This window comes from Notamacropus eugenii, chromosome 5 (genome assembly GCF_028372415.1).
Source record: "Notamacropus eugenii isolate mMacEug1 chromosome 5, mMacEug1.pri_v2, whole genome shotgun sequence".
NCBI lineage: Eukaryota > Metazoa > Chordata > Mammalia > Diprotodontia > Macropodidae > Notamacropus > Notamacropus eugenii.
This window is the reverse complement of record NC_092876.1, coordinates 381,845,071-381,981,636: the sequence shown is the minus strand read 5'-3', so window position 1 is coordinate 381,981,636 and position 136,566 is coordinate 381,845,071. Positions and strand designations below refer to the sequence as shown.

The window sequence follows — 136,566 nt, the reverse complement described above, 5'->3', positions numbered from 1 at the left end:
AATTCCATAGGACTCCCAATTGTTTGGATGCATCAGGCTTAGGTAAAGATTGTCTTCCCAGTGACCTACAGAACCTGGAAAGGAAATAGAACTTAGCTTAACGTCTCCTGTGAATGAGCTATTGAAAATGTGTGCTTTGAAACCCAATTAGACAACAGCAAAATTTTAAAATCTGGTCTCTTATATTTACTATCCGTATGACCCTAGGGAAATCATTTAAACCTGTTTGCCTCACTTTCCTCAGCTGTAAAATGAGCTGGAGAAGGAAATGGCAAACCATTCCAGTATCATTGCCAATAAAATCCCAAATGGAATCACAGAGTCAGACAGGACTGAAAAACGACTGAACTACAAACAGCAAGACAGGTTCTCCATCCTTTTCACAGGGAACCTCTTTCTTTTCCTTGGAGTTCCATGGTTAGAGACTACGGAAAAGTTTGTGAAATTATCATCTTCCCCTCCTCGCCCCCAGTGAGTTTAGTGAATTTGTGGATGGGGAATGATTGCTTTGTTGGACATGATTCTTTATCTCTGGGAACCTCTGCAAGCCATGAAACCATCATTAAATTTTTATTTGTTTTTTGTTCTGTTTTGTTTTTGAGTTGTTAAAATTTAATATAGATAATTCCCTCACTGCTTTACTTGTCTGACACCTTTTAATCTTCCTTTGGTACATTTTTGTGTATTTTTTAAACATTTAATTGACACTTTTTTATTTTGAAATCACTATCACTTCACCCATAAATCTCCTGTCCCATACACCCACACATTCAACTCCTCTTCTTTCTTTGCATAAAAATAATTAAGAAGATGACAAAAGTGAAAAAGAGTCACTAAAAATATAATTCAGCTAGGAAACAAAGTAGATAGCATACTGCAATATTGGAGCTGGAATCCTTAGCCTTAGACTGTATGAGTCACTGGCAAACCACTTAATATCTGTTAGACCCAATTTCCTCACCTGTAAAATGGTATTAAAAATAGCACCTAGTTACCGGGGTAAGTGTGAAGATCAAGTATAAATATGCACTTATCTTTGCAAACCTTACAATGCTGCATAAATGTTTGCTATTCTAAGCCATATTTTGGTGATGACCAACAATTTACAGGCATTCTCAGCCAGAAAGCTTCCACTGTTGTTGGTTTGTTTTTTAAACATGTAATTTTTATCTTATTTTTTCTAAATTACAGGCAAACAAAAATTTTTGACATTTAAAAAATTTTGAGGTTCATATTCTTTGCCTCCCCTCCTCACTTCTTGAGAAGGCAAGCAATTTGATAGAGATTATACATGTGCAGTTGATGGAATCTTAGCCGCTGTCCCTAGCCCCAGTATCCTGACTTCCTCATATGCCCCACCAGAACAGCAGGCATATCTAATTCACACCTTTTGGTTTTAGACACACTACAGGAGCCAGCCAATCAAAAAGTAGCACTTGTAGGATGCTGAGCAGGATTTTGGCCCCTAAATCACAGAAGGGACTTTCCTCAAGTGGACACCTATGCAGTAACTGCAAAAACTGACCTTTAAATGAACTTATGACATAGAGAAGCTAATTGCACTTCCTGATATGCTGGTGGAAAGCGATGAACACTTTGCTTACTCTAAGCAAAAGAGACCGCAATTATACAGAGACTGGGTGTGCCAGACAATGGCGCAGAAATAGATGTTCCAAGTGAAGAAGCCTATGGAAAGAGGACTGAATCCAAGGCACTGGCATGAGAGAAGTAAGAGGAGTAGGAGGTGCCCTGGGAGCAGCTCTAGCAGACATTGGAACTGGAGTCTGATAAAGTAGAAACCTCAGAGAGCAAGACACGGAAATGAGAGTCACTCTGCAGAAATAAGGATGGCAACATGACTTCTAAGACAAGTCTTTTCTGGATGGATGCCATTTTTGCTAAGCTTACCCAGAGAGGTAAATTCAAGGCTAGTGATTGCTCTCTCTCTCTTCTCCTTTACCTCTCTCTTCCTGAGAGAGGTGTGCCAATTCCCCATTTCTTAAGGGTTTGCTTTTTTTCTTTTAAAAAAAAATTTTTTTTTGCCTTTTAAGTATGATAAATGAATTTAAGTATTGGACTTCTGACTTTATGTAACTTTGTGTAATGTATCAAACAAAAACAATAGTGGTAACAACTTGAGGGAGTGGGAAGGGGAGGCAATAGAGAGATGAGAGAGAGAGAGAGAATCCCTACAAAGTGACTGGGACTCTAGCTTTCCTGATTTCAAGTCACATCTAAAATCCCACCTTCTACAAGAATTTTGAATAAAACAAGAGAATTATTGATTCAATTTTACAACTTCCCAGAGCAAATGAATTTACTCCCAGATTTTTGACCTAGATCTTCGAGCCATCAGCTTCGCTTTGGGAGCTTATAACCATATGAGACTGCTATGAGAGCTAGGGTTTTAGATTTTTTTTCTCACTAATTTGTGGAAAATTAGTTCTCCAGTGGGAAGAACTAAGAGATTTGCTAGAGGAGTAACATGCCCAACACAAAGTGATAAGAATGACAATTTATCTTGCTTTGCCAAGCTTTGGTCTTAGTTTACTCCCACCATCTGCTGCTTTCACACCTACTCACGTGCTACTGAATGAAGTAGAAGAAAATCACAAAACCATGCTGAGCCCTCTACAAGTTTATGTTACATAATCCCAACCAAGCCCTCACTGTAGCGAAGCAATCCTTTTATTCTCTCTAATTGACTCACCATCCCTCTCACCACTGAAGCTTGTTCATGCCTTTTTATCCCTCAAACCTCCCAACACACCACCTCCCTTTTCCTTCTCTGCTGAGAATCTTATCTCTTATTCTCTGAGAGCATCCTTTTATCCCCTCTCCCTCATCTCACATTACTCACTTGCCTTTTGCCACTATCATCTTCATTCCTGTCTCACATGAAGAGATGTTACCTCTTGCCAAGGCATGAAGAGATGTTCCCTCTTGCCAAGGCAGTCTCCTCTACATGCGCAAGTGATACCATTCCACCTTGTATCCTCCAGCAGATTGCTCCTTCTATCATCATCGTCACTTATCTTTAGTCTCTCGGTCTATTGGCAGACTCCCTATCGCCTGTAATTATGTCCGTCTCCATCCTCAAAATGCCTCCATTTGATCTATCTGTTCCCACTAGCTACCATCCCATCTCTCTCTCTCTCTCTCTCTCTCTCTCTCTCTCTCTCTCTCTCTCTCTCTCTCTCTCTCTCTCTCTCTCTCTCTCTCCCCCTCTCCCTCTCTGTTAAACTCCTTGAGAGTCCTATCTACCACTAGCACTTTCACTTCCTTTTCCTCTCTTTTTTTTAACTCTTTACCTTCTGGTTTCTGATCTCATTTAACTGAAACCACTGCCAAAGTGGATAGAGCACCAGGTCTGGAGTCAGAAAGACTTCTCTCCCTGAGTTCAAATCCAGCCTCAGATACTTACTAGTTGTGTGATCCATGGCAAGTCACTTTACCCAGTTTGCCTCAGTTTCCTCATCTGTAAAATGAGCTGGAAAAGGAAATGGAAAAACCACTCCAGTATCTTTGCCAAGAAAATCCCAAATGGGAACACAAAGAGTTGGACATTACTGAAAGAACTGAAAAAACTGTCTCAAGTTACCAATGATCTCTTAATTGCCACATCTAATGACCTTTTTTCAATACTTATCCTTCTTGACCTCTGCAGCCTTTGACACTCTCAAAGATTACCTACTTCTTGGTAATTTTTCTTTTTCCATGACACTGCTGTCTTCCTGGTTCTCCTTGTTTGACCTCTCTTCAGACATCTTTGCCAAATCTCTGTCTATGGCAGACTCACTAATAGTGGGCTTCCCTCAAGACTCTGGTCCTGAGCCCTCTTCTCCTTCTGTACTGTCTTGCTTGGTAATGTCATCAGCTCCCATGGATTTAATTCTAGTCTATTTATCCAGCTGCAACCTTCTTCCTGACCTCCAGGCTACATCATCTACTGCCCATTGGACATCTTCAACTGAATGTCCCATAGATACCTTCAATTCAATGCATCCAAAACTGAAGCCATTATCTTTCCCCTAAACCCTCACTTCCTCCTTATTTCTCTCATACTGTCTAAGGTATCACTATCGCCCCAGTCACTCAAGTTGAAACCTAAGTGTCATCTGTGTTGAGGTTTCATGCTGTGTTGTGGTGAAAGCGTCTCATGGAATTCAGAGTCCAACTATAACATATATGTATATTATATATAAATATGTATTAAATATATAACATATATAATCCAAGATGGGCACTTACTGAGATTGATGCCTCTCATGAAGCAGGCTAAATTCCAAGAGGAACCAGCAACTTCAGAGACAGCAAGATGGATTTTTATAGTGTAAAGATGCAATTACATAACAGAAATTATGTATATTATAAAGACAGGAGGGGTTTGTTTGGTGCTCAGGTAAAAGGGGAGGGATCCCAGTCACAATGGAACTGAACAAGCATACACAATGCATACAGAAAGACCCATGTGTGGGGAGGGACCTATGTATGATAATGGTATTTATAATAAGCCTCTCTCATAAATTGACTCTAGGTCAGTTTTTGACTATTACTGTGTAGGTGCCTATTTCAGGGAAAGTCCCTTCTATTGTTTTGGGGTCTACATCCTGCTCTGGCATCCTGGTGCTACTGTTTTCTGATTGGTTGACTATTGTGGTCTGAGACTAGATGGATGTGGTTGTGGTTGAGTGCCTGGATACACCTGCTATTTCTGCGGAAAATATGAGGAATAAGTCTGGGGGCAGTGGCTGGTTAGAGATAGTAACTGAGATTCCATCACATGGACACAACTGTTGTTCTGTGAGAACGAGTTCATGGACACACCTGTTGTTCTAGTGAGCAGTCAGGCATATATGAAGATGTTAGGATATTGAGTATATGGGGGTGTGGGGGAGGGGTGAGTGACTAGGTAGGTGCAGTGGGCCTGCTGGTGTTCAGCGGGGCCTAAAAGGAAGTTAGAATGTTGGGGCTGGGGGCAGCTTTATTAGGATTCCATCAATCTTCAGCTCCCCACCGACTCTCACTATGTAAGCCCCCTTCAATCTGTTGCCAAGTTTTGTATGTTCTAATATGTCTTGTATCTCTCGCTACCCCCACTATCATAACACCACTGCCACTCTGATACAGGTCCTTATAACCTTGCCCCCAGACTATTGTAAAAGCCTACTGGTTGGTATCCCTGCCTCAAGTTTCTCCCCTGTTCTAGTCCATTCTCCACTCATCTGTTAGTTTTCATAAATTACTTATCTAAGTGAGAGAAATGATTATTTCTCATATTTAATAACTAATTATTGAATTAAGATCAAGTGTTTCCTCCTTTTATACTTCTTGATTCAGAAATCAGTCCCTACATAGGTTACTCAGGCAGCTTTTAAAGTGCAGGGCTGATACTGAGGGAGAGAACTCAGATCTGTTCAAGAGGTAAAGTTGAGTGAATTGATAGATTCTGGCCCATTGTGTTTTACTCAGACAGATCTGGGAAAATGTGACTCCTCCTTTTGTCAGACAGGTGATGTGGATACAAATAATTCTCTTTGAACAAAACTGAATGAGCAGAGTCCTGCACCCCAGACTCTTATTAGAATAGGTCCAGCTTTCATTATAACATTCATTCTTTCATTAACTGTTAACCAATAAGAGTTGATTTTCACCCTTAGGAATACCCACTTTTCCAAGGACATATAAGTGTTAAGTGGGTTCCATAAGGAGTCTTTGGTCTAAGAGAGATATCCAAATGACCATCCTTTTATTAATAATATAATAGAATTATTAATAAAATGATCAATTACCCAGAAACTATGTCTCTCAAACTTTTTATATGTCACATAAGTATGTCAATGTCATATTCGATAGACTCCAGTGGTTCCCTACGACCTCTAGGATCAAATATAAAACCATCTGTTTGATATTTAAAGTCCTTCAAAACTCGAGTCCCTCCAACATTTTTATTCTTATACTTTATCCCCACTGACCTTCCACTCTTCGATTCAGGGACACTCTGCTATGCTTCACATAAGATATTCCATCTTCCAACTTTGTTCAATTTCCCGAGTTGTCCCCCATGCTTGGAATTCTCTTCTCCTATCAGCCTCTTGGCTTCTGTAGAGCCTGGGCTCTACCTCCTACATGAAGCCTTTCCTGAGAGCCCTTAATGCTAATTCATTCCCTCTATTGATTATCTCCAATTTATTCTGTATATATCTTCTTTGAGTATAGGGGTTTTCATGTTGTCTCCCCATTAGACTTCAAACTCCTTGAGAGCACTTAGCATAGTGCCCAACACCTTGTTGTTATTGTTCAGTCATTTTCAATTGTGTCTGACCCTTCATGACCCATTTGGGGTTTTCTTGGCAAAGATACTGAAGTGGTTTACTGTTTCCTTCTCTAGCTCATTTTATAGATGAGGAACTGAGACAAACAAAGTGAAGTGACTAGTTCTAAAACTAGTAAGTGTCAGAGGCCAGATTTGAACTCAATAAGTTAAATTCCTGGCTCTAGACCTACACTCTATCCACTGCCCCACCTAGCTGCCCCACTTAACACTAGTAGGTACTTAATTAAAGCTTGTTGACTTGATTTGACTAATAGTGCACTATATTGCTGCATTACCACCACCAGTTACATAAAGAATTGGTAGAAATGATGTAACATATTACTGCAAGTTGTAAAATTTTAGTACCTACAGAATACCTACATAGATAACATCAGGTAGCCAGAATTACTGTTCCAGATATTCCGTCTCCATCAAATAACATGACAAATCTCCATTCTACATAAAATATCCCCGAGAACTCTGAATAAACAACCCAATCTTTGTGTCAGCAGACAAAAGTGTTGCTCACAATTGCTGAATGTAACATTGAGCCATAAATACTTACGAATGCTTTTAATAGATATTGCCATATCAAATACTCATAACTTCTAATCTATGTGGGACGCGAAATATAGAAAATTAGAAAAAAATCAGAACCATGTAGGAACAGGATGAGGTGCCTCCCCATGGTCCTATCCTATACAGTCTCTTCTCCACTGGTCTGTCTGCTACCAGCATTGTCCCAAAGAAGTTTTCATTGAACTTATGAAAATTGACCTTAATTTTATGCAATTACCAGAAAAAAATCTTTTTTCACCTTTACAATAGTTCATCAAGTAGTAAACATAAAAAGTAGGATTGATACAAGACCATGTCTGTCTGAATTCCATCAGCTAAAATGACAAGAAGGGAATGATCATAACTGTCTTTTAAGGTTTCCAAAACATTTTATAGAAATCACCTAATCCACATTTATTAAGCACCTTGTATGTGCTATGCACTGTCATTTGGTCTTTGCAACAACCCTATGAGATAAGAGCTACTGACATTATTAACCTCATTTAATAAATGAGGAAATTGAGGCTCAAAGGCCCTAAATGATTCACCCATCACCATATAGCTAGTAAGTCTAGTGAAATCCAAGTCCTTACTGATTCCAAGTCCAACTTTTTACAGGAGAGGTATCGAATACATGGCTTGCTGGCTATACATGGCCCCCAATACCTTTGAGTGCTGGAACCAAACAAAAATGGAAAATATTTAACAAAATAAAAAACAAAACATAGATAATGTTAATACGCGATTTTCCACAGTTATATGTGCACAGGGAGTCACATATATATGGTTAAGTGGCACTATTTCTGAGTTCAACACCAGTGCCCTGAGGCACTTTCCTGACTATTCCAGTATTGAGAAAGCAAAAGCAACCTAAATTAGAGGCTGAAGGATGGATTGGAATTAAGTAGGCAACAGTAAACCTGGAAGGATATCCAGGTACAGAGACCAGGAATAAAGACGTGAAAACAAGAATTCGTGAAAAAATATGTTCTGGGAACAATGAAGAGACTGGCCTGACTGGGGCAGAGGGATTGTCTAGAAGGGTCAAGTTACAGTGAATTTTGAGTATCTTGAATTCCAAGCAAAGAAGTTTGGACTTTATCCTATGGGTGATGAAGAGTCTGTAAAAAAATTTTTACATGATAAAGGTGATTTTAAAAGATAATTATATTTTATTTACTTTAACATTCATTTAAAAAAATTTTGATTTCCCACTTCTCTCCCTCCCTCTAGCTCCTTCCCCATCCATTTACCCCACGAAGGTAAAGAAAATGATATCAATTATATATGTGAAGTCTTACAAAACATATTTCCTTACTAGCCATGTTCCCCAAAAAATCAAAAAAATAAAATAAGTGTAAAAAGAGTGTTTAAATCTGAACTCAAAGTTATCAGTTCTCTGTCTGGATATAGATAACATTTTTCTTGGTGAGTCCTTTGAAATCGTCTCAGATCATTGTATTGATCAGAGTAGGTCTTTCATAGTAGATTATCGTTAAAATACTGCTGTTACTGTATACAGTGTTCTCCTGGTTCTGCTCACTTCACTTTGCATCAGTTTCTAGGCTTTTTTGAAATCATTCCTTATAGCATAATAGTATTCTATCACAATTATATACCACTACTTGTTTTGTTATTCTCCAGTTTATGGGTATCCCCTCAGTTTCTAATTGTTTACTACCACAAAAGAGCTGCTATAAATATTTTTGTATGTATAGGTGCTTTTTCTTTTTCTTTTTCTTTGATCTCTTTAGGGTGCAGACCTGGTAGTGGTATTTCTGGGTCAAAGGGAACGCACAGTTGGATAGCCCTTTGGGTGTAGTTCCAAATGACTCTCCAGAATGATAGACTGAATTCACAACTCCATTAGCAATGCATTAGTGTCCCTATTTTTCCAATCCCCTCCAGCTTTTGACAGTGATTCTGTGATGATAGCTAATCTGACAAATGTGAGGTTGTTCCTCAAAGGTGTTGGTTTAGAAAGATTAACTTGAGAGTAGGATTCATTAGAGGGGTAAGAGAATGGAGGCAAGGAGACTATTGAGGACACATAGAAGTTGGCATGGCAGATTAAAGAGAAATAACAAGATGTGGAGAAAAGAGAAAATATAAGAGAGAGTTCATCACGGAGAGGGGGTTGGTAGGCATGGACATCTATGTTGGTATTAAATTGCTCTACTGTTCATCTGGGCCATGAATAAATTATTGTCCGTCATCATCCTGGGAAGTGCTTTTCAACAGCTTTTTGGAGGGCTAGGAAGCAGCCTGTCAGCTTTTCCTCCCTCCATAATTCAAAGTTTATTTTTTAAATAAACTTATTTCCCCAGGAATTCAATTTTTTTTGTACTTATGAAGGAGCTCTTGGCTTGCTAGGTCCATTTAGTATTTTAATAGGGAGTAAGGAATGTTTTAGAAAATAAAAAGTATCATTATTACCTTTGTACTCTTATTGTAATTGATATGTCTGTTCTTTGACAGCTAAAGTTGACCTTGTTCTTTAAATAATAATAATAGTTAAATTCCCAGATAGCCTCTGGCAATATTCTAAGAAGTCCCCCAAGGATCCCCTGGGCCCTTTGTAACATGTCAGAAACCTCCAACATAAGGATTATGCTTCAAATGCACTATATTAAAGGAAACTACAATGACTAGATTTTTAAAATTCAAATTTCTGAATATAAACTTTTCCCAAAGGAAATTTGTATTGATTAAAATTTTTAACCTACATATTTTTAGAAGAATATGAAAAATTTTGAGGGGAATCATGAGTGGCAGAACAAAAATATTTCACAGGATGAAAAATGTCTCTGAAGAAAAGTAAAGGAGATGAAAAGATGAAATGTGGAGAATGAAGGTTTCTGAGTTACTGTTTCTGAAGAATCACTTAATGTAAGAGGATAACCATTTGTTTTACACCTTATTATAGGGCAAACAGAAGAAACAAAACTAACAAAAATAATTTAAATCAAATTTAAAAATTGAGATTACTTTGTACATTAGGATAATTCCTGGATCTATGCTCTTAGAGATGTGAGTACTTCTTCTACTAGTGAAAGACACAACCCATTCACTCCTCCTCTTGTGCAACTCTTGTCTATAGTGTTACATAAATTTTCCACAAGAAGTGTGCTGCGTTGGTATCCATGCAACATTTTCTTGCATTGCCTTGCTTTAATTTTTTTTAGGTATAGTAGATATTTTTTATTTTGGCTACCACAAAAAAATGTTTAAAACACAAGAGATTCAAATTGTGTATTATGTATGCTTAAAACAGAAAAAAATAACACATCGTAGTTGTAATACTCTTCCCAAATATAAAGATTATTTTTGGGTACTGAAGAGATATTTCACTTTCACCTCTGACTGGCTCTTTTTGTACAACTCACAAGTATTGGTCTCCTGGATATTCTTATTTCTTCCAGCTCAGCATCCTTCTGGAAGTTTCTTCTGGTGGCAGAGGAACATTTTTTTTAGAAGGAGGCTAGTTGTTATTACAACTTCCCTTGTGAACAACCCACACTGACTCCAGAATCCAGGAACTCTCACACTCACATTGTAGCCACCTAGGCTGGAAATATCCATCTTTTAAGGAATCTCTTTGGTTACCTATTCTTAAAGAAAATCCAGACCATAAAAACCACATAGCAAAAGAGATAGCCAGAGACTTGAGGTCCAGTCTCAGGTTCACCTAGGTAGGTACATTTTCTTGATGGCACTCATGATCTTGAGTCGTAACCACCATCGCTTCTTAAATTGGAGGGAAAAGAAATCTCTCTTCCTCCATTGTTGAAAGTCCAAGGGAGAGGCACAAGCTCCAAGTAACATGCTCAAAAGAATGGATGAGAAAGAGTATCCATGCAATATTAAGAAATCTAAAAGGTCTCTAGAAAGTTAGCTTCACCTCCTCCCTGAGTTTTCAGGACATGGACAAAGCTATGCATGGTAGTAGGAATGGATGAACTTTGATCAACATCGTTGAAGGCAATATCCATAATGATGAACTCACTGATCCATTGGAATACCAAAGAAATAAATAAAATATATTTATTAAATAAAACAAAGAAATGAAATAAGCATTTTTTAAAAAAATAAAGAGCTCAATAATTTTGTTATGTGATCACAATAACACATTTTCCCAAAAGTATTTTTTCTTTTTATTAGTACCTTTTATTTTCATGTTACCTGAATCCTCCTTTGTAACAAAGATTTAAAAACAGACAAAAAATGGTAATTTAGCAAAGTTATACAAAATAACTGTTGTAGCATATGCAATACTCTGTACTTACAAGAGGGATGTGTAGTTTTTGATTTTGTTTTATTTTCATTCAACTTTTTTTAGGTTCCAATCTTGGTATGACACTTAAAAAGCCCCCAGAAACTTTGAAAAAAAGAAAGGAAATAGACTCATTGCTAATAACAACTGCACTGTGTGAATGAATACTTTTTTTGTTGTTCAGTCATTTCAGTTGTGTCCAACACTTTGTGACCCTATTTGGGGTTTTCTTGGCAAAGATATGCTGTAGTAGTTTGCCTTTTCCTTCTCCAGAAGGTAGATTAATAGCTAGATTAATTTTTCCAGCTACATATGCATGTAGAGGAGTCAACAACATTTTTATTTGTGAATGTGAGCCGCAGCATTTTTGCACAAATGTGTCATTTCTGACTTGATTCAGGTTTTGCCTCCACTAGGTCAGAGAAGCTGGTACTTACTGATAGCCACAATCCAAGAAACAGCTGCTACAAAGAAAGTGAACTGCTTTCTCATAGGTTTGCTTGTCGGTGAAGGAGGCTGTGACTGAGCAGGCTGAGGAAAGAGGGATTACCAGCTAGCCCAGGACATGTGATGACTTGGCTGTTTACCCTCTGGGGCATTCTGGGAACATTAAAGGCATAATCTATATTTAACTCTGCCTGTGAAAACACAGTGGGGGAGTTTCAGTCCTTCTCAGTCACGCTGGTGGTAGTTCAAAGTTGAAGTGGATTTCCATAACATTTTCACATTATGCCCCGGGAATCATAAACCAGAAGGTAAGCTATTTAAATAATATGCAATAAAATTCAGAAAATCAAACTTGAAACAGCTTCTTTTAAATCTGGCCTTGCAAACAATTGCAATAGCTGTGTAAACTACAAGGACTGTAGGTGTTCAGAGATCAGAGAACTGTAGTCTGAAGGGAAAATGAATTGATTTGGAGGAAAGGTTGAAGAGAGTTGAAAAAAGGACCAGAAAGTAAATAAGGAAGAAAAGGAAACACCAACTGGTATTAGGAAAACTCCACGTTATTTCCCCAAACTACCACTATTTTGTAATTCTTTAGGAGGGGGCAAGAATTTCTTGCCTTCTCGATTGGTGGGGGAGGTGCTGGAAGGAATGAGAGAATATGGAATTAAAAATTAGTAAATAAGTTTTAAAAAAGGAATAGGGAAGAGAAAAAGAAAATACTGTAGTTTAAACTAGAGTGAAAGTAATAAAACATTCTATAAAAACAAAAAATGAAGTCCTAAGAAGGCTACTACTGCATTTGAGCTTACATATTTTGAAAATATTTATTTTCTAACTATTTTGAGATGGTATAAAAATTCCACTTATTTACAGCATAAACTCTACATTTCAGGAATTCATTTCAAGCTGCTCCAAGTAAAACTGGGACCACAAACAGATTTTTGTCCTAGTCAGCTGAATTTCTTCAGTGAATGAGAAGTTGACATTGTACATATTTTCTGTCTTAGCAAGTTGACTCACTTCTTAAGATCAAGATAAAATTATGACAATGTGAGTTATCTCAGTAATTACTAGAAGTTTATTCTTAGAAAAATCACCATATTAAAATTCCTTGCTTTAAAAGTAAACACATATGCACATAATCCATTCTTTAATTTTAAGTTATAAAGCAGTTGTGAGTATAAGTTGTGTAAGTCTGTGATATCATGTATGTGTCATTTTCATATTAAAATGACACCAAAGATTTGGTATACACGGCACGCATGCATTCACTCAAAATCTCTAATAACTTAGTTTGAAGTCCATTCATGCTGGAATACTATAGTAATTATGTTAGTATTTTTAGCACATAAATATATATGTATGTGTATATTTTTTATCATAATTTTAAGTTACAAATCAGTAGTATAAGTGGTATAATTCTATGACATATGTGTGTGTGTAATATCACAAATACGTTATTTCCTATGCATAAGACAGGTACTGTCCTGTCTGTGACTTCTTCTATATATAGGATATATCTGTGATTTTTTCTACACACACATATATAATTTCTTCTATCTATAGACACTGATTTCTTCTCTATATAGGGTATGATACATATCTCCTATATATAGGACAGGTACTATGCTGTGATAGGAGATCTATAAATAGAGATATCTCTCACAAATACCCTATCTCATATATAGGAGACATCAGAGACTTTCACCATTCCTACTAACTACTGATTTGTAACCCAAAAGTAAAAACAATGCATGAAAGCTGAAAGAACCACATGATTAGTGCAGTATTCCAGCGTGAATGGGCATCAAAAGAAGACGCCAGAAATCTAGAAAGCTGGATGAATGCACGCCTACCGCATGTTTGGTGTCATTTTAACATGAGTATGAAAATACGATTATACTGTTTCTACTTAAGTTAACACGCTGCTTTTTGAAAGGAGACATTCCGTTTCGCTAGTTTTCTCTGCATTCCTGTGTATTTTGCACATTGCCTGACACATAGTAGTGGGCGCTACGTAGATGCTTTTTGTCTTGTGATCCGATATGTTTAATATATTATAAATATTCAATATATCAATATATCACATTATAGGTAATATAATGATGTATTATTAATGTGACAAACACATTACAAATATCAAATATAGTAATATATCATTAACATTATAAATATCAAATGTATTATTAATATATATGTAGCATTATATGATATATTACTAATATATATTATAAATATTCAATGTATCAATATATCACATTATAGGTAATATAATGATGTATTATTAATATAACAAACACATTACAAATATCAAATATAGTAATATATCATTAACATTATAAATATCAAATGTATTATTAATATATATGTAGCATTATATGATATATTACTAATATATATTATATTCAATATATCAATATATCACATTATAGGTAATATAATGATGTATTATTAATGTGACAAACACATTACAAATATCAAATATAGTAATATATCATTAACATTATAAATATCAAATGTATTATTAATATATATGTAGCATTATATGATATATTACTAATATATATTATAAATATTCAATATATCAATATATCACATTATAGGTAATATAATGATACATTATTAACATAACAAACACATCACAAATATCAAATATAGTAATATATCATTAACATTATAAATATCAAATGTAATGCATTATTAATATATATGTAGCATTATATGATATATTACTAATATATATTATAAATATTCAATATATCAATATATCAATATATCACATTATAGGTAATATAATGATGTATTATTAATATAACAAACACATTACAAATATCAAATATAGTAATATATCATTAACATTATAAATATCAAATGTATTATTAATATATATGTAGCATTATATGATATATTACTTATATATTATATTCAATATATCAATATATCACATTATAGGTAATATAATGATGTATTATTAATATAACAAACACATTACAAATATCAAATATAGTAATATATCATTAACATTATAAATATCAAATGTATTATTAATATATATGTAGCATTATATGATATATTACTTATATATTATATTCAATATATCAATATATCACATTATAGGTAATATAATGATGTATTATTAATATAACAAACACATTACAAATATCAAATATAGTAATATATCATTAACATTATAAATATCAAATGTATTATTAATATATATGTAGCATTATATGATATATTACTTATATATTATATTCAATATATCAATATATCACATTATAGGTAATATAATGATGTATTATTAATATAACAAACACATTACAAATATCAAATATAGTAATATATCATTAACATTATAAATATCAAATGTATTATTAATATATATGTAGCATTATATGATATATTACTAATATATATTATATTCAATGTATCAATATATCACATTATAGGTAATATAATGATGTATTATTAATATAACACATCACAGATACCAAATACAGTAACACATCGTTAACACGTCATAAATCTCAAACGTGGTCAGGTATTGATACGTAGCGTTATATGGGATGCTATTAACACACATTACAAACATTAAGTAGATAAATAAGCGCTTTCACTTGCTCTCTTGAAAGTCACAAGGGGACTTAAGTTTAGGGTCTCAGAAATAACTGTTTTTTCCTCCTTCCGTTCCACGTGGCACACGGCTGCGTGCAGACACACCAGAGGGATCCAGCAGGTCTCAGCCCACGGCCCAGAAAGCTCGGAGCGAGGCCGACGCCCCGCCAGCCCAGAGGCAGAGCCCGCAGCCTCCCCCGTGCGGGAGGACCCGCCGCCCGTCGCTCCCCGCGCTCCTCGAGGGACGCTCGGGGCGCGGGACCGCGTCACGTGGCCCCGCCGCGCTGCCTCCCATGACGTCACTGCGTTGGCAGCCGTAGCCGCGGAGAAAGGATGCTCTCTCAGTCCGGGCTGCGCTGAGCGATGCTGCACCGCAGGTAAGAGGCCTCGCTTCCACCACCTGCTCGGGTTTGGACTTTTTCCCTTTCTGCCCGTTTTCCCCTCCCGTCCCTGGGTGCCCCCGTGCACGGTTAGGAAGAGCGGGGTCCGCTCGTTGTAGGGACAGGGGAAGCGTGCAGGTGCCCGGGCCGTGTGCCGGCCCAGCTGGAGTGTCCCGGCCGGCACCCCCCCGCCCAGCGGGGCTGGGCCCAGTGGAGCCCCGGTCCGGGGGTGGGGGGTGGGGGCGCGGGGGCGGGGCTGGCCGGCAGGGGTGGGGGCTGGGGGCGGGGCCGGGTGGGGGCTGGGGGCGGGGCTGGCCGGCAGGGCTGGGGGCGGGGCCGGGCGGGGGCTGGGGGCGGGGCTGGCCGGCAGGGCTGGGGGCGGGGCCGGGTGGGAGATGGGGGCGGGGCTGGCCGGGGGGTGGGATGGGATGGAGTGGGGGCTGGGCATGGCTTCCCTGGCGGACGCTCGGTCCTCAGCTGTGCAGGAGATGGGCAGGCTGGGTTGCGCAGCCTTGGACGCCTTGGCTCACTTCCTGATTTGGAGACGAACAATGCCCCGAAGGCAAGGCGGTCTTCGTTGAGAAATGACCAGGTCGCAGATGCGGGGACGGAAACGGGAAGCAGGCAGGCTCCGCGGAGCCCCCTGCAGAGGACTCAGGCTGCGGTCATGAGCTGGGCTTCTCCCCTTCCGTCCGCTTTCGGCTCCCAGCATTTTATCGCGGACACTTCCTGCTAGTTAACCCTTTAGAGGCTTAGCCATTGGCACGTCGTTCGGTAGCTTTTTGGAAGCCTGGTTTTTCTTAGTTTTATTTGGCAGGATTTTAGAGTAGACATGTTTCTCCTGGATGAGTGTGGGTTTTTTTTTAAATAATGAAATACCTGATTTTTTAGAAATATTGTTAGCCCCCAAAGTTCTAGGAGGGAGGATGATGGCAGCATTTCTAAGAATAAACTGGTTTTTCTTGGGAGGAAGAACTCCAAATGAATTAATAAAAGACTCTAGCTCCCCACGTTTTTGAAGGACTGAATGGAAGCTGGGGAGATTTGCCAGAGGAAGAAAGAGCTGTGAGTCAGCTGCTGATGTGGGAGCAGTGGGGGAGGGCTCAGGTGGCTTTTCTTCAGAGCTCAGCTTTGGCACAGAATTCCTGGCCTGTTTGCTCATAAGGAACTGTTTGTCTGGGAAAAGTCTAATTAGGGAAATTCAACACTCTTTTACATTTCAGGGATAGCAAAGCAGTTCTTTAGAAATGCCCGCAGTCTTAAGTATTTTTTAAGACACTAGTATATCTGTGCAACCAAAAATGGTTTTTGTTCCCATGACTGCTTGCATTTCAAGTCTACTGAATTGCTGTCTTTTTAAAAGGAGTAAAATGAATTTGGATTTGGGATATTTTTACATCTTAACTTGGGACTAACCTGAGAGGTGGTGGTTGTTATCAGTCTGACCAACACCTGAGAAACTGGGTTTACACTGTGTGTGGATATCTGGATTTACATACAGACAAAATTTCACTTTGCAGAAAGATTCCTCTTTAGATAGCCAGATTTTCTTGTGCACTTGAAATGACTTGAGCAAATTTGATTTGCACAAACGTACCTTTTGAGAATTTAATCTGCTATGTCAAGGGAGATAAGCATGTGGATTACTATATAATATTTACCATGTAAAATTTACAAAGCACTTCCTTCCCAAGGACTCTGAAATAAATAGGGCAAGATTTATCATCTTTTTTTGCAGAGCAGGAACAATGAGATAAAGTGACTGAGATCACAGAGCTAAAAAGAATCAGGGCCAGGATTTGAATCTAAAATCTGACACTTTTTTACAGTGTAATACTATGCAGTATTGAAAAAATAAATTGTTTCTTATTCATAGTGCCTTTCTTATGGACCCTGCACACTTAAATATTATGCCACATGGTTCAGTAGTTCTTAAAGGCATTACTGGGGGAAGGTAGTGCGCATTAGTACCCTCAGCAGAACCCTGTAATAAGTTGGAGACGTTTAATCCAAGGAGGAATGCAGCTAGGTGTTGCAATGGATGGAGTGCTTGGCCTGGAGTGAGGAAGACCTGAGTTCAAATCTAGCCTCAGGCCCTGTAGCTGTGTGACCCTGGGTAAATCACTTAACCTCTCTTTGCCTTAATCCACTGGAGAATGAAACAGCAAACCATTCCAGTGTTTTTACCAAGAAAACCCCACAGGCAGCATATTCCATGGGTCATGAAAAATTAAAGACAACTGAACAGCAATATATAAAATAAATGCAAATATACATAAAAATTAATTTTGTGTGGGTAGGGGGCATACTAGGAACTGGATGAAATTAGGCAAGTTTTCATCTAGAAGATCATCTTGGGATGCTGGCAGTGGCACTAAGGATCCTAAGAGGAAGAAATGCATCCCAGTATGGGGAACAGCTAGTGCAGTGGCAGGAGAGAGGGCTACTTATGAGGAGTAGTAAAAATGCTGTGCATGAAATAAGCTGAGTTGTCAAGAGAGTGAAATGATATTCAGAATGCTCACTAAGATGGAATATTTCCATCAAAAAAGGTTTAAAAATAGTGTGCACTAGTAATTATCAGGAAGAATATCTTATCTAGACTTTCCAGTTCCTTTCTAGTGCCAGAGGCTAGAACTACACCTCTGGTTTCATTGTTAAACAGACTGAGGAAACACCCTCATGATTCCCTGATCATTCTAGATAAGTGAGGCATCTGAGAAAAGTGTCTGTGATCTAGTGGTGTGATCTTGAGCAAATCTGACAATAAATCTCAATGGAGGTTGAGCCTGCTTGAAACTATCACAACTAAAACCTTTAGTATATGCTAAGTATTTAGAAGCTTGAAACGACAACTTTTATTAAGCAAAATGAAATAAAACAAAAAGCCTCAACTTTTTTCCAAAACTTAAACACCAAAAAAAGAGCATTTCATATACACAGCAGGACACAAAAGAAGTTTCTCAGTAAAAGCTTGAACCACCATTTTATACCATTTGCTTTTTAAAGAAAAATATATAATAGATTCTACACATTATTGAAATGACTGTATTTCAGAAGAACAATCAATGATATGGCTTTGAATTCTTCTGGTTTCCATTGGAAAATTTATTGAGAGAAAGGAAGGAATCATTTTTCTGTGACTTCTTTGAGAGAGAATGAATGGTATCTCAAATGAGTAGACTAAAGTACTAATTCTCTTTTTAAAATTTATTTATTTATTTATTTTTAAACATTCACTTCCATAAGATTTTGAGTTCCAAATTTTCTCCCCTTCTTTCCCCTCCTCCAACCCCAAGACGGCATCCAGTCTGATAAAGGCTCTATGTATACATTTATATTAAACATATTTCCACATTAGTCATGTTGTAAGAAAGAATTAGAACTGAGAGGAACCATGACAAAGAAAAAACAAAAAAAGAGCAAATGTACTTCTCAATTCTAAGATGGCAAACACAGTTATTATTAATTGAATGATTTAAGTACCACTGCTTACCCAACTACTCCAGTGGATCTTCCATCTTGATCTTATCTATGTATTCTCAAATGATTCTCATCACAAACGATCCATGCGTGTCTATCCTTTGTGACTCTTTTCTAATTCATCGTAGGGAACTTTTCTTCAGATTGTCTGCTCACTTGCATATCATAATCTAGGCAGTAGACATTTTTCATCCACTTGACTCTTCCTATGTGATAAGTTGGGTCACCCTTTTTTAGTGATTAGCAATCTCCTCTGGGAGATTTCGGTATTCATATAGGAGCAGCTAGGTGGTCTAGTGCATAGAGTTCTGGTCCTGGAGTCAGGAAGACCTGAAATCAAATTCAACCTTAGACATTTGTTAACTGCATGACACTTGGCAAGTTACTTAACCTCTTTGCCACAGTTTCCTCATCTGTAAAATGGGGGTAGTAATAGCATCTACCTTAAAGGTTGTTGTGAAGCTCCAATGACATAATAATCATGAAAGTGCTAATAAGCACAATTACTTGGCACATCGTGGGCCCTATATAAATTGTCATAGGCATTGATACAGTTAGCATAATTTCATGGATAAACGGAAGCATCTGAAGGACCTCAACTTATCACAATGAATCTTTTCCTTTTCTTAACTTGGAATTTGCTCCAGGCCTTTTATATGCCCTAAATAATGCGATACTTTGCTTTAAATGACATAATATTTCAAAGATCTGTGATTTTTGTCAGTGGGGCTAGTTCCTCCACGGACACAATTCATTTCCCTCCCAGATGCATTTTAGTCTGATGTTTTTGAGAATTGCTGTAGGTGAAAAATGTACTACTCTGGAGCAAACCACTGGTTGATGATGGGCCTCTCTGAATCTATCTAGGCTGGTCCTCTGACAACAGACCTGGGGTTCATTGCCAGGCTCACATGCATAGCCTCTGCAGTTAGGTAGCATTGGCTTTGCCTTTGAGAACCCCTCCTAGGTAGGCAGAGAAGGACTTAAGGAAGGAGGGCTTGGCTGATTAACATGTTAGAACTCTTTCAGTTTGGCCCAGGATGGAGTAGATTTCATGCTTTTTTTTTTTATTTCAGCCTAAAGAATTGATCTGTAGATGTGGTTGTGCATATGTCCTATTGACACCCCCAAACGGTTACTACTTGGAAGTTTTAAAACAATCTAGTGAGATTTTTAAAAAGAAAAAGAAAAAAAGATACAGTTTGGGTTGATTATATGATTTCTGGGGTTTATTTTAGGAGTATGGTTTTGCAGGAAGAGTGGGCTAGTTTTAGAGAAAGATGATCTGGGTTTGGCTTTTCCACCAGTGGGACCCAGGGCAAGTCAGTGAATCTTGAAGGGTCTCACTTTCCTCATCTGTAAAATAAAGGGATTGGAATAGTTGATCTCTTAAAGTCTCTTCTTTAATGACTCTAAATAATAAGATATTTAAGGATAAGAATTAAGAATGCAGAGCTGTAGATTTGACAGAGGGATAGGAAGAGAGAGAGGGCCTGGGCTTTTAATGTTAAAAGAACTCCCCCTACCAAGGCAGGAGAGCACCTCCTCTGCAATTTACAGTCTTAGAGAGATGTGTAAATGACTGGTCCAGGAACACACAGTAGGTGCCAGAGGTTGGACTTGAACCTCTGTTTTCCAGGCTAGCTCTCCGTGCATGATGCCTTGATAGTTCTTTGTGAAGTAAATACGTCAATATTGTTTATTTTGTAAATAAGACTTGTCATTCATTCCTTCAGTAAGTATTTATGAAGCACCTACTTTGTGCCAGGTCCCAGTGGCAAGTGCTGCCATTACAAAAAGAGGCAAAAGACAGTCCCTGCCCTCAAGGAGCAAATACATACATATATATACATACATACTTACATACATATATACACATACATACATATATACACACACACACACAGCAAACTTGCTATTTATTCATCATTTTTGAAGAGGACCAGTGATATCATGATGTTGGGGTTGGTGTGATGTACTCTGGCTGATCAGACCTATACAAGCTCAGAAGGCTCTATCACAGGTCACGCACAAATAGTCCATATGAACCTCTGGAGCGGAGATGTCTCTAAATTTATGCATCTCATTTCATTTGAACTACTACAGATCTGCTTTGCTCATAGACCAAATGATGTGGGCACACCATGTGGGAGGCCCTGTGCCAGTGTCTCCCATGTCTCACAATTGATTCCAAAGTTCTTTAGAGAGACTTTCAGAGTGTCCTTGTACGGCTTCTTCTGACCACCGCATGAATATTTGCCCTGTGAGAGTTCTCCATAAGCTAGTCTTTTAGGCAAACATATGTTTGGCATTTAAATGTGGCCAGCCCATTGGAGTTGCACTCTCGTTTGAATGCTTGGCAGTTCATATGGAGAAAGGACCTCAGTGTCTGGTACCTTACCTTTCTGGGTGATCTTCTGAATCTTGCTAACGCAATTCAGGTGGACTCAATGTACTTTTTTGGCATGAAGCTGATATGTCTAGGTTTAAATAGGAAATCATTAAAAGAGGGAAAGTGCATATAAATATATCCAGCTCTTAGTGTAGCACTTGGAACATAGTAGGAACTTAATAAATACTGATTGATTGACATACCCAAAGAGCTAACTTTCTTATTTTTCCTCAGAAATTGACTTCTGTGACTTGTGTTTATTTATTTATTTTATTGTTTATTTTGCTTTTTATTTTCTTCAACTCATTTACTAAGTAGGAAACACTCATATATTCCTAGAAGAATTGGTTGGATTAGTCTTTAGATCCTTGTGTTTGTATGTGTGTAGCAGTACGTTTCTTCAGAGAGTGGTCATGTGTTTCCAAAGTAGCTTTTGTTTCTAATAACTTAAGCAATGAACTACAGAACTTACCATTAACGCCTTGTATAGAAGAGCAGTAGGTCTAAACTGAGCCTGAGTGACTGTGGATCTCACCCAGGAGGTTCTAAAATATTCCAGATATTAGAAGCTACATTTCCAACCCTGATGATTTCAGTTTGCTTCTTAGCCTTGAAATATATCTATCTGTCTATCTATCTGTCTGTCTGTCTATGTCTGTATTCAAAATCAATATTTCAAGCCTACCATTAGTTATCATTTTTACCTCACACATTAATGAGATTTGCTGTATTGTTTATTGGTTTTGGGAAGGAATGACTGAAAAGCATTAGAATTGATGTCAGGAAGCCTGGGGATTTGTTTATTAGTTCAGCTCCTTCTTAACTATGTGATCCCTTGGACAAATCACTTTCACGTCTCTGTATCATTTTTCTCATCTGCAAAATTGGGGATTTGGTTGCTATTCAGTCCTGTCTGACTCTTTGTGACCCTGTGGACCAACCATTCTTGAAGTTTTCTTGGCAAAGATACTGGAGTGGTTTGCTATTTCCTTCTCCAGTTTTATGCCGGCAGGGGTTAAGTGACTTGTCTAGTGTCACATAGTGAGTATCTGAGATCACATTTGAACTCTGGTCTTTTTGACTCCAGGCCCTGTGCTCTCTCTACTACCCCACCTAGCTACCTGAAAATGGGGATAATAATATCTAACAAATGAATCTTACAGGATTGTTGTGAGGAGCAAATGAGGTGATATGAGCACAGTGCTTTGTAAACTATGGAGGGCAGGAGGGAGCAAGCATTTATTGAACACTGACTATTAACTACCAATTAAATACTGACTATTAAATATTGACTAAACACAGTGTCAGGCACTACGCTAAGCACTTCACAAAACATCTCATTTACATAATCTCATTTGTCCCTAGATAAATTCCAGTTATTATTTGTAATGATAAATTCTTATATAAATATAGATGCTTTGATAAAGTAGAGTTGGGTTGGGGAATCTGCTTGCGATAGTACCTATAACTTTGTCAGTGCTGATAGCCCTTTGCAGGAACACATAAAAATTGTCTACTTGTTTGGCCTTTTGTGTCACTGATTCAGTTAGTCTATGCTTCTTCCTTTTATACATGACATTTAAAAATCTTGGATGATCAGTTAACCAGCATTTATTAAATACCTGTTCTGTGCCAGGCACTGTGCTAGATGCTGAGGATGTAAAGGCAAAAAACTAAGTAGTAAGGAGCATATATTGTCTCAGGAGAGATACTTGGGGACAGTGGTAAAAAGGGTGGAAATGAGTGGCCACTACTCAATTCTGCCTTGTGAAAGATGACTCTGTTGGAAGAAAAGGCACTGAGGCCAAAGTCCACATCAATAATCCTTGCATTAGCACAATAAAGATCTTTGGGAGCCATGGAAATAGCAACCAAATGTGAGTACAGAGAGCTGATTTCCCAGTCACCAGTGGAGTGAAACACGCCTATGTGCTTGCTCCCATGCTTTTTAGCATTATATTTTCAGCCATGTTGTCAAAAGCCTTCAATGAGGATGAATATGGCATCAAGGTCAGTTATGGCACAGATGGCAAATTCAACTTGAAAAGGCTGCAAACCAAGACCAAAGTGGAGGGAGTGTTGGTGCATGATTGTCTGTTTGCAGATGATTGTGCACTCAGTGCAGCCTCTGAACCTGAGATGCAACAAAGTATGGATCAATTCTCTGCTGGATGTGTTAATTTTGGCCTAATAATTAACACCAAGGAAGCACAGGTGCTCCATCAGCCAGTACCACACCTTCCATATGAGGAACCATCAGTTACAGCAAATGGAGAAGTTTTGAGTACTATGGATAAGTTCACTTACCTTGACAGTATACTTTCCAGGTTGACCTCATTATCATTGTCAGAGCTAGCTCAGTGTTCAGGAGGCTCCAAAGGAAAGTGTGGGAGGGAAAAGAACTGAACTGATCACCAAACTGAAGGTCTACAGAGCTGTTTTGCTGACCTCGTGTGCCCATAAAACCTGGACAATACCAGCATCATGCCAGGAAACTGAATTGCTTCCATTTGAATTGTCTTAGGAAGGTTCTGAAGATCACCTGGCAGGATAAAGTGCTGGACACTGAAGTCCTTACTCAAACTAAATTGCCAAGCATTCAGTGCAACTCTGATGGGCTGGCCACTGTTGGAATGCAAAATGTACGCTTGCCAATAAGACTATTTTATGGAGAACTCACCTGGGGCAGGTGATCACATGGTGGTCAGAAGAAGCCATACAAGGACACTTTCAAGGTCTGTCTCAAAAACTCTGGATTTGACTGTGCAACATGGAAGACACTGGCACAGGACTGCTCAGCATGGCATGCCCACATCAGAGAAGGTGCTGTGCTCTATGAGCAAAGCAGAATTGAAACAGCTCAAAGGAAATGCAACATGTGCAAGTTTAGAGAATTCACCCCAAATGTTCGCATGGACTATTGGCGCCTGACCTGTGGTAGAGATTTCCGAGCTCATATTGGTCTGATCATCCATAGTCAGACACGTTGAAACTTGACTTGAACATAGTGATGCCATTTTGGTCCTCTTCAAGAGCAAGGGATACCAATGAACAGAAAGATGACAATCACATCATATGTATGTACATACTACAGCCATGCACAGGGCCATGTACCTATCCACACATACACACAGAGACATGTATACATATATATGCATATATATACATACAGAGACATTGTATGCATATACATGCTATGTCTTTAATATATAATTTCATAGTAGCTATTATATGCGTGTGTTGGTACTGGGAACCAATAATCATAGCATATGTGTGAGTACATTCACAGATATGCATAGGAACAGATATATGTATACATGGGTACACATAGAAAACATGTAAGTACATATGTACACACAGGCATGTATACGTGTATATAATGCTATCACTTTAATTTACATAAAACATAATAACTAGTATGTATGTGTGTGGATACAGAGAACCAGTAACTGTAGTATCTGTGTATATACATGCACAGACATTCATGGAAACAGACAAACCTACATATGTATACACACGTATGCATACAGTTATATACTTACATATACATATACAGGGACACATATATGCTTATAATTCTATTTAGTGTGTATAGGAGCTGTGATATATGTGTGTGTGTGTGTACAAAGAACCAATAATCATAGCATGTGTGCATGTACATACATGGACATGCACAGAAACACACAATTGTAAACACACACTGTACATGTGTACATATATGTGTATGCATGTACTCACATAAGCTATCATTTGAATATATTAAAACTATTACATGTATGTGTGTGCACACACATGCTATTGCTTCAAGGTTTGTAAATCTATAAATATGCATTATCTCTTTTGATACACATAACAGCCCTGTGAGTAAGATACAGTTATTCCCACTTCACAGATGAAGAAAATGAAGTTTAGAGAAATTGAATAACTTGGCCATGGTTATAAAGCTATCAAATGTTGGAGGCAGGATTTGAACCCAGACTCTTCTGACTCAAGTTCAGTTTTCTTTCTCTAAATACAGTAGTCTCTGCCCCCTCCCCCCAGTCTCTTTTCCCTTCCCATTCATCTACCAACCTTCAGATGGATGAACTGTTCTCTGAAAGTGTGTTTGTAAATTGGTTGTTTGGAACTTAGAATTCATTTTCCCATTTAAAAAAACAAAAAAACCAGCCAATGGTATTTGTCTTCACAGAGTGGTCAGTAAACATCTATTTAAGTCCTGGGATAGCTAGACTGCAGTGATAATGCCCTGAGCTTGAATTTGGGATGTTTATATTGAATCAAAGATTTAGAGCTAGAAGAAACCTTAGAGGTCATCAAAGGGGAAGCCAAACCCCTCTTACTTTCTGAGTGAGGAACCTAGGGTCCAGGGAGTTTAAATGATTTGCCTAGGATCACACAGATAGGACCTAGAAGAGATGGGATTTGAGTCTTGGTCTTCTGACTCCAAGGTGGTGCAGTGGATAGAACATTGGACCTGGGGTCAGGAATACTCTAGCCACTTAATATCTGGGTGACCTTGGGCAAGTCACTTAACTCTGTTTACCTCAGTTTCCTCATCTGTAAAATATGCTGGAGAAGGAAACGGCAAACCACTCCAGTATATGTGCCGAGAAAGCCCCCAGTAGAGTCACAGAGAGACATGACTGAAAAATCACTGGATTCCAATTCCAGACTTTTTCCTCCTGTATTACCTGGCCTCTCATTGAATGTCAGGGCACACATTTGAACCCTATTTCCTGGTAGCAATTTCTGCTAGATCCCAGAGAACCCCTGTAATACAGGAGAATGAAGGAGAAGAGGAGAAACCATTTCTTCCTCTTTCATTGATTGGTAGGGTTTGTGAATGGGGACTTTTATATATCACTTAATCTCGAAATTAGAGGGGCTGAAGTGAATCATAATCAGACTCACAAAATATTAGGATTAGAATGGCCTTCACAGACTATCAAATCCAAAACATAATCTAATGAGAAAACTCTACAATGTCCCCGATAATTGGGCATCCAGCCTTTGCTTGAAGGGGCAAACTAATCAGTGAGGGATAAACTAATATCTCTGGAGGCAGTGGTTCCACTTTGGGACACTCTCATTGTTAGGAGGTTTTTTTCCCGACATCAATCCCACATTTACCTGTTTTCATCTTCCACCCATTATTCCTGGTTCTGTCATCTTTGGCCAAACACAGATCTAGTCTAGTCCCTTTTTCCACGTGCAGGCCCTTCAGATACTTATACTTAGCTGTTAGTCCATCTAACCTGAATCTTCTTTTCTCCAAACTAAACATTCCTGGGCCCATCAGACATCCTTTGGATGCCTTCCTGCATATTAATAGTCTTATTAAAACTGCAGTGCTGAGACCTTCCTCTGACTCCCAAAACAGATAAAAGACAACTCCCCCCCCCCTCCCCCCCCTTGCTCCCAGCTCTTGTTTGCAAACCTTGGCTCATTCTGGGCATTCCAGATTTGGGATTATCACTCTGAGTCCACATTTGACCATTTTGTGTTCATCACTAGGGCATTTTACCCTGGCTTCCTCCTTTTGTACGTCATTTACAAATCTTGTTTACTCAATCAGTAAAGAAGCACTATATCTGTGGTGTGCCAGGTATTGTGCTAGGGATACAGAGGCAGAAATGAAACAAGAAGGCACTTACATTGTCCCTCTCAAGAGAAATAGTGTGTACACTTTTAAGTGTATAGCAAATATATGTGAAACAGATACAAGATAATTTCCTGGGGTGCCAAGGAAAGGCCTCAGGTACAGGTGGTATTTGAGTTGAGCTTTGAGGGATTCTAAGAAACAGAGAATAAAGAAGATAGGTTCAAGGCATGAGTGACAGAGATGGGAGATAGGGTGCAAAGTAGGGGGAGCAGTAAACATGCCAATTTGACTAGATCAAAGAATATATGAAGAGTAGTAACATATAGGAGCCTGGTAGGGAAGGCCTTTAATCTCAAAACAAGAGAGTTTGCATTTGGTCCTAGGAGTCATAGGGAACCCCTGGAATTTATTGAAAGTGGAGTGACGTGGTCAGACCCATGTGTTAGATGTTTCACCTTGGAACTGATTCAGCCATTTTGGAGAGCAATCTGGAATTATGCCCAAAGAGTTATTAAACTGCCTGTACCTTTTGACTTAACAGTACCTCTACTAGGTCTTTCCAAAGATGATTAAGGAAAAAGGAAAAGAACTTTTATAAAGCTTTCTTGGTGGTAGGATGCTTCTCCTTTGGAGAATGGCTGAACAAGTTGTGGTATTTGATTATGGTAGAATACTTCTGTTCTGTAAGAAATGATGGGCTTGATCATCTTAGAAAAACATACATAGACTTGTACTAAATTATGAAGAGCAAAATGAGCAGAATCCAGAGAATGTTGTATACGGTCATAGCAATATTGTCTTGAGAACAACTTTGAGCAAATAAATCATTTTGATTATTATAAATATCCCAATTAATTACAAAGGGCCTATGAAGGAAGGCCCTATCTGCATCCAGAGCATGAACTGATAAATAGAAATATGTATAGAAAGATTTTACATATCTATGTATACACACATATATGTGTCTAGTGGTAGCCATCCCTAGGGCAGGTGGGAAGAAAAAACAGGAATTTCCATGATAACTTTATTATATATTTAAAGGGAATAGCAGGTTGTACATAACAGATTTGCAGTTTCATATGCAGTCATCTTTTTTATTTGGCAGCTGTTTGGAGGATGGATTGGAGGAAGGGGGAGTTATGAGGGAGCAACTCGATAAAGGCACTGTTGAAATAGTCCAGGAGAGAGGTGATGGATGCCTCAATTAGTATGGTATTGGTGTGAGTGAAGAGAAGGGGACAGATGTGAGAGATTTGGAGGTAGAATAGGTAAGACTTTGCCATGATGGGTAAGAATGAGGAAAAGAAGGTGATTTCAAGGTTGTGAAGCTGGATAACTGGGAAAATGGTGGTTACCTTGATAGAAATAGGGAAATTTAGGATAGGGGTAAGGTTAGTGTGGAGGAGACAGATAATGAGTTCTATTTTAGGAATATTGAGTCTGAGATGTCCATGGAAGATCTGCTTTTACCCAACGAGTAGTTTGTAATGTAAGGGCAGCTAGGTGGCACAGTGGATGGAGTGCAGAGTCTGGAGTCAGGAAGACCCTCTTCCTGAGTTGATTTCCAGCCTCAGACACTTACTAGCTGTGTGACCCTGGGCACCCCTGCCTCAGTTACCTCATCTGTAAAATGAACTGAAGGAAATACTCCAGTATCTTTGTCTAGAAAACCTCAAATGGGGTTAACCAAGAGTAGGACACAACTGAAAAAATGAGCAACCACAAGAAGTTTGTAATGCAGGTTTGGATTTCAGGAGAGAGAGTAGGACTGAGTACATGGAACTGGAATCATCTGAGTAGAGATGGCCATTGAATCCATGAGGACCAATGAGATCAACAAATGAAAAAATCTGGGGGTAAAGCCTTGGACAGCAGCCATAGTTAGGGGGCATGATGATGATGATCCAATTGGTCAGAGAGGAGGAGACCCAAGAGAGCATGTGTCACGATAACTTAGAGAGAAAACTATATTGAAGAGAAGCGAGCGGCTGCCAAATACTGTCTAAGACAACGAAGGTGGAGAAGAGGCCATCAGAGATGTCAATTAAGACATCCAATTAATATCCAAGGTCCAATTAACCTTGGAAAGAAGAGCTTCTTTTGAGTGACGAGGTCAAAAGCCAGTTTGTAAGAAGTTAGGAGATGAGTAAAGTGAGAGAAAGTGCAGATAAGGAATGTAGATAGCTTTTTCTGAGGTTAGCCCTGGAAAGGAGAGTTTTGGAACAGGACTTTGAAGGGATGTGTGAGAGTTTTTTTTAAAGATGGAGGACACAATCAGGGGAAGCAGGGTGTTTCTGAATGTAACATTGTCCCAATAGATTGAGGCGTTAAAGAACTTGAGGCTCTTTGCTCACATTATCACCTCCCTTTTCCTCCTACCCCCATACTCTACTAGCTTCTAGTTTTTTTATTAACATGCTATTAACATTAATTCCTGTTTTGAGAAAAATAAGTCCTATTTTTCCCTTTAGGCAGCAATGGAATTTAGAATGGGTTTCTTAGTTTTGATACTATAGCAAGAATATGCTGAATAGTGGTTCGTTTATTTTCTATGTAGTTTATGTACTGACCATTTGCAATTCTCCATAAACTTTAATAGACATTTAAGTGTAATTTAAAATACCCTTTTCCAAATCCTACTTTTTTCTTGATTTTTAAAAACTTGGAGAAAGAGTATTACAGTCAGCAGGGAATGAGCCAGTTGCTAGAGAGAGATTGAAGATGGCGGTGAGAGTGGACCATATTTGTGGGGACATTTGACTGGACCATAGGGAAGGGTTAGGATCTAGTATACAAGTAGAGATGTTGGGCTTGCTGAAGGGCCATGTCTTCATCAGAAACTGTAAAAGAGGAGATAATGGAAGATGTTAGGTGACTGATGGGCAGCTGTACTCTTTGTGCAGCCAAACCAGTCCCTACACAGCTTCCTCTTTTCATCATGCTCAGAATTATTTATGTTTAAGTACCTTATGAGCTGGCTTCCCCTGAAGAGTCTTTTCCTTCCTGTTCTTTTTCAAAATTATTTGAAGTTTGCTATTTCTAAAATCTCACGTACTCATCAGTCCAAGCCTGGAATTCCCCCTTTTTTATATATATTATGAAATCTGAAGTGTTGTGATCACTTTTTTTTAAGGCTTCTATAATTTTACCTTGGTAACTAGATTCTTATTGGTCAGAATCTGATCTCAAATAGCAGTTCTCTTTATTGCTTTTTCTATCTTCCTGAAATTAATAGTGAGGCAAGTTCAGAATATATTATTATATTGTATATTATTATGCTATAACAATATTAATGCACATAAGATATATTGTATTATAATATTAATATACATAATTTATAAGATTTATAATATATTATTATTTTAGGAAAAAATAAATCTCCGGTAGATACATCCTTAAATTAATTCTGTTTCTCTATCTCGACCTCTCTTTTGCCTATAAACCATTTTTGCCTCAGGTCATATTTATGCATGTTACATGCCTTATCCTATTTGTTAGATATCAGATTTAAGTTCCTTGAGGGGATGGATGGTGTCATTCTTCATCTTCATATCCTTAGCATTAGGGCGGCTAGGTGACACAGTAGATAGAGTGCTGGGCCTGCAGTCGGGAAGACATCTTCCTGAGTTCAGATCTGGCCTCATACATTTACTTAGCAAGGTGACCCTGGGTAAGTCACTTAACCCAGTTTGGCTTAGTTTCCTCTCCCCTGTCAAATGAGCTGGAGAATGAAATGGTAAACCACTCGAGTATCTTTGCCAAGAAAACCCCAAATGGAGTCATGAAGAGTCAGTTGGTCATGACTGAAAAAACATTTGAACAACACAACCCTTAACATTGAGTACAATTGAAACATCTCCCTCCTGATGCAGTCAAACAAATCCTTGAACCTGAAAAATAGGAAATAGATAAAAGTAAGGATGTTGTCTTCGAATATAAGCATTTCTTAGAGATAAAATTTACCCAGTGTAAAACAGTTGGCACAAGAAAAGAAACCAAATAACCTAGACATAACCCCCATCAATGTACATGACATTGGAAGGCAGCACAAACTTAGAGTATAAGCTCATTGGCAAAATGTTTCAGAGGAAGGTGATGGGAAATTAAGGATGATATTGCTTCACAAAATAGCCAGAAGCAATAAATAGCAGGGAATATGAGGTAACAGGAACTTTGGTTAGGAGATTTGGCTAAAGCTAGTCATTCTGAGGGTCAGTGAATAGAACACTGGTCCTGGAGGCAGAAGGACTTGAATTGGTCTGGCCTCTGAAACTTACTAGCTGTGGGACCCTGGAAAAGTCACTTAACCCTGTTTGCTTCAGTTTCCTCATCTATAAAATGATCTGAAGAAGGAAATGGCAAAGCACTACAGTATCTTTTCCAAGAAAACCCCAAATGGGGTCACAGAGTTGGGCATGACTGAAACAACTCAACCACGACAGTCTTTTTGATTGCCTTTAGAGAGGAAGCAGAAAGGACAATGAATAGATTCCAAATAGTCCACATTTGCCACCATTTCATAGCAATCTTTTATGATCATGAAGTATAGTACTTTTGGATACTATACCTCAGTAGGTGTCACAGCGTGGCATAATAAAAAGCTAGATTCCTCAGAAGCAGAAAGACCTCCTCAAGTCTTGCCTCTGACAGAGACTCACTGTCTGACTTCAGGCAAAGCACTTAAACCTCCCAGTGACCCAAGCAGTCTCTAAATTGCAGATCAGTTTTCAGTCTGGATTGATATAGGAAGCTTCCTTTCAGAAAGTTCTGTGCACCAATAAAATCACAGGTCCTATCCAAAAAAAAAAAAAGACCGTTAAAAAAAAGAGATTAATTTGGGAGAGTTGGAAGAAATCATTGCTGAAAGTGCCAAATTACATAGATGCTTACTTTAAAAAAATGAAAATTTTATTTTCAGAATCACATTTTCTCCTCCCATCCTCTCTCCTTCCTTCCTCTCAATTGAGAAAACAAGAAAAACAAAACCCCAGTTAAAAATATGTGTAGTCAAGCAGAACAGATTTAATGATTACTTTTAAAGATATCTGATAGGAAGGAAGATTCCAGAAGAATGGAAAAGATCACGGATAGTATGCAAGAAGCAGTTCAGAAGATATCAGTAACTATTAGCCCCTAGGCCTAGTTTCTCATCTCTATAAAATCTTTATATGTAAAGGGTATCCCAGAAGTTTTAGTGCAGTTTTAAATTATTAAAGTTTATTATGCAAACTTAAAAAATGGATTTGATGAAAAACATGAAGGAAGGCCTTTCTTAGGTGATTTTTTTTTTCTAAAGGAGACTGTGTCCTCAAAGTCACACATTAAGATGTATAGAGAATATGAGATCTTATTTTGTGTATTTGTTTGTTGATAATAAATAAAACATTTGATTTAACGCTTCTCTAGTGTTGGGACCACAGTATTCATTGTCCAAGGTTTTTTTTGGTTTTGACAACCTGGGAAAAGATAGAATTGTTTCCCCATAATTTCATGGGCCGCCTGAAATCTATCCACAGATCTTTTGAGTATCTCTGGGCACGGGTTAAGAATCACTAATCTAGTTCATCTCTTGATTTTAAAGGCATTCCCTTTGTAACATCTCTGACAAGTTGTCAGTCTAGCTTTCTTCTGAAGGCTTCCAGGGAAGGCAAATCTCCTATTACTTCCTGTGGAGTTTTAATATGTTTTTGGACAGTGTTAATTGTTAGAAAGTTTTTCTTTTCATTACACTGAAATCTGCCTTTCTACACTGGCTACCAGTCTTCCACATAAGACTCTATCACGTGCCAGTTATAATGATGCATACTTACAATCCTCCCTACCGGGGAGGCTGAAGTTTCTAGATTGCTTGAGTTTGGGAATTTTGATCTATAATATGACTGATAGGACTTGTCTAGCCTGAACAAGAAGATAAGGAGACCTTGTCTTAAAAAATAAAAAAGAATCCTATCATGTTTTCTGCTAAGCAGTTCTCGAAGTGTGGTTTGGAGATCTTTGGGGGTCCTCAAAATCCTTTCAGAGATTAGGTGAAGTCCAAACTATTTTCCCAATAATACTAAGCCATTTTAATTTCCAATACTGGAAATATCAATAGATATAACTCATAGACAAAAGCTCTTTGGAGGATGCCCTTAATAATTTTTAACAATTAGGGGACTTTGAGACCAAAAAGCTTGAGAACCACTGCTCTAAGTCTTCTCCACCCTCAACATCTCCAATTCTTTCAAATAATTCTCATATTATGGCATGACCTTTAGTTCACAATAGATATCTTAGGTAGGGTCTGAGGTGTCCTAGACAACTAGATAGTGCAGGGAAGCCAGAAAGTCCTGAGTTCAGATTTGGCTTCAGACAAGTTGTGTGACCCTGGGTAAGTCATGTAGCTCTGTTTGCCTTATTTTCCTCATCCATGAAATGAGCTGGAGAAGGAAATGGCAAACCAGTCCAGTATCTTTGCCAAGAGTTGGAAAATTGGACAGGATTAAAAAACAACTGAACGGTAATGATGACAAACAGTGGGCCTGTCACCCCTCCTTCTGAATGCTATATCTCTCTTACTGAATATTAGATCACTTTAGATCTGATTATTGATCTTATGTTCTGCTAAAATCTCTACATTTTCCCCCCACATAAACTGGTATCCAGCCCTGTCTCTTGAACTTATGCCATTTTGTTTTTTGAATCACGTATTAAAGGATTCATATTTCACCAGATCCATTCATTTAGTTCATTGTGCTAGCATGTCAATATCTTTTTTGGCACCTGAATCTTTTTTCTGATATGTTATATATCCTATCTTAGAGGCAACTGGGTCATTCAGTAGACAGAGCACTGGGCCTGGAGTCAGGAAGATCTGAGCTCAAATTCAGTCTCAGACACAAACTAGCTGTTTGATCCTGGCCAAATCACTTCACCTCTGCTTTAGTTTCCTTAACTATAAAATGGGGATAGCACTAGCATGTCCCAGTGTTGTGAAGATCAAATGAGATAATAATACTTACAAAGTGCTTAGCACAGCGCGTGACACATAATAGGTACTTAATAAATGTTTCCTCCCTTCCTTCCTATCTACCTACCTTCCTTCCTTCCTTCCTTCCCTCTCTCCCTCCCTTCTTTCCTCCCTCTCTCTTCCTTCCTTTCCCCTCTACTTCCCTTCCTCTTCTCCCTTCCTAGCTTCATGCATGAAAATCTAAGAATACTACCTATGCCTTTATCCAAGTTTTTGGTAAGAATGTCTGGCTATCTACTAGGAAACCAGAATCTACCCAGCAAAGAGCAGTTTACCATCTGATCTGACCACCAGAAAGAGAGACCTTTAGGACCCGTTCTCCGTGGACCAAACTCCTCCACTCTAGGACAATTAGCTTTGGCACTTGACCCTGGGACTTGACTCTCCAGATTGTAGGGTGAATCAGTAAAAACTCATGTAACCTACTATATGTAGCCAGTCCAGACCATGCTTTGGATCCCATTTAATCATCTACCAAGAACTCAGAATCTACTCAGTCAGCTTCTTACCCTTTGCCTTGCTGCCTAATTGTACTTCTTCCACCGCACCCAGCCCTCCTTCTGCCTTTTGTTGTTCTATGGGCATGGTTGTTAACTAACCTATGGCTCCATTTATAATCCCTGTGATTTTCCAGAGGGGAACTCCCTTCTCTAGTTTCTACTTCCTTAAATATCTCTCTGTTAGATTGTAAGCTCCTTATAGTCAGGAACTTTTGTATTTGTTTCTCCAGGGCCTAGCATATAGTACCATGGTAGGTACAAATTCATTCATTCATGCTGTGCTGAACAGCCCAAGATCAAGGATAAATTCTTATTAAAACTTTCCTTCCAAGTTGACCATAGCCTGTTAATGATTTATTTTTTGTGTGCAGTCACTCAGCTGTACTATGGTCTGGCCTGCGTTTAATCCATATTTTTCATGATAATGATACTGAAGACTTTTTCAAATGTTTTGCTGAAATCCAGGTATACTAGATCTATGGCATTCCATTTATCCATTGGCATATTGACTCCACCAGAAATGGTAATCAGGATGGCCTGCCTTGACTTGTTTTTGATGGAGTCCAGTGGCTCTCAGTGATCATCTGTTTCCTTTCTAACCTTGTAATGATATATTCTAGAATTTTCCCAGGAATCAATCAAGTTCATTAGCTTGGTATCCACTTTTTGAAAATTGGGTTTATATTTGTTGATCTAAAAACTTACAGCATAACTTATAAAAGATTGTTGACAATTCATAGTCATGTTTGCCAGTTTTTAAGCATTTTGGGAATTATTTCATCTATATTTTAATGGTGCTTAATAAATACTTTGTATCTGATTGAGTGTAGGTAAGTGTTCTCTTAACATCTCCTCTCATCTTGGGTTTGAAATCTCCCATAGTTGTTTTTGTCCTATTCTTTCCATTCTGAACGTTATTCTCCTTGTTAGAGAAAACCAAGGTAAATTAAAAGCTGAGTAACCTTTGTGTTGCCTATTTTTATTGGTGTATCCATACCAAAGAGTTCTGTCTTCATTTTGATCCCTGAATAGCTAAAAAAAAAGAATCTTCTGACATTGGCATTCATAATCAACTTCAGGTCATTCTGTGATTTAATATTCCTGATAGTCATTCAATAACCCTGTTTTGTATTCATTCTCAGTTATGTTCTAATCAAGTCAACAAGCATTTAATTAAATGTCTGCTATGTTTTTTAGGCATTATGCTAAGCTCTTGGGATACAAAGGAAGGCAAGAGCAGTGCCTGCTGTCAGGGAGTTCATAGTGTAATGAGGAAAACAATATGCAAACAACTGTGTACAAATGATCTTAGAGGGAAAGCATTATAATTGAATTCATGGGAGCTGATGAAGTCATGAAATGAAATAGTATGTAGGGGGAAAGAGGACCCATGACAAAACCTTTGGGGAATACCCACAGTCAACAGACCCAAACTGGATGAAGATCCAGTAGATGAGACTGAAGAGCAGCCAGATAAGTAGGGGGAAGACCAGCAGACAGCAGTACACCAAAAACCTAGAGAGAAGAGAGAGGGTCAGGGAGAAAAGGGTGAGCCACGAAGTCAAAGAAGTCAAGAAGAATGAACAATGAGAAAAGGCCATTGTTCTTCTATGGGTCAGTGAGTTTCCTTTAGATAGTTCTTCCTTTTCGTTTTTTTTAATCTCATGTTTGTATTAGAAATTTATTCTTGAAAGTTTTCCATCCCTTCTGGGCCATCTTCCCCTGTAGAATTTTAGACTGTGAGATCCTCCTTCTCTTTTTTCTTTGAACTCTTCAAAGCAACTGTCCCCGAACCTCTGCTGCATTTCCTTTCTCTCTTTCCCTCCTTCTCCCTTTTCTCCCCCTTTCTTTTCTCCCTTGTTTAACTGCTAAGCATTACAAAGTGAGATAGTCTCTTCCTCCTAAGGTTCCCATATTTTTCCACTTTAACCACCAACTTCTCCTTGTTTGTGAAAATGAGATCAAGAGTTGAAGTTCCCCTTGTTGGTTCTTCCACCTTTGAAAGAATGAAATGGGCAGAATAAGAATTTGTCAACTTCTCTGCTTTCAACAGAGCCAGAACTGCAGCCTAGCCGAAATGACCCATGACTGCTCCATTATGCTTCTGAATCAGGTTTGTGATTGCCGTGCTGAATTCCTTGTCTCTTTCTAAGTGGTCTTTCTCTCTTTATCCTTCTGCTGAATCTCACTCAAACGTTCTGTGCCTTTTTCATTCAGGTTTGTGAATTTCATTATATGAACTTATTTTCTTTATTATGCTTTTTAGATTGTTCCTTTTATCTAGTTTCTTCTTCTATATAAATGCTTTTATTTCCATCCTACCAAGTGTTCATCTTTGAAGTCAAATTTGCCTCCTTTAATTTGAGTCTATAAATTCAGTTTTTCTTGTAGTCATATTTTGTTTGTGTATGGACAACTGAAGCTATACATAGATTTTATTGATGGTTCCTTTATTGTCTCCGTGAATTATCGCTCTTCTTTATTGATAGCTCTCTTTCTTTATTTACTTGGCGCTTTTGTTGTCATTCATTGTTCTTGAAAAGGAGCAATGATATCATGAAGGTGATGTCTTGACTTGCACATGAATTGGATTGAAGTGAGGCAGAGCTTTGCAATGTCATCAGCCTCATCCCTCCTCCAGAATCATCAAAATCCCGTGACAAGACAAAGTCAAGACTGTTGGTGTTGGCCCAGGATGCAGTGGGTGACCTTGGCCTTTCTAAATTAAGGTCTTTACTAGGTCTGAGTCTGTCTGAGGTCACACTCATTTAATGACTGAGGGCTGATGAATAGTTTAGACAAAAGATGACTCAGTTTACTATCACAAAGATTTTTATAGCCTCTGGTTTAACAGATGTATGTGGGTAGTTTTCTCCTTTTCCCTTCATCAAGCCTTCATGATCAGATTTGCAAGACTCCAGGAAAATACATTTTTATTTTCGCTCATTAGATGCATCTTTTGGGTACTTTCTGTGCTTATGTACATAAGATTCCACAGTAGAATCCACAACTGAGATAAATTTAACTTTTCTGAGGAAGATTTTCATCAGTGGCATGATGGATGACATCATAAGTAAAGTCTAAGGTAGGACAGGGTGACCTTTGATGTGATGAAATTCTCTAGATGTTCCTTTTTATGGACGACATGATATTGGTGATACTGAGCCCCAGAATACTACAGAACCTTCTAAAACCTTCACAGTCACTGAAAAGAGAAGGACTTCATTAGAAAGTTAGGGGTTAGAGAACTGTGATTGTGCTTATACATTCTCCTGTCATGTTTCCATGTATCATTTTATCTTGTAAAATATTGAGTCCATTGATTTATTAGTATACTAATGCTTTGCTTTTAGAAGAGCTTTCACGTCTTTTATGTCATTTTACCAGATGAGAGAAATAAATAGGGGGTTATCATTATTTTAGAGAAGCAGGAAATCAGCAGTAAGGTAGGTCTCTTGTCCCTATCCAGTGCTTTTTCCAACATACTACATTCCACTTTCTCTTTCTTATTTGTCCTTGACAGAGCCCAAATGTACATACAAATGGATGAAAATCTAGCCTAAATGTCATGGTGGCATAGGCTTGTAATAATATCAGCTACCAGCAAAACTGAGGCTGGCAATTCTCTTAAACTGGGGAGTTTTAAAAAAAAATTTAATCTTTTATTTTTCCCCCAATTAAACTCAGGAGTTCTGAGCTACAGTGAGTGCTGATGGAATGTTTTCACTGTGTGGAATTAATACATTGAACTTATGCAGCTTTCCTAATGTGAGGGCAGCCAGCCTAAGTTGGAAACAGAGCAAGTCAAAGCTGTGCTGCTGATCACTAATGGGATTGGGCAGTTCCAGCCTAGACTGAGATTGGGAGACTTAGTCTTTAAAACAAAAGTGTAGTCCCATAGAATATAAACTCCTTGAGGTCAGGGACAATCTTGCTTTTGTGTTTGTACTTAGAAGAGTGTGTTGTACAAAATAGGGGCTTACTGTTTGTTAAATTGAATGAAATAGATTTCTTACTGGCCAGCTGTGCAAAAAAAAAATTATATGCTTTGTTGCAGGTGAATATTTTTTTTTATTTCCAATATGGACAAAAGAGCTTGTCATTTTGTTAAATGTATTTGAGGCAGTAGGAAGAAAGGAGGAAAGCCACCGTATAAATTAGGTAACAGGTCTGGGGAGGAGATTCTTAGGTGAATCCATCTGTGAGGTCTGGATGCTTTGTAAGACTTAGTGAAAGCAATTTTAGGAGGTCCAGGGCTCTGTAGGTGGAAAAGAGGGTACAGAGATAACATTCAGCCTCAAAAAAAATCATACTAAATGGTTTTTCTTTCTTTAGACTTCATGGTCACTGTGCTGTGTATTGGCATAGAACTTGTGTAAAAACCACAAATTACTTTGTACTGGCAGGCTTCAAAGGTCATTCTCCAGTGCAGTGATAGGCCAAAAGAAAAAAAAAAAAATGAAAAACCAAACCCAGAGCTAGGTTGAATATTGCTTTTGTTGGTTTTAGATAGGGTGTGTGTGTGTGTGTGTGTGTGTGTGTGTGTGTGTGTGTGTGTGTGTGTGTGTGTGTGTGTGTGTGTGTGTTTGTGCACGCGCACGTGCATGAATGTCTGCGTGTGTGCATGTGTGTGTGACAGCGAGAAAAGAGATAAAAAGAATGACAGAGACACAGGAGACAGAAGGAAAGACAGAGGGGGAGGGAAATGCAGAAGAAGAGGAAGGGAGGTTTAGAACTGAATTTTAGAAAGAATTTAATTTAATCCGATAATAATCTAATATGGTGCAGCCGATAAGGTGGGGTTCCCAAAATTTCCACAGTGGTTGATAAGTTCATTACCCACTATCCTTTTCTCCATTTAGAGAATCAGGGAAACTCCTTTTTTTTTAATGGAGAAGTAACTGGCAATTACAAGCATCCATATCTTTGCAATCTCTTAACCTCTTGCCCTGAATCTCTAAATCCAAATTAGCAACTTGCATAGAATGCAGACCTGTCCCAGCCATCTGTCACTGCCTGACACCCTCTTGTGGCCTTTTTGTGCCATAGCAGCCTTTTGTGTAATAACCTTACTTTTAGTAAAGCACCAGGGGAGGAGATGTCATAGGATTTTATAGTTGAAATCAACTATCATCTAATTTGGCATTTCCCAAACTGTTCTGTGGAACCCTGGTTTCTGTGTGATGTGAATTAGAATCTTGTGGGAGAAATGCTGATACTTAGTTACATTTTTTCCTTATAAAATTTATACATGAAATTGAGTATCAAATCTATTTATCACATGTGACAATTTTTTTTTTCAGTTTGAAAAATAGACTTAATGCCCTCTGAAGTTTTCCCATTTTTCTTCATGGCAAATATCTTTCTCCTTATTTCCCTTTCTACCATATATCAAAGTTTCCCCAATTCCCTCATTTTCCAGATATCTTTTCTTAGCATTTTTGAACTTCTAAATACGGTGGGAAAATTCCGAGCTAATCTGTACCTTCACTTTACAGACGAGGATATCAGATAAATAATTTGTAAAAGAACTTTGCACACCCTAAAACCCTATATAAATGCTAGCTGAGGTCCAGAGAAGTAAAGGGACTTGCACTAAAGGGACTCTCACTACTATACCTGACAGGCCTGATATTTGAATACAGGTTCCTTAAGTTCTGTCTAGTTTCTTTCTTTTACATATTACTGAGTGACCTTGAAAAAGACTAAAATTTAAGAAGGGGCAAATTTTTACGTAGTGAAGTAGAGAGAGATCCAGCTCTGGAGTCAGGAGAACCTAAGTTCAAATCCAGCCTTAAATGTGCACTAGCTGTGTGACCCTGGGTAGGTCACTTAACCTTAACTGTCCCCTCCCCCAAAAAAGAATGGTTCAAAAGACCAAGCTATGTCCATTGACATAGTGCATTTTTTAAAAACTCTATAAGGCAAAAAAAGAAAATAAATAGGATGAAAATTATTTCAAAATAAAATTATATTTGCTTGCAGTTATTTGTATTTAAAATACATTTGCTCAAATAGGAGCAATTATAGTAAATTTAAAAAAATTGTGTATCAATTGATGCACCTGGTCCTTTCAGTGTTTACTGAATCAGACCAGAGTCCCTGGTTGTGTGTAGATATAAAATGTTAAACACAAATCTTCACCTAAGAAGGAAGGGATTTATGGACAGCAATTACAGTTAACTTCTGTGGGTTATGAATCTTTTCTTCTCTTGCCTGGAAACAAGGGATAGTCTTGTTTGGGATTTTTTTTTAAGCCATTAATCTAAATTATGTTATCTCATATTTCATTATGTTTGCTATAATTTGTCTTTTACCTTTGGTTCTGAATAATCAGTGTTGTGAAGTAGAAATAATGTTGAATTAGCAGAACTGGATTTAGTGGATTTGCCACTAACTTGTTGTATGACCTTCAGGAAGTCACTTTACTGTAAATGAGAGGGTCAGATTATACGTTCTTCAAAGTTGCAACTAGGTAGAGGATCTTGAAAAGGCAACATGGCATAGTAGATGAAGTGGATGGACTGAAAGTTAGTCAGGTCTGTGTTCAGATCCTGCCTCAAATAACTTGTGACCCTGGGCAAATCGCTTGATTACTTACACTCAGCCTTTTTTGTTCAGTTGTTTTCAGTCGTGTCTGACTCTTTGTGACCCCATTTGGGGTTTTCTTGGCAAAGACAGTGGAGTGGTTTGCCATTTTCTTTGGCTGTTTATTTTACAGATGAGGAGAGTGAGGCAAACAGGGTTAAGTGACTTGCCCAGGGTCACACAGCTAGATGTCTAAGGCCAGATTTGAACTCAGGAAGACGACTTCCTGACTCCAAGTCCTGCACTTTATGCTAGCTGATCCTTTAGTGTTCTAATATGTAAAATGGTCTTCATCACAGCACCTGCTGATTGTAAACACCAAGTGAATTAATGAATGTAAAACACTTTCCAAACCTTAAAACACAACATAAATACTAATTGCTATTATTATTATTTTACACTTGACCACTATTAGGAGTAGCTGTTATTATTTCCCGTGATCCATATTTTATTTATTGATTAAAGAAAGTTTGCTCTATTAATATAGCACAGTGAGTCCTTTTCTTCATAATTAACTTTTTAATAAATGGGAAATAACAGAGGTCTGCAGTGTTTCTGTGGCAGAAGCTACTTTTATTTCTCTAAATCCTTCAGATCACAGAGAGATGTGAGATTGGAGGTGGAGTGGGAGTGGATAATGGTAGTGAAGCCATATAGAGGAAGACCGGGCCTTTGTGATGACTTCTAGCCACACACCCCTTCTGCTGAAATGCTCCCAGACTGAGTAGGGACAGAACAGCAATTGTGACTCCATGATGAAAGAAATTGTGCTCTCTTTTAAATACTTTTTTCCCCCTTATTGGTCAGGGATTTCCTGAAATAGGATTTTTCTTTCCTTAACCCCTTCCTCATTAGTCTGAGGATTACTAATGAAATGCTAGAGGTTAACCAGTGATTATGAAGGGAGGGTACTCTTTCTAGATAGCAGGATGGGGAACTTCCATTGGTTATTGGATAGAGCTTTGAGGATGGTAGGTCACTTTTCCTCTGTTTTTTTTCCTTCCTGAAGTTTGAGATACCCAAGGCATGATGGAGGTAAATACCTTATTGTTCTTTAATTCAAACCTTTCTCTAGACTTCCCCAGAGTCCATGTCTGTCAGTGGTGGTGGTGTGATGTGGTGCTATGCAGTACTGGTAAGGGATTGGTCACTACCTCCTAATGGTCTATGTTATATGTTGTTAATAAGAAAGAAAAAAAAGACAGTTCAGCAAATCCAACCAGTCCATGCACCATATGTGATCATAGCTGCAGTATCCCAGACTGTAGCCCCCTGCTTCTACAAAAGGGGCAGGAAGTATGTTTTCTCAGGTCTTCTCTGGGGCCAGGCTTGGCATGATATAATTACACAGCATTTAATTTGATATTTTCTCTGTTATTTTACATTGTTATAGCCGTTGTGTATATTGTTTCCCAGTTTTGTTTACTCATTCAAGGTTCCTGCTTCTCTGAATTTATCATATTAGCCAGTGTCTTATGGTGTAGTGATGTTGTGTTAGATCAATGGAGGAATTTTGTCCTTGGGGTCCTCTTGTCCTGACTTGTGACTCCTCTACAGCCTGTCCATCAACTTGCTGGCTTCTGGATACATACTCTTTCCTCCCACTTATACTTTACCTATACCCCAACACACACACACGCACACGCACACACATGCACACGTATGCACACGCTCACACACACACACATCCTCCCCCCTCTGGAGCCATCAAATCAACTCTGCCATTATTTCTGGATGGAATGTGTTAGTCTCCTCTTCTTCCCTCCTGTTTTTCCTGTGACTGTCCAAAGTGTCCCTTCCTGCTCATGTTCCTTCTCCCTCGTGTATGTTGTCTAACCCTTTCTTTAAGTATAAGCCCTGGGAAGACAAAGACTGTTTTTACTTCTGTATTGATATCTCTAGTCATTACTACAGTGCTTGGCACATAGTATGGTGCTTAATAAATACTTTTTCTTCATTCATCACAGTCTGCATATACATTCTTTATTCACTTGTGTAGCTATCAATATTTTGGTGTGCATGAGACCTTTCTTTGTGATTTCAACCTTGAGGTTTATCCTTCTCTCAATCCATCATGACCTCCAATGTGGTATAGATGGAGTTGTCCATTTTCCTCTCATTCACCTCTTCCCTCACGCAATATCCAAGATCCTTAGGATCTTTAGTTTTGTTTTCTGCTTTCCATTGGCTTTTGTTCTGAATACTGAGTCTAATGCATATCCTGCTTGTTTCTTCTCTCCTAGTCTTCAAGTCTGGAGGTTATTAGCCTTTTTGTGTGTGGTGGGTCCCCTAGTAAACTCTGCAGCCTATTCATGGAATAGTGCATAAAACAAAATACGTAGGATTACAGAGGCAACCAATTATATCACTATATAGTTATCAAAATATTTTAAAAGTTTGTGATAGTAGCTATGATAATAGATAACACTTATATAGTATTACTGTGTGCCAGGCATTGTGCAAAGTGCTTTTGCAATTACCATCTCATTTGGTTGTCACAACAACCCTAGAAGGTAGGTGCTATTATTCTCCCCATTTTACAGATAAGAAAACAAAGGCAGGCAGAGGTCAAGTGACTTGCCCATGGTCACAAAGCTAGTAAGTATATGAGGTTGGATTTGAACTTAGGTTTTCCTGACTCCAGACTTGATCCTGTATCCACTGCACTGTCTAGTTCATGGACCTCAAGTGAAAAAGCCCTGGTCTAGGACAGCTTTCTGTCCTCCTTCTCACAGGTATACCTATCTCAATACCGTCTCTCCCTAGTCATGATTTCACTCCACTGCCAAAATGGAATCCTTGGCTTTTTCAAGGACCGTATTATGATTATCAAGGATATTTGCGTCAGATCTTTTTTTCCCTTTAACTCCATCAATTGCATATTTGGGACTTATTGTATTAGAGTGTCCCATGGCAACAAAATATTGCACAGCTGAAAAACAGTAACTCATAATAGAGATTTAAGTCACAGGCTGTGTTTCAAGGAAAGCATTTTCTTTTAGTCCTGATTATAAGGAGTAGCCAATTGGCTACCCACTGGTTAAATCTTAGTAGCACAAACAGTTTTTATTTTTGCTCTAAACCCCAATTCTTTACCATCCTTTATGCTTTTTTCCATATACTATTGTATTTTTCTAATAAATGCCATCTTTTGTGGGTTAACTGACCCTTGTCTGGATTTAAAACTCTGCTTCCCACCATATAATAATCAGAGATTTCCCTTCCCACCATATAATAATAGGAGATCGCATAGTATATTTGTAGAAATGAAAACAAATTCCCTGCTTTCTTATTTTACTTCTTTGTCTCTCATATATCGTTGGTTGTTACCGTCTTGTGCTATATGATACTTCCCCTAAGGCCCACAAATGGGTACGATTTTTGGCTTGGCACTTGGTTCAAACTTCAAACTGCAAGAGGCCTCTTAAAGTTCTGAAGTGGCTGCATTACACTGTAGGTCAATAAATCAGTCACTATAACCCCTTTATGACTTTTAAGGTGACTAGCCCCATGTTGACCATAGTTACTTTTCAATTTGATTAAAATGCAGTTTAATCTGCCAGCGGTTTGCTCTTCCTGATGCAGAAATACTTAACGGCACCAAGAAAATCCATGCTCAGTATTTGTGTGACCACATTTCAGCTCTTTAATTGTCTCCTAAAGCACTTCTGTGGTTCATCTTCTGTAATTCTAATTTACTTCTCTCTTTGCCCTGGTCTTTTGTGTTCAGTGTTTATGAAAACCCATTGACTCGGTGCTGGGTTATTAGTTTTTCTTCTAACTGCAGACGTGATGATGGGGAAGCTGGGAACTGTGCCGTGACCATTTTTTCTTTGAGGGGAAAAACAGTGGGTCTGTATTATTCTTCTGGGAAGTCAGACTGGCTGGAAATAAAAGTTTAGATTTGAAACTATCCTTGTTCTCTTCCAGGTGTTATTAATATGGTTAATGCAGGAGAGATGAATGGGTCTGGTAACCTGATGGATTTTCTCGATGAGCCTTTTCCTGATGTGGGGACCTATGAGGATTTTCATACCATTGACTGGTTAAGAGAAAAGTCACGTGACACAGATAGACATAGGAAGGTATGTAAATGAATAACTGATTAAATGAATAAATGAATGGAAAACTTTTCTTATGCTCTAATTATTTTCCAGCAACTTAATCACTTGGGATACAAATGCAAGAGCATAGTTCCTATCCTCTAGTAGGAGTCCTCCTCCTTTAATAGGGGGATACACTATATACAAGGTCTAAAAAAGTTTTAATGAAATTTTAAGATATTAAAACTTTCCATGTGCTGTTGTATTTTTCTAATAAATGCTATCCTTTGAGGTTTAAGTGACTCTTGTCTGGATTTAAAACTCTACGTATTTAGTCTGTAAGAGATTTCCCTTACTACCATACAATAATAAGAGATTGCATACTATATTTGTAGAAATGAAAGCAAAATACTTGTTTCTTTAGTTTTTCTCCTGAGTTTGCCTAATATCTTTGGTTATTACTTTGTTTGATTTATTAAAGCTTACAGCTCCACTAAGATTTTTGGGACACTTTAAGTAAGAGTGTGATGGCCAAGGAAGGATGTTTTAATTCAGGAAATTATGGGGATACTGAGTAGAACTCTAGGAGAGTTGATTGACACAGTTTTTGCAGAAGGAGTGGTAGCATTGATTTATAAATAGTAAAAGTTGGGGTCAGGACTGTAGCAGGATGGCAAAGAGATGTATAGTTGGACTAAATGTCAAGCATTGTCTGTAATGGACCTTGTGGTGTTGCATTGGTTGACTTACCAATCAGGACACTATAACCCCACAGAGGTAATTCTAAAAATAAGTGGATTGTCACCCAGGTGACACTCAAGAGAGTGCCTGGTGAGATCAGTAGGGCAATTGGTAAGAAGTTGGATGGTTATATAGACTGGGAATAACAAATACAAACACGTACTATATTAGCTTTATTAACCTCAAGTCCAGAGTTCTTCTGTACGATGATGTCTCTATTAATTCTACTAACTGAAATACTTGATTAAACAAAAAATTCCATTCCCTGAACATGATGGATAAGTTTACTATAATTGGAAGTAGAGTGCAAAGCATAATGGATAGAGAGCCAGTCTTGAAGCCAGAAAGACCAGGATTTAAGTCTTACCACTGACATGTATTGACTGTGTGACACTGGGCAAGTTTAACTTTTATAGAACTGGGGGGAGGGGCACTAAACCATACCTAAGGATCCCTACCAGTCATATGTTGATTTAGAAAACCACACACATTTATAGATTTATTTTTCTTTTAAATTTTTTATTAATATTATGTTATAATTATACATTATTATATCATATTATTGATACATTATTTATTTTTTATCAATATATCAGCACATTAAAATCAAAGAAGAACTACATTTTATTCTGGCTCAGGACACACTCAGGGAGACGCACTCAGGGGTGCTGTGGGCCACATGTGGCCCCTAGATCTCATGTCTGACGCTTCTGCTCTAGGGAATATTCTAAGACTATAAATTGAAGAGAAGAGGCCAACTTGCTCTGGCAAAGGAAGTTTTCTCACCAAGGAGTTCTCCAAATCAGTCTAATCACAGGGTTGACCTCTGTCCCTAGCATACTTCACTAATTTTATTCATGTAGTAAAAAAAACTTAATAAAGTAAAATAGCATTGTAAGGTATGCCCAAAGCAACTGTTAACAAAAATGACATACAATTTCTGCTTGTTTTCAGATAACTAGCAAAAGCAGAGAATCCATATGGGAGTTCATCAAAAGCTTGTTGGATGCTTGGTCAGGATGGGTCGTGATGCTCCTCATTGGTCTCTTGGCAGGTGTGTTAATGGTGATTTAAAAACTCTTCCTTTCAAACACATATCATAGAATGAGATTTACCACAGGACAGGGGGAATGTCTTTGATTCCATCTAACATAATTTAATTACTCAGATAAATGAATGAATTCAACAACTCATTTGTAATTCAGATTCACAGTATAAACCCCAAGGTAGTGCTTTAGAGAGGGTCTTGTATAATTATAATATCAGTAAGACTTTTTTGCTATTGCACAGCTTTCTCCAGTAGTGTCATTATTTTGGTGCACATTTGCCATCCTGCCTCTGATACAAGCAATATCCTTTGGGAAATATCATGGATAAAATAATATAATACCTTTTAGGATTGGCTTTTACTCATCATAATGAGCCCATGAAGGAAACATAGACCCCTGTAGTCTCTGAACTTTTACAGGGCTACTTAGCCATCCTTCTGAGTTGGAACTATGAAGAAATCACTGAACAGCCTGTGTCCAAGTTCTGTGGATCTGTGAATTATTACTCTGTGATCCAAGATTTTGTAACTGGCACGTTCTCTGAACCAATTCTTTGGTAGTTTGATTCAGTATCTGCCTACTTATCAAACCATTGATAGCCTCTTGGTATCTATATACTTTTCTATATGATGTATATGATGACATCCTTTTTACTGTCTCTCATGAATGAGTCTTTACAAATCTTGCAATCCACTCATACCATATTCTTTGTTGCCTTTTGGTTGAACCTTAATTTTAATTCCTTTGAAACTGGAATTCCAGGAGATGCAACCACGTAGCTCTGAGTCTAAGGACTATTTCTCGGTTATCCAGTATTTGTTACCTGACACATTCTCTGCACCATTTTTTTGATGTGACAGGATTTTATATCTACTTTCTTGTCAGAGCCATGATAGTACCTGTTGGAGATGGCTAAAATTAATATTACACTGATGTTTTACTTTTAAAAAAATGGAGTAGATCTGGAAGAAAAAGGGATAGCTGTGAACTGGAAAATAAAGGTGATGGAAATGTTTGATCCAGTTGAATTCAGTGTAAAGTGAAAAAGAATGACTTTTGTCCCATGCCTGTTATCAGTGAGTGGGCAGATTTGGAAGCAGATCTAGAAGGATAATCTGCCATCTACCAGCGTGGTACTTTCCCCAGTTAGCATTCCTTGTGGGAGCTCAGTGGCCTGAGATTTGGAGCTGAACGATGGCATGTAAGCTCTTTGGCTGTGTTTGTCTTTGTATCTGTAGTATCTGGCACACTGTCCTGGTACACAGCTTATTAAATGCTTGTCAATGGATCGAACAGCATTGATATTAAAGCCTACTTTGAATGGTTATCTTTTAAAGGTGTCCTCATGATCCTCAGGTAAACTATGAGAAAGCTAACCACTAGATGTCACTGTTGTGCCACAAAAAGAGAACTGATGCTGCACTTTGCCAGAAGAGTATGAAAGGAATTTCAATGAAATTTTTACTTAGGGTACCAAATGTTGAAAACGTGACCAGAAACCCATTTCCACATTTAGTACAATGAAAACAGAAAAGCCTCATTAGCATGATGATGCCTTTGTGGAGCCTGGGATATGTTGTCTTCCGAGGTAATATGTTAGGGAAAGAGCATCGGAATAATTGAATTAAATTGGCAAAATTAGCTTCCTTCCAATCCCAGCTAAAATCCCACCTTCTACAAAGGCTTCTACGGAAAACCTTTCCCAATTCCCCTAAATACTACTACTTTCTCTATTGATTATCTCCAAATTGTCAGCTTTTTGGTGCTTAGTTGTTTGCACATTGTATTGCATTTTGTACATGTTGTTTGCACTTCTATTTCCCTTTAGACTGTGTGGAGGTAGGGACTGTCTTTTGCCTCTTTCTGTATTCCTAGCTCTTGCCTGGCACATAGTAGGTTCTTAATCACTGGTTTTGTTTTTTATTGACTGATAGGTGACATTTCTATATCAACTTCAGATTTAGAAAGGCACTTTACATACATCTCAAAGTAGAATGCTTCACTAGCTTAGAAGGGCACCAAAGGACCATTATCCCTTTCCTGATTCCCCACGAATCCTGTTTGTTTCAAACCAAGCTAACATCTAGACCTTACTTTCCTAAACAGTGATGCTAAAAACTAATTTTTTTTTTTTTTTACCTCAAGCTACTCTTTATGAATAAAATGGTTTCCTTCCCTCAGGCACTTTGGCCGGAGTCATAGATTTAGCTGTGGACTGGATGACAGATCTAAAAGAGGGCGTTTGCTTGTCTGCGTTTTGGTACAGCCATGAACAGTGCTGCTGGACATCCAACGAGACCACTTTTGAGGACAGGGACAAGTGTCCGTTATGGCAGAAATGGTCTGAGCTTCTGGTAAATCAGTCAGAGGTAGGTGCCTGAGTGAAATTTCTGGTTAAAAGCCAGAAGACCCATTTAGAATTGTATTTGTGATTCCTTTTTTTCTTTTTTAGATTGAGATAAAGCACCTTCACGTATTGGTTTCCAGATTAGTCCATGTCCTTCTTTGTTTAATATTTAGACTACATATTTTTCTTTTCTTTTCCATTTGCATGTCTTTGATGATAAAAGCCAGATTGTAGTTGGAAATCCCTTCAGGAATGCCGTATGTATGGGGGCATATGTGTGGAGATGTAATCATATCTATATATTTAATATATACATGCGTACATGCATGTGTATCTCTAATAAAACACATCTCTATCTCTCTCTATTTTTATCACTATTTCTGTTTCTATCTTCATAACTTCTCTGGACAAAGGATTCCTGATTTCATTGGTAAAGGTGTTATTTCTACCCTCTTCGCAACCATTTTATTCTTCAGTAACTCATCTTCGTGAGCTGCTGTGGCTGAAACAAAACCATTACCTTGTGGACAGTTTCTTCCAACTTGAGCTAAACTGGTTTTTGAATGATGGGTAGTCAGTCCCTCTTCAGGCCCATATTCTCTTCCCCATTTGATAGAACTTGCTAGAGTTTGCCTTCTGTTCATGTAGCTTTCAAAAGGGTCACAGCTGTGCAAAGATGAAGTAGTAGAGCAGAATATACCAGAAGAATCATATATAAATCTATGTAATTCACATATATAAACAAATGTGTATAAACATAGAAATGCATGTACATGTATGGGTATAAATATACCCACAAGCATGTAGTGTACACATACCAATGTATATGCCCCACAGAGCAATCCATGTGTACATATATGTAGTATGCACTGTGCATATTGCAGTGTATGTATGCAAATGTTAGATATATGTGTTTTATATATGTATTTATGTGTTTATGGACTTTCTTCATTGGGTGTTTTATATACCATTGAAATTGCAAGTCTGGTCCAAAAAAATTAATACACATGTACATTTTTATCCTTCAGTTTCTTATCATGGAGTATTTAAAATTTTAGCTATGTTGAGGAACCATTGTTGACTTAAATGATCCTAACCTGGAATAAGACACAAGGATAATTTAATGAGTCTTTTAGTTTTCGTGCTTACAGCAGAGGAGTGATTTGTGAATAAATGATGAGAGGGAAATTAGTTGATGAGTTCTTGAAAATATAACTTAAAATGAGAGAACTGAAGCTTTAGTTGGCAGTCTTCACGTAGGCTTTGTCAAAGGGAAGCACAAAAAGATATATGTTAACAGTACAGCATAAGAGTTGATTTCTAACCCTACTCACAGTTTGTACATGGTCACATATATACACATGTATGTATTATATATGTGTGTTTATTTTAAAAATCACGTATGTAGTGTATGCCTATTATGTGTACATATACATAATACAATGTAAACACATGCTTAAAGATATAGATATGAAGTTTTATATGTTATATATTAAAAAGAAATATACATATGTACATATGTACACACATGCTCTCTTACATATATAGCTATATACATGAAATACACACATCCATATATGTATACATGTAGATATGTGTGTGTATACACACACACGTATCATTGAGAGACCAAGAACCCAGAGAAGGACTAGAGTTGGTTGTCAACATTCACATTAGAAGTAATTTGAAGAATGCTTAAAGTATAACTATTCTTGGAAGGCTACTTGATCTATGCAGACATTTTCTTTCTTATACTAGATTGACTTGCCCTATCTGAAGTCATTTGGAAGGTAATTTGTCATTTTGCTAAATCCTTTCCCCTGTGGTTTTCTGTATTGATTTCTTCAAGTCTATTAAATAGACCCAGCTCATGAAATATCACACATCTACCATGGCCTCTGTAGCCCAAAAATAAACTCTTGATTTGGGTTGATGAGAGAACCTCATGTGTGTTGGGAATGCCCTCCCTCTGGTCATGTTTTTGACCTTCTTTAAAGATTATGCTGCAAGTATAATGGCTGACTCATAATAATAGTGAGGCATATTTTTTCCTCCAAAAAGGACATTTTTAAATGAGTGAAAAATATATATTCAGCTTGATTACTCAGCGTGAATGTGTGTACATCTGACTATATGTGTTGGTATTGATAGGATAGTCTCCTATCTTTGTATTTTAGCATGTACAACACATGTTGGCTATAGAACTTTTGTGTGATCCCCACTCTATTTTCATCCCTCAGACCAGCTAACTAGAGAATTAGGAAAACGAAGGCTTGGGGGTAAGGGGACGTAAAAGTAATCCCTGACCACAGGGTCCTTTGAGCTGTTTCCATGACAACAAAATGAATATTGTACTCATAAACTTTCCCCTCTATACATTTGAACGAGTTGTTTGAAATAAGTGGTTGAGTGAATTGGTGATCCAATTCACTTCTTAAAACATTGGAAGCCCTGCTTCTGTTCAGTGGTGTCCTCTTTCCAAAATGGTTGCCTGCTGTTGTGTGTACGTGGCCTCCATGAATGCTGAAAGAAGCGATCTATTTTATAGTAGACAAAACAAATCTGCTACGAACTGGAAGGCAGAATTTTTCTGGCTTATTCCTTCCACAAACATTTGTAAAAGTTATGATTAGAGCAAACAGTGTAATTCACTCTTTCCGTGACCAGATATCCTGCCTAGCAGCAGGCCACTATAAACAACACATGGAGAAACCTCACAGTATATTCTTATATTCTGTACCTATAGCAATAATGGATAAAACCAACACTGATCAATTTTTTTCTTTAGAATTAAGAATAAATAAATATAGAAAAAAACCAAAATATCATAAATAAATGTAGATAAAATATGTATGGAAAAATATAGAAAAAAGAGTAAATAAATATAGAATAAAGGGTCTCAACCTTGTACCCACAGGCCACAAATTTTTAGGGAGTCTGTCAACTTGGATGAGAAAGAAAGATCTTTATTTTTACTGGCGTCTAACTGAAATTTAGCATTTCCTTCAGTTGTTTAAAAACTTTTTTTTTTTTGAGAAGGGAGCCTTCACCAAATTACCAAGGAAGTCCAGGGATAAAACAGGTTAAGAACACCTGCATGGAACAGTAACAGAACCTGGCCAGGTTCTCCATGCCTTTGATCTTAATAAATAATAGGATGTGTTGCTTTAGACTTTACAATGTCTGATGTTATGTTTCTTGTTTTGTTTTCATTTGTTTAGGGTGCCAGTGCATATATTTTGAACTACTTTCTGTACATACTGTGGGCTCTATCTTTTGCATTTTTGGCTGTCTCCTTAGTCAGGGTGTTTGCACCATATGCCTGTGGCTCTGGTATTCCGGAGGTGAGTTACTTTTTGGCTTTATATATTTTTTATAGTTTTTTTTGTTTTATTTTTTTAGCACAGGTAAGTGAAGGCCTGTCTGACAGATGTAAGTCACATGGCCTTTGGAAACTAGAGCTCCTAAACAACAGAAACACACATGGCAAAGGAATAACTCATAAATAAAATTATGATGTAATGTAAGCCAAAGAAAGAAGTTACTACTAAGAAATCTTAGCTGGTGACAAAGTGTATTTTCCATAGTCTGCTGCATCAGTGACAAGGTAATCACAGTATTTCTTATTTTTTTAAGTCTATACACTGTATAGGTATGTATAAATATTTTGAATTCCTTAAGTTTTCATCAGTTAGATAGGACTATGTTCAGAGGAAGTGACATTATGGATCATGGTTGATTTCTGAAACCAGAACCCTAACCAGGGAGGGACAGAATCAGAAAAGTAGCAAAGTAATAAATAAAAATAGCTCTAAATGTACAAATCTATACGAGTGACCAAGAAAGAAATTGCTTGAAGAGGAATAACTCCCTCTCCTCCCTCCCCACCACAGGACAAGACACTGTTATTTTCTCCATAATCTCCCAAGTCAGCAAAAAATGTGTGTGTGGGGGGGGATTCCTAACAATTAGACTTGTTTTTCTTGGTCTCAGAGGGCAGAATGAGGATAAGAAGTAGATACTGAAAAGAGGAGGATTTATATTTGATATTAGCGGAAAACAAAGTATTGTAGTAAATTTAAAAAAATGGTAATGGGAGAACTGTCTGACTTTAGAAGAATTATTGAAGTCATCCAGTCTGTTGAAAAACATCAGTAACCTACTTGGTCCAGTTGCTTAAGAGCTGACAGATTAACTCAAAGTTCTTCCTTAAAGAGACTACAACAATTCTAACATGAAGAGTCAAGAGACAGTGATAAAGACAAGGGAGAAATGTCTAACTTTTCTCAGATTAGAAAAACAAAGAAATTGAATTATTTCTAGTACTTTTTATTGAAATGGTTAGCAGATTTTTTTCTTTTTTAAAATACTGTTTTATATTTTCTAATTACATGTAAAGACAAATTTTAACATTAATTTTAAAAAAATTTGAGTTCCAAATTTTCTCCCTCCTTCCTTCTTCCCTCTCCCTAGGATGGTAAGCAATTTTATATAGGTTATATATGCTCAATCAGTTTAACATATATTATGCAAATGGAAGAAGGAGACTTCCCAATAGTAGTAAATACATACATAGATGAGGTTTTGTTATCAACGTCCATTGCATGTCAAAGGAACTTTTTAGCCAGGTTCATAAACACAAGGATCAATGACAAAATATGAAAAGAATCAAGGCATAGAAGAAAGTCATTGCAATCCAAGAATAAGCATATTATGATATTTCAAGCTATAGAAGAGAGGCAGTTGGAAAGGGGACTATGAAATGAAAGAGAAAACAGAAATCTCAGTTATTACAAAAAGTAAGTTCACTGAGGCTTTCCTTTTCAGTTGTATAATTTAAACAAAGGATAGTTTTTTTCAGCAGAGATCCTACAAAGGAATGGGAATTGCGTAAAGATCCCTCTTTTCCCCAAATCCACAATATTATTCTGGATGCCATGTTTTAGGAAGGACATTGACAAACTGGATAGCATCAAGAAGAGGAAGACTAAGGTGAAGAAGGGTTTACAGTTCACATGGGCGCTGGTTGAAGGAATTAGAGATGTTTAATCTATCTATGTAGGGGGAAAATATCCTAACAATTAGACTTGTTCTACTTGGTCTCTGAAGGCAGAATCAGGATAAAGGATAGATATTGAAAAGGGGAAGATTTATATTTGATGTTAGCAGAAATTTTCTAACAATTTGAGCTAATCAAAAGTGAGATTTCATTGGAATGTAATGACTAAATTCAATTCACTTCAATTCAAACATTATATGCCAGATACTGTTTGGGAGCTGAGGTACAGTGAAAAAATAGAAACAGTCCCTGCTTTTGAGGAGCATACATTTTATTGGAGGTTTACGTGCAAAGGGTGGATGACCTCTCATTGTATATCAGGTAAAAGTTGTACCAGATATCCTATGAGGTCCCTTCTAACTCTGATATTGTATAATTCTGAATGTATAGCACAGTCATAAGAGTACTAAAGAACCTAAACCCTATGTATAACAATGTTTCTGTGGAAAAATTCCTCCAGAGTTCCATCCTAGAAGGCTAAGATCATGTCTCACAGTCTCTGTAATGGTAATGAGTACTCATTCTCTACTGGTGTAACAATAAGTACCCCAGCATACACAGGGGGCCCTGCTACAACAGGTTCTTAGATCTGCATTCATAAAAGAAAAGCAACTTTCAAGGGGTTACCAATCACTTTAATCAAGTACAGGTATCAGAGAAAATCAAAATTTCAGAGAAATCAAAACTAAATCAACAGACAGTACTTCCAAACTGCTTGACCATTACATCCACACACATGTGTGAACATTACATACATATATAGTTACCAGAGAGGGAAGCGTCAACTTCTGGGTTTTAACCAGCTTCCTTAATGGCTTCCCAGAGTCTCTCTGGCTAAAGAAGCACTTCTAATCGGTAAGCCCCAAAGTAAAACCTTACCCTCTGAGTATTTATACACTTTTAAGAGCCTGACCCAATGCCTCAATAGAAAAAAACAAAAGGTACCTGGGACGCTCCTACAAAACAACTCCCCTAATCAAGCTTCCCTCAATGGGCAGGCCCATCAATGGGTGGGAAAGATCTTCTTTAATTACATTATTCAATGAGAGGCACTTTTAGTAAAACAAAAACAGCAAAAGATCCTAATTTGATTATATTACATGTAATTACATACAGCCATTACAACTGATTAGTCAGTGCTGACAGGGACTCAGTCAGCTATTGATAGTGGTTCTATCTAATAGGTACATGCTGCAACCCAGAGTTAGGATTGAGAAGTGAGATAGAAACAATAGGAGATTATAGGGCTAATGCCATGGCAGCCATGAATATTTCAGCGCCATTCTGAATCCTGAAATACAAAGGACTCCACATGGAAGACAGAACCATAACATTGATTTAGACACCAGAAAGCCAAATCCATCATAGTAACAAAAATCTATACATAGTAACAATGCAGAAGACGAGACCATCCCCTCGGCTTCCCACAAACCAGCTCCATTAAACAAAATCACAAACAAGCTCTCCCAGTCACGCTAGTTGCTGCCTTTCCTAGCTCTGACTGCTCTGTGATCAACTTCCTCTTCACTCTCCTCTAGCTTCACCCCTTCCTGTTCTGTGTGACTTGACTTCCATGTGACTTAAGCAGATTATATGGGCCTATTCATGGATGGGAAAGATCTCCATGTTAAGAAGCAAAAGTACATTAATAGTAAGCAAAAATACATTATCAGTACAGAGTTGAAGTAGGCATTGTGATAGGATGGGGATAAAGAGTTGTGTGTACACTCTCATCAGTGTAAGTGCTAATAGAAAAGGGATGGAGTCAGGATTAAAAGGCTGTCTTTTCCGTTCCGTTGCCATCTTCTCTCTTTCACATGGACTCCATAGGGAAAACTGCTCCCAGGCTGTAGCTGCCAGTGTCTTTGCGTAATGTAAGCAAGGACTGAGGTAAGAGACATTTTGCTATGAGAGAAAAAACAAGTAGAGTAGACCCTCAACCCTTGAGTTAAGGTTATTAGATCAATAACAACACGAACATCAAAATCGGAATATATAGAACATGAACTCTAGAGTAAGGAGGATAATGGAACCCATTGATTGGAGGTGGGGCAAGAAGTGAAGAAAGTGGTCAGAAGAAGAAAAAAATAACGTCAAGATTGGGGAGTAGCAGCAATTGAGGTGGGGTTCGGAGGGAGGAGTAACTTTAGGCAGTAACTGGTTTCTTCGTCCTTTCATATCACCAGTCCTGCAACAGGGAAGCTGTCCGAGATTGGGAGGGGCATTCTGCCTAGCATCCAGGTGGTCAAAACAGCTGAGAATTGAGAAAAGGCCATTAGATTTGTCAAACAGGAGAACATTAGTAATTTTGGAGAGATCAGTTTCTGTTTAGAGAAGTCAGAAGCCACACTATGTAGTTAAGATAATAATATGAAAGAGTATATTTTAGCCACAAAAGGGCAGAGAGATAGGGGAGAGTAGCTAGCAAGGATGGATGAATCAGGTGAGGATGGAAGAGACATAGGCATGTTTGTAGGTGATAAGGAAAGAGACAGTAGACAGTGAAGCAAAGTGAGAGGGTGGTATGATTCATTTATTTGTTTTATAGGGCATTTACTAGATTCAGTTTAAACTGATCTGTTGCATTTTGGTTTAGTTTTATGGTTCATAGTTTATTTGATTTTCCTTTCCGTTTAGGAAAACTCTGCCGGAAATATTGATGCATATTTTTTAGAACATTAACCTCTTAACAAGTTTGACTTTCTGTTTTCCTCCCTTTTCCATAGACCTGGTCTCCAAGTATTTTGGGGTTGGTATTCTAGTGCCCACACCTTTCCTAGAATTACAGTTTTCTTTTTCTCTTTTTTTTAAGGTAAGAGATATTGATGTACTTTTAGGTCTTGATTGATATGAATAAGGCCTGTGAAAGAGTCACATACCCAAATTAACACTACATAAATATGGTAATCCGGTACAATGGAATTATGCTGTGAGAATTCAAATGATACAGCCACTTAGGGGTATTCCTCATTCACAGTAATCAGAATCTGCCTCTTACTATAAATATTCCCCTCCAGTCTCCCAGTGATGTCTCTGGAGACCATGTATGAATAGCTGTAAGGAAATTATTTAGTAATTATTGTTGAAGGTCTTTCTATGACTAAGCCATATAACAAAATTGATTTGTTAAGCCTCCAGTCTGGTCCCTTATCAGCCTTTTAATTTTGAAGTCTCTTATGCTTCCATCTCAGCTGACATAATCAAATTTTCCCAAACTGATGAAATTAAAATATAAGCCAGTCTGAAGTTAATTCTAAGTCTGGTGAATAAAAAGCATAATCCTTTATAGATGGGTTTTGTAGTTCCAGCTGTCTGTGAGATTACAGCATGTATGTACATCCATAACCCGATCTGTGAACTGCTAGTTCCTTAGCAGCTAAGGATGTGAAAGGCTTATCCATCTTTGTATTCATTACTTCATCGAAATCCTCTCTCACTTTTTATCCCCAAATATGTGCACTTTCTTCAAAGGTTTAGTGTAGCTGTGTCTGTTTGGATGCTGGAAGCCTATATGGAACTTAAGATGGTCTATTCATCTAGTTCATTGCCTTTAACAAAGATGTAGCTTCTTTTAGGATCTCTGTTTCAAGCCCTTGTCCATCAAATGGGAAATTTTTAGCAATAAGTATGGTACTACGTCTTGCTTTTGGGGCGTCTGCAACAAGGACTTGATGCTTAGACTAAAGGAATCAATGGGAAGTTGATTCGGAAGCTTTCTGTGTATTTCCTGTGACATGTTTGCAATGTCTTTCCTTTCATGGTAATTATTTCCATCTATTCCTTTTTTATTGAATTTCCTAGACCATAGTTGATGCTTGAAGGAATTTTTGTCCCATGTAATTACAATAAAACTTTTTGTAGTGAAACTATTTGTTATCCCTCAGATGTAGTTCTGTCTCTAGAACCAAAATATTCAAAACGGAACTTCTGAACTAAAATGATTACCAAAAGTAGCCTCCTATCACTACTGCCCATAAACCACCACTATTACCTCTCCTGACATTGAAACTATGGCAGGAAACCTTGGATGTTTGACAAAGCTTTTGTGGAAATGTGAAAAACCCCCAAAGTGAGGAAAATGTAGAACCTAGGGATCAATTTTCTTTCTCAAAGTGTTTTGATAATGTCCGTGAATGTCCATTTAAAAAAATGAAGAAATACATAAACCAAATTATAGATATACACTGAATCTATAAGTGCCTAACCTACCTATATACTTTATATACAAACTGTTACCATAACTTAAAACAATACCAGAAAGACTCATGATGGAATATGCCATCTACATCCAGAAAAAAAAATGAGTCTGAATGCAGATCGAAGCAGACTATTTTCTTTTTTTTAATTTTGTCTTGTTTTATGCTTTTCTTTCTCATGGTTACTCCGATTTGCTCTAATTATTCTATACAATATGACTAATGTTTAATAGGAACGTATATGTAGAGCCTATATCAGATTGCATGCCATATTGGGGAAGGAAAGGGAGAGAGGAGGAGAAAATTTAAAACTTAGGGAAGTGAATGTTGAAAACTAAAAATAAATAAATTAACTAAAAACCTCAAAAACTATTACCATTGTGCCCAGAGAAACTCCCCTTTCATTTCTTTAATGCTTGGAAGTCCCCTCTCTTTCTCTTCTCTGACCACCCTTTTCTCCTTGATACATTTTTCTCCTTAGGTTGTTGGTGTATTACTCTCTACTGGTTTGCCTCCTTCCTATCTGACCGCTCTTTCTCAGTCTGCTTTGCTGAATCTTCACCTGAGTCTCTCCACTAATTGTAGGTGTCCCATAGGACTCTTTCCTCTCTCTGCTATTTCACCTGGTAATGTCATCAGCTCGTATGGATTCATTTATCAACTGATAAATTGATACAGTTGATTCTCACATTGACTTATCCAGCCCTAACCTCTCTCTTGATCTCATCTTTCCATCTCCAGCATCTTAAAATCATCATGTCCAAAACTGAACTCATCTTTCTCTCAAAACTCTTTCCTATTCCACATTTTCTTATTACTGTTGAGGGTTTGCAACCTAAATGTTAACCTTGACTCCTTACTCTGTCTTACCCCTCCATTTCCGATCTGTTGCCAAGTCTTATTAATTTTATCTTCATGGCTTCTCTCAGATACACTCCCTCCTTTTTAGTCACAAAGCCACTTCCCTGGTACAGACCCCTGTCATGTTGCATCTGAATTATTGCAATATCCTGCTGGCTGGTCTCCCTGCCTGATCAGTCCATCCTCCACTTTGCTGTCAAAGTGCTCCTCCTACCCTTTTACTCAGTAAACTCCAGTAGCTCTGTATCATTTCCAAGATCAAGTATAAAGTCCTCTGTTTGACATTCAAGCTATTCATAACCTACCTACCCCCCCACCTTTTCAGTGTCCTTACACCTCACACCTTCCCACCACCACATACTCTGTAATCCAGTGACACTGGCTTCCTTGCTGTTCTTTGAGCAAGGCATCCTATCTGTCCTATATAGCTCTGGGTGTTTTCACTGGCTGTATCTAATATCCTGAAAGTTCTTTCTCCTCTTCTCCTCCTCCTGGCTTCCTTCCCTTCCTTCAAATCCCAGCTAAAATCCTTCCTTCTACAAGAAACCTTTCCCACTCCCTCTTAATTCTAATACCTTTTCTCTGTTGATTATTGCCTACTGATCCTGCATATAACTCATTTGTGCATGGCCCTTTGTATGTTGTCTCCTCAGTTAGTCTGTGAGCTCCTTAAGAGTAGGGACTATATTTTCCTTTTCTTTTTTTTATCATTTTTTCCTTTTTTCTTATTACTTTTTTTCTTTTTTAATTATTTAACTTTTAACATTCATTTTCACAAAATTTTGGGTTCCAAATTTTCTCCCCATTTCTCCCCTCCCCCCACCCCAAAACACCGAGCATTCTAATTGCCCCTATCACCAATCTGCCCTCTCTTCTATCATCCCTCCCTTCCCTTGTCCCCATCTTCTCTTTTGTCCTGTAGGGCCAGATAACTTTCTATATACCCCATTACCTGTATTTCTTATTTCCTGGTAGAAAGAACAGTACTCAACAGTTGTTCCTAAAACTTTGAGTTCCAACTTCTCTTCATCCCTCCCTCCCCACCCATTCCGTTTGGAAGGCAAGCAATTCAATATAGGCCAGATCTGTGTAGTTTTGCAAATGACTTCCATAATAGTCGTGTTGTGTAAGACTAACTATATTTCCCTCCATCCTATCCTGCCCCCCATTGCTTCTATTCTCTCTTTTGATCCTGTCCCTCCCCAAGAGTGTTGACTTCAAATTGCTCCTTCCTCCCATTGCCCTCCCTTCCATCCTCCCCCCCATCCTGCTTATCCCCTTCTCCCCCGCTTTCCTGTATTGTAAGATAGGTTTTCATACCAAAATGAGTGTGCATTTTATTCCTTCCTTTAGTGGAATGTGATGAGAGTAAACTTCATGTTTTTCTCTCACCTCCCTTCTTGTTCCCTCCACTAAAAAGTCTTTTGCTTACCTCTTTTATGAGAGATAATTTGCCCCATTCCATTTCTTCCTTTCTCCTCCCAATATATTTCTCTCTTACCCCTTAATTCATTTTTTTAAGATATGATCCCATCCTATTCAATTCACTCTATGCTCTCTGTCTCTGTGTGTGTGTGCATGTGTGTGTGTGTGTGTGTGTGTAATCCCACCCACTACCCAGATACTGAAAAGTTTCAGGAGTTACAAATATTGTCTTTCCATGTAGGAATGTAAACAGTTCAACTTTAGTAAGTCCCTTATGACTTCTCTTTGCTGTTTACCTTTTCATGCTTCTCTTCATTCTTGTGTTTGAAAGTCAAATTTTCTTTTCAGCTCTGGTCTTTTCATCAAGAATGCTTGAAAGTCCCCAATTTCATTGAAAGACCATTTTTTCCCCTGAAGTATTATACTCAGTTTTGCTGGGTAGGTGATTCTTGGTTTTAGTCCTAGTTCCTTTGACTTCTGGAATATCCTATTCCATGCCCTTTGATCCCTTAATGTAGAGGCTGCTAGATCTTGTGTTATCCTGACTGTATTTCCACAATACTTGAATTGTTTCTTTCTAGCTGCTTGCAGTATTTTCTCCTTGACCAGGGAACTCTGGAATTTGGCCACAATGTTCCTAGGAGTTTCTCTTTTTGGATCTCTTTCAGGTGGTGATCGGTGGATTCCTTGAATACTTATTTTGCCCTCTGGTTCTAGAATCTCAGGGCAGTTTTCCTTGATAATTTCATGAAAGATGATGTCTAGGCTCTTTTTTTAATCATGGCTTTCAGGTAGTCCCATAATTTTTAAATTGTCTCTCTTGGATCTACTTTCCAGGTCAGTTGTTTTTTCAGTGAGATATTTCACATTCTCTTCCATTTTTTCATTCTTTTGGTTTTGTTTTGTGATTTCTTGGTTTCTCATAAAGTCATTAGCCTCCATCTGTTCCATTCTAATTTTGAAAGAACTATTTTCTTCAGTGAGCTTTTGAACCTCCTTTTCCATTTGGTTAATTCTGCTTTTTAAAGCATTCTTCTCCTCATTGGCTTTTTGAATCTCTTTTACCAGTTGATTTAGTTTCAAGGTGTTATTTTCTTCAGCATTTTTTTGGGTCTCCTTTAGCAAGGTGTTGACCTGCTTTTCATGCTTTTCTTGCATCTCTCTCATTTCTCTTCCCAGTTTTTCCTCCACCTCTCTTACTTGATTCTCAAAATCGTTTTTGAGCTCTTCCATGGCCTGAGCCCATGGTATATTTATTTTGGATGTGTGGGATACAGAAGCCTTGACTTCTGTGTCTTTCCCTGATGGTAAGTATTGTTCTTCCTCATCAGAAAGGAAGGGAGGAATTATCTGTTCACCAAGAAAGTAACCTTCTATAGTCTTATTTTTTTTCCTTTTCTGGGCATTTTCCCAGCCAGTGACTTGACTTCTGAGTTTTCTTTCCACCCCCACCTCACCTCCAGATCTGCCCAGCCAGCACTTGGGGTCTGAGATTCAAATGCTGCTTCCCAGCCTCAGGGCTTTGGACAGGGGGGCGGGGCTGCTATTCAGTGTGAGATTAAGTTCAGGTGCTCAGGTTGGGGCAGGGCCACCTCACAAGGCTCAGTTCCCTCAGGGGGTTTATGGGGAGAACTTCAACAATGGATCTGAGCTCCTGCCTGCTTGGGGAGCCCCTGTCTGCTGCTGCCCCCGCTGCTGCCTCCAGAGGAGTCCTGAGTTATGGGGACACCCCACTCCCCTCTTGACCAGCCAAAGAGACCCTCTCACCGACCCTTGTCACCTGTGGGTGGAGGGACCTGCTCAGCTGCTGGAGGTTCTGTCCCTGAAGCCTGCTGGGAATCTGCTCCTTTAGGTGCCGCGTGGCCAAGGCAGGGCTGGGCTCTGCTCCAGGTCCAGTGCATGACGGACTTTTCATGTCAGGTTTTCAGGTCTCTCTGGAACAGAAATCTCTTCTGCTCTGTTGTTCTGTGGCTTCTGCTGCTCCAGAATTTGTTGGGAGTTCTTCTTTACAGATATTTTATGGGCTGTGGGTTCAGAGCTAGCATATGTGTGTCTTTCTACTCTGCCATCTTGGCTCCTCCCCCTATATTTTCCTTTTCTTTGAATCCCACTGACCAGCACATAGTAAGTACTTAATAAGTACTGGCACATAGTAAGTACTTAATAAATGTTTTACTGACTAAGTGCAGAACTCTGGGGTGTACAGAAAAGGAGATTAAGACAATCCCTCCTTTCAAGGAGTTCACATCCTAGTCAGGGAGAAAATATATATGGAATATTTTGGCTGCAAATCAGGTCGAAAGGTCCCATGGTCCTTAAGGTGTAGTAGCAAGACAGCTATTTAAATGCCTCTTCTTTGATGTCATTTCCACTGACAAAATGATACCTGTTTCTGATGTTGAACCAGTTGACTGTACCAAAGACTTCGGTGGCAAGAACTTTTCCCCTGGCTCTTCAGTAACTATAACTGTAATACCTGGAGGAGCAGTTACCAAGCTGGATCTTTACAGGGGCTTTTTCCCAGGATGATGGCTGAGGGCAGTGGGGTGGAAGCAGTTCCATTCCTATAACTAAAGATGTATTTATCACTAGAGTTTGCAAAATTCTCTGTTTTTCTGAGACCACAGTCATTTGAAATTTGTAAATTCTTAGACTCTCACTTACCTGAAAAATTATTGGACCCTTATAATTTTTCAGTGTGTATGTCTTAGAAAAGGAACTAGTAACTCTAAAGGACCTATGGAGCAAGATGCTATCCACCTTCAGAGAAAGATGGTGGCCTTCTCTAGCACAGCATGGGGAGAGAGAGGGAAGGGAGACAGTTTGGAACTTAAAGTGTAACCAAAAAATTAAATAATAAAAAAAAGAAAAGAAACCAAGGCGAAACAGTAAAAACATTATTATCAACAAGATGCCAGGAGGAAATGGATTTACCACAAAATTTTGAGGAATATTTAAAAATTATTTTTCACAAGAATGAAAATTCACAAGTCATGGATAAAGATAGATGTCCTAGTTTTTTCAGATGTAGCAGAATCCCACCAAAACCTTAGTATCTTAGATTCAAGAGCCCAGAGAGCACCTATTATGGACCAGCCAATTCCTACCTTCAAGGCGTGCATTCTATTGTAGAACTTCTATTCTATATCTCCTCTAGGCTATCTGTTGTTTAATTCAAGGGTTCTTAATCTTGATAGTCTTTTGAAACTTGTGGAATCATATTTTTAAGTGCACAAAATAAGAATTGCAAAGGAAACCAAATTTATTGTGATGTAATTATCAAAATTAAAGTCCTTTGAAAAACTCAAAGTGCTATGCAAATTATCATTATAGTGTTATGATATGAAATTAATTGTATTGTTAATAATATTATATTAATAACATGGTAATTAATTCTCTTTATAAATAGCCTAAGACATAATCAAGAGCAAATTATCTTATCTTTAGACTTGTTAATCAAGGGAGTGATACAGAATTGTCTAGTCTCTTTTTCCCTATTTCTCTATCCACTATCAGTTGCTATGAGAAAGCGTCTCTAATTATGCAGCGCACCATTTGATAGCGCTCTACATATTGCTATAGAGTTGTGGATAATATGCCTAAATCCTGTTAAAAGAAAGAAAACTTTGACACATGTTCTGCATATTAGGAAGGCTTCTAAATTAATTACACAAAATCAGAATTTGAGTCTCTGCTAAATTTACAGTCAGGTGGTTGACAGGATCGTCATGACTTCTGGCAGTAAATGTCGTTTTCTCTAGTTTGATTAGATAATTATATTAAATTATTTTATAGAATTGTGAAAGTCCTGGTCAAATCTCTTCATGTCATGAATCAGATATTTAAGATTGTGATGTTGTCCCAAATTGGGTTTCTCTTTTAAACCGCAATATAGTCATTTAATAATTGATTTGGAAAGTTTGTTGAGGACATTTAGTTGAATTATCTCTTCTCTGCCTGAAAGATGCTTGTCTCAGATGTTTAGAGTGCTTGTCCTAGTTTTATATACTAATGGATCAGCCAAATGGACTCTATCCATCGTAGTTTGGGCAGTAGAGATTCCCTCTCCATGTGGTTTTTTTCCTACTATGTGAATTTACAATGTTATTAACAAGATAATAACATATTTGAACTCTCTGCTGCACTTTTGGCCAGCATGCATTCAGATATTCATTAAGTGCCTTCTGTGTGCCAGGGACTGTGTTAAGTACTGAGGATGCAAAGACAAGAGTGAAATAAATCCTGTCCTCAGGAAGTTTTATCTTCTGATATGAAAGATGACATCTATGTATATGTAGAGAGGCTATCTAAGGCACCCTATGTTTGTACCAGACCCCTGTCACATGAACACATGTATGTGTATAGATGTCCTACATATAGTTATCCTTTCCACGTTATGACTTTCCCCTTTATGGTTTCAATATATCATGGGTCAGCATAACAAATTAAGTGGGAATTTGGGGGAAATTTTGTGTAAGCTGCAGACAACATGCAAAGGCCAGAAGATGGTGCATAAAAAGTTTAGAAACTCAGAAATGCATAAAATATGTGTGTAGTATTGTATAATATCAAAATATTTTATCTTTTAAGGTTCTATAAATACCTCTGGAAAGAAAAAGAAGTAAGTCAGACTTCTTCTCTGGTACAAAAGGAGGGCCAAAAAATTTCATGTGACTTTTCCAGATCATGGGGATGCTGTTCCCCAAACCCCATGATGTGGAAGGGATCACTTTATCTATGTATACACACAAATATGTGAATATACATGCATATATACATTACACACATGTGTATTTGTGTGTGTACGTATACAGAACACATAAAATATATGTAAAATACAAGATAATTTTAGAAGCTAGTAGGAGAGTGGGGAGGACACATGCTACTGTTTTATTCTTGGATTGCTATGATCAAAAGACCATAAAACAAATTTCTTCCCGTGATTCCATTTATCTGAGCATCTTAAATGATCTTAGCATGTTCATGGAAAAGATCTTTGGAGGAGAGTCTTTGAGGTTGCATTTTATTGCAAACCAATTATTTTTATAGTCAAGAAACTCAATAAGATCTTATATTATCTGTACCTTTCAGTCAGTCTTTTGATTGTAACTGTGTCTACTGGAGAATACTGTGAAAATATATTTGTTCTTACATATTTTCATCAAGAATACTATGTACGCATGCTGTGAGATATTTCTTACAAGGACTTTGTAGAGATTAGAAAGTAAACATATAGGTCAGTAGTTCTTGAAGTTCTTATGGTAACTTAGTCAGTGGTAATACCAACTGATTCATTTCAATTTATTTGGTCTTCTCCCTTCTTTCAGGTAGTTTGAGAATAAATCTCTCCATACTGCCAAAATTGAGATACATCCAGCAATGAGTTAGCCTTTGAATTATCAGAATGTCTCGTATTCAAAGAAGTCTGTTCCACATAAACTTCTTTATCTCAGCAAATAGCTGCAGACATTGACGCGTGTGGTACAGTGGTGAAAATTGCTGGGATTTTGAACTCAGGAATACTTAACACACATGCTATCTATGTGACTCTGGGGAAGTCATTTAATTTCTCTCCAGCCTAGTCTTCTTATTAATAAAAAAAGAGGTGATAATAATAGCATCTACTGTGCAAGATCATTGTGAGGATCAAGTGAAGTAACCCATAAAGTGTTCTGTACTTAATGTACTTAATTATTACAATGTAGTTTAATTAATTATAATTATAATATAGTAATAAAATATAAAATTATAATAATAATTAATGTGGTATCTTAACGTACTACATAAATGTGGCTGTTATTAAAGAAGTTCATTTCATCCTATTTAGTGACTGCTCAAAGATAATTAAGTTTGGGGACTGAGTACTTCAATATGTAAAGCCCATCCTTTAGAGTAGTATTATTTTAGTTCCAGTTGAAATACTACTAAATCTGTAAAGGAAAGACATATGTTGGATTTAAAGGAAAGAGTTTTTTTACTTTGCCCTTAGTAACTGGGGTCAGCATGGAAAAACAATGAAATTAGAAGAATTTTCTACCCACCATCAAAGCCTTATTCAGTAAGATTTTGCCAGGTTTAGGGTTATTGATGCAAAACATCAAAATATTTCTATACCCCCCATATAGTTGCTCTAAGGACATCATTAGATAAATGATTTCCTTTTTATGGACAAGAAAAAGTAATTATACAAGTCTACAACATTCAAAGCAGTCACATCCTAGAAATTCCATTGAAAGTGATATGAGTGAAATATTAATTTTAGTATTATTGCACTTAGATTTTAATTTCGTTATATTAGGTAGCATAGAGTAGTAGATAGGGAGCTGAATTCAATCCGCACCTCTGACAGATACTATGTTCAAATCATTTACTTTCTTATTGCCCTGAGCAATTCTCTGAGACTGTAAATTTCAGTAAAGGTGCTGACCTACGTGGATAAAGGGCATTCCTGGTGTCAAGAAATCACAGACAAGTCCATTTCCTATCCTTATTATATTTATGTTTTAATATTATGCAGTATTATACCACACAAAGTAAAAATAGGAGGGAGCATAGATTTTAACATTCATTTTTATTATGATACACAAAAACTGCTACTTGAAAAAAACCTATATTTTTTAAAAGATGTAAGCAATTTCTAGATGCAACTACAATCCCATCTTTATTGTCTCAATAATTCCAAAGAACACATTTCTCTGATAAGTTCAAATTGTTTTTTCTTTTCTTTTCTTTTTTTTTTTTTTTTGATAATCTCAGAATTTCATTACTTTATTTTCAGTCCTTTCTGTCTTTCAGATAAAGACCATCTTAAGTGGCTTTATTATAAGAGGCTACTTGGGGAAGTGGACGCTCTTAATCAAAACTGTTACCCTGGTCCTGGTGGTATCTTCTGGCCTCAGCCTTGGAAAGGAAGGACCTTTAGTACATGTGGCTTGTTGCTGTGGTAACTTCTTTAGTAGCCTGTTTTCGAAGTATAGCAAGAATGAGGGAAAGAGGAGAGAGGTGAGTTGGAGTCATCTTTCCTTCGTAGCTCATTCTCCCTCTTCCACGCTCCATTTCATTGATGAACTTGGCACTTACGTATAAATATTTGTATTGTAGGTGCTTTCAGCGGCAGCTGCTGCTGGGGTCTCTGTTGCCTTTGGTGCCCCTATTGGGGGTGTACTTTTCAGTCTTGAAGAGGTGAGAACAAACAACTTAAGAGGACTGATGGTTTTGGGTGAGGGTGGAGAGAAGAGTGGTATTATCTAGAAATGTTTTGATGATTGTTGAAACAATAGGATATACTTCTGAATTTCCTGGGCTTAAATTTAAGGAAAATTATGCTGAGGCTAGTTATGGGTCATCAACCAGCTTGTATCTTTTTTCAGTTTTGAGAACTAGTTTTTGCTGTTGTTTAAGAAGTTCACTTTAAAAAAAACCCCACACCAACCCTCCTTTATCCATAATGGGGTCTTTTCTTCAGTATTTAAATCTTCCTTTATTTTTTACTCTTAGAATAAATCCTGGGGAATTGTTTTCATAGTAGGGCCATATCCCACCATGACTAAACAGTGGTTGTGGCTTTCCCTTTTAATATTCCTATCTTTTCAAAACAGTAGTGAATCAAATTAAAAACAAAACAGAACTTAGAAACTAAATAAAAGTTTCCCATTATCATTTTCGATTTGGTTAAATTAATTTGTTTTTGCTGATGTATCTTACTCATATCTAAAATTAAATGAGTGAGTTAGCTGTTGTGTTTGGGATTTATACCAATTTTTTTGAGTGATAAAGCAACCGAATGTAAATGCTAGGATATACCACAAGATGTTAGAATTTGAGAGACCTTAGTGATCACTTAGTCCACCCTGTTTATTTTACTTAATGAAGAAACTGAGTCCAAGAGAGGTGAAGTTATTTGCTCCAAGTACTGAATACATGTGGGGAGCTGAGTAGCACAGTGTATAGAATGCCTGGTCTGGAGTCAGGAAGACCTGAGTTCAGATTTGGCCTCAGACACTGACTAGCTGTGTGACCCTGGGCAAGTCATTTAACCTTCTTTGCTTCAGTTTCCTCATCTATAAATGGGCTGATGAAGGAAATAGCAAATTATTCTAGCATCTTTGCCAAGAAATCTCCAAATGGGGTCACAGTCAGATATTACTGAAACAACTGAATAACAGCTGAATAAATCTGAGTTATTATTATTATTTATAATATTGTGAAAGATGATTCTAATCTAGCATCTTTTCAACCTTATTGTCATGCATATTGGCTTGAGATGCAAATTTTACCCTTCTCCTGACTTACTCCTAATTATCTGTTTGTTTGTTTCAGGTCAGTTACTATTTTCCTTTAAAAACTCTCTGGAGGTCATTTTTTGCTGCCTTGGTGGCTGCTTTTACACTGAGGTCCATCAATCCCTTTGGGAACAGCCGTCTGGTTCTCTTTTATGTGGAGTACCACACACCCTGGTACATGGCTGAACTTTTCCCCTTCATCCTTCTTGGTGTCTTTGGAGGTCTCTGGGGGACCCTTTTTATTCGCTGTAACATCGCCTGGTGTAGAAGACGGAAGACCACACAGCTGGGAAAGTATCCTGTGTTGGAGGTCATTGTGGTGACAGCCATCACTGCCATAATTGCCTACCCTAATCCCTACACTCGCCAGAGCACCAGTGAGCTCATCTCTGAGCTTTTCAATGATTGCGGAGCCTTGGAGTCCTCCCAGCTCTGTGATTACATCAATGACCCCAATATGACCAGACCCGTTGATGACATTCCTGATAGACCAGCTGGGCCTGGGGTTTACACTGCCATGTGGCAGCTGGCTTTAGCCCTCATCTTCAAAATCATCATTACAATATTTACTTTTGGCATGAAGGTAAGGAAGAAGGAAGCGAGATAGTGACCAACCTGAAGTGTCTGGGTTAACTGTCTAATATATGAGGGGGAAAAAGAAACAAAGTTAGAACCTGGGACAACCACTGATTGACATGGTACCAGGTAAAAGAAACTAGACTGTGTATTTATCTTAGCTTATCTCTTGGTGACTGTCCATCATTAGCTGCTGAACTATACTTTCAAAAGCCACATAGATGTTTCTTGGGAGAGGACAGCCCCAATTATACAACATTTAGAATGATGGCGGGTTATAGCCACCATTAGAGAAAGAGAAGAATCCAAGCCTGGTTGAAACATCTTGGTAAATAAAAAAAAAAAAAAGTGACCCATCATACAATCTATTACTTGAGGAAAACTCTTAACAGTTTTCCCCAGCCTCCCAGTAATATAGGCAGCATTTTGATAGAATGATAGAATCTTAGAGTTATAGGAAACCTTCGAAGGCATCTTCTATAATCTCTTTACCTAGTAAAATTATAATTCCCTATATTTATATTTAGTGTTATATTTATTACTTATAATATATAACATGTAACATTATATATATTTATAATAATACTCAATAATTTTTCTGTGTTTCAGATGAAAAAATATTGGCTTCTGTTCAAAGCTCTTCATTAATTTCCTCTGTCAAGGTCACTTAACTTTTCAGGGCCTTGGTTTACTGCTTCATGCAGATGAGAGGACTGGGCTTGATCTTTCAAGTCTTTTCCAGCTCTGAAATATTGTATGATTTCATGGTTTGTGAGGAAATCATGGTGAGGAGAGATATTGAGAAGGAACATAAGTGCTCACATGATCGCATGTAAGGCATTTTGTTGGTCACATGGAAGTGTGCGTGGTCTTCCCAGAGGGCACACAGTGACTGTGGTGGTGCAGGTGGACATTGGGTCCAGGCCTGCTGGATTTATGCCCTTATATCTGATTGTTATTGGGCAGATTCACAGGGACTGAGTGGGTTGCAAGACCTTAGGAGTAGTGAATTAGTGGGTGGTCTGGACTGTGACTCACCTTAGCATCTGCAAGGACAGGGGCACTGATTACTAAAGTTTGCTCCTGGATTTGATGAAGTTTACTAAGTTGATAGTTTGCTAACCTTTCATTCCCCACTCTAAATAGAGCTGAACAAGCCGGTTCTGGGGACCTTCCTAGACCTCCTAGAATACAGCAGGCCAATCAGCGGTCAAACATGGAGCCACTTCTGTGCTTGCAGGGTTATATTCTATCCAGTCTAAAAAGCATTTATTAAGTGCTTGCTGTCTTCTAGGCTTTAGGCTATGTTGTGGAGATTAAAAAAGAAGAAGAAACAGTTCCCTGCTGTTAGGTAACCTGCATTTTACTGAATTATGGGAATTATAAACTCTCTAATTTTGTATAGTGGCTGGAATGGTAACTCATGCTTGGTAAGACCAGGTTTCCTGATGAATCGCTGTATGGGTTTGTGCAGTATGGATCATGGTAGGCTAGATTAAGTTAGGTGAGTTTTTGCTTACCCATGCAAACAAACAGAATAGCTCAGGCCTAGGATAGTGTGCCAGATTTTGCTGAATAACCTACCCCAGGAAGAGGGTGAGGTCATGGTTTCAGCAGCAACAGCTTCACAGTAATTAACTGTTGCCCACAATCATCTAGATATAATACTGGTCCATTAAAAGTTGAAAAATTTTTAAATTATTTATTTTTAGTTTTCAGCATTCAGGTCCACAAGCTTTTGAGTTTTGAATTTGTGCAATTAATTTATTTATTCTTAGTTTTCAACATTCACTTCTACAAGATTTTGAGTTTCAGATTTTCTCCCCCTCTTTTTCCTTCCCCCTCTCCAAGATGACATGCAGTCTGATATAGACTCTACATATACATTCACGTTAAATATATTTTCACATTTGTCATGTTGTAAAGAAGAATTAGAACCAATGGGATGAACAATGAGAAAGAGGAAACAAAACAAAAAAGAAAGAGGGAGCAAATAGCATGCTTCCATCTGCATTCAGATGGTAGTTCTTTCTCTATGTGTGGATGGCATTTTCCATCATGAACCTTTTGGAGTTGTCTTAGAATCTTACATTGCTGAGAAGAGTCAAGTCCATCAAAGTTAAGTCATTGCACAATGTGACCAGAACTGTGTACGATGTTCTGGTTCTGCTCCTCTCACTCAGAATCAGTTCATGTAAGTCTTTCCAGGTTTTTCTGAAGTGTCTCTGCTCATCATTTCTTATAGTACACTAGTATTCCATTACATTTATATACCACAGCTTGTTCAGCCATTCCCCAGTTGATGGGCATCTCTTCAATTTCCAATTCTTTGCCACCATGAAAAGAGTTACTATAAATATTTTTATATATGTGGATCCTTTTCCCATCTTTATGATCTCTTTGGGATACCTAGAAGTGGTAGTGCTGGGTCAAAAGGTATGTACATTTTTATAGCCCTTTGGGCTCTTCAGAATGGTTGGATCAGTTCACTACTCTACCAATAATACGTTGATGTTCCAGTTTTCCCACATCTTCTCCACCATTTATAATTTTCCTGTTTTGTCATGTTAGCCATTCTGACAGGTGTCATGTGGTACCTGAGAGTTGTTTTGATTTGCATTTCTCTACCCAAGAGTGATTTAGAGCATTTTTTCATATGACTATAGATAGCTGTAATTTATTCTTCTAAAAGCGGCCTGTTCATATCCTTTGATCATTTATCAATTGGGGAATGACTTGTATTCTTCTAAATTTGACTCGGTTCAATGTATTTTAGAAATGAGGCCTTTATCAGAGACACCGGTTGTAAAAATTCTTTTCCAATTTTCTGCTTCCCTCCTAATTTTGGTTGCTTTGCACAAAAATTTTTCAATTTAATGTTATCAGAATTATTCATTTTGTATTTCATAATGTTCTCTGTCTCTGGTCATAAATTCTTCTGTTCTCTATAAATCTGACAGGTAAACTATTCCTTCCTCTCCCATTTGAGAATATTTTAACGGATTTTGCCATATTGAATACTTATCATCTCCAAATTACTCCAATTACTTCAAAAACTTTCAAAATATAGAAATCTATACAGGGCATGACATCCTATTCTGTTTCCTACTAGAATTATCCCAATGATGCTTTCAGTGAGTCCACAGAAGATGAATTTGTGTCTCAGTATTCTTATTTAATTACAAAAAACAGTCATGGGATCATAGGATCCTACATTTAGAAGTGGAAGAGCCCATAGAGGCCTTGGAGTCCTACCCTTTACTGTCATTCTGAACATTTAAGTAGTAAAAAGGATAGTGACTTTTCATGGGGCCATTTTAATTTGGGCTTACTCAAAAATATAAAAATGAGATGATAGATAGTATCTCAGCTTTCTATAAGGCATTATGGATTCCAGAGTGCTTTACATATGTTATCTCATTTGATCCTCCCAGCAGCAGCATGGATAGATTGTTGGACTTGGAATCAGGAAGACCTGGGTACATCAGACACATGCTAGCTGTGTGGCTTTGGGCCACGGTAATCTCTTGGACCCAGTATCAGTTTGTAAAAAGTTGATAACAACTGTATCTCTCTCACTAGGAACTACAAAGGAGCTTTGAGGTCATCCAATTCAACCCTCTTTATTTTATAGATAATGTAACTGAGACACTGAGTGATTCAGTGATTTGCCCAGGGTCAAGAAGCTAGTAAGCATCTGAGGCTGGCTTCTAACCTAAGTCTTTCTGACTTCCTAGTTCAGTGGTCTAGTTGAAAAAAATCCTCACCTAGTTTTCAACTTTTTGGTGATGGACCTCTCTAAACTTAGCTAGGCTTGTCCTTTTATGACAAAAACACAGTTCATAATACAATTCTCTTGCCATCTGATATTCCAAGCCCTTTTTCCAATTGGTACAGCCTGTACAGTCTGAATAAACCAGTCAGGATAAGAGCCACTCAAAGTCTCACACTCTTTAAAAGATAAATTGACTCATTCCAGTCCTTCTAGCTGCTGGTGGTACCTTCCATCGACTCTTCCCTACCAGGCAAAGTGGGGAGGGAAGTTTTGGTGGAAGAGAAATAAGAAAAAGCCCTTATAACAAATATTTATAATCAAGTAAAACAAATTCTTGCATTGGCCACATCCAAGAAAATAGAGATATCTTTCTGTACCCTGAGTTTATCATGTCTCTGTCTGTCTGGGGGTACTTCATAAGTCCTTGGAAATAAAGTATGGTTATTGTAGTGATCAGAGCTCTGAAGTCTTTCATAGTTTTTATAATGTTTGGTTGTCGTATAAACTGTTCTCCTAATTTCACTTTGAATCAGTTCATACAAGTCTTCTCAGGTTTCCCTAAAATCGTCCCTTTCATTATTTCTTATAACATAATAGTTATGTAACCACATATATATATGATTATATATAGTTATACATATAGTTGTATATGTACCATATATACCATAATTTGGTCAGCTTAATTGTCCCTAATTAGGGGGCTCCCCATTAGTTTCCACTGTTTTCTTTGTCACTACAAAAAGAGCTACTATAAATATTTTTGTACATATGGTTCTTCTTCCTCCTTCTTTCATCTCTTTGGTACATAGGTTTAGGATGCTGTTTTAATTATCTTTGCCTTAGTGCATCCAAAATGTAGGCTAAGGCTCTATTTAGGGAGCATGGTCCAACTTACTTCCTGTCAGGGATTCCCCAGAGAGTACTGGATTTGCAGCAGCTGCCCCCAGAGAATGCATTTTAGTTGTTCCTGTTAAACAAAACCAGAGAAAACAGCTGTCTGATTTTCAGATCCCTTTTGTTAAAATCTGCCCAGAGTGAACTTCTAACAGTAATTCAACAGAGACCAGCTTAATGAAAAGATTTTTTTCTTCCCTCAGACAATGGAATTGAGTTTTATCACTCCCTTTCAAGTCTATTTTTATGCATTGTTTCTTTTTGGAAAAAAAAATCAATTTTATCTGGGTGTGTGTGAAAGTCAAACAAGAACCTGAATTTTTTTTTTTGAGGGCTGGTGCATTTGATTAAAAGGCTGACTGCAGATTTCAGAGGATTGATCATCTCATATCCAAGGGACTCATTTCTTACACTTCTGTGTAAGAATGAGAGGATGTTTTTTGAAAAGATGGTCCCCAAGAGAGGATTCTAACCTTTCCTTTGACTTGCCTGGGGTGGAATGAACACAGCGAGATGAACCCCTATAAAGGGCATCATTTCCTCCAAAGTGCCCCCAGCTTTAGGGATCAGAGATAAGGAGCTGCTATTAACTGCAAGGCCTGTTTACTTTTGTAGTGCACTGATTAAATCAGGGAGGGGAATAATGAAAAAGATGCTTCTTGAACAAAGGTCAAAAGCAGTCTCAAAATTTAAAGAAAAACAGCTGAGCATAGAATCTGATTTATTTTACAGTACTTTAAAATATCAGTAATAAGCTATTTTGAATCTATTTTTTAAATGTATAAAGAAACCAATTTTGTACCAGCCTACTCTTCCCCGTAATAAAAAAATTTCCACAGTTCCTTTTGCTTATATGGCACATCTGTTTCTTGCCACCCCATCTCTAAAATGTTCAGAATATTGTAGGAAAAATTGACAGGCTGGAGCAATTAGTACTTTCTTTTAACTAAGGCTAAGTGACTGTGTATTAAAGAGAATTAATATTTTTAAAGCATTTTGGAAGATGGAAGGCTGCTGAGGGGAAAGGTTGTTTCTTTATTTTACCTGTGAGCATTCAGTGCCCCCCCTTTCCTTTTTCATGCTGTGCTTGACATTTAAGTTTAAAATTCATTCTAAATGACACAGAAGGGAGAGAGATAAAGCAGAAGAAAATCTCTTACGGCAGAGGCTCATTTCTGCATGTTATTTGCAGTTGGGTTTATCATTTCTGTAATCCCTAACAAGGAAATCAGAGATATTGGGAAAGAGGAAATGAAAGTGAAAAGCTCTTCTTTCAGGGTAATAGTGGGCCATGCAGTACATTTTGAAAGTAATAGAAATCAGTTATAATGAAAAGGACATTGGACTTGGGGTCTAAAAAAGTCACTTTGAGGCTTGGCTCTGCCACTCCCTAACTGGGTGATATTAGAGGAGATATTCTTTGAACCTCTGTTCCCTCATCCATGAAACAGAAACATAGAAGATTATTATATTAATATGTTGTTAATTAATTGTAATTGACAATAAGCTATTATATTAATAATTAATAACCTTAATGGTTAATTGTCTTATTAGTAATATATAACTTATTAAAATATGTATAATATGTATCTATATGTACATGTATATACACATATACCTATGTGTGTACTTGCATATATATACATGTATATACATATATGTGTATATGTATGTGTGTGTGTGTGTGTGTGTATATCCTATTTCACATGGTCGTTTCTAGGAAAACTCATGGCAGACCTTAAAGTACATTCAGTAAGTCTTGAATACACTCTTTCCTTCCTCATCTCCTTCCCATAGAATCCCTAGCTTCTGTCAAAGCTTAACTAAAGTGTCACCTTCTACGGTGAGACCTCTCTTGATTTCCTAGCCACTGGTGCCTTCCTTCTGAATCACTTTATTTTTACTCTGTGTGCATCTGTAAGCTCCTTCACTTTTGTCAGTGTGTCCTTAACAACCAACACAGTGCCTGGCAGATGGTAGGCACTTAACGAATATTTGTTGGTTATATTTTGTTATTGTTATTATCATCTTTTAGATCTAGAGCTGAAAAGGATTTAGTTCATAAACGGGAGCTGTGGTTAACATTACATAACTAATTCAACAAGCTGAACATCGTTTATCACTTTTATGTTGATTAACAAAACATTTTCTCTCTATGTCTCCCTTTCTCTCTCTCCCTCTTGCTCTCTTTCTCTCACTCTCTCACTCTGTTTCTGCCTCTCTCTGTCTGTCTCTTTGTCTCTAGGTTCTTTATCCTGTCTCTTGTCTCCCTCTATGTCTGTCTTTTGTAAGAAGGAACTGCTTAGGATTAAGAAGAAAGTTGGAATTATGCTTCCTCCTAATTATAACCTTGTGATAGTTTGGTTGTTATGAGGGGTGTGCTCACAAACAGTCAGACTGAGGGTGAGGAGTAGGGAAGATGGGCTTTGTTAACATTTTTTCTATCACTTTCTTAAATCCACATAATCCATAAAATAATAAATCAAACTGTGATTTGTAGCTTGAGCTGGTTGGAGCTGACTGCAACACACCCCTGAGTGTTAAAAATTCTCTGGGATATGTGCCTTAATGCCTTTGTTTTCTCTGTGTTTCATTGGAGATCCCTTCAGGCCTTTTCATTCCCAGCATGGCTGTGGGAGCCATGGCGGGCAGAATGGTGGGGATAGGAGTGGAACAGCTGGCTTATCACCACCATGACTGGATCATCTTCAGGAACTGGTGCAGACCTGGAGCAGACTGTGTCACTCCTGGACTTTATGCAATGGTGGGAGCTGCAGCCTGCCTAGGTAATGCTCTTTGTGGAGTGGGAGGAGCAACATGACTGGCTTTTTGTTTATAATCATGTTGATCTTATGTACTTTATTTTAAAAATGAAAGATGGATAGGAAGTGTAAGCCCTCAAACATTCAGGCTTTGCTCTCCTAAATTGTCATTCTTATTCTCTGTTTGTTTCACCAAATATAAAAATGGGCCAGTCTTCAAAGATTTTCAAGGCATGAATTTCCCACTGAGATTTCCCTAAAAGGCCTAATTGTGACGTAAAATATAAGGAGATGATCTGGCTTAGTACTTTTGAGAGGCAGAAAATAGTAATTCTGTTCTGGGACAGAGCATAACCTTCTTACACTTTTTTGTTGACTGGTCTGGGAAAGAGCACAGTAGGGTTTTAATGTTGGCTCAGTTTTTGATTTTGTCATCCCATTATAGATACTGAAATGAGACTGTGGCTGTCCTTCAAAGGAATGATGTCTTGTGTGTTATTTTTTTCTTGTCCAAGATGGGTGGAGGTGAGGGAGGCTTATCTGGATTTATCTTTTCTAGCTGTACATAAAAGTTGTTTGGATGCCAAGTTGTTAATATCTCATCTTCATTGATGGTGTTGTTATATTCACACTGTGGAATGTTATCCCTGATTTTCTGATTTGGCAATCCACATAAAAGTTTGTGTGGTTAAAACAAATTATTCACTAATGAATCTTTTCTCTTTATACTTGATGGCCCAGTGGATATCAGGCCTGGAGTCAAGATGACCTGAGTTCAAATCCACTCTCAGATGCTCACTAACTGTGTGACCCTGGGCTGTCACTTACCCCTGTTTAACTCAGTTTCCTCATCTGTAAAATGAGCTGAAGAAATGGCAAACTATGTCAGTATTTGCAGGAAAACCCCAAAAGGAATCACCAAGAGTTAGACACAACTTAAAAACAACAAAATAACCAAGTTTTGTATTCATGCCTGTTACCTCTACATTTTTGTACACTAGCTATATTGCCTAGAGTGGATGTCTCCTACGTGTCCTATTGAAGTCTATTTCTTTTCTTAAAGGCCCAAGTCATGTTTCTATACTTCATGAAATGTTCCCTGCTTTCCTCCTCTCCTCTCCTTTGCTGGAAGGGAACCCTTCTTTCTTGAATATCTCCTGCCATATCTTGTATACTTAGCCATATTCTGATTTCTGTTAATAGGTAGCTATGAATGTCCTATCCTTTCTCTTCCCAATTAGATTATAAGTGCCTTAAGGCGGGGCCTGTCATTTCATTTTTGTATTCCTAGTACTGAGTTTAATATCTTGCACAAATCGAACACTTAACAAGAAAGTGTGGTACAGTGGAAAGAAAGCTGAATTTGGAATCAGAGGAGCTGGTTTCAGCTCTTGGCTTTGCCACTTAGTATCTGGGTGCCCTTGAACAGGTCACCTTACCTCTGTGGGTCTCAGTTTTCTCATCTTTAAAAAATAGGTTGGACTAGATAGTCTCTAAAGTCCCTTTCAGTTATGACCTGATTGCGATGCTCCACTATGTGTGTACAGAATAGAATTGAAAGGCAAGAGTTCTTTATAGAATTCCTGGTGAATCTGGTTTGAATGCCATGAGTTTTGATTCATAGCCCTCCCTGCCTGTTGAACTTTATGAGCTTATAGCTTTAGGATAATAAGTGAATTCTAAAATGAAGGAAAAACAATAAATGAATTCCTTTGTGAAATCCTCTTCCATTGGAACAAGACGGCCTTGTGGAATAACGTTTTAAAGTGAATTTAGACATTTTTTCATGAACTCTCATTATTTTGCTTTGAAGCTAGTTATGGAGGATAGTCTCATTTTACTGTAGGCAGATGGATCATTCCTCTGACTATTGAATGGAGATACCTTTTCTGACAACAATGAATGGAGATACCAAGACAAGAATTTGTTTTCTGGCATGCCAGCTGTGGCAACACTAAAAATCTTAGTCTTTTTCATCCATTTATTGAAAGCTATATTAAAGTATATAAACATGATTTATTACTCCTGTTGCTGGTTAATAGTACTGCATGTTGTTAATATTTAGTCACATCAGGATTATTAATATGATATAGATCGTTAGGAGTGGTAGCCTTTGCTGACAGTGAAATCTATTAAAGGTTTATCAATGTCCTTACATTAAATGACTAATAATCTCAGTCTCCTTAGGAATGCCAAGGAAGATAATTGCTGGTGGGGTGAATGGGAGGTTGGGTACATGGGGGTGTCAGTGACATTATTCAGCTTATTTTTGTTATGGGGGATAAACTCCAATTTTTTAAATCAGAAACTTTTTAATTCATACATCAGAAACACTCATCAGAAAGGGAGGCAGTCGGTTCTTGTGGATGGTTTCTCAGATCTGGTACTATGCCTGAACCACAAAGATGACCTGTAGATAACTGAAGAAGAGTGAGTTCAGTGACTCAGTTTGAGATAATTTATTTCTCCCTCAAACTGGAGGCTCTGGATCAGAGAACTGGGCAGAATTTCACTAGAATAAGTAATCTTTTCTCTGTTGTATGTTATAATAATGACTGGTTTATATTGCATTTTCAGGCTCCTAGATGGTACATTAGATAGACTGTCGAGCCCGGAGTCAGGAGACTCATCTTCTTGAGTTCAAATCTGTCCTCAGACACTGACTAGCTGTGTGACCCTGGGCAAGTCACTTAACCCTGTTTGCCTCAGTTTCCTCACCTGCAAAATGAGCTGGAAAAGAAAATGGCAAAACCACTCTAGTATCCTTGCCAAGAAAACTGCAAATGGAGTTACATAGAGTCACACACAACTGAAGCAACTAGCAGCAATATTGCATTTTAGTTTGCAAAGTGCTTTTTATACATTATCTCATGTCAATTCCACAAAACCTCATGAAATAGCAATTAAAGATACTCTTATTCCCAATTTACAAATGAGGAAATCCAGTAAATGCTAGACAAGATTTAAACCTGGGTCTTCCTGAATTCAAATTCAGAATTTTATCCTCTATGCCATGTTGACTTCTAATATATATAATTTTTGTAGACTGCCACACAATCTGTGCCATGGTGTTAGTATGGCAATCGACCCCTTGAGGTTAAGGCAACATAGTACGGTGGAAATAGCATTGTATTTGAAGTCCAGGAACCTGCATTTGAATCCTGGCTGTTTTATTTTTGCCTGTGTGATATTGAGAATCATCTCAACCTTTTAGCTTCCCAGTCTTCTCATATCCCAAATGAAGGAGATTGTCTAGACAAGCCTAAGTCTCTTTTGCTGCAAATCCTTCAGAACCGTGGAGCCTGACTAGATTTTCTTTTCTTTGCAGGTGGAGTTACCCGAATGACTGTTTCATTGGTGGTGATCATGTTTGAGTTAACAGGAGGTCTGGAGTACATTGTACCACTAATGGCAGCAGCTGTGACGAGCAAGTGGGTCGCAGATGCATTTGGTAAAGAAGGCATCTATGAGGCACACATTCACTTAAATGGTTACCCGTTTCTAGATGTGAAGGATGAGTTCACTCACAGGACACTGGCAACCGATGTCATGAGGCCCAGACGTGGGGAGCCACCACTTTCCGTGCTCACTCAAGACAGCATGACGGTGGAGGATGTGGAGACGCTGATTAAAGAGACGGATTATAATGGCTTCCCTGTGGTAGTTTCCAAAGACTCAGAGCGCCTCATTGGTTTTGCCCAGAGGAGAGAACTCATTCTTGCCATAAGTGAGTAAAGAGAATGAACCTAATATTTACTAAGAAGCTAATAGTGCTTGTAGCATCAAATGCAATTTGAAAAGCAAATAACTTATAAGTAATGAAGAATCAAGACTTGGAAAAATTTATTCAAGTAAAACAAGACCTAATTCACTTAGTTCCTGACTTATAAATGCCCAGCTTACAAATGATTCGTGTATTAAACCTCTGTTCTGAATCCTCCTATTCTGGGCTCTGGCCCATAGCCCCATCACCCTATCAGATTAGTTCATAAGTGGAGGAAGGGAAGAATCCATGAAAATCAAGGACCACTTGTTCCTAGATATGGTGGTCTCTTTCCTCTATATCATTCCCCCACTTTTTTTGAATATTTTCACTTTGTTCCATAATCTTAAATTTAAAAAAAAATTAAAGATTTATCTATGTTAACAAATGTTTCCTTTTGGTAATAGAGATATCACTAGGAAGGTATGATACTAATTCATTAGCATGAATTAATTAAGTTGGATTGTTTTCTACCTAATATCTGTTTTTACTGAAAGAATTGGAATTTTGATTAAGAGAGAAGGCATGCCGGGTGGTTAGGGCAGTACCCAAGGAGAGTGGTGGTAGGAGGTAAAAGCAAGTTAAAGAATTGGAGATGAGAAAGTGCAGGACAAGCACTAAACTCAGGAAATAAGTCCTCTTCCTTCTTCCCTGCTGCCTCCTGTATCCCCCACTGTCAGTTCTCAGGCTTAAGATTACTAACACAGTAGTTAATCTACAGTAGTGGTCCCTAAACTTTTAAAGTATAGCTAGATAAATGAATGGATAAAACATTTATTAAGCACTTACTGAATGCTAGGTACTGTGCTAAGCATTTGGGATACAGATTTAAGAAATGCAAGACAATTCATGTTCCATAGGAGCTTACATTCCATCAAGAGGAGAAGTACATAGGAGACATTCCTATGGCATGTTTTGGATATGGTTGTGAATTGGTAGTCTGGTTCTGCATAAGATGAAAGTTTGCCTATCAGCCTATCAGAGCCCAAGGTCATTCTGGGGGAAGAGTCCAGGACTTTACAGTGGAGAAAGGGAGGGTGGCCGGGTTAGAAGATGACACTGATGGCTGGAGTGGTCAGACAGATAGGAGGAGAATGGGGACAGATAAGAATCCAGAAAGGGGAAAGGGGAAGGAGAAAATGGTGACCAGCCCTGCCAAAGGCTTTAGACAGGACAAGAAGGATGAAGACTGAGAAAAGACTATTAGATTTGGCGATTAAGAGATCACTGGTAATGTATGCAGCATTGTTTCTTCAGATAATGTACTCTCAGTCCTAAATGATCCATTTACAATTGAGTTTTTAGAATAGAATCTGAATATTAAGCTGGGAATTGTTTGTACATGGATGAGATTCATTTTGCTAATTTTTTATGGAGTTCAAATGTGCCTGAATATCTTATTCTTCTACATTACATACTTCACTTCTTATCTGAGGAAATGGGTCTGTAAGAGGATTTTCTTTTAGCATAAGATCTGAAGCACTTAGTAACCGTAATCTGATAAAAGTTTTCAAATCTGCTTACTTAATGAGGGCTAATACCTTTTGGATTCATACATAAAAGTCATAGAACTTTTAAATCAGTTGCTTCTGAGTGAGAGAACAATCTTTTGAGTGAAGTACAACATAAAATAAAATTTTGAACAAAATATAATTCAAATGAATTGGGCATCCAGGTGGCACAGTGGATATAGAGCACCAATCTTGGAGTCAGTATGACTCCTCTTCCTAGGTTCAGATCCATCCTCAGACACTTCCTAGCTGCGTGATCTTGGGCAAGTCACTTCACTCTGCCTCAGTCTCCTTGTCTGTAAAATGAGCTGGAGGAGGAAGTAGCAAACCACTCAAATATCTTTGCCAAGAAAACCCCAAAGGTGTCACAAAGAATTGGACACTACTGAAATGACTGAACAAGAGTAACTATTTCAATACACAAAGGATCGGTGATTTCTTCAGGACAGAGGTGAAAGGCCAGATAGTTCTTCTAGGGTTGACTAAGGTTTACAAAGGTTAAATGATCCTATGATTTTATGATTTCCTCCTAGTTTCTTTCCTGATAGAGGAGCCTAGTTTTTTATTAGTCTCATCTCACATAGAAGCATAGTTGCTTTTCTCTTGGCTTTCTCCAGATCTACTTTTTGTTGGGGGATGTCAAGTAGAACTGTAGTTGTAGTTTTTATATTCAGCTTTACCATGATTTTGCATAAGGACTTTGTACGTTTTGTACTTTGTACTTTGTAGAACGATGTCTAATTCTTTTTCTGTTGATTATCAGCATTAGGCTTATGGAACCATAGACTGAGCCCTGAAAGGGATGTTAGAGAATCTGTTATTCAATGAACTTATTTTACATATGAGGAAACTGAGATTCAGAAGGGCGAAATAATAGCTAGGTGGTACAGTAGATAGAATGCTAGACCTGAAGTCAGGAAGAACTTAGTTCAAATATAATTTCAGACACTTACTAGCTGTGTGACTCTGGGCAAGTCACTTTACTGCTATGTACCTCAGTTTTCTCCTCTGTAAAAATGGGGATAATAATAGCACTTAGATCCCAGTGTTGTGAGGATCAAATGAGCTTATATTTGAAAAATGCTTTGCAAACCTTGAAATTCAATATACATGTTGGATGCTTAGCTGAGCCAGGATTTTAATGCAGGTCCTCTAACTACTGTACTTAATTCCACAAATACTATACTTAATATCCACTGTAAGGTGTTGACTGATCATGACTATATCATGGCTGATGACCTGAACCTTTCTTGGAACTATATTTATTTTCAATCATAATGGGACAGATTGCTTTATGTTATGAATATAAGACTGTAAGATAACATATAATGTGATATATCGTAATATATTACAATATAACATAACACAACAACATAATGTAATATAAAATGATATATTATGAGAAAATAATCTGTTAACATAGGCCTGGACTGAAACTCAACTGCATTTTTTAAAGTATATTTAGCATTTTATAAGATCATTTTGCCATTTTATTATTATCAATTTAGCACTTCAGTATCTGTGAAAGCTTAGTGTTATCTACACAGTTGGAAAGCTGACTATGTATTCTCCTTTTGGTATGATATACAAAAATGTTGCATAGACTAATCTCAGACCGTTCCTGATAGATTTCAATTTTCTCTTTCTCTGATCAGAGAAATCTTTTTTTTATATTTACCCTGTTTCCTATCTATAAGGCACTTTCTTATTCTTGTTAAAAAGCTGTCCTCTCAAATCAATGGTGATTCAATTGAAAAAATTAAGCGTTTTGAAAATCTCAACAAAAGCATATCCACTAGTTTCCTCTTACCTACTCTCTCAGTGATGTTAGACATATTTTCATCTGTCAGAAACCATAGTGCTTTTCTCACCAAAGATTATATTTGGGGTATCTTTTTTTATGCATTAGGGATAAATATAGAATTGCATTATAATTCTTTCCTCTCAAATGGAGCCTGGGTTTGTTTGTTTTTAAATATTTTAATCAGATGTCCTTTTTAAATATACAGCCTCTTCAAGGACTTTTAAGCAAAAGGTACAATTTGAAAAACTCCACTAAAGTAATAAATGTCAGTGAATCAGCTACCCATTGTCTGGCTGAACAGGCACCTGCATAGAAACTACTGTCTGAAACACATTCCTGTAATCAAATAGTAAATAGTAATTGCCAGCAAATTGTTAGAGAGGGAATTTAGGTTTGTGAACTGATAGCTCTCTAGATAGCAATGTTTGGAATGTCTATAGACAAAAGTCAACGTAAACAATGTCTTTATGTTTTCAATCAGACTGGTAATATAACCTAGGGGAAAGGCAGTAGTAGTGTTTACCCTTGAGCAATCAGAGATGCTTGTCTTTGACTGTAGAGATAGACAGGAAGAGTCTCCCTCCCCAGGTATAAGGGAGGAAGTTAATTTCCTACATTTGTGAACTATGTGTCTTTTGGGGCTATAGAAATGGGATGAGAATTGCAGAATTTTAGAGTTTGAAGGGACTTCAGCAATCTGGAGTCTAGCCCACATGTGACAAAAAGGATCCCATACTTACAACATACATGCTGACTGGTCATTTAGCATTTGTTGGAAGATCTCCAGTGAGATTACCTCTTTGGAAGCACTTTTGTATAATTCTCTTTGTTAGAGAGTTTTCCTTTATATCAAACCTAAGTGTGCCTCATTAGCTTTTACTCCTTGGTCCTAGTACTCAAATTCCTTGACCATTGCTGGGCACTCATCAGATTTTCAATGTCTTGTCTAAACTGTGGTACCCCAAACTGAACCTAATATCCCAGCTGCTGTCTCAACAGGGCAGAGTAGGGGGGAGTCTATCATGTCCTTATTCCTGGGAGCTGTCTTTTGGTACAACCCAAAATACTGCATTAACCAAGCTCTTCTTACTCTTATTTTTGAAAAAAAAGTTATTTTCTCCCCAATTACACATAAAAACTTTTGAGCTTGGTAATTGCAGCAGTTAGTGTCTCCCAGATATATGCTTTCACGCGTTCCATCTCTACTGCCTAGAATGTTCTTCCTCTTTATCACTGTCTGTTAGAATGCTTATCTTCTTGCAAGGTTCTGTTCAGGTGCCATACCTTCTACAAAACTATCTCTCAACCTCCAATTGCTAGTGTTTCCCCCTCCCCCCATGCTTATCTGTACCTTTGTTGTATTCTGTCAGTCAGGTATAAGCCACTTTGGGGTGGGATTTTGTATCATTGGCATTTAGCACAGTGCTAAACGCTTAATAATTGTTTGTCAAATTGAATTTAAAATGGACAAGAGAAAAAAATTCTTAAATTGTAGAATGCAGAAATTACAGTATCCTGGCTTAAAACCTTGGGATATAATATTTTTTTTCAAGGGGATAAAAGAAGCTTCTGAATAAGAAAGGCTGTAAAGTTTTCTTCTCTGGAGCACTTTAAAGAGGAGAGAACTTTTTTAGTGTGGGCAAGTCAAACAGATTTTAGTTTTTGGTCCAATGGCTTTGGATCTGTTATTCCTTGGGAGAAATGACCTTTATGGATACAAGTCAGCAACTTATTGGTAACTTTTTACCTTAGAAGGTTGTCTAGGACACTGAGGAGTGATTTGCTCATGATCACACTGCTAGTATGGACCACAGGAAGGACTTGTCTTCTCGAATCCAAGGCCAGCCACTACAACACATTGTCTCTCAGATATATACAATGCTTTCTCATAGGTGTTTTCACATGTTTTAATGAAGATTTTTAAAGGGTCATTAATAAATGACTTCTGAAGTCCTCTGCGTTTAAATCCAACATGTTTGCAATTATTCACTCGTTTCAGTTGTGTCCAATTCTTTGTGACCGCATTTGGGGTTTTCTTGGCAAAGAAACTGGAGTGGTTTGCCATTTCCTTCTCCAGCTCATTTCATAGATGAGGAAACTGAGATTAAGGTGTTAAGTGATTTGTCCAGGGTCACACATCTAGAAAGTGTCTGAGACCTGATTTGAACTCAGGAAGATGAGTCTTCCTGACTCCAAGCTGGCACACTATCCACTTAACTACCCATAAAACTTATAAATTTTGCATAACACTTGTAATAATTGTGCATAATGTTTATGTTTTATGGAGAAAATTATTTTGGTTATTTATACTGACAAGTTACCATATTATTGTTAACTTACTATCAATATAATTATTATTGATTCCATAAATATTTATTATATTCAGAGCAAACCAATTCTGAAAGCTTAATTAAAATCAATTAGAATTTTTGCTTTTAATTCTTGGTCTTTCAAAGATTATATAATTCATATTAACAAATATTATTGAATACCACCTATGTGCCTAACTCTGCATTCATGTTGGGACTGCTAAACTTGTTACTGTTTATCTTTGATGATGACATGTCATACTGGATGGATCATGAAATGACCCAAAAGTAAGAAAGACCTTGTTTCAAGTCCTGCCTGTGACCCATATAGATGTGTGACTGCTTAGCAACCTTAAGTAGCCTTCTAAAAAGTGTTATAGATGAGTGGCCAGTATGCCACAGTGAAATCAGACAGTCAACAAACCTTTATCAAGTGTCTGCTGTGTGCCAAGCATTGTACTCGGTACCAGGGAGACAAAGAAAATCAAATGGCAGTTTCTGCTCTCAAGGAGCTCAGTCTAATGGGGAAGATAAAATGTGAACAACTATGTCCAAATAAGATATATAAAGGATAAATTGAAATCAATACAGATAAGGCACTAGAACCATGGAGGATTGGGAAGGGCTTCTTATAGAAGGTGGGATTTTAGTTGAAACTTGAAGAAAGCCAGGGGGTAGAGGTGAGGAGGGAAAGAATTCTAGGCATGGGGAACAGCCAGTGAGAATGCTTGGAGTTGAGACATGGCTTGTCTTGTTTGAATAGAAGAAAGCCAGTGTCATTGGATTGCATAGAACATGGTGGGGTATAAGGTATAAGAAGATTAGAAAGGTAGGGTTTGGGGGTAGGGAGGGTTAAGGGATTTGGTTACTAACCAGAGGATTTTATATTTGATCCTGAAGGAAATATACACACTAAGAATTCCTTGTGTCAATGAAATGACAGGTCCAGACACATTCTTGTTCCTGTCCCTTCCAAAAGCTTTGTTACCAACTGTAGCCAGATGGAATATTAAATTGCATAAATCTTCACTTTGTGTAAATTTCTTTCTTCCTCTTTCTTTCTTTCTGTCTTTTTTTCTGTCTTTCTTTCTGTCTCTCTGTCTCTCTCTCTCCCCCTCCCTCCTTCCCTTCCTCTCTTCTTTCCTTCCTTTCTCCCTTTTTTCCTTCTTTCCTTCTTTCCTTCCTTCCTTCCATCCTTTCTTCTTTTCCTCCTGCCTTTCTTTCTTTCATTTGTTTTTTCGTTCCTTTCTTGTACAAAACAACTAACATGGAAATTTTTTTTACAAGATTACACGTGTATAGCCTATATTAGATTGCTTCCTGTCTCAAAGACAGGAGAAGGAAGGAAGGATAGAATTTGGAACTCAAAAATTTTTTTTAAAATATTAAAAAAATTGTTTTAACATGTAATTGGGGAAAAAATAAAATATTATTTAAAAAAACTTCAAGGATTCAACACAACTAGGAATATGCTGAGAAATCTACCATTTTACAGGTGCTATGATGCTCATAATAGGTCATATCACAACAACCCTGTGAGATAAGTTTTAAACATATCATTTAACCCATTTTACAGATGAGGGAATTGAGTTTTTGTTTAAGTGAATTTATAGTAACATAACTTTAGTGTCAGAGGAGGGATTCAGACCTAGATTTTTCTAGCCCCTACTTCAACATGCAATCCAACTGGCAACTATCCTGCATGATATACAAAGGACCAGGTGACTTTCCTCCTATATTATAAAATACTTTAAAAATATATGTATTTCCTTTCTTTTTTTAGTATTTTATTTTTGTGCAATTACATTTAAAAAGAATTTTCAACACTAGTTTTTAAAATTGAATTCTAAATTCTCTCCCTTTTTCTCCCCTCCCCCCATTGAGAAAGTAAGCTATTTGATATAGATTAGACATGTGTATTCATGCAAAATATATTTCCATATTAGTCGTGTTGTAAAAGAAAACCTAGACCAAATAAAAATCCAAGAAAAATAAAGTAGAAAAAGTATGCTTTGATCTGTATTCAGACTATATCCGTTCTTTCTATGGAGATGGATTGTATTTTTCATCCTAAGTCCTTCAGGGTTGTCTTAGATCACTGTATTGCTGAGAATAGCTAAGTCATTCACAGTTGATCATATTACAATATTGCTGTGTACAATGTTCTCATTTCACCTTGCATCAATTCATGTAAGTCTTTCCAGGTTTTTCTGAGAACATCCTGCTTGTCATTTCTTACAGCACAATAACATTATATCACAATCATATATCATGACTTGTTCAGCCATTTCCCAATTGATGGGCATCCTCTCAATTTCCAGTTCTTTGCCACCCACCAGAAAAGAGCTGCTAAAAATATTTTTGTGCATATAGGTCCTTATTATAAAGACTTTTCAAGGCAGACCCCTTGCAAAGTTTCTGAAGCATTTTTATTGTTCTAATTCATGATCCCTTTATTTCTGTTCCTTTGTGGGAATATGACTTGGGGTTCATATGGCTTTGGATTTTATCATCTTATTAATGTATTAGATACTGTTATAGGTTCAGACTTTCCTTTTCCTAAGATCCAGGTGTCATTATTTATAGAACAGGAAAGATCTTGAGTACTCACTTGAGGGAATGAGCCTTAAAGAAGGTAAAAAGAAGGTAATGAATAGCCAAGTCAGGATTTGATTCCAGGTCTTCTGACTTCAATCTAAAAGTTCTTTATTATGCAGTATGTGTACTCTGGCTACACTCTTCTCAGGGCAGGACAGCTATATTTCTCCTCAGAGTAAACTCTTAGTTTGTGGGGTAACTGTTCTCTGGCCATCAGCTTGTACCTCTCACTAGCTATACCTCCCCCACTTTATTAGGGAGCCAGTGGCAAGCAACCCAGTTTCATTTAACTGTTCTCACTCGGTAGCTTTGCCAAAGGGATATTTACCTCAAAGCCAGCAAGAACAAACTAACAAGTATTTCCATCACAATCTGTAGGATTTGTTCTTCCCTACACCAGCTCACTTCTTTTTGATGGAATAAGTCAAAACTTATCTCAGTTCCAACGTAGCATTGTTCTCACCAGTTTCACATCCAAAGGTTGCATCACTGCTGGATGAGTTCTCAGTCATCTGCATGTGGCCAGGAGGTCATTGTTTGAAGATCATTTCTTGATCTTTGGCATTTGCTACAAAACCTGCCATAGATTCCATCTCTTGGATTTTTGCGACTTCCTCTCTTGTGGCTGGAGACTTAAAATAGAAGAAAGAAGGAGCAAAAAGGTTAATTTCGCTCCATTTTGGGGGGCTTCCCTTTACCACGTAGTCTGTCACAAAGAAAGAGTCACCTAGTTCCCCCAGATCCTAATGCAGCAAAAAGAGATTGTGACTAAAAGTAACTCAGAACTTTTTTTGAAGATGCTGAGAGTTTTGGCTACCCAGCAAATAATAAAAAAAAAAACAAAAAAAACCTCAACTCCAAAGTCTCCCAACCACATGGTGAGCCAACAAAACCAATTACAGAATTCCACACATGTCCCACAGTTTCCCTAAAGCACTTCCTTAGATGTCATAAAAATTCTCCCTGAAGCAGCCCTCTTGTGTTTTCTGCAGAAGACACACCATCTGAGCAAGCTGATAAGGTCTGTGCGTGTGCCAGACCCCTATTATAATTATATCATACTTCCTCCATTTATTAAACTATACCTTGAATTCTGTGGGAAATCCTACATAAATTTCTAGGCATGTTGCAACAGGCAACTATTTCTAATTAAGCTGCTCCTGGGAAATCAGGGAAGAACAATTAGCAAATCCATGAATTAGTCTGTTTATATTTTAAATAATAAAGATAATTATTTACTTAATTAGTTATACCAACTGATTTTAGAAATCACAATTAACAATTAATAAAATAAATTGTCCTTGCATTTGTAATATGGGCAAATTTCACAAGTCTTACAGTTTATACACACCAAAAAAAGGGCAGATTGAGTCAATATGGAGGCATGAAACATTCTTTAAACAAGCTTTAAATCTTTGAAATTTAGGTACTAAATAGAAGGATGATGGTCAATGAATTTACTAATTTTCATCTTTGTGGTATACATGAAGCCCATGTTAGCACTAGTATTGTTATTAATTATGGTTGTGTATACTATAAAGACAAATAATGACTTTTTTTAAACAATGGAGCTCTCTTTCCAAATATTGTAGCTAACAGATCATTTTAAAAGGTTCCCCGGTAGACTCAGGATTGTATTTCAAATCTTCTGGCTTCCAGGCCCCCTACTCTCTCTACTAGGCACATCTGTTTTTCAGATGAAGTAAACAAAATGAGAATAGAAAAGAGAATTGAGAAAGCCTCAAAGTCAACCCCTTCCTTCTTGGATCCTTCCTTGACCCTCTTAAATAAACTGCCTGAGACCAGTCCAGCACTCTGGAAAAAATTAAAGTAACAAACAAGAATGACTAATAATACAACTTTATTCTTTCTGCATACCTTTAAATGTTATCCAATTATATATATATATTTTTTGGTGCTCTGGATCTATGATGTGTAATGCACTCTGTATAAACTCTGTACTTTGTAGTTTCTTGCCACCTGTTTAGTATTTGTGGGCCAGATATTAATAAAGTCTTATTGTTTATCCAAACCAATGTATCTTCACCATCCATCTAAACAGATGACTTCAGTGTTTACAAGAGACAAGGTTGCTGTTTGTTTTTCCACATGGAAGATGCACACATTGTACATTTATTAGCCAAAGCTTTGAGGAGGAAAACCCACAGTGTGTTTTCTTCTATAAACTCTGAACCCTGAAAGTCTAAATTTGCTCTCAGTTCCTCTTTCTTCATGGAAGCCTTTATAAAAATGAGACAGACAAGGATTTTAGACCTAAAGCTGAGCTCTAGAGAGAAGCAGTTCTAGCTTCTTTCATATTTCAGTGATCTGTAGTATGGTTGGCATGGGGATATTCTCTACTAATGCACATCACAAACTCTTTATGAGCAGGAAATGGTCTCTAAGAATTTCCATGACTAGAAGAACTCAATTTGTACAGTCAACCTGGACACAGATTTGCTTAAACTTAGCAAGACTGATCCTTGTGTAACAGAAATATCATTCTTTTCAGTCCACCATCAGTCTTGTATTTGCCTTTCCATCTTTGGTCTGCTAGCATAACTTCCAAGAATCTGGCATCATCTTCATTCCATGATGACGTCATAGACTAAGACTTTGGTGGAGAATTCTCCACACAATTTAAAACAGAACTCAAAAACAGAAACTGTCTCTTCTATCCCTCTTGATAGTCCATAGCATTATATTCTGCACTCACCAAAATGTATTTTTTACTGACTAATCCTAAGAAATTGGCTCTTTTCTAATGTTTTTGAAATATGCATGTTGGACCATACGAGTTGGAAAGCTTCTAACTTTGGACTCTCCCTGGTGCACCTGGCTTTTTTTTTTAACTTGCCATTCTTTCCTATTCTCCTGTTCAAATACCCTTGGATCCCCTTCAACAACCCTGGATACAATTTGCAGTCTCAGGATAAGCTTTTGTTGTTCTACGTCAAGAATCCCTATCAAAGTCTTTCTGAAAAGCAATTGTGAATACTCACTACGTGTGTAGCAGAATGAACAAACCATATGATCACCAGCACTGTCTCAGGACCATATTGTCTATCCTTGTTATTGGCAGTGAGCAGTCAGGCATCTTTTGTTGAGCCCTTCCAAGATGTTGTTCAACATAAAAATTGAGAACTAGGTTATCCAATTCTTGGTAGGTATGATTTACTCGATGTTAAACTGGGTTTTCGAATCCAGTTCAGTCCAGGTTCATTTTAGAGAATATTTTGGGGATCTTATTCAGTAGTTTTTTGTATATTGTTTCAGTTCTAGTTCAGATGTGTTCATTAGTTTTCTTGAAACTCAACAAACTATTGTAAATTCATCCATGTTTGCATTCAATATGTGATTCCACAAATTGGTGTATGTACATAATTCTGTATTGACATTTGTTGGATGTTTGGAGCCTCCGATTAGAATATATAGTAAAATTTAAAAGTGCTGTTGTTGGAATAGCTAGAAACATGCTACGTGATGGTGAAGAATCATCCATCTGAAGACAGGAGCAAATACAAGCGCATTGAGCATTTTTGTAAAATCACTGAAAAAGAGGAGTCTTGATTCAGCAAAGAAGCATTCACTGCAATACAGATCTTTGAAAAGATAGCCCTCAGTCAGTGTATTTCTGATTGAATCTCATCCTTTTTGATGTTCCCAGAGTGGGCCCCATCATCTGAAGGCGTTTGCTCTGCAGGCCAGCCTTCTGTTTTTATTTTAACTAGGGCTTCTTCCTTCTACCCCATCTCAGTGTGATCCCAAATGCTACCAGTTTTCCATTAGAGTAGTGTATTGTAATGAAACACCACAGAGGACACTATTGTAATCTTATTCTTTCAAGCAGAAATATAGGTGAATAGTAGTGTATGAGAAGAGAAGAGATTTGTAATAGATCTGGAACCATTCTTAGGTCAGATCTCACTACACATTTTTTCAAATCTTTTCCTAGTCATTAGCCCTAGACAAATCTATTGAGATGAGTAGATGTTTCATTTTTTTACCTAAAAAAAGTTGTCAACCCAGATATCCAGAATTGCATTAAGTTGTTTCTAATAAGCACTTCAGTTTTCAGCAAAGAAAAAAAGTAGGGTAATTGTAATGATATCAATTTTACTATGTTTTTTAAAAATCCAAGAAATGAGTCATTTAAAAAACATGAAAGATCTAAAGCAAAAGAGAAAAATGTGGTCTTTCCTGAGACATTTTTCTTTCCCCTTTGGGGGTAATTGTGCTTAGACTTTAAGTTCTGGATACAGAGGCAAGTTTGATCTGAGCTTTCTTTCTCATCCTGCAAAGGGTTCACATTCCCATTGTGAAAATTATAAATTAATTTGTAATTAACAAATGTCATTTTAAAAATTAATAGTAATTGGGTGCTTTTGAGCACATCTCCTGTCCCTGGTGAGAACACCAGGTTCACCCTGCCGCACACAAAGAAGCAATGGCTTTTGTCAGACCCATCTTTGGAACCTTTGAAAGGGGAACGTACTCTGAATTTCAGTGTTGACACTTGTATCTTGGAGTTTGCCTCATGAAGAATGTTCAGTTTGATTTTGTTGTACATTTTTTGCAAGTGTAGAGGTGAGAGTGCTGGACACTGGCTAGTTGGGCAAGGCAACCTTTGTTTCCTCTTCTATAAAACAGGGCAAATAATTGCACTTATTTTGTGAAGTTAAAATGAGATATACTATATGAAAAGATTCTCCAAACCTTAAACTACTATTCTTACTACTAATAATCCTATTTTTTCCCTCATATTTTAATGGAGTTCAGACAGAAACGGTCCTGGAATAAGTTGTTGTTCTACTGTCATTCTCTTCTTTTTAATGTTTGGCATATTATTTATTGTGTAGGTGCATAAAAAGATTGGTTTTTTGCAATTAAATAATATTGAGATAGAATCTCATTTTCTCTAGGTGCACTGAAAGCATTTCTGGGACAATTTGAGCATCACACTGGATGCTGGAGATATGTATTCCATCCCATTCCCATGTGGTTTTGATTTTTTTTCTGTGAGGGATCTGTACAGTATTTTGAAAGCTTTTGATTCCGTGTTGTTTGGAGATTATGAGAATTCAGAATGGCTACACTTATTAAAATGTTGTTCTTAAATTTTTATGGATTATTGTCTTATCTGGGCCATTGTGGAAGGAGGGAAAATAGGAAGGAAGGAATGCATGCATTTATTAAGCATCTACTATGTGCACCTACTAAGCTAAGGATCTTACAGATATTATCTTTAATTAATGCCCACAATAACCCTGTGAGGTAGACGCTATTATTAGGACCATTTAACAGTTGAGGAAACTGAGGCAAGCTGAGATTAAGTGACTTGCCCAGAGTCACATAGCTAGTAAGTGTTAGAGGCTGGATTTGAACTCAAGTGTTCCTAGCTCCATCCACCATGTCATCTAGCTGATTCAATAGTCCAGGTAAGAGGGCCCAAATAGTGGGGATGGCCTTGTGACTGGAGAGAAGTGGATGGATGTAAGAGATGTCTGGGCAGCTGATTGGAGGTAGTTGAAGAGGGAAGAAATTTACAATGAAATTGTGAATCTGGGTGATTAATAAAATTGTGGCACCTTAAATAGAAATTTGTCGGTGATAGTATTCTGCTCTCAGTACAATTTATTTGTTGAGTTCTCAAGGATATTTTGAGGTTTGTATTTGCAGTAAAGACATTTGTATATGTTAGTTTGTGAAAGATAATAAGCTCCTGATATTTAATTCTGGCTGTTATAATTGCTAGACAAGAGAAGAGTAACTATGAGGCTGCTAGTAGCTTGAGGCTATTTTTTTTAAATTTTATTTTATTTTTAATTTATGGAATAAAACAAGCATTTACATAACATAGCGTACAAAAAAAGATAATTACGCACAAAACTGTATTGAAATTATTATGTACAGCTTGGTATTCCTTTTAAATATATGATAAAGTTATGTAAATTTCTTTTTTTTCTTTTTTCTTTCCTCGCCCCACCCTGCCCTAAGAGATGGCTACCACTAGACACAGATAAATTATTCTATACATACTTCTGTTTATCACTTCTTTCTCTAGATGTAGATCATGTCTTTCTTCATATGTTCTTTGTAGTTAATTTGGGTATTTATAATAGTCAAAATCAGTTATTTGTTCAAAATCCTTCTTAAAACATTATTGCTGTTACCCTGTACATTGTTCTCTTGGTTCTGCTCATTTTACTCTTTGTTATTTCATACATATTTAATTTTTCTAAGATCATCAAGCTCATTATTTCTGATTCCATCACAATCATATATCACAGGCTATTCCCCGGTTGATGGACATCCCTGCAATTTCCAGTTCTTGGTCACCACAAAGCAAGCTGCTATAATCGTTTCAGAACACATAGGTTCTTTTCCTTTTTCTGTTCATCCTAACTGTCCTTCTGCTCTCATTGCCTAGAAAATGCCAGGCAGCGGCAGGACGGGATTGTGAGCAATTCCATCATGTATTTCACTGAAGAGCCCCCTGAACTGCCTGCGAATAGTCCTCATCCCCTGAAGCTGAGGCGCATTCTCAACCTGAGCCCCTTCACGGTCACTGACCACACCCCCATGGAGACGGTGGTGGACATCTTTCGGAAGCTGGGGCTCCGGCAATGCCTGGTGACTCGGAGTGGGTAAGTTGAACAGCAAACTTGAGTTCAGTTTCAATCAGTATTGAAGCACCTACTTATGGATAAGTCACTGTGCTCAGCAGTGATATAATACAAAGACAAAACTGACAGATAGACCTTACCCTGAAGAATCTTAACATTCTACTGGGGATATCACGGGCAAACAAGTACTGCATGCAAAAAAAAAATGAGGAGGCAGGAAGTACTAACAGCCAGGGAAAGCAGGACAGAGGATAAGGCGTCTGAATGTAGGATTCTAAGAAGTGGAGATGAGAAGGAAATACATTTAAGGCACTTGGAGTGGCTCAAGCAAAGACAGAGGGAGAGATGCAGCACTGAGTTGGGGGAACAAAAGATAGGTCAGTTTGACTGGAACGTACAGGCGTATGAAGGGAAGTAATGAAAAAAGTCTGGAAAAGTGGTCAGAGGCCAGATTGTGGAGGAATTTAAATGCCAGATTGAAGAGTGTGCATTTTTACCTTGGAGGCATAGAAAGCCACTTGAAGATACTGGAATTGCAGCATGGTAACAGTCAAACTTTTCCTTTAGGAAAATGAATTTTATAACTGTGTGGAAGGTAAGTTGGGGAAGAACGATGCTGAAAGCTAGGAAATGAATTAGTAGTCTATTAGAGGCAGTCTGTTACTAGTACACTGTCTAGCTAGTATAGTAGATAGAGTTGCTATCTGAGTTCAAATCCAGCCTCAGACACTTACTAGGTGCGTGACCCTGGGCAAGTCACTTAACCTCAGTTTGCCTTAGTTTTCTCCTGTAAAATGAAGGTAATGATAGCACCTCCCTCAGTGGCAATACGGAGATAATAGTGACACTTTGTTGTGAGAATCGGATGAGATGATATTTATAAAGCATTCAGCATGGTGTCAGGATGTAGTAGGCCCTCAGTGCTTCCTATTTCAATAATCCAGGTAAGAAGTAATGCGGGCCCAAAGAGTGGGGGTGGCCTTCTGAGTGGAGAGAAGGGGATGGATGCAGAAGAGGTCCATCAGCCAGACAAGGCAGCTTATTAGGTACAGGGGGAGAAGAAAGAGCTGAAGACACCTCGGAAGCTGTGAGTCTGGGGAGCTGATGGAATGGTGGCACCCCAAGCAGAAGCAGGAGGTTTGTAGGGAGGGATGATTTGGAGACAGGAGAAAGAGAGATCTACTTGGGACATTTTGAGTTTGAGATGCTTATAGGACATGTAGGGAGAGATGCCTGGAAGATGATGCCAGTTTGAAAATATAATCAAGAGATACCACAGCAGAAAACAATGGGGGAGAGTAGGAAAAAGGTGGGTGGTGATGGTGGTGATGGGAACTGATCCAGTGTGATGGTGGAAGACAGCTTGTAGAGGCTCTGTTCACATAACAGTCAGTCCTTCTTAAGAACTGAGAAATCTGAGACAGACTACGTGATTTGTACTGCATTTGACTGTGATGGGGGGGAAGGGCAGAGGAAGAATAATCACTTGACATCCTACTTTGAGTAGTGAGCTTGTATTCTCACAAATGTTACTTTTTCTTTCTTTCAATGGGGAGTTTGGATGTGAATGCAACGCAGAAACAGATCCAGACTTCTTGAGAAATTAATGAAAATATATTCAGCAACAAACCCTTTTCAGCCTATGAATAATATCCTACCATGTATCATAAGCACTGAGATAAACCATCTTTGAAAAGGGGAGTTTTTCCTTCATCTACTCCTGCCTTGAGTTCCTAAAATAGAGAAATCTGAAAGGTTTTATATCATAGGGAACCAAAAGAGGAACTCAGTTCTTTAGCTATCGCTATATCTGAAAGCTGACATTATGGAAAAATTACCATGATTTTAATTAGGATAATGAAAGAAGGGCTACCGTGTTGCATTGTTCCAGTAGCTGATGGATTATTTTCCGGTATGTTTTGTGGCTACTCCATTGTCATTCTGTAAGTGTGCTTTTTTTTTTTTTTTTTTTTTTTTTTTTTTGCGGTGTAGACCTATGATTTCATTGGAATAGAGAATTTTGAGTGTGGAAACTCTGGGTGTGATACTACTATCTTATGAATTGATCAACCAATGCAAATCAGTAACTGATTTGTAACTTGTAGTTAAAGGGTTGTTGGCAGACACACACTGAGTATATATGAATCCAGGTCTTCCTGACTCCAGAGCCAGTCTTCTGGCCGCTGTACCAACTCCTTCTCCTAATTCTATTTAGAATACATAAAATGAAATATTGGAATGGGGGAGAGGGAGGGATACCATAGGAGAAGCCTCCTAGCATAGTAATAGTAATAATTATGATAGTAATATATTGCATTGGCACTTCATTGTTTAATGTGGAGCATTTTGCAAACCTTAAAGTGTTATGCAAATGTCAGCTATTATTGTTGTTACTTTTTGAAAGCACTTTCATACATAATTAGCTTATTTCATCCTCGTGATAACACTATGAAACAGGCAAGAAAGCTATTATTATCCTTACTTGACAGATGAAGAAAATGAGGGGACAAATTCATTAAGTGACAGATACCAAATTAATGGCAGGTATAAGACAAAGTGAAAGTTAAAGAATAAGGGGCTATTATAAGTTCTTGAAAAGCAAAGTAATTGTGTCAAAGAAAAATTGTTCTGGAAGTTTGTATGTAGGATAGAAAGATATTGTATGTATACCTTGTTGTTAATTGGGAGGCAATTGTACTTGCCCAAGGATGAGGGTATGATGCTTTGGACTATGTTTTGGCAGAGAAAATAGAGGAGAGTCATTATCAAAGACAACTCAGTAGACACTGATGATAGATTGGATATAGGGAGAGTTGTAGGATCATAGCTAAACATAACTGGAAAGCTCCTCTGAGGCCCCCTTGTCCAATTCATTCATTTTTCAGATGTGAAGACACTGAGGTTCAGGGAGATGAGTGAGTAATAAGGGTCTGAGATGGGATTTGGATCCAGGGCTTTTGACTCCAAAGTTAATGTTCTTTCCATTGACCCCCGCAGTGAAGGTAACGCTGAGGCTTTAGATTTGGAGAAAATCAGGTAGATTCTTTGACAGTAGTGGGGAAATTATTTTCATCTGTGAATGTATGCATATTCACATGCACGCACCCCATGTTAAGCAACTGTGGTGGTTTTAGCTGCTTAGAAACTTAATATTCCAAACGCTGGGCCAGTGGGCCAACCAAACAACATGGTGGCTTTGATTACAAAAATTGCCAGATGATATTTATGTTTTACAGTAAGCATTGAGGTACACATTAAAGTAATGTGTTCCCTTGATTGTAAGCCTTTGATGATCCATTGCTTGACCCTATATTCTCCTATTAGAAAGGCAGATAAGAATCTGGTTGAGGAGGCAAAAAAGGCCTCAAAGCCCAGCATTGACTAGAGTGAATTGGCAGCTTCTGTTACTAGGCCAAGGTAAGTATGAATTTTCAGTTCTTTCCTGGCTGATATAGTCTTTGTGGCCTGAAGCAAATGATTAGCTAGATTGTAAGTTCCTTGAGAGCAGAGACTGTGTGTCTTAGTAATAATATTTGTACCCCTTACAGTGTCTTGCATATAGTGGATATGCAATAAATGTTTAATGAATGCAAGTATTTAACCTTGATTCTGTAGACCATTTCCCTAGACAGTATCTAAAGTAGACTTCTACTACTTGAATTTCCAGGGCTCTGGAATACTATGCAGAATAAATACCAATGTGGTCACCCATAGCATTTTAAGTTTATAACACTTTAACCTCTTTAAAAAAAAAACATAAAAAAACTAGATGTCAGTTATCATTGGAATTTCCAATTTAGTCAGGAAATTCTGCCCTTAATACTCCCTCACAACTCATTGGCTCCCAAGAGTGTTTCATGTGAAGATCTAGGGACACAAATTGGCTCCGAATGTTCTATGAGAAAACAAAATCACACTCTCTCTTGTTGTATTTTTTAAACAGACACAGATGCTGATATGTTAGTGCTGGCAAGATATCCTTATTTGCTAGGGACTTTCATCTCCTTGGGCTTCCAGCCAGGTTAGGCATGTCTCAAACATGCTCACTCTTCATATTCATTCCTTTTCTTTGTGCCTTCCCTGCTGAAAATTGCTAACGATCTTCAAATGTCAGGATCACCTGGTCTGCTATATGATGGGGGAGAGCAGGCAGCTGGAGGATGGGGGCAAGGCTGAAAAGGGGGCCTCCAGCTGCTTCTTGAAATACCCAGAGTCCCGAGGGAAACACACAAATAGTATTAGCAGACCCACGTAGACACAAGCTGGTACTGGTGGAGAAGACTGGCCTTTGGCCCCCTGAAACACCACAGCCTGCGAGCCCATTGGTGGCAAGAGAGGTGAGTGGTGTTAGATTTCCCTGAAGAAAATTGAGAAAGTTAAAATGAGAGAGAGGTAATTCTCCAAGTCTCTTGGCAGGGGGTGAAATGGCTGTGTGAGTCCAGTTAACCTTCTCAGACAAATCCAAAGCTAAACTGTTCTTAGTAGGGTAGAACCTGTTAACTATACTGTGCTCCATTTACTTAAATTGATAGCCAGGAAGGATCAAGCCTTCCAACTCTCAATTTAAACGAATTAGGGCATCCTGTCTACTGCCAGACTGGGCTTGCCTTCCCCCTTACCCGAGAAACTGAAAATAAATGGTATTCTTTCTTTGTGGCATGCTTTTCTTTTTCATTCTAAGACTCACTGCTGTGGACAGAGAAGTCATTGAAATGTTTTTGCAATCTTGATTTTGCAGCTCTTCTCTTTGTGCCACAGAGGTGATATTTTCAAAGAAAATTCTAAAATAATAGTTTCAGACAAATGGCGGCTCTTTTGATGTTGCCTTGGGAAAGAAGGGAGTCTAAAACTGCTTCACATCTGCCTTGTAGTATCTGGTTCGTGGGTCATAGGTGTGTTTTTGTCCACTGGCAAACATTGGTAAGTAATGACTTATCAAAACAGATTTGCCTTGGGTCTGTCAACACTTACTGAACAGTAGTCTGGGAGAGAATGGTAGGAAGACAGCCTAAGAAAAAAGAGACAAATTAAAGGAGTATTGAGAAGCATTCAAGAGATAGACACAGTTAAGTTCAGTAATCAAGGAAGGCTGCCTTAACGGAGGGAAGAAACAACAGCCCACTCAAAAAAGAAGAGTTCTGAAGTGGAGAGGCTCTATTAATTTAATAGTTTCAGCAGCAAAGACTCTGCTTGCCTTTAAGAATGAAAAACAAAAAACAAACCACAAAGCAAAACCTTATAGTGGTAGCCCTTGCATTTGTGGTGGATAGGAAGAGGAGTATTGAATGAAATTTTTCTTGGCATTAGAGTTTTTTTTAAGAGGCTGCTGTTTATCTTGCATCAAGTGCAAGCTCTCTCATTATCCTTTGCTATTTTTAAAAGAGAACCTAAATCTTCATTAATGTTTATACTTACTTAAGGTCTTTTTTCACATTAGCTATTGACAAATTCCCCAATTTTACTGTATAACTTGTTGACATAGGTTACGTAATACGATGCTGGCCTCAAATCCAAGAAGACTTGTGTGAACCTGGGCAGGTCACCTTACTAACTCCTCAGTTTTTGAGAAGAATTGTTTCTAGTCTCAAAGACTATGAATTTCAGAGAATGTCCCCACTTAAACTGGTAGGAGTTTCCTAGCCTTGGAGTTCTCTCTGCCAATGAAGTCACAGGTCTAAGCATTCCACTTTACATCTGTTGCTCTGCCTGGAACAAGATGCCCCTCCCAATTTAAGCTCATCACCTCTAAACTTCCCTTTGTTCAGTACTTTTCTTTTGTGTCCCAACTCCCTGTGACCCCTTTTGGGGGTTTTCTTGGTAGATGTACTAGAGTGGTTTTCCATTTCCTTCTCCAGCTCATTTTACAATTGAGCAAACTGAAGCAAACAGGGTTAAGTGACCAATTATATATAATTAAATTTATATCTTTCAGAGCTGTCCTATTTGTCTGTGATTCCTTTTTGTCTTCCTTTTTAAAATTTTGGAACTCTGTTCCAACTCTCCCCCTTCCTTCTACTTTCCTTCCCAGTCTCATGATTTTGCAGTTGAATAATCTGAGACCCTAGGAAAAGGAAATAACATCTAGTTTAGTAGGAATAGAACAGAGATATGATGTTCAGGCCAAAATTCTTTCCATAAAACCATGCCTCAAATTAAAAATTAATTCATCATTTCTTGAAGTTGAAGAATTGATGTGCTTCTTTGTTCTTTGTGGGTGGCAATCTAAGATTAGACCACAGATATATAATCATGCTTCTGTACTTGAATAGATCATGACTAGATCAATAAGAATCTACTCTCTCCCATTACCTGTCTTCCTTCCCCGCCAGTATAAATTCCAACCCATCTATGCCTTCCCATTCTGTGTGATTTTTATATGTGTATTTCCATGCATTCTTTATAGATGAATTATCCAACATAATAGAAACTTTTCTGGGTCTTTTAATATTTTGTGGATACTAGTGCAACATATTATCCTTTGTTCTTGCCGTGACTGGTACATCTCCATGTCTAGTCCCATATATCCTGTCTTTTTTATTCTGAAATTAATAAATAAATTAGTATTTTCAAGTACATTATGGATTGGAAGAGGGTTATACATGTAACTGTGAATCTCTGTTATAAAATGATAATAAATAGCTCACATTTATAGTCATTGTTGGCAAGCTTCCATAGCCTGTTTAAAGCCACTTACATTTTATCACCCTTTTGGGTTCTCCCAAACTTGATTCTTTGAAGATCTCGGTATTCCATGATTTGCAGCTTTATTGCTTTACAGAAAAAATACTGGTGATAAAGACAAGTTTTTGTTTCAGGGAACAGCTTGGGATCATTGAAAATGCTGAACACTTTTCTAAATGCGATCTAGTCTACCTTTCTCATCCATTCATTGAGGAGTTACATTCAGTCTGTCTATAGTATATGTCCAAGTTACAACTAATGCTAGACTAATGCATTGGATTGTACAGCCATGCTTTGCAATACACATTCTTCATCCATTTTGTTTTTCCTATGTGCATTGTTGAATTGTTTTCGTTTGAGTGGACCTGGATCTCATTGAGGAGGCCCATTAGTGTTCTAGGGGTTGCTACACTAAGTGCTGTTTTTCTCACAAACAGAAGCATCTAGAGAACAATGAAAAGGAATACCCTCTCCATTGGGATTCTTTGCAGGGTGTCTTCTGTGACACCTTTGGTGAGCATGTATGTCTCCCTTAATAGTGATAACCAAAAGGTAAATAAACAAAATTTTCTCTGTGATTGTATCTATCAGGGAATCTTGAATGGTCTTAACAAATGCTTGGGAGTGACTCTAAGGCTAAGATCAATTTACTAAATCAAATGCTTTTTAAAAAAAGATTTTGTGATTAAAACCAATAAATATAGCAGGATCATGTATTCTCTTTACCTTTCCGTCAACTGTATGGCTGTAAAAATGTGATTTGCTTTGCAAAATCATCTGTAGAAAAGCCTGCCTATTTCCTTCTTGATGTGTGCCTAAATCATTCTCATGAAGATTTATAAAGATGAGAAGGTACATTTGGGCCAGCAATTATCAATATCTTCTCAACCAGCTTTTCCCCCTTTGGTAATAATACCATCCATAGTATTTTTCATTCTCGAGGAATCTTTCATTCTTTAGCATATCTTGAAAATCATTTCCTTGGTCCTTTTAAAATTGCATCTCTACTAGCACACTTTCCTTCTGTGTCCCTTTGATCAGACCATATGCTCTTTTTGGCTTCATTTTTCTAAGTTCCATTTGTAGATCTTTGCTTAGCACCTTGGGAGCTAAAGCGTTATTAGTCTAACTGTGTGAGCTCCTCTGTGATTTGTGATAAGAAGAGATCATTGTAAAATGCTGGCAAATTTGTTCCAGTTTATATGTATTTGTTATCCTTCCAGATTTATCTATATGATCTGGGGGGAGCATCTGTCCCACTTGGGACTTATATGATATCAAATTTTTTGCAGTCTCTCACACTCACCCCAATGTTTTTTGTTGCTTTATGAAGTGATTGTGTTCCCAGTCTTCATTCATCCTCCTTTATAATTTTAATTGTATGTTCCCTAAACTTTTTTCTGCTTGGCTGCCATGTCTCTGTCTCTCAGACCAATTGTTTCTTTGATTGAGGTGGATTTTAGGCTCTTATTTCCCTCTTTATGGTGACTTTTATTTTGAATAAACTTCTTTAAGAAATGGTGATAATCTGAGATGTCAGTGTTTTTACTTTTATTCATTTCCTATTTTTTAAAGTAGAATGTTTGCCTAAATAAGTCAGGTTGGAATTGTTTTAATTGCATTGGGGTGGGGGGAGTTCCTTTGTATTTTCTTATAAATGGTGTTGATTTTGGTCATTGATCAAACTACTGGTTATTTATCTGACTGTACACAACTGATTCTAAAATAATACTCATATTGATAACATCTTTTCCTGTTAGTATGGCAATTCCTTAACAAAAAGTTTGGTTTCTATATATGATATAATGAAAATATTAATTATGTACAGGCTTCTGAATGATCTACAGGCCTTTGGCCTCCTTCAGTTGTGAATCATGGGGACAGCTTAAGGAGGGAATCTGAATCTCTGATTTCATTGGTATTTGGAACTCTCTCTAGCAATAGAAGTTCTATAGTCTTAAAGAATTAACTACAGTATTGAAACATGAAATGAGTCTTTCAGTCACATAGTATGTGTCACAGGTGGGACTTGAACCTGTGTCTTCCTTGCTTTGAGACTAGTTCTCTATCTACCATGTCATAGTGACTCTTATTATGAACCATATTTTCCAACCTATATTTCTCTGTCTACCTCAGTGCCTACCTTCCCATTGAAATCACCAATACTTAATATGATTATTGACTTAGTTTGGAGAATCTTATCAAGTTTTTTCTAGAAATTCCTTGCTTTTTCATCTTCAGAAGAAGTTGTTGCATAAACTGTAATTATCTCCCTGGTGGTCCTTCTGTCTCTTCCTCATGGGCACTGTAAAGCATGGTATACAGCTGCACCATGAGATGGTGTCTCTTGCTGCCCTTGGGTGCATGATGAAACCAGTTTCCTTAGTTAGCACCTTCATTCATCTTTCTGAGGATAGTTGCGAACCATCATTAGGTGTAATTTCTTTGTCTTCTGTTTTCACATAATGTCAGTGGTTCTGTTCCTTGGTCTTTGGACGGTAGTTTCATACTTAGAGCACAAAGGTTAAATTAATATTTATAGATGTTCTGTAAACTGTGGTACCTAGCACCCTACTCCTACTTACCACTGTGTAGCTGTTGCAGCCAGAGCCATGGGCCACATAGTGCCAACAGTTATTAATTTTTATTTGTTTATTTTTGCATTGGCACAAACAAGGAATTCTTCACATAATGTTCAACCTGCTGGTGATTAGTCTGTTTGTATTTGGTTGGGCTGATTGTCAAATGGCAAACATCATCTCTCACTGAATCCATACTTAAGAAGAAAGAAGAGACATTAAAAAAATACTCTGAAAGCCAGTGATGATGTTTATAATAATATAATATATAATATAATATAATAATACCTTTGAATTAGAAGGAATCACAGAGATAATCTGTTCTAGTCTCCCTACACTGTTAGTGGCCCAACATCACATTGTAATTTAGTAGTATAGCCAGGACTTCCCATCCTCCTGTGGGCTCCAGGATTTTGTATGGAGTAAGTGCTTTTCCTGTGATAGGGACTTAGGTCTCCCCACTGACTCTGCAGTTAGTCTCCTAAAAGCTTGTCCAAGTGGGTTATGCCATACCCTATTCTGAAGAGCAGATTCCCAAACTCTGGGATACCTTAGAAGTCTCTCACTAGTTCAGATTAATGACCTTAGAAGTCTCTCACCAATTCAGGTAAATTGAAGCTATCTTGAGGGTTGTGTGTATGTCCTGATCTAGGCCACATCTTATCTGGTGGAGGCCAAATAAACAAGGAAACTATTTGATTTTTAAGATCCAGGTGGACTTTTGAGTTGACCCAAGGAAGATCCTTATGGGTTATTTGTGGACCATAGCTGAAGATGACACAAGCTCCCTCCATCATAGCCTGGAATACCTAGTTCTCCAGAGTGCTTTGACTTTTAGGATATAGGGTAGATATCCAGCAGCTCAAATATGATCACTAAGGAAGTACAAGAATTAACTACAGATAATTGGTAGCAACTATAGAAATACCCTTATTTGGTAGGGAACTGGGTAATGGCACTTTGGGGAATAATATTCACTTCCATTTGAATGAATAGGATGGTGCTGTTATTGAAGCAACTAAATCAAAGAAAAAAGATTATCAGGGGAAAGGGTTACCTTGAAACGCAAACTGAAGTAGGCAATACACCTTTGGAGTTTAGAGCCTTCTTGTGTCTAATATTACAACAACCATTGTTCATTCTTGGCCTGGAATGGGAATGAGGGATGGGAAAGTAGGGAGGGACGAGGTGTCTCTCAACAGCAGCAATAGATCTTGGAGACTGAAAAAGATGAGTAAAAAGACTGAGAACTTTTTGCTTCCCTTAGGTGTGTCTTGTTTCAATATTTTGACAAACATTTCTGGAACTGGCTTTGTTTACTTGAATCGGGTCTGTGTTTTTTCATGCCAGGTTTTTTTTTTTTTAAGTCCCACAGGTTGAAAAAGTGTGAGACATGCATTCCAGATGTGAAAGTTTTCCCTAAATGCATAAAGCCTAGGTATAGCACTTATGCAATGATGAGCATTCTGTGGGGAAATAAGGTGGTGGTTTGACCTACTTTTTTCATTGTGTTCAGTCTACTGCTACTACTTGATATATTTCTATAGCTCCATTTCTTCTAAGGTTATGAGTTCCCTGACAGTATCCCTTTAGAGCAAGGAAGGGCAGGGAACATTTATCCTGCTGTTGCTCAGTTGTGTTTGTTGTCTCTAACTCTTTGTGACCCCATTTGGTGAATTCTTGGCAGGCCTAACTTTAAAATATTAAGTATGGTCCATTTTTGTTCAGCTGTTTCAGTTATCTGACTCTTTGTGACCTCATTTGGGATTTTCATGGTAAAGATACTAGAGTGATTTGCCATTTCCTTTTCCAGCTCGTTTTATAGATGAGGAAACTGAGGTAAACAGGGTTAAGTGACTTGCCCAGGGTCACCCAGCTAGTGTCTGAGGCCAGATCTGACAGTCCGTCCACTGTACCAGCTAGCTGCCCCGGTGGTGGTACAGGCATTGCTCAAATTGGAAAGGCTACTGGCCAACTTGAAGGGGAGAATTGTTGAGAGCCTTGGAAGTGTGGGAGTTGAGTGACCCACATTGACTCCATCTTGCAACTCAATTCTGTAGTTCTCTTTCTATTCCATTATGGGTCTGGTCTGATTTCCATCCCCATGTTCTCTCTCCTAAGAGAGCTGACTTGTGTGGAATCATATTAAATCATTACTTGATCACTGATGGGGATGAGACTTGATCCCAGACTAAGACCTTTTCTTGTTGCTATAGTTCTCTTTCTTTCTTCTCCTTCCCCCATCTTCCCTTTCTCCTGCTTTTCTTCTTTTAGAGGTCTCCCTGTCTCCCCCAGGCTGGGAGTACAGCAGCTGTTCATGGTGTGATTCCACCGTTAAACAGCTTGGAGGCTTTCATCTTCTCCCTTTTTCTGAGCTGGACTGATTTACCCCTCTATCGTCAATCTGGTCTCCCTTTGTTCCCTGGGGCCCACTATATTTGTGCTGCATTTAATTTGGTCACTCACTCAATAACCTTTAGCTCTTCTGCAGCTCAGAACTCCCAGACTCAGGTGATCCATGATATTTGGCCTTCCCTAGTGGAAAGGAATACAATCCTGTGTCACCAGGCCTGGCCAGTATTTATTTCTGTATTGCTTTTCATTGTTTTTTCTTTTCGTTTTTCTCATCTAGGTTTCCAGGGAAATTCTAATCTGTAGACTTAAAGGATAATTACTTTAAACATAAAATGAGTCAAGAAGCATTTATTAAACTGAGCAGGCAAGATAGTCTCTGCCTTCATGGAGTTTACATTTTAATAGGGGAACATAACACATAAAAGAAAAGTGTGTGTGAGATGTGGGGTTGGGGGAGGGAGGTGGTGGGGTAAGGGGTAATGGAGTGGAGGGGTGGAGAACCCTTGCAGGGACATGGTGGCAAAGTCCAGAGAATGAAGCATGACTGATAGGAGCCTTTCCCCAGAACTCACTGGTGGGAGACAGGGTTGCAGAGAGAGAGGGAGAAGCAGTTAAAACATGGCAGAGTCTGGAGCATCAAGAATGGCTGGTCTGGGCCCTTCCTCAAAATGGGGGTTCTGACTACACAGGGTTGCTGTAAGGATCAAATGTGCTGATGTATGTGAAAGTGATTAACTGAAAGGTATAAAATTATTAACCGGTTTATTTTTATTTAAATCCTTCAGTGATTCTATAGCCTTAAGCTTTTCAATTAAACGTATTCTCCAGTAGAATTGGTCCCAAAGACCTTAAGCATTACAAACCATTTGCATGGGCCTGCATAGGATGTTTTCGAGTTAAGATTGATCTGATGTTAACCTTTAGGGAATTTATCTTTTTCTGTTATCTTTCCATCTACTTTTAGTTGTTATCTCAGGCCCAGTCCTAGTGAATCAAAGTTAGGAAGAAAAGTATACAGTAAAAGGGGAGAAAATTTGTAACCCAAAATTTTGTGAAAATGAATGTTAAAAGTTAAATAAATAAATTTAATTAAAAACAAAAAAAGAAAAGTATACAAGGAACTTTGGAAAGGAGAATGAAAATGGGGGGAACTTCCAGAGCTGCCAGAAACTTTTATTGGGTCCCAGATGACTATCCAGTTGCAGCCTAGAAATTCCTGGACTTATCACTGTATGCGTGTGTGTTTGTGTGTTATTTTCCCCCATGTTTAGAAATACTTTGATTTCTATACACTTTAAGCATAATATGGGAATTATAATACCCTCTCTACCTCACATGGGTATTATGAAGATCAAATGAGATGTCTATAAAAGTAATTAGCAGTGAAGTAGCGTATAAGCATTAACTGCTATCATGATTAGAAAAACGTGGGTGCACCCTACCTCTGACACACTGGCTGTGAGGAAATGGACTAATTTCTCAGTGTTTACAGGTAAATGTTAAAAGAGTGTAAGTTAGAGGGAAGATACTGATTTGCATTGATAAAAGTCAGTTTACTTCCTTGGGAGTTCTCAGTACCACTGTCCTTATCCCTATATATGTAATCACTGGTGAAATTCTGCATATGGTACTCTTATCTCAAACCTATTATTTTTCCTAATAGGCTTTATTTTCTGCAAGCCCGTATTCAGCCATTTGATGCTACCTGTTTTTTCTTTTATATTTAAAAATTTTACTGATGTCTTTATTTTTACATTACCTTTTTTTCTAATGATATTCCTCCTTCTGCTTTCCCCAGTAAGACATCTTTGTTATATAAGACCAGTAAAACAAAACTATTCAACACATCAAGGGCAGCTCGGGGGTACAGTGGACAGGGCACTGCATTTGGAATCCTCATCATGAGTTCAAATCTGGCCTCAGACACTAGCTGTGTGACCTTGGGCAAGTCACTTAACCCTTTCTACCTCAATTTCCTTATCTGTCAAATGATCTGGAGAAGGAAATGGCAAACTTCTCTAGTATTTTTGCCAAGAAAACCCCAAATTGGGGTCATGAAGAGTTGGACACGATTGTATTCATTTTTGTGTGTTTGTATGTACACATATTTGTTTTGTAACTTCTGCCATTTTACTTTCCAATTTTCCTCACAATTTTTGTCTAATAGTGCTTTTTCCCTCGGTAATGTTTTTGGATTTATTAAATGCTGGATTATTGAATTTAACTCTTTGTGATTATCTCATCTATTTTGTTCTATTGATCTACTTTGCCATTTTTAACCACTATTAAATGGTTTTGATTTCTGCTTTATAATCTAGTTTGCAGTCTGAAACAACTATTGCCCCCTTATTCCTCTCTTTCCCCATGATTTCCCATGGTTTCCTAGATCATTTATTCTTCCAAATGAATTTATATTTTATTTTGTCTAGCTCTGTGAAGGATTCCTTTGTTAGTTTTGATTAGCACAGCACTAAATCTGTAAACTAGCTTTGCTGGTATTGTCGCTAGCAGCCACTAGCACTGAATAGCCCTTTAATTATTTGAGTTCCTTTTTATTCGCTGAAGGAGTGTTTTGTAATTTTATATATACAACCATTGACTGTGCTTTGGTAGATTGACTCCCAGGTATTTTATGTATTTTATATTTATTTTTAATGGTACTTCCCTTTCTGTTGCTACTCCTGGATTTCGTTATTGCTATACAAAATGCAATTGATTTTGAAAGTTTATTTTGTAGCCTGAAACTTTACCTAAGCTATGTGATTTGTATGTATTAGTTTCCTTGATGATTCTCTGGGGTTTATTTGATGTTTTTTTTTTTTTTTAGTGGAAAAGCCAAGGAGAAGCATTTCCAATTTTCCTCGGTTTTCTTAAGAACTTGAGCTCATTTAGTAATATGTTCTGATGTCAACACCAAATTTGGTATTTCCTACAATATAGAAAATAGAACCAAAGTATTTTTTACTTTCAGCTTCTATATTCTGATCAAATTTTGTTTTTTTTGTCAATGGGTTTTAAAAGGCTGTTATTGATGTCTTGTTTCTTTCTTCTTTCCTGTTTCAGGAGGCTGCTGGGCATCATAACAAAAAAAGATGTGCTAAGACATATGGCCCAGATGGCAAATCAGGACCCTGAATCCATCATGTTTAATTAGGCCACTCATACTTCTAAGGCATGTGAATATTACTTTGGAGAAAAACAGAAAAAGTTACATCATCATTTTTTTTTTAAAGAAACACCAATATTCCACCAAACCAAAATGAAAAACGGTACACAGGGAGCAGCGTGAAACGAAGAAGGAGTTGAAAATGGATGAGACATTTATTGAATCATTGGGTGTATAGGTTAGCACTTTAACCCTCTACAAGTTTCAAACTGTGTTTCCCTAAAGTGTTTACTAACAACTCAACTGGTACCCAGGTAAGTATAAATAGTGTGGCCTACAGATGGCAGAGAAGGAAAAATAACACTAGAGAAACATATCAAGCTAGAGGACCATGTGGGAGGCCTTAACTTAGGAACAAATGTGAAGCTTCAAATTCAAACGCATACAGGAATAAGTATGTAAAGCTCTTTATTTATTTGTAACTGCAGTTTTGTTGCTTTGTTACTGAATCATAAAAAAGACATTTGTCACTTTGTTGTAAAAATTAAATTTGAAGAGACTGAAAGCTGTAAGTATGGAAAGAAATTCATGGAATCATGGAAGCTCTTCTTCTTGCTCTTTTCTCACATACAGTTATTTCAGTCCCTTGGTTGTAGCCTAGCCATTACCATGACTGAGTGTTAAAATCAAAGATATTGGAGAGAATGAATCTCTTCTCTATGCAAGACTTAGATCTTAAAACTGCACTATTAAAGTATTGAGTTTGGTCCTGGATTCCATTGCCCTGTAGACAAAGAAACATATTCTTGTTTTGAAGGCATCCAGAATGGGTGGTTTATTTGTATCCCAGTGGCGTTAGCTTGATTTCTCCATTCCTCTTGATTAAATCTTCTTAAATACCACTCATTTCAGCATGGGACAATAGAATTGCTTTTAATGGGGTTCATGCCACCAGCATGCAATAAAAACTTGCTCCAAGTTCCAAGTGGGGCATATAACAGTCATAATAGGTTAGCCATTGTTAGTACCTTCTTATCACCAGATCTTTTTAATTATCATAGTCAGAGTAAAGGTTCGTAATGGAAAGCCACTCTAAGACTGCTTAAGAAAACAAAACAAACTCACTAAATAGATAATAAATCCTTCCCATTCTGTTCTCTCTGGGATGTAAGCTGGACCAATAATTTTAGTGTTTTCTTTCAAATTGACCACCAAAATCTCAGAAACATTGGACTCATTTCAAGCTTTTGGTGCCCTTTTCCTTCAGGTGAGTATCTTTGCATCGGAATGTAAATATATTTTCTTTCCCATTCAGGGCCACAGTTTGGGAGTAAGAGTTCAGGTGTCTTGAGACACCTTACAATGGTGCAGTCATTTTAGGTGAAACTTGTCAAATTACCCTTTTATTATTTTCTTCTATGGCTTTTTCTTTTCTGAATCCATTCCTGTTCTTTTCTGAATGAATCTTTATGAAGAATTAGATACTTCAATTTTCCCCACTACCTACCTTTTCCCTCCCTTTGCCTTAAGTTCCAAGATGCAGAATCTACAATCTTGGCCTTTGGTTTTAGACTAAGATTTTTCGCTTTGGATAAAAGCAGGGCAAGAATATATTTTTGTGAGGCTTCCAGGTGACAGAAGAACATTGAGAATTTCTGTTGAGTTTGTCAGTTGAAGCCATATCACATTGAGACAAATCAGTCAGTACTGATTTTTCCCTACACAACCCTTCACAAAGTAGTATAGAAAGCTACTTCATTAAAGAAGATAATAAATTTTAAAAACATTTTTTTTTGTGAAAATGGAGGCCCATTTTTTACTCTCTCAGTAACTTTTAATCATGTCAATAACTGCCCCTTGTAAAAATTGTTACATATTAACTTATATGAGGGTCAGCTAGGTGGCGCAGTGGATAGAGTGTCTGGTCTGAAGTCAGGAAGATTCGCCTTCTTAAGTTAAAATCCAGCCTCAGACACTTACTGGGGCTGGTCACTTAACACTAGACACTTCTGTTTGCCTTAGTTTTCTCATGTGTAAAATGAGCTGGAGAAAGAAATGGCAAATAATTCCAGTATCTTTACTAAGAAAACCCTAAATTGGGTCACCAAGAGTTAGATGTGCCTGAAACAACCAAACAACAGAAAGGGTCCATACTTAATATTATAAAGTTAGGCTTTTGTCATGGGGGTTTAAGTCCTACAATGGACAAACCAAAGCATCTCCAAACATGGGGAAAGAGAAGTAATGTTGGTGGTGGAAAGCCCTTGGCTGGTTGAGTTGATTCTTTGTCATGTACATGATATTATTATCCTCACCCTTCAGACCATCCCTTTATTGTGACTTACAGTGAGTCACAGTTTGGGTTTTTTATGATCCAGAACTATTTTTAGTTAAAGACTTTTAGGTTTATGGTGGTTTTTAGAAAATGAAATTCAACAATGATAAGACATGCAAATATCATTAAAACTATAAGATTTACTTTCATTCCAGCTTTAGCCAATAAAAGAGTATTTCTCTATAGTCTAAGGTTATTTGGGAGATGGAAAGCTGGATCTCTGTCCTACTATGGCTTGGATTTGAGATACTGGTAAATTCGTTTTAGTTTGCAAATGAAAATGAAGTTGAAAATTGAATTCTAATTCAGTAGAATGAGTGCGGGGAATTGGACTCGTGATTTCACTGTTCGTTATCCATGCTACAAAGTTTCCTTTCAATCATGACTTTTAATCACTCCTCAAAACAAACTCAGAATCAGAATAATTGGGTTAAGTTGAATAATAAGGGAGAGGGAGCTTAATTGCCTCTCTGTACCATCTAAAAACAATTTGGCTCCTCTCCATTCCTGTTTTCTTGAAAATATACATTGCTAATTCAACGAGTGCTGAGTTACCAGTTGGTAGGGGATCCTGGGGCTATTTCTTGTAGACAAATAGGATATTTTAATCCCATTAGTCTAGTAATATAAGGAGCAGTATAGGAGGGGGTCAGTGGTACTAATAATTGTGTATAAGGGAGATGTGTATTTTTCAGGCTGGTATATATTCATTTGCAGGACCAAAGGCTTTTAGACTTGTTTGCAAAGGTAATCTCATTGTTTTGCCCGGGTTTTATGGAATAAATACACTAGCAGCAATGTTCCCCAGTTTAGATTTTCTACCTATCTCTCACCCTTTTCTGTGGTGCAATAAAAAACATGCTGGATTTGAAGTCAGAAGACCTGCATTCAGATTCTGACTGCCACTTCCTACTTGGGTGACCTTAGGCAAGCCATCTATTCTTACTGATTCTCATTTTCCTTAACCATAAAATGAGGGGCTTGGACTAAATAATCTCTATGGTGTCTTCCATGATCAATCCCACCCTTCTTCCTCTGAAGCTAAAGAAGTCCGTTCACAGACAAACAAATGGTAAATCAAAGGCAGACAAGCAAGTTACTCTTAAATGGATTCTCTGGAAATGAAGATGCTATACCATGTGATGGCGAGGTAAAATTTCTGAAAACAATGCACATTGTATTCAACAACTGACTTGATATTTGACTTCTAGACCCAATTTCCCTAGAATCAATCTCAAATTTCACTCTAATTCCTTTTCCTGGTGTTAGGTTGACCTTCAGGCATTGATGACTGTGCCAGTGAACTGTGAACTCTGGCAGGTTCTTCCATGCTGGACAGGCCAAATACACAGAGATTCCTTATTGCTAGGCTTGCCACCAGGTGGTTAATAATTTTTTGGCCATGGCAAAACAGGAAACAAAATTGTCCCTCCAGTTCTGACAGAAGAGAAGTTGCTAATGCATTTCAGTCTTAACATTCATAAAGGCTACAAAGTTGAAAGTTAACACAGATTCACCAATTTTGGAGAGAAATGATTACTTCAGTATGTAATTTTAACATGCAGATTCAACTCACTACTTAATATCAAGGTGCTGTACTGGAAAAATGAGAAGCCCAATGAATGAGAAATCTTGAATCATGACATAAGTTCCATATTGTACTTTTGTTTTAATTTTGCATGAACAGTATTTTGTTTCCAACATTTATTCTAGAAGACTAGCTAATGTTACCCACTCTGGGTGACATTAACCAGATCCCAAACTAACTGGAATACAATTCATTTTATGACCTGGATATGCTGGAAATGAACCCATGTGAGAACTATATGAGTTTTGGTTCATTGGTTTTAGAATGACAGCATAACAATGTCAGCTTAAAAAAAAAATTGTAGCACATTGTGTAAATGTTGGCACCGTACTGAAAATTAATGTTTGGACTCTATTTTTCAAATAAAACAAATCTACTAGAACAGAGTATGTTGTGAATTGTATAGATGCTTCTTTCATATGTTTAGCCTATAAGTTTAAATAAAATATGATGTCAGGATGTTTAATCCAGGTAGAATTACTTAAAATTTAGTGATTAAACTTGCTTTCAACAGATACTAATTGAGAAATGGAACAAAGCAACATTTAGTTGCATTCTGGAAAGATTCAGAGACAAGTGAAGCAAAACCTCTGCTCCTGAGAAACTTATACTGTAGTATTCTTAATACTCTAGAGAATCTGTGAGCCTTCCTTGCCACTATACTGAGCTCTTACTGATTTGCTTCCATTTATATACATCAGTCACAATAACACCATTGGCAGTCATGAAACATTTACGAAATTATAAGGCAAAATAATAACATTTATTTTTTTGTTTATTTTATTTTATTTTAGACTCAAATACAGAATGGAAAAAAAAACCAAAAACATATCATAAACTTAAATATCCAATAGCATTTATTCTACAGAAGGAAAAAGCAAGAATAATGTTACAGTCCTGTTACATGTACCTGGTTCACACTCTCCTACCAATGCACATGGAATCTTTAAGGACATGTTGGGGAAACCCATGTGCCCAAGGGCAACTCATAATTTCAGAGAGAAGACTTGATGTCCTTGGTCTCTTTAGATAACAGTCTGCATTACATGCCATATGCTGAGCAAAAACTGCTTCTTTGCTATCTGTTCACCATCTGGTCCTCACAACTCTGTAGCTGGGCAAAAACACTTTTCTGCTGATTTCAGGCTGTTGAAACAGGGACAAGCTCTTTTATCACACAGCAGCCTTTGGTAGGGTACTGAAAAAGAGTTAAATTTTTTCAGGGACAGGCAGTTCCTTTTAGCTGAAGAACTGCCAAACTCTAAAATCTGTATTGGGCCCTAAAGAATTGTTCTCAATCTGTGTTAAAGTGTTAAAGCCATGCAGCTAGTTCCTCAGAAAGCAGGGGCATTCTGCTTTGTCCAATTCTGTGTTAGCGTAGCCACATCTCTTCTCACAGCAAAGTTGATACAAAACCCATCTTCCTTCTGTTTCTCCTGAAACCATAGAGGCCAAATGGGCAAAGGTTTTTTTCTTTTCAGATGTAGATAGAGCAATGAGCTTACACAGCTCTCCACTTAGCAGCAGGATCGGGCTCTCTTCAAATGACCTTTTAGGACTCATAAGCCTGTCACACTTTAGTCAGTCTCTCCAACAAATCAGTTTTTAGTAAAGCCACGTCTCTGTTTCAATCATTGTACTGCCCAGTAAAATCACTGTGGAGTCTCCTTGTCAGCCTAGCTCCTGGAAAAGTCTTTGTTTTGTAAGCAACTTTTCTTCTTGCCTGTCAATGCTGATTCATCTTCTTATCAGTTTCCATTTCTTCCTGGGACCGGTAAGTGATACAATGGATAGAGATTCAGAAGGCATGAGTATGAATCCTGTTTTAGACTTTTACTTGCTGTGTGACGTGGGACAGGTCACTTAACCTCTCTCAACCTCAGTTTCCTTACCTGTAAAAGAGGGTAAAGTGTTTAGCACAGTGCCATATAGTAGGTGCTTAATAATTGATTCTTTTCTCTTGTTTCTCCCTTCCCTTCCATCTGAGCAGATCTTTAGAATAGTTTGTTTTTCTCCTCAGCATTTCATCTGAGAGGATATTTCTTCTCAAGCTATTTTTATCCATTTTCCTTACACAAATGTCTTTTTTTTGTCCATTTCAGCAACCAAAATGTCCAAAAGAGGAAATAACCTTACAAATATGTATCAACACATTTATGTTTGGATATATACATATAAAAACCTTGTTTATGATTATTAAGATCAGGCATATTTATATGCCTAATATGTTGTATGTTTACATATGCAAATTGGATTTTGTATAGATGCAGTAGAGGTGTCCTGAGATCAAATGAAAAGAAAATCTCTTTCATCTTAGAGCATGAGGAAGGATTCATGGAAGATGTGGCATTTAAACTTGATTTGGAGTAGGATGTCAATATATAGAGAGGGAAAGTATTCCAGGCAGAGGGAATTATAAAAACAAAGATTAAAAAATCTGAAATATGTTTGAAGTTTGTCTAGTACAGTTATCCTTTCCACACCATGACTTTTCCTGTTGCAGCTTTGAAATATTGTGGGTTGGTGTAAGAAATTAAATGGGAATTTTGGAGGAATTTTGTGGAAGCCACAGACATGCAAAAGCCCATGAATGACCCAGATGACCAAACACTTAACCCAGATGTTACAATAAGGTACTGTAGACACCCCATAAAAGAAAAAGAAAAAATTCAGACTTCTTCTCTGGTGTGAAGGGAGGGCCAAAAAAATTTGCGCAAATTTTCCAGATAGCAGGAGTACTGCCCCATTTACCCCTGCAATGTGCAAGAGATAACTAGTCTGTTAGACTGAAATGTAGAATATATAAGGAGTGTACAGTATTATAATGTAAGGCAAGGATAGAAACACAAGGTGGAAGTAGATTGTCTAGGGCCCTGAAAGCTAGGCTAAAGAATTTGATAGGTATTTATTTAATCAGGCAGTTAGGTGGTACAGTGGATAGACCATTGGTCTTGGAGTCAGGAAAACCTGAATTCAAATCTGTCCTCATACATTAGCTGTGTGAACCTGGGCATGTCACTTAATCCTGTTTCTCAGTTTCCTCATCTCTAAAAATGAGCTAGAAAAAGAAATGGAAAACTGCTCCAGTATCTTTGCCAAGAAAACCCTGAAAGGGATCGTGAAGAGTTGGACACAACAACAAAAGTTATTTAATAAATACTTGTTTGGTTGAATGTTTTTTAATCAGCATGTGGTATGGAGGAACATTATCATCTATTTGTACCAGGAAAACGACAAGCTGCAAAGGCTGTAATATGAATATCATAGTAATATGAATAGGATGAGTGTGACCTTCTGGTCAAGAGAATGGGAGCTGGTAGACCTATTAGAAGGTTTCCTAAATAGTCTAGATTAGAGGTGATGAGGGCTTGAATTAGCACAATGGGAATGAGAATATTAAAAAGAGGACAGATGTGACTGATGTTGCATAGGTAAAATTGATAGGACTTGGTGAGTGTTTGCATATAGGAGAAGGAGAAAGAATCTAAGAGAGTGGTACTGCCATTAATAAGGACAGCAGATTTATGGGAGGGGTGGAGGGGAGGATGATAAACATGTAAAACTTCATGTACTTTGAGGATATCTTTTTTGATGTTCAGTCATTTCAGTCATGGCAGACTCTTCGTGACCCCATTTGAGGTTTTCTTGGCAAAGATACTGCCATTTCCTTCCCTAGTTGATTTTATAAATGAGGAAAGTGAGATAAACAAGGTTGAGTGACATAGCTATGGTCACACAGCTACTAAGTGTCCGAGGGTTATCTTTAGGCAGATATCTCTGTGTAGTTGGCATTTGTCAGTACTAATACAGAGCTTCAGAGTGAGATTAGGACTAGAGATAGGAATCTTATGTTTTGTTATTTTTGCTTATTCTTTGTTTTTTTGAAGAGGATCAGTGACATCATGGTTTGGTGTTGTGACTTGTGTGTAAATTGGATTTAAGTGAGACAGAGTTGCACACAGTTGTCAGCCTCTCTCTTCCTGAGTCATTGAAGTCAAGATGACTGGTGATGGCTTCTTTGAGATCTGACCCACAGTGCCTGTTTCTGGTGCGTTCATAGCCACTGGAACAAATTGTTCTCATTAACCCATTTCCCCGGGGTTGAGGTAGACATCCTCCTAACTCACCAGCAGATTTGAGGTTTATCAGTTACCCTCAACCTGGTTTAGCCCATCTGCTGAGCCAGCTATAAATCTTAAAACCATCTGAAAAGAGATGATGGGAGAAGTCAAAATCACAAAGGGAGACAAAAGAGAAGGTAAATTATATTCTATATAAAGAACAATAAAAGATGTTCACTTTTGCTAGTTTATGTGGCAAGTTATCATAATACTATAAAATGTGGATCCTTTCACTCACTAGAGACTTTCTTAATGCTAAGTGATTTGATGGATTTAAGATGATCATAATTCACCTATAAGTTGCTAGGGTTAGCTTAAAGAATGTTATGGTGTGAGATTGTCCAATAGAAGACCAAATTACAACAGAATCTTTGGCAGTGATAGAATAGCTGAGATAGAATGAGCCATTTGTGCATGCTAGGCTAGCTTCCAAACTTGTATCTTGCTGCATTTAAAAATTGGGCTTCTTATATATTACTTTCCACCAGAATTTTTGCACCTTCACTGTATCACATATAATTTAACACAGAATATATGCCTCCATTCAATGGAGAGAAGAATTTTCTGGCACTAAAAGATTGTCATTGTTCTTCAGTAATGTTTCAAATGTGTCTGACTCTTCATGACCTCATTTAGGGTTTTCTTGGCAAAGATACTGGAGTGATTTGCCATTTTCTTCTCTAGCTCATTTTCCTGGGTCATCTCCAGTCCTGATAAATATCTGGTCCCTGGATCTATATGGCTCCTAAGGAGAAAGTGAGGCTGGTCATCCTACACAGCACTCCCTCAGTCAAATCAAAGTCAGCTACAAATCATGTCTTCATCTCCCTGATGTCATGGTCTTTGAGAACGAAGGACAAACACAGCAACCTTTAGAGATGAGGAAACTGAGGCAAACAGGGTTAAGTGACTTGTCCAGGGTCACACAATTAAAAGATAATAAATATATAAATATAACATAATTATATAATAAATATAAATAATGTATAAATATGATATATTGAATATAAATAAGTAAAATTACATAAAAATTTTTATGAAGAGTCCTTTGTTGGACTTCTCTGCAGGTAACACCTTGGGAGAACCCTTACCTTACCTACCCCTAGGCTGAACTCTACTGAAGAGAATGCCATTGAAAAATTTATTTAGCCTATTTTGTCAGCATGCAGTCTAAATGACTGAGCAGTTTGATGAAATCCTGGAAAGTCCAGTCTAGCTACTTGGATAGTGTCAAGATGGTTTTCAATGAATGAAACCATGCACATTTTATGCTTGATGATTCACTATTACATAAATGTAGCGAAGGAGAAAAGCTTTGGGGTTGGAAGTTGTGATTGGTGTGTAAAGGAAACATTGTTAACCCACGAACTAGAGAGCCAGAACTTCAACCCATTTCTCTATTAGTAGTGATGACATGAATTCTTTGTCTTCCACTTTCTTATCCTTCCTCCCTTGTGACTAGTTGCTTGCATTTAAGAATTAACTAGGGTTAAAGATACAGCGTGGGGCTAGGGAACAGAGATAACCAGTCACCTTGGGGCTTGATGGAAATGATCTGGGCTTGGTCTGCTCTGTCTTAAGCATTGGAGATAGCCTCTGTGGCTGTGAAGACTCTTGACATCAAGGCATTTCTCTCACTCCTATTGAGTTATGTCTCCTTTAGGTTGGCTTGAGATTATTAACCACCTTTAAGCATTGGGGTCAGTTCTCTGATGGATGGCTAAGTCAGAGGGCTTTCTGTGGGGACCCTAACTATTCAAAGAAATGTCCCAGTAGAATTCCATGGTGTGTAATTGGATCTTCTAAAGTCCTAAATTTCCCCAAATAGCTTCAGGTGGAGCTTATCTGAACAGCTACATGGGAAACTTTAGTAGTCAAAGGAAATTTTTCTTTTTAGATTTTTACAAATGATTAATTATAGGATTACAAGAAATAAATGCAAAATAGTCTAGCCAAACACCATTCAATTTCCTCCCTCCTTGAAACCTTTCTCCCACAATATAACATTGGAAAAACCGGGTCTTCTAACATGTTTAACAGTATCACCTTAACTCCAAAGTAATGGGAATTTTTTTAAGCAAGCAAATACTACTGGGTTACACTTGTCTGTTGGCTTTGAGGATGGAAAAAATCATAAATATATTGTGTGGTTGCTGAGACATTTAATAGCTTGATGTGTGGAACAAGAGTTCAGGAAACACAGGAGTGTGTGTAACTTACCACTTTTCAGACAACGTAAAACTGAACATATACCACACTTCCTGATGGAGGAAAACCTCCCCAGTGCAAGGTTAACGTGGCAGTAATTTTTGTTGGTGAACCCTGGGAAAGCTGTGCCTTCTGTAGTCGTCCAACCCCTCCAAGAACAATGGAGTTTAAAAAAGAGAAAGGGGGAGAAGGTGGTGAATGCTCCCTGGTTTCACCAAGGGAGGACTGCCCCCCTTCAGCTGTAATTTGAGGAAGTTAGATAAATCTAAGGAGGACGACCTGACAAATACAGAGCTGAATCCTAGTAACCTGCCTGAGTTTTTCCAAGTTGAGACAAGTCCACAAGCTTCCACTTTTTTGATCTTCTGGATGAAACCAGTGCTGAGAAAAAACATCGGAGGAGCAGAACACAAAGAGGGCTCAGAATGCATGTTGTTACAATCCCTCCCCAGTTCATTGGTAGTTAATTGGCTAGAAAGGAACTACCATATGTTCAGGCAGATAGGGGAGCATCTATTTTTGGCAACTCTTCAATGTTGTATTTCATTAAAGAAATGGTTTTGCAGAATGAACAATAAGTACGAGCACCTTGTGGGGATTTCCAAAAAAACCCCTTCAGTCGGTTTCTGGCTCTCGAGATGATGTGAGCAATTTATATGTGACTCCATCCTTTGTTACAGGAACACATATTTCAAAGATTAAACGGCTTCTTCCAGTCCAAACAGACTCAATGAGAAGAATTGAAAACACACACATAAATTCTGTTCTCTCAGACTACTTAACAGGTTAGACCCAGTGGATAGCTTGAGAGAGGAGAAGAAGGACAGCAATTTTGGGGGCTGTGTTCATGGGGTAGTCACATGCGGAGAGGCTTTTCACCTGTCCACATCCAATGCCTCACTGACTGAATGGGTCCTGTTTTCCATTGAAAGGAAATTTGAAATCAACTTCTTCCTGCCTGTCCCCCTTTCTTGCTAAATTTTTTTTCCTGTCACTTCCTAAAATTCATCATGTTGCCATTGAGACTAAATAATTTTCATATATGGTTGCACCTTTGCATTAAATGATTAATAAAACAATTTAGGATCGTAAGTGGAAGATACCTACCTACAAAGTCTTCTAATCCCCTCCAACACATAAATCTAATCCCTTCATTTGAGGAAATTGAGGGCTAGAAAGATTAAGTTACTTGCCCAAGATTGTGTGAGTAGTCCAGGATTTGAATTTAGGTCTTCTTTGACTCTAAATTCAACATTATTTTGATTGCACCATGTATGTCTACAAAATATGTTAAACTGTGATACTCTGGCTAGGAACTTAATATCATTGGTTGCCATAAAGTGATAAGGAGATGTGGAGAGAAAGTATAGGATAATGGGGCGGGTCCTGCTCAGGTCAGTACTGGAGGTCCAAATTTCACTTCACCTTCCATCACGTTTGATCTGTGTACTCTTAGATCACTTAACCTCTTAGGACCTTCAGTACCTCATTTGCAAAATATGCACAATAATATTTTCTCCATCAAGGAGCTGTGTCCAGTGACCTCTCTGAGGCCTTTTCCAGCTCTAAGACTAAGATTCTAATGATTTCAAAGGAAGGGAGGAGGATAACTGTGGTAATTAGGTCACTGAATGAGAATATACCCTGAATAATTAGGATGGAGGGAAGCTTTTGACTTAGGAGGACTGTAATTTCATATTTAAGGTCAACCATCCTCCAATTTTCTAGCCATAAGAGAAGATATTTCTGCATGATGCTCTAACTATGCTGAAAGGAGCCTTGTAATTTTATGAAGTATGGGGAATAGGAGCTAAATTTTGATACATTTTTAGATAATTTGTTCTGGCCCAACAGTCACAGAGACTGGTGAAACTGGTTAGAGTTAGGCACAATATTAGCTAGGGCACCCACTCAGCTTTGTGTGTCAATGTGGACTCGCAATATCCCATATGCTTTAGCCAAGAACTGAGAGCTCAAACAATGCTTTTAATCTTTTGGCCTAGGAACCAGCAGGGTGAGAAAATTTAGGGTACATTCACTTTGCTTGCATTTATCAAACAGAATTTAAACCAAGTTTCTAGAATGAATAATTTCCTATTATTACCTTTATGCAATTTACATTTTCCATCCTCCTTAGATTATCTCACACTTTCAGACCACATGTACAAACAAGAATATAAATCATTCTTTATTCGCTATGGTCTGAATCAGAAAAATTCCCAGACTGTAGTCTCAAGTCTAATCTTGAGAATTTTTGCCCTTACTGAGAATTGAGAATAAGTTATGGGGATCAAGTCACAGGATGGGAACCAAGAATGAATCAGCTTTCAATTCAGTTGAAAAAGTATTTCATAAGCATCTAATAAATGCCCAGCACTATGTTAGGTGCTGGAGAATATGAATCTGAATGATTTGTGTCCCTACCCTCTCAGAGCTTACCTTAGAGAGGGGAAGAGAGGGAACAGTAGAGGGTAGACAGATAAGCATGTGTGAAATAAATATAAGATAAATTATTTGTAATGTTCTGGAGAAGTAGAGAGAACCCTTAACAATTGGGTGAATCAGGAAAGTCCTATTATAGAAGTTACTTGAGTTGAGCCTTGGTGAGAACAATGCCTTCCTAGAAGTGCAGTTAGGAGTACCTTCTGCACGTCGGTTAAAGACTTGACAGAAGCAGAGGGGAAGAATGCTGTGTACAGGACGTATAGGCAGCCAGAAGGTATAGTGAACATAGAGTGCTGGACCTAGAGTTAGACCTATGCTCAAATCCTTTGACACTTAGTAGCTATGTAAACTTGGGCAAGTCACTTAAATTCTGCCTAAATTTCATCTATAACATGAAAATGATAATGGCACCTTTGTCCCAGGGTTGTTGTAATGATGGAGATAATATTTGTAAAGTGCTTTGCAAATCTTAAAGACTAGTTACCTCTTATTACCAGTTTGGTTGTAATGTAGGCTGTTTGTGGTATAGTAAGTATAAGAGCAGCTAAGTTGTACAGTGGATAGATTCCCAGGACTGGAGTCAGGAAGACTCATCGTCCTGAGTTCAGATCTGGCCTCAGATATTAACCAGCTGTGTGACCCTGGGTAAGTCATTTAATCCTTTTTGCCTCAGTTTCCCCAGCTGTCAAAATGAGCTGGAGAAGGAGATGGTAAACTACTCCAGTATCTGCCAAGAAAGCCCCAAATAAGGTCTTGAAGAGTCAGATGTGACTGAAAAATGACTGTACAACAACAAAATGTAGTAAGTTTGGAAAGATTGGAACCAAATGGTGAAAGGTTTTAATTGACAAAAGAGATGTTTATAAAATATTAGAGAGACAATAGGGAGCTATTGAAGCATCTTGAGCAGGGGAATAGCCTGCTCAAACCCATACTTTAGGAATATAAAATTTTCAAGTGCTTGGAAGGTGGATTAGAATGGAGACAATTAGATACCAGGAGACCACATAGGAGACTGTTGTAACATCCACTGCTAAAGGTGATGAAGTTTAAACTGCTAATAATAATAGCTTGCATTTACATAGCACTTTGAGGTTCACAAAGAGCTTTATGGACATCTAATTTAGATATAGAATTGTGGTCATGCCTTGTGACTGGTGAGAAGGGGACAGATATGAGAATTATTGTGGAGGTAAATTCAACAAAACTTCACTAGTAATTGGATCTGAGATCAGGACAGGTGAATGATGGGGAAGTTGAGAGAACCTGTATGGTCACAGACTCAATAGATACAAAAAAGTTAAAGAGGAGGGCTGGGTTTAAGATGAGTTGTGTTTTGGACATGTTGAATTTGAGACCAATATGCCACATCCAGGCAAAAAGCTGGCAATGCAAGGTTAGAGATCAGGAGGGAAATGAGGGTTGGTTATATGGGTTTGTTACTTACCAGCATAGAGGTGATTGTGGATCCATATGGGAGCTGATAACATCAGACAGAGGAGAAGAAAACTTGGGACATAAGGAGGAGGACATGGATTAATTATTACGATGTGGAGGAGACTGACGAGCGGTGTGTCACACACACACACACACACACACACACACACACACACACACACACACACACACACACACACACACACACACACATACACACACACACACATTCCCTAAGTCCAATCTGTCTGTCTCTCCAGGCTGATTACATATTCCTCTTCCTCAGGATGAAGGAGTAATTACCCATTTCTTTCCATACTTTAGGCTCTTGGTCAGGGGTTCACAAACGTTTTCCAAAAAGGACTAGGTAGTAAATAAACATTTTGGGCAGCTAAGTGGCACAGTGGATGGAGTACTGGGTCAGGAGGACCTGAGTTCCAGTGTGGCCTCAGACATGTACTAGCTGTGTGATCCTGAGCAAGTCACTTAACTATATTTGCCTCAGTTTCCTCTTCTGCCAGAGAAGGAAATGGCAAGCCACTTTATCTTTGCCAAGCAAAACTCCAATGGGTTCATGAAAAGTCAGATATGAATAAAGAAGAGTGAACAACAAAAATAAATAGTTTAGGTTTTGTGGGCCAAGAGGCAAAATAGAGGTTATTATGTAGGTACTTATATGATGAAATGTAACAAATTTCACAAATTTTTGTTGATGAAATTAAAAATACAGTAGTAATAATTGAATACTTTTTTTGTAATACAGGGCTACTAATTAGGATGGAATATTTTGTGGAGATAATATTTTACTTAATTGGGGTTCAAAGTTATAATCAAAATCCATTGTAAATATTCATCTATTTATGCTGATCTGTAATTGAATTTCATCTTGAGAATGTCTTTTCACAAAGATAAGTATTCCCTGATGGTGATATTAGTCCATGAGCAGACGAGTTTAACTGAGCATATTCAATGCTTGAAAGGTATTTGTAGAAATTGATTACATTTTTTTCTTGATATTTGCCATTTATCATGTCATTATATTGTAGATTAATCATTTCCAATTGAAGGTCAGGTGGAAATTGCTCAGTTACACAGTTATATGAATTTGGAAATATGAGAATTTCTTTTGTACTTTGAAAGATGTCTAAAAAATCACTGCTGGAACTTTATTTTGAGCTTGGAAAGAATATTCACTGCAAATTTGGAGAGAAATGGAGATCTCGCTTTTGTTTTAATTTTTGACAGTTTGGAAATGTATAATACTTTATTTATGTTTCAAACAAAAAAACATTACTTGTCCTCAAATTGTCTTTAACATAGTCTAAGTTTTGCACATAGGTGTCAGTTTGTCTTGTAATTTTAGGTTGAATTAATTAAGAGACATCAAATCTGCAGCAAAAGCTAATTTTGAAAGCAATTCAATGTTCTATAATAGTACTTGAAGTTGATTCTTCTCATTCACAAAAATTTCAGTCTTGGCTTTGAGCTCAGAAAATCACAACAGACCATGGGAGGAGCGGATTTTGGAAAGATGGTGGAGTAGGTCAGGAAATTCCAAGCTCTCTAGATTTCTTCTACAAACAGCGCCTCAGGGTGAGCATAGAATGGTAAAAATAAATAAGAGTGTGGACACAATAGTGGTCCTCCTGGGACAATTGGAGAAGATCCAAAAATCCCAGGGAGGTTTGGTCCCTGTGAAGAGTAAACATTTCCAGGCTAGGTCCGTTTTAACAACAAGCTGAGCCCTGGGGTTATCTGGGTTGGGAGGCTGCCTTAGCTCCAGCCACAGAAACTTTTACCCTCGGGATAGTGAGAACAGTTGGGCATCTAAGCCCAGGAAGATTGAGGTTTGGAACCTCTGCTGACAAGGAATGCCAGTCCCAGCTGTGCTGCAGAGTTGTGGCCCTGGGTGAGAAGCAACCAGCATATATCCAATGAGTGCAGAAGCAATCGGATGGGGATGTCACTATCTGTGGGCTCTTACAGGAGTGTGGAGGTCTTGGTTTCAATTCTAAGTCACAGAGGAGAACTGGAGGAGGATCTAAGACCAGAGGCAACATCCCTCATACTCCAGGGCTAGAGGTAATTACAAAAATTAAGCTACTACAAATTAAAAAAAAAAATGAACAGGCAAAGGAGAAAGAATCCAACCCTAGAGAATTACTTTGAGAATAAAGAAGATGGGGGTTTTTCTTCAAAGGAGGCTACTGAAGTAAAGAAACCCACTTGTACCCCGAAGAGTAATGTCAAATGGTCACCTGCCCAAAAAGAATTCATAGAAGCACTTAAAAAAGACTTTAAAAATCAAGTGAGAGAGATTGAAGATAAACAAACAAAAAAAAATCCAAGAAAACCAAGGTTATGAAAAGAAAGTTAGTTAATTAAAAAGGAGATCCAGAGTCTTAGGGAGGAAAACGACTCCTTGAAAATCAGAATTGGACAATGGGAAGCCAGTGAAGTTATAAAAGATCAAGAAGTAATAAAACAAAATATAAAGAATGAAAAAATACAAGAGAATGTGAACCATCTCATTAAAAAAACAAATGTTCTGGAGAACAGATCAAGAAGAGAACACTTAAGAATAATGGAACTACCTGAAAGCTATGATGAAAAAAATATTGATATAGTAATACAAGAAATAATTAAAGAAAATTGTCCTGAAGCATTACAACAAGAGGGGAAAGTAGAAATAGAAAAAAATCCACTGATTACCACCTGAAAGAGATCTTACAAGGAAAACCCACAGGAATATCATAGTCAAGTTCCAAAATGCTAAGCTCAAGGATAAAATATTATGAACAACAAACAACAAGAGAAAAACAATTTAAATGTGGTGGTGCCACAATTAGAATCACACAAGACCTAGCAGTGGTGATACTAAAAGACCATAGGTCTTGGAACACTATTTATCAAAGAGCAAAAAAACTGGGGTTTTGGCCAAAAACATCCTATCCAGTAAAGCTAAGCAGATTCCTGAATGAAAAAAAATAGATGTTTAATGAATTGTCAGGGATTTGTTAGAAAAAACAGCAACAAAAGTTGAACTTACCAAAAGGTTTGACTTGCAAGAGCCAAGAGACATATAAGGTATATGCCAAGGACTTAAGTATAAAGAACTCAATAAGGACAGACTCCTTTACCTTTTATATATGGAAAATATAAAATGGATGTCTGAGACTGTTATTAGTAATTGGGTAGTTCATAAAAAGGATTGGGGTAGACCTGACTATGATATGATTTTAAAAAGTAAAACCATTTAGGAATAACTGAAAAGAATAATTATCTTATAGCAATGAGGTGTGAGAGGAAGAACGTAGGAATTAGATAGGGGGAAGGACTTTGAGTTCTGGAAACCTACTTTCATTGGGCATAGGTTCAAGAGGGAACAATGCATATATATATATGTATATATATATATATAATATCTGGAAGAGTATAAAAGTCTTCTAAATTCAGAAAGAAATAAAACACTTAAGGGATAGAGAGTTGGGGAGAGGATAAGGGAGGGCTCTTTAGAGTGAAGGGTGAGGGAATAGATTAAAGGGAGGTATGGAAGGGTATTTAGATTAATGGGAATGGGAGGCCTTGGAGAGAGGGCAGGTTAAGTAATAGGAAGACAAGGTAGTGGGTAGATGTAAAGTAGTCAGGAGGGACAGGAAATAAGAGATACACACAAACATAAAATAAAGATCAGGAGTAGAATCTGTTAGGGAAAAAGGAGCAGGGGTAGTAATCATGACCTTGGGCAAAGTTAAGGCTAAAATAGATTTAATTAAAAAAGAAAAATAGGAAAACCGCATCATGTGTCGGTCATATTTATCTGTTATTTTGGACTATTTAAAACAATTAGGTAGTATAAGACATATTGTTATGGTTTTGGAAATGATGAGTTGGTGGACTTGAAAAAATATGGAAAGACTTGGACTTACGATGGAATAAAAAACAGAGAATAAGTGTAGTTCAGTCTGACATAGATACATGTGAATGTAAATGTCTATCCATGACTATGATTGTCGTTATCTAAGTGTATGTATGTATAAGTGTATGTGTGTATGGGTATATGTGTGTATATGTCTATATGTATATCTTTGGATATATGTATATATATATGTATGTGTATGTATATGTGTGTATATATATATGTGTGTGTATGTATAATATATATCTATCCATGCTTAATTGTAGTCTTCTGTGGGGGCTCAAAGATCAAAGTAAAAAGTACACAGCAGAGAAAAAAAAGAAAACTTACAAGGAAGCGAAGAAAAGATGGACCGCTCTCTACACAACGTGTAATATTTATTGTACAGGCTTTCTTGAAATGGAAGTTTATCACTGTATATTTTGAATCCTCTCTCATATTCCTCTTTGCACCTGAAAATATTTTTTTCCTTTCTTATTTTGTATTATCTTAGTTTTAGTATTTATGTTTGCTTCTTTTTTCTTTTCTCATTTTATATTTAAGTTTAAAATTTTAAAAATTAAAAAAAAAATCACAGCAAAACTTTTTTTTCTTCTTGTTTTGATGCGGTGGATATGCACTGGTAATTAAAAGTAAATAAGCAGATATCACAGTACTCTTCTATGTGTGGCACTTGAAATACTGTTGAGTTCTGACTGCATCACTGAGATTTGTAGTGCAATAAGGGATAACAGTGCCGCATGTGGCCTTTGTTGCATCTTCTTAACTCTGCTGTTGTAGCGTCAAAGCAGCCATGGACAATTCGTAGACCAATGAACGTGTCTGTGTGCCAATGAAACTTTATTTAAAAATGTATAAAGCCTTCTTAGCTTCCTGACCTTACTAAAATAGGTGGTGGGCCATTCATAGTTTGCTGAACCCTTTGTGGGTAAATGGGCCTGCTTGTTGTCCCTGCATAACACATTCTGTCTCCTTTCTCTGTACCTTTATCCTGGCTTTCCCAAATGATTACATTGTTCTGTCTCTTCACTTCCACCTTATGGAAATCTTAGCGTTCTACTGGGTTCAGCTCAAGCGCTATGTATTATAACAAGCATTTCCTGATTTCCCCAAGTTGTCAGTGCCTCTACCCTCCCACCCGCCATTGTTATTTAGTTGTTGTTGTCCAGTCATTTCAGTCTTTGTCTAACTCTTTGTGATCCCATTTGAGGTTTTCTTGGCAAAGATACTTGGAATAGTTTGCTGTTTCCTTCTCCAGCTCATTTTATAGGTGAGGAAACTGAGGCAGTCAGGATTAAGTGACTTGCCCAGGGTCACATAGCTAGTAAGTGTCTGAGGTTGGATTTAAACTCAGAAAGATGAGTCTTCATGACTCCAGCCCTGACACTACATCCATTTCACCACCTAGCTGCCCTTATTTCGATTTATTTATCCAGTATATATCCTCTGTTTACTTATCTATGAACATGCTTTAACACCCTTGTTCTAAATGTAAGCTTCCTGAGGTCAAGGATAGCCTCACTTTAAAAAAATATATTTTTTTAATGAAATAAAATAAGCATTTCCATAACATAGTGGAATAAAAAAAATTTCACATGGAACTATAAATTCATTATGTACAACTTGTTACTCCTTTGAAATATATAATAAAGTTATCATGTAACTTTCTTTTTTACCCCTTGTTTTCCTGTCCCCCCCAGGTGGCTACCCTTAGACACGTGTGTGTGTATGTGAAATCATGCTATACATCTATTTTATTTGTGTCTCTAGCACCTAGTAAAGTGCTTGGCACATAGCAGGTATTTGATAAATGCTTGTCACTTGATTTATTGGGTCATCCAGTGAGAGGAAGAAGATCCCAAAGGAAGACTGGAAGAGCTCTGAAAAGAAAAACGACTTTGCTTCCTTTCTCATTTTGTCTAGGACCAGTCCCAAAGACGTATTTCAGAGGTGTTAGAAGAAACTTCAGCACTTTCCTCTTGCAGAAAAGGGTTTCCTTCTGAATTAAGTACTTATGGAGGATGAGAATTTTTTCTTTGACTAAATAAAAACTATTCTCTCTGGAGCCAGCTGAATTCTTCTATTTCTATCCAGGTGCTCCTTTGTAATTGCATTTAATATTCATCTGTGCATACTGCCTTCCCAGAGAAGCTTGGCCCCCTAATCACTACAATGCTCCCTCTCCTCCAGCTGGGACTTCAAAGAACCATGCACAAAAATAATATTGTAATCTGAGCTCAAAATTGTCCATGAGCCTGAATGCAGAGAGTTGCAGCTTTACCCACGATGTGGCACATCAAGGGAGAAGGGGCATCTAGACATGGTGAAATGATGAAAGAAGCCAGCCCTGGCTGGGGAGTCCAATGAGAGCGATCCTTCTGCAAAACATTGTCGTTCCCAATCTGAAATGGATACAGAGCCATCAATAATTCAGGGCTTATCCATGAATATTCAGCACAAAGGGGACTCTGGGCAGGCCATGCTACAGGAAGGAACTTTTGTTTCCACCAAACTTCTCCTATGACAGCTGCTGAGGGAGGTGGGAAGGAAAACAGGGATCGGGGCTTCCACAGATTGACATGTGAAAGTACAAACAGTGATTAGAGACGCCTAGGAAGGGCTGCTCTGGGGGTGAAATCGTGTCATTTGATTTTAGTTTGATTTTTATAATTACTAGAACTGGAGAGAGGAGCTGAAAACCATATGCCGTTGCCAGATTCTTGAGAATGGGTAAGATTGTGGCTGTTAGCTTTACAATTTTGCAATTTCTCTTTCTCTAACGACAGTGGTATTCACTTGATGTCATGCCTCTGGTCCTAAGACTTCACAAAGTACAGTTACTGATGATGTAGAAGTGTGTTATGGCATTTTAGATCTGGGAGGTGCCCTTAAAACTGGTTATAATGGAAAAAAGCATGTTGTAATGGAAAGAATACTCTACTTGGAACCAAAAGAAGACTTGGGTTTGAGATGTGTCTGACCCCAGATATGTCACAGAGTCTCTGAGCCTCAGTTTCCCTATCAGCAAAATGGGAACAATTGCCCTATCTACCCCATGGGGCTTTTGTGAATGGCAAATTAAAAAGTGCTCTTTAAAACCCCAATGTGTCGTAGAAATGGCAGCTGTTATTATAGATGAGATCTGGAGAAGGTGAAATGACCTGTCCAGAGCCACACAGCTCCTTAGTAATCAAGCTGAGACTGGATCCTGCCCCCAAACTCCTAGACCAGTGTACTGTCCTCTTCACCAAACAAAGTTCTTATTTTTAGATTATGAGAGTTGCTCACATTTACTTAGTGTTTTAAGGTTTGCCTATATTATTTCATCGTTGCTTCACAATAGCCCTATGGGGGTAGATCTTCTGGTATAATTAACCCTATTTTACAGAATAGGCCCCTGAGACTCAGAAAAGTTATGTGAATTACTTCTAGTCACACAGATAGTAATTGCCTGGGATAGGATGTAAACTGATTCCAAGCACAGCACTCTAACCACAATGCAACCTTGCTTCCCTCTGGGATTATAATGTATGGCAGGCTCGTTTCTTCAGACTGGCTTTTCATACATAGAATTAGTTCTTAAAAAGGAGTTCCTGGTTTGTAAATTAGGGACCAAAAGGAGAAGTCAGGATGAAAGGATTTTTTTTTCCTACCATGATCTTTCAGAATAAACCACGGATGGTTACAGTGAGAAGGTATCTGAGAGACCATCAAGTACTACCCTAAGTTAGATTAAATAATTAGGCCCAAATCATACAGTTAGTAGCAGAACTGATCTGAAAACTAAGTTTGACTCCTAATGTGATACTCTTTCTGTCATCCCACTCTGAAAGTAGAGAAATTGATAGTGGGGAAAGTTATCTGGCAACTTTTGCTTTTGTGTCTTGGGAGATGTCACAGAAAATTACGGATGGGAGAAGTCCCTTGAGATCACTAAAACTGGCTCATTTGTTTGTTTGTTTTTTTAAAAATGGTTTGCGATAGGTGAATTTCAAAGACAAGTTGATTCTCTCAGTATTGGACAGCCTTGGACCACAATCACTCAAAAAATTTGTAGCAGAAACATCAATTAAGCCAGGCAGATCAATGGGAAAATATCTCAAACTTGTAGAATTTTTTGTTGTTGGATTTTGAGAAGAGAAATAAAGTAGATGTATCTTTTTTTTTTTAACCTCAAGCAAAGTGTATCCTATTTTAAGGAGTTTGCCTTATTTTTTATATTTGGTGAGAAAATCTCTCCATGATGAATCTTATAACCAGATTAGAAGGAAAAATTAGACAAATATCTAGAAAAAGAGACTGACCTATCCTTGTAAGGATATAGAACCTGGAGCTGTGTTAAATGACTATAGACCTAGGGCAAAACACATTTTGATCTTTTCTCTAAAAATCTTTTGACCAAGGTGACAATCAAAGATAGTCTTGAAGGGGAAAATGAAGGAGAATGACATAAAAAAACCTTTTAAACAGTGGAGTAGATGGAGGATCTCAAGTCTGTGGATCTCAAGAAGGGGAGGGTCTCTGATCAGTGACAAGTTGGGTGTCATAGGCTGACTGAAAGATTTTAGGTCTTTTTTTTTCTTTTAGTATCAGGTGAGATTTCTTTCTCTGAGCATCTGTCTAGTTTCCAGGTGTTTTATTGCTTCAGCTAAACATACTTGAGGCATGACTCTGGAAACAGTCTTTCTGCTACTCTTGCAAGAACACCAGAAAGTAGAAAATGCTCTGCTAACATACATATGTAAAGGAGTGCTTCCAAGAAAGACCCTAAAGGTGTAGACACAGGACACAGGCATCTCTTGATCGACTTGAATCACTTTACTAAAGTGGTTGGGTTTTTATTGTTCGTTACATTATCAAGTCCCAGTGGTGATTCAGAGGGTTCCTGTGCATTCTTCTTCACATGTGTATGAACTGTTAGCTCTGGGTGTGATTGATGGGACTTTAGCTTCTGTAACACTGGAGTGCCCACAGGAGTGGGAGCAGGAGCTTTTCTAGCAGGTTCATTCTTGATCCTGACAGACAGGAATGGAGTCACAATAAGGGGTTAAATAAGCTTATTTTATCTTAATCTTCTCAAAGGGTTGAGAAGGGCTCCAGCAGCGTTCCCTAATTATTCCTCTTGCAGGGGCTGGTGAGAATATAGTAGGAGCAACAACTCTTCCAGGTCCCCTATGTCTCAATGGGAGCCAGTTGGGGCAGGCATACAGACTCCCCACTTAATGACCAATGCCCACTTGATTTCTAGGGTAACAGACGAGAAAGGCAATTTGCCAGCAATGGCCTCACAAGTCTGCATTAGCTCATTGTTATATCTCACTATGCAGTCACAGTGGGTGTTTGCTAACTGAATTCAAGTGTTTACGTTATTTTAAGATTATAACATGGTGTGCAGGCATAGTGGAGGTGTTTACAAACCGTGGACCTGGGAACTAGAGATTGTTATGGCCCTGGATCCTGGGAATTAATATCTGTGATCCTGGTAACTACTATCTAAAAAAGAATAACAAAATCCACCTTATTTTACTAAAATCCACCTTACATGCCAAAATGCCATTTGTAATCCTGAGCTCACCTCTAAAGTAGAGGATTAATATCATTATGTTATAGACATCTTTTTACTTTCATGAATTAGCAGCAGAATAAATAATATAGAATGAATCATAGAGAGGGAATGAACGTTAGGAATCTCAATTTACAGCTGAGGAAACTGAGGTTAAGTTTACTCAATGTCCTACAGTTATTTTTTTTAGTTCTTTGAGAAGATCAATGACATCAGAAGGGTGATGTCTTGACTTGCAAGTGAATTGGATTTAAGTAAGGCAGGGCTGTGCAAAGTCGTCAGTCTCACTCTCTCCTCCAGGGTCATCTATGTCCAGTGACAAGAGACAGGACAACTGAAGTCAGGACAACTGAAGATGACCCCAGATGCAGAGGGAGACCTTGGTCTTTTAAAGGAAGGTCTTTCCAAGTCTCAGTTTATCTGAAGCAATACCCATTCCATGATTTAAGGCTAGATAAGAAATGAGCAAAAGATGATTTAGTTTGCTTATCCCTGAAAAAAATCAAAGTGGGAAGGGAAGACCCTCAGGGTTCCTGAGTAGGACAGAAACAATTGCCATTTACACTCACTCTGAACCATCAGAACTTAAACAATGACCAAGTGAGGCTTGAGCTAGGACCTATTATTGGGCAATCACTGAGAGCCAGAGTAATTGGGTTTAAGGCACGGTCAAGTGGCTCCATATGAATCCCAAAGGGTTATTAAATCCTTATTTCCTGAGCTTAATTTCAAGAAATAACAAATGAAATTACATGGGACAGAAGAGTTAATTGTCCAAGTTCTTTGAAATGATAGAGTAAATAAGTAGAGAGGAGAAAAAAAAAAAAATCTTGCTCCAAACCCTAATCTATCTTTTGAGACTTTAGTGATCAAAATTTTATATTTCTTTGAGCAGAGCACCCACATGTAAAGGTATGATTCTCCTTGGGGACAGAAAGGGGAGGAAGGAAGGAGGATGGCAGAAAGGAAGGAAGGAAGCTAGGAAGGAAAGGAGGGATGGATCATATATGTAGCAAGTAGCTGGGGCAGGATTCAAATGTAGGTCCTCTGATTTTAAATCTCATGTGCTTTTCATTGTGGAAGAAGCAGGGTCAAGGAAACCTACATCTGGATTTATGGTACCTTCCATCAAAAAAAAATTCTAAAGTGAAGCATGTTCAGTCTAAGTCTTTGAGACCCCATTAGGGTTTTCTTGGCAAGGATACTAGAGCAGTTGATGTTTCCTTCTCCAGTTCATTTTACAGATGAGAAAACTGAGGTAAACAGACTTAATTAACTTGCCCAGGGTCACAGGTAGTAAGTCTCTGAGGCCAGATTTGAATTCAGTAAGTTGAGTCTTCGTGATTGCAAACCTCAATGCTCTATTCACTGTGCCACCTAGCTACCCTGTAAATCTGGAAGATTTCACCCATTTTCTTAAATTCATATGCTATAATATGTTTTAATATGTGACTAGTTTTCGAAAAAAAACAATTAGATGTCATAAAATTAAAAAATGTTAATATGGCTGAGGATATGATTAAAATGTGTAAAGAAAGATATTTCAAAAAATATTAATTCCAGCAATCAAGCTAAAAAAAAAGTGCATTCATGAATGAATATTCACTTTGAAAATCCCCCAGAAATAATCCTTTTCCTTTTTTAAATTGTATTTACTAGGAGGAAATTTAAAATCTGTGAGCAGGGGAAATTCGAATAATCTTAGAAGTATGATTTCTTAGCAATTGACTGGTACCAATATTCAAAGCGGGAGAAATTAAAGGACGAAAAAACATCAGAGGATTTCCTTAAAGTTAATTGCCAACTCCAATGTCAACCGTTGCACTGAAGTATAAATAGTTTTGTGATTAGCCACGTGTGTGTTCAGCATCTAGAAGTACCAAGTGATGATCAGAAGGTTCTGACAGTTTAGAATTAAAATAAGATTACTTAACATCAATGTATATATAATCTTAAAATTAACCGACTAATGTGATCTCATTTTATGTCCTGTACTGGGAAACATTTCACCTATAAAAACAGATTTCAGAGTCTCCATGTACAATTAGTGTGTGTGTGTGTGTGGGGGGGGGGGGTTCCTCAACAATTTCCATTTGTTAAATACTGTTCTCCCCTTCCCTTCTCCCCCCCTTCCCTCTTATTTGAGCCATTACCTTGAAAGAAGAAATACTTTGGCAGAAACTTATCAGCTATGTGCCTGGGGTTGAACTATTAACCTACTCATGTCTGTCATCAAACCTACTCAGGTAATCCACCAAAAAACACTAAAGAGAAACATACTCTTGATTGAGAATGCAGGAGTTTTCCCTGTCCCCCCTCCCTAAGTTCTCCATCATTTTAAGATCATTTTACAAGTTTAAAAAACCCACAAAGAGTTACACAAGCAATAAGGGAAGAGAACCTAATAGCAGCATGAACTGCAGTCAGAATTCTGAGCCTTGG

General features: G+C 37.7%; 1 protein-coding gene across 2 annotated transcripts; it reads left to right on the top strand.

The window, feature by feature from the left end:
- The first annotated feature begins 15,461 nt into the window (after positions 1 to 15,461).
- On the top strand, positions 15,462 to 111,073 carry CLCN4 (chloride voltage-gated channel 4). Of its 2 annotated transcripts, XM_072614392.1 has the most exons (13): positions 15,462 to 15,589; positions 36,632 to 36,691; positions 45,097 to 45,251; positions 46,905 to 47,004; positions 49,181 to 49,368; positions 52,568 to 52,690; positions 67,683 to 67,889; positions 67,989 to 68,069; positions 69,207 to 69,752; positions 77,014 to 77,200; positions 80,505 to 80,903; positions 95,592 to 95,808; positions 110,466 to 111,073. In XM_072614392.1, the coding sequence occupies exons 3-13, from the start codon at positions 45,108 to 45,110 to the stop codon at positions 110,554 to 110,556; spliced, it is 2,283 nt and encodes a 760-aa protein (XP_072470493.1). In that variant the 5' UTR covers positions 15,462 to 15,589; positions 36,632 to 36,691; positions 45,097 to 45,107; the 3' UTR covers positions 110,557 to 111,073. The 2 variants fall into 2 exon arrangements, with proteins under 2 accessions (XP_072470493.1, XP_072470494.1); XM_072614393.1 differs by lacking the exon at positions 36,632 to 36,691 and having other exon boundaries at positions 15,471 to 15,589.
- The last annotated feature ends 25,493 nt before the right edge of the window (positions 111,074 to 136,566 follow it).

What these genes read in the sequence shown, in the direction of transcription:
- CLCN4 (XM_072614392.1), top strand. Translation starts at nt 45,108, where the DNA reads ATGGTTAATGCAGGAGAGATGAATGGGTCTGGTAACCTGATGGATTTT. An exon ending in CCTCATTGGTCTCTTGGCAG is followed by an intron (nt 47,005 to 49,180) that starts GTGTGTTAATGG and finishes TCCTTCCCTCAG; the next exon opens with GCACTTTGGCCGGAGTCATA. An exon ending in TGCCTGGTGACTCGGAGTGG is followed by an intron (nt 95,809 to 110,465) that starts GTAAGTTGAACA and finishes TTCCTGTTTCAG; the next exon opens with GAGGCTGCTGGGCATCATAA.